The sequence below is a fragment of the Dasypus novemcinctus genome, chromosome 13, assembly GCF_030445035.2.
Source record: "Dasypus novemcinctus isolate mDasNov1 chromosome 13, mDasNov1.1.hap2, whole genome shotgun sequence".
Lineage (NCBI taxonomy): Eukaryota > Metazoa > Chordata > Mammalia > Cingulata > Dasypodidae > Dasypus > Dasypus novemcinctus.
Window position 1 is genome coordinate 73,642,450 of NC_080685.1, and position 144,179 is coordinate 73,786,628.

At 35.5% G+C, this 144,179-nt stretch overlaps 1 non-coding gene and 1 pseudogene across 1 annotated transcript; both read left to right on the forward strand.

The window, feature by feature from the left end:
* Positions 1-6,380: 6,380 nt before the first annotated feature.
* LOC111760459 (U11 spliceosomal RNA) lies at positions 6,381-6,513 on the forward strand. Its single transcript, XR_002794136.1, has one exon. It is a non-coding gene; the product is annotated as a U11 spliceosomal RNA (small nuclear RNA).
* Positions 6,514-32,799: 26,286 nt separating this feature from the next.
* LOC101438158 (polymerase delta-interacting protein 2 pseudogene) lies at positions 32,800-120,535 on the forward strand (annotated as a pseudogene).
* The last annotated feature ends 23,644 nt before the right edge of the window (positions 120,536-144,179 follow it).

The following is a 144,179-nucleotide window of genomic DNA, read 5'->3' on the forward strand; positions in this document are numbered from 1 at the left end:
AAAACTAAGAGTATTTCCAAATTAGTGTTCTAATCCTGAGTGAAGCCAGTTGCCCAAGGAGTACCAGTTCACCAGGAGCATCTGACAGAGCGAATGAGTGTCAATCATTGAACAGCTTGGAATGTGTCTTCAGACAAAGCTAAGTGTCTGTTGCAATTTCTCTCTAAAGATGGATAACTTAAAAAAGAATATATATGCTGTTCCCACCAGCTTTTAAGGAATGCCATCTTTATAGGCACCTAACCTTGTCTACCTCTGTAATCCAATGTGTCCTCTTTTAAAAACAGGTATTCCAAAATTTTAATTAAGTTTGTTTCTTTCAGAGTGAACATCTTATTAACCATATGAAAACTTCATCCAACTTCGTACAGAATGCCAGATCCATCTTCCTCCAGTTAGAATAAATTAAAGAGTTTTACACCTTATTAGGCAATGACTACAGCCCATGGCCAGCAGGAAGCAGTTACAGAAAAGAGATCGTCTCCCTTCAGCACCCCTTTTAAATTAAAGGTGTAAACTCTTTAAAAGTAAAATAAAAGTAATAGATGGATCTGGAACCTGACTGGAAATCCACGTGAGTGCCAGTGGCAGCAGAATAACTGCGGGAGGCCCCTGCCCAAGATTCTGCTGTCCAGAATGAAAAGTTCTAAACTTCTAAAAACGGTCCTGGATGCTGTACTAAAGACTGATAAATAATCAGTCAAGACAACAAACAGCCATCCACCTCATAGCTCCAACAATAATTATGCCAAAGCTTAGCAAGTAAACTTTGACAAAAGGGGGGAATGATGTGGGCTATGGGTGGAAGGCTCTTTGTCTCTTCAGAGATAACTAAGTTGTTTGACTTGTGGGTGTGGAACGGTGGGGGGCTGCAGTCCTGCCCTTGGGGACTAGCAGCAGCTCCAGTCCCAGGAAATGTTTAACAATGCGGGGGCTATAAACTTTAAGTATTTAGGGGAAATGCAAAAACCAAATATGCTAAAGGCTTATCTAGAATGTCTGGAGTCCATGCTAAAAGCTTACCTAAGATGTGGAAGATATAAGCTAATTGAAGCCTATTGAGAACTGAAACAAAGGGACCATTTGGCCTTTCCTCTCTGTATAAAAGACGTTTGAAAATCTTGTTCGGGGCTCGGGATTCAAACTGAAAGCTCCCGAGTCCGGCCGGCCATCAATAAACCATTTTTCCTTCTCAAAATCATTGCTGAGTCCTGGCCTCTCTATACTCAAATAATTGAACTTCTCTTAAATTCCACATTTTATGCATATGTTCATTATCTTGATTGTGGTAATGGTTTCATGAGTGTGTATATATGTCAAAACTTATTAAGTGGCTCACTTTAAATATGTGTAGTGTTTTGCTTGTCAATTATACCATATTAAAGCCATTAAAAAAATGTCAAAGGTCTACTCACCTGGGATTTGATTGCAGCATCTTGGCTTCTCCCAGCAATTCCCTTTCTGTGAAAGTCTAAGAATGGCCAACAGCAGTCCCTACATTATATTTATTTCCAAGCCAGGAAGGTCAACCAGCTTTTGGGAGGAGGCAGACAGTCAGCTTCTGAGTCCATGGCATTCTCTGATCTGAGGGATTGTCTTTGGCTCCCATTTTGCCTGTTCTTTTAATCAAGTAGAATGAACCAGTAGCAGCCTCCATTCAGTAACCAGCTTACAACCCATATGAGAGATACAGACGGAAAATATATTGTGGAGTACCTTGGCAAATTTTCATCATTCTTCCCAGAGCATTTTAAGAGAAAGAACTTTTAAATGGGTAAAATCAGCTTGGAAAAAAGGCATATGGAGTCTTAACTGTTTACATTCATCCTCTAGTAGGATTATTATGCTGAATAATTACTCAAATTTGCAGTAAGAGGTTGAAAATTTCTCCAGGAACCCAATCCTGCTGAAGTAAAACCATTGAAATAAGGTGCTGTGTTGTTGTTGTTGTTTTTTCTTTAGATATTCAGGGTCTCCTATTCTGAATATCTGAAGAAAAATTTTAAACTAAAAGTGGACACAAATCCTCCAAAAAATTCACTGACTGGAAGGCCTCACTCAATGTATCCCATTCTCATTGCCAAATTTTGGGGGTGAGAAAAATAGAAAATAAGAGACAAAAGGACATGTCAGTCTATATATAAATACAATCGTCTGATTTTTGTGCAAAACAAATAACTGAGTGCTTGCAGGTAGCGAGCAAGTACAGTGGAACCTTGTTTTACACATTCAAGTTGTAAGACCCTTTGTGCAGATTGAAAATTGTGCCTAACAAGAAATCCTGTCATTTAACAAGTATTTCTTACATGTACATACCTATCACATTTCTTTTGTAAAAAAGGAAAATAAACACTCTAATAAAAATAAGTATACAAAATCAACATAGAATTTCAGAAAATTTTAATTCTTTCTTTCTGCCTTTTTTTTTCTATTGCAAATTGCATATACCTTAATTTGCCTGTATTGAGGTCCCTTAAATTAGATCTTAGTGTATTTACAAAATTGTAATGATGTCTCAGGTTTATTTATACGTAATTAATGTTAAGGTTATAATTCATCCCACGTTTAGTAAAAAGCCAGATGACCATCAAGTTACACTGAGCTTATTGTGATTTACTATTTCTCAGGATTCTTTATCAAGGTGCTTTCATGTTTTGGTCTTCCTAAATCTTTATCAGTAACTCTATGGGTTATGCCTGATAGTGCATCTACCATGTATGATTGATTACATCCCCCAAAATCCTTAAGTGAGGCTAAATTAATTTCATTATAATACCGAGCAAAAAGTATTTTGAAAAAAAAAACACATGAAAGAAAGTCTCTATAGTCAAATAAAACCTGATAAAATTCATTACTGCAGACCTATGCTAAAAGAATGTTAATTGAAATCCTAAAAGCGGAAGGAAAATGGTAACGAAGGAAAATCTGGATCAGATCTTCCCAAAGAAATGAAGAGCCCTGGAAATGGTAAATACATTTGATTTTTTAATCTTTTTAAAGAATAAATGACAGTTCAATTTCATGTAAAAATAATTACAATATATTGTTAATTTTATAACATACACAGAAATAAATTATACGGTGACAATAGCACACAGACTCGAAAGGGGGAAATAGAAGGATACTTTTCTTGGGTTCTTAAGGAGGTGGTTTAATAGCACTTTAAAGTAGAACATGATAGGTAAAAGTTGTATACTATAAACCTGAAAGAAATCACTAAAGTAAAAAGATATAACTTATAAGTCAACCAAAAATAAAATGGTTTCCAAAAATACCCAATCCAAAAGAAGATCAAAAAAGAAAAGAAAGAGAACAAAATATGGGGGGGTGGGGGTGGGGAAGAAGTGAAATAGCAAAATAGAAGCTAATGTTCTATCTAGGGAGAAAATTTTAGCTCTGAACAGCTATATTAAAGAAATGATCAAATCAAGTATCTAAGGTTCTATCCTAAGAAACTAGGTAAATATGATAAAATGAAATCCAACATAAGCAGAAGAAAGCAAATAATTAAGATCATGGTGAAATAATTGAGCTATAAAACAGCAAAACAAGAAACCAATGGAGAAATCAATGATATTAAAAGTTGGGTTTTTATTAGCTTTTTTCTTTTTTAATCAACAAAGTTCACAAACCTATCACCAGATGATCCAGGAAAAAAAGAAAGAAGATACAAACCACCAATATCAATAAAGAGAGGGCTGATATCACTAAACATCTTGATACTATTAAAAATTTGATAAGGAGATATTAGGAAAAACTTTATGTCAATAAATTCAACAACTCATGTAAAATGGACAAATTCCTAAGTGACAAGATCTATTGTAACTTAATCAGGAAGATAGATAAAAACTTCTATCTCTTAAAAATATTGAATTTGTTACTAAAAACCTTATTACAAAGGAAACTCCATTCATAGGTAAAAAATTTGAGGAGTGAATTCTACCAAATATTTTGGAAAAATATTACCAATTCTAAATAAATTTTTCCAGAAAATTGAAGAGAAGATATTTTCTTACTTATTCTTTGCATCCAGCATTTCCTGGCTACCAAAACCAAAGAGATACATTACAAGAAAAACAAGAAATAAAACTGCAGTTCAATATCCTACATGAATACAAGGAAACAATTCTTGTAACCATTTTAGAAAATCTATCCCAATAATATATTAAAAGTATGATATAAAATATGTTATCATCATCTCAATAAATGCAAGAAAAGTATTTGACATGACTAAATACATGTTATCATCATCTCAATAAATGCAAGAAAAGTATTTGACATCTAAAATTCATTCATCATTTCCAAAATATTTTTAAAAAATTAGAATGTTAGAGAGTTTCCTCAACTTTATAAGGCATATGTGAAAAATCTACAGTTATCATAACTCTTAAATATGGAGGAACATATACTTTTGTTCTAAGATCAAGAACAAGTTAAGGTTTTGACAAACAGCCATATAGACTCAACATTTTACTGGAAGTTTTAACCAATGTAATAATGCAAGTAGGCATCTAGATATATAAAACTCTTACATATACTTTTGTTCTAAGATCAAGAACAAGTTAAGGATTTGACAAACAGCCATATAGACTCAACATTTTACTGGAAGTTTTAATCAATGTAATAATGCAAGTAGGCATCTAGATACATAAAACTCTTACATCTAATTTTAACCCAATTTAAGGTGTATAGATACTTGAAAAGCCACTTTGCAAAAATTGTTCTGGCAAATAAGCATATGAAAACCTGCTGAACATCATTAGTCTTTAGGGAAATGCAAATTAAAGCCACAGCAAATTGTCACTACTTATGCACTAGAATGTCTAACATTGTAAAGAATAGCCATGCCAAGTGTTGGCAAGAATGTTACATAATTTTAAATTTCATTAACTGGTGGCAGTAATGTAAAATAATACAATAACTGAAACAATTATTTTGGAGATTTTTAAACTATTATTTAAAATTACAACTATCATATGACTTAGCATTTCACCCCTAGTTATCCAATATAAGTTAAAGCATATGTTTATAAAAAGATCTTTAAATTAATGTTCTTAGCACTTTGCATATAATAGCCAAGAATTAAAAGCAACATATGAATGGATAAGCAATTTGTGATATATCCATACAAGAGAATATTACTCAGCAACAAAATGGAACATAGCAATACAAGCAACAACATGGATGAATCTCAATATAATTTAGCCAGATACTAGAAAAAAATGAGTACATGCTATATGGTTATATTTACATAAAATTCTAGAAAATACAAATAATATGTATTGACAGACAGTGGATAAATGGTTGTCTGGTGACAGGGAAGTGTAGCTGGGAAGGTTTACAAATATCATGTAGGGGATTCTTTGGTAGTCATATATACGTTTATCTCACTTGTGCTAATGTTTTTATAGCTATAAACATAGATAAAAGCTTATCAAATATTCTACTTTAAATACATACCATTTATTATAAGTTAATGATAGACAAAAGTGGTTTTAAAAACATACTAACTCAAAATATAAATAAATATATCTGACTACTCAAATATAGTTCCTGTAAAAATATGGCATATGTTAATAAATAAATAAACATGTAAGTAAGCATGTAAGTATATGTATGTGTGTTAGTATAAAGTGTGATTCAGTCTCTGATTTCTGATTTCAGTTTCAACAGATAAAAGCCATTAACCTTGCAGAGGTTTCATAACATTTTTTCATCTCTGAAATAGGAATAAAAATAAAACCGACCTTTTAGGGTAGTTGTGATGATGTAAAAATAAATTTATCATCATATTTAATTCCATGCCATTCATTTTTTAAAATATCATTTTCAATGACTATATAGTATTCCATGGCATGAAAATACAATAATCAAATTGATCTATTTTCCACTTTGTGTTGTTCAGGTTGTTTTCCAGTAAATGAGAGTGACTAAATCTTTGTACACAGCAATGCTTAATTCCTAATGATAATTTGACATACATCTATTATAATAAAAGCCTGAGTGTTCATTTTTTCCTATATATCACTTCTACCACCATTGTTCAGATCACCTTTACTTCTTGCCTAGAATATCCCAGTCTGAAAACAGAATGAAGATTGACCTTTAAAAAATACTAATCTTATTTTCTATTTTTCATTCTTCAATAGTTTTCCTATGGAGTAATAGCAAATATAAAATTAGGTACAACCGAATTTTGCTTCTAGTGGATTGACTAGCAGGCAGCACAGAAGAAGAGCTCCTGCCAAAAAACACTAGAATTGGCCAGAGAATATATGGAATTATGTTAAGGTAGTTGAGAGGTTCTGGAGCAAAAACTACTAGTAGGGCTAAAACTCCTGACAGAGAACCTTAAAAATGAAAACATTAAAAAATAAAATAAAAAAGGCTTCTGTCGTGAGTGGCACACATAGGGTAATTTGCTTGCTCTTCATGCAGAATGGACAGCCAAAAATTTTGGAATCATCATTTTTGTTGCTCAGACAGCTGGTGATCATTGGTCCATGAGCCCTAAAAAAAAAAAAAAAGAAAAAAAAGAAAGAAAGAAAAAGAAAAAAATAAAATGGAAAATGGCATCAAGCTTCTTTTCCTGAGAACATTTGTCTGTTTGGGAGACTGACAGCGGAATTATTTGACCTCTATTAAGTTATCTTAATCCTTTTCTAAAAACTTAAAGACCTCTAATATTTCCTGTTAAAAATGAACTCCAGTTTTGTCTACATTACAAAAGCAATATACTTGATATTAAGACTGAAAAAAAAATAAAAAGGTTAAAGTTGAAGTTTCAGGAGATTTTAATTAATAGGTATAGAACTACAGTAACAAATTCTGTTACACTTTCAGAAAAGGATCAATTATTCTTCTCTGTATGTAAGCAAAAACTAAAGATGCGGAGAATAGTTATTAAAATAAGCATTAAGCATCACGTTCCCTACTCAAGAATAGGAGCAAAATTATGGTTATTTTTCTTGGTAGATGAGCAAGTAAGGAAGATTAGATGCCAATTAACTCCTGACTATTGGGTCAAAATAGTATTTATTAAGAGTTTCCCAGTCAGTTCACAGATTTTAAGCTTAACTGAGACATTTTCTTATAATATTTGGCTCCCCAGAATATGATTTTAAAATTGAAGGGGGAGAATATTTAATTTTTAAATTAACTTGTAAGGATAGTAATAAATATGTGTAATGAAAAGTATGCTGATTTTCAAAATTTATTAGCATTTACATAAAGTTTATATATGCTTTAAATTAATCACAATAAATATTGGATTTTATTAACAGTTATAAAAGAGCTAAACATGCTCAAGTAGTGCACAATTTAATAGTTCTTCAAGAAACTTGATAAATTCTCGAGTAAATTAGTTTATGGAAGAAATTATAACCATTTCTCAATGAAAAAATTATCACCAATGATTTACAAAATATCTTTCATGTACTGAGTACATGATGGCCATTATAAATAATGAAAAATTCACTTCCATCCAGATAGTTATAATTCAAAATTGCATATCAGAAAGGATACATTAAAACCTGTGAACTATACAACATAGTTTATAAGCAAAATAAATAAATAAAAAGGTACTTATAACTAAAAGGCGCTTTGGAAATTTGGAGGATAAGAAAAGCAGTAAAAATGGCCCAAGCAAGGAAGGCTTTCTATAGGAGTCAATCCAAACTTATAACTTAAAAGAATAGAATTTGTTGAGGGGGATGAGAAACTGGGAACGATGAAAAAATCAAAGGCAGGCTTGAGCTCAATGACTTCCTAGAACAAAGAAAACATTCATCTAACAAGAGGAGAGTGAACATTGATCACTAATGAAGGTTGGGGTTGTGAAAGAAAGGGATGAATAAAATGATTGAAGACATCCTTAAATGTAATTTTTCTTGGTCTAATAAGTTATTAGAAGTTTGTGTAGTGTGCTAGGTAAGAGAATGTTTTCTGGAATCAGATGACAGATTCAAATCCTGTATCTGCCTCTTCTTAGTTTTATGACCTTGGTAAGTTACTTAATATCCTGCTTCAGGCGGGAAAAAAAAAATGTAAATAATGGTGTCTAGCTCAGAAGGTTGTTGCAAGGAGTAAGGAAAAAAAGTGGCTAGCTATCTTAGTTTTCTATTGTTGCCGTAAAAAATAATCACCAAAAACTTAGCAGTTTAAAATAACTTCTATTCTTTTTCGTACAGGTACAATGTGGCTCAGCTTGTTCACGGCTCCACGTAGCACACCAAAATCAAGCTAGGGACAAGGCTCTATTCTTTTCTGGGGCCTGTAATAGTGAATCTGCTTCCAGGTTCTCTCAGGTTGTTGGAAGAATTCAGTCCAGTGTTTCTGTACAACTAAGTACCCATTTCCTAGCTGGCTGTCAACTGCAGGTCATTTTCAGCTTATGGAAGACTGCATTCTTTGATGGGTGGTCCCTTCCTCTATTTTCAAAGTCAAATCACAGCCAAGGCAGTGCTTCTAATCTCTATGACTTCCTTTTTGCCGCGTCTGTCCTTTGTTTTCCTCTTTTACTGCACCTAAATCTGCTTTCCTCTTCTGTTCTTAAGGATTCATGAAATTGCACTGGGCTCAACTGGAAAATCCTGTTGGATTTTAAATTTCAGCAAATTGCATCGAAAAATTACCTTCCTAGCAGTACCGAGATTCATGTTTGAAAAACAGGGGAGAGGAACCAGGGCAGGTGGCAGGGCAGGGACGGGGGAGGTTCATATGCATAGAGGTCTGCCTAAAATACTGACATATAAGAAACACTTCTTAAATGCTACCTACTATTCTAATCACTCAGGAAAAATCAAAGTTTTTCTCCTACAATAGTGTTCACTCTTAAAATTGCATAGAATTGCAGGCATTTATATATATAAATGATTTCAGAATTTTGCACTCTTTAATATTTTTTTTGCATACCATGATTCTGAGCAAGATGATTTGAACTATTGTTTAAACAAATGTTAACAGTTTTCCTAGTGGAAATCATTTTAAATTCACAAGCTTTTTGAGTTTAAGTGCTATGGACCTTGATAAGTAATTTAATGAGAAGAAATTGAAAGAAATTACTTTTTATATGTATTTTAAATATTGGATAATAATAAATGAAAAGCTAAAATTGTCATAGTCAGTTGTTAAATAAAGCCCTATCATTTTAGTAGATCCAATATTTATCTTTGTATCTAGATTTTTAGCTCCTGTATTTTTATCATCAAACATGTATTGTGATTCAATAACCTTACTTCCGTTTAAGTGTGGGAAATTAAAATACACCCCAAGGTCAGATATGTATATGCTCATGGTCTAATTAAGTACGTTTTCATCATTAAATATTGAATCTTTTTTGCCAAAGGCGGAATGTAACAAAGGGAATTCCATTTTGGTGCTTATTTCATCTTAAAGGAGTAGTTCTCAAATGTTTTAGCCTCCTCACCCTTCATATACGTAAAAATTATTGAGGACCTTAAACCCTAAGATCATTCTTTTATATGGATTATATTTATTAATATTTACCATTCTAGAATATTTGGCACTATGTGTTTTTCATTCTTTTTTTTTTTCCTATTGCCTTCAATAATGAGCATTCTTTGGTGTTCTTGATAAGGATGTTCCATTTTCAGTATTTTACTCTAATTTTATTTTCCTTTTTTCTAACAAACAGATAATTTTTCTTGAAAATACATAAAAGAAATGCCACTGGAAATTTTGTCAGTGTAATTCACCACCTTAAAATATAAAGTTTAAATATTTTTGTGTAAAAATTATCAAAATTAGAATCCTTACCTTGAATTACATTAAATATTTTACTTCATAGAGAAACTAGATGATAATTTTCTTTAAGAATTGGAAAAGAAGAAGATACCAGAGATCATAATCTATGGGGAGCTTAAGGAAAGACAGAAAATTTTCATTAAATACAGAAGACATAACTATCCATAAGAAATGGATCCACAAATACATTATAAGAACTAATGCTGTTTTTTGGTCAGGAAATTACCAATCTGCTTTCTCTCACAATTATACAATGTTAATCTACATACATTGGGTTTAATCTGCTGAATTTATATTTGTAGGTCTAGTCCTGGACTTTCTATTTGGTTCCACCGATCTTTGCATCTATCTTTATGTCAATACGAGACTGTCTTGATTACTGGAATGTTAAGTAAATCTTGAAATCAGATATTCCAACTTCTCAAATTTTAATCTTCTTCAAAGTTCCCTTATGTTTTAATACAATTTTTTTTATCAGCTAGATTTTCCTAAAATAAAATCTTCTGATATTTTTATTTGGATTGCGTTGAATTTGTACATGCATACAGGTAATATCTCAACAATATTTGTTCTCCTAATCTATATGTATTATATATGTCTATACTTATTTGGATTGTAATTTTTAGTGTATAGGTCTTAATTATTTTCTGTTAAATTCATCCACACATATTTCATGTTTTTGATGCCGTTGTATATGAAGTCATATTTTAATTTCACTGCCATACTAGATTTCAATATATTGATCGTTTATCATATGATAGACTTGTTAAATTCATTTATAAAATCTAGTAGATTTTTCCAGGTTTTATTTAGGATTTTGACATATATGATTACATAAAAGCATATTTATTAACAGAGAAAAAAAATCTAAAGTCTGGAGCCAATTTCTTCCACCTGAGCTCCAGTCCCCAAAGTCCAGTAAGACATCATTTTAATGCCTCACAGGCAATAAGATAAACCCACTATATCCAAAGTTGAACTCTTCACCTCTCCTCAACTCCATGCCTCCTTTCAGTGTTTCCTATTTCAAGGCATGGCCACATCACCCCCCATCTATTTTTTCTGTTTTTGTTTTTTATAATTTTTTTATTTTATTCTTTATTTTCTTTTAAATGTTACATTAAAAAAATATGAAGTCCCCATATACTATCCACCCCACCCACCTCACCCCTCCCACATCAACAACCTCTTCCATCATTGCAGCATATCCACTGCACCTGGCAAATACATTCTATGCATGCCTCAGCAGCTTACCAGAGACAGCCAAGTTAGATGGAAACTCAGGTGCTGGTTCTCCTGAGGACTGCAGAGATTCACAGGTTCTATGGTCATGGCAGATGGCTATGGAGTTCAGTGCCATGTCAGTTAGCTCTACTTTGAGTTTGTGTTCCTAAGTGTGATGGAGTTGGACTCAGATATGACCTTTCTACAATGTGGACCCCCTATTTATATATTCTAAAATACATAACTGATTTTTACTCCTTTGATGAAATCTCTTTATTTTCTCCCCATTGACTTTGGATAAAATCCAACCCTCTTAGCATGACACAGAAAGCCCATTTTGGTTTGGCTTCTGTGCATACTTCAAACCTCATCATTCATGCTTATTTCTTTTTTTTTTTTAAGCGATTTATTTATTTCTCTCCCTTTTCCACCCCACCCCGGTTGTCTGTTCTCTGTGTCTATTTGCTGCATGTTCTTCTTTGTCCACTTCTGTTGTTGCCAGCGGCTCGGGAATCTGTGTTTCTTTTTGTTGTGTCATCTTGCTGTGTCAGCTCTCCGTGTGTGCAGCACCATTCCTGGGCAGGCTGCACTTTCTTTCGCCCTGGGCGGCTCTCCTTACCGTGCATACTCCCCGCGCGTGGGGCTCCCCTATGCAGGGGACACCCCTGCGTGGCATGGCATTTTGCGCACATCAGCACTGCGCATGGGCCAGCTCCACACGGGTCAAGGAGGCCAGGGGTTTGAACCGCGGACCTCCCATGTGGTAGGCAGATGCCTTAACCACTGGGCCAAGTCCTCCGCCATTCATGCTTATTTCTAGCTCCTTGAATACACTCTGCTTCTTTATCTCTCCATGTTATTCCCTCTGCCTTCATTACTTACAGCCCTTAATACCCCAGGATATCTGCAATTTATTCCTTTTTTTTTTGTACTCTTATATTTCCACCTTGCTGAAGAGAATTTTACAATGAATTAATGTTTAAATGGCTCAATTTTTTTGAGTGTTTTGAGATGATCTTTTTTTCTTTTCTACTAATATGGTGAATTACGTTGTTTCAGTTTTTTGAATGCTAATCTAACCTTGCATTCATTGAGTCAAACCACTTTTGGTAATGATGTAATCTTGTTTTATATACTGCCTATTATACTTGATAATAAGATTATTTTGTATCTTTATGAGGAATATTTATTGTAACACATTTACCTGGTTTGAGTATCAGGGTATTAATGACTTTATTAAAGACTTGAGATTTCATCCCTCCACTCTGTTTTCAGAGTTTTGTGTAGGGTTGGTAAGATTTCTTTCTTAATTACTTGAAAAATTCACTATGGATGACTTCTGGGCCTGCAGTTTTCTCTAAGTGAAGATTTTTACTAAAATTACCACAGATTTCTGTTTAATATTTATTATAATTTCTTTTAGAATATTTTCTCATTTCCATTTGTGTAAGCATTTTGATCCATGGAATATTTATAAATGTGACCTTTTTGTGTAAAATACTTGACTAATTTTTCAGGTACCCTTTTTGCTACTGATTTCTGCTTTAATTATATTCTCATCATAGAAAATACTCTATATAATTATGATTCATTTTTTATGCCTGAGTATAAGGCCTATCTTGGTATATATTTTATGTGAGATATATTCCACCCACCTTTGATCAGAATGGATATGTATTCTGTTGTTCTTCTTTCACTTATTGAGAGGTTTCCAACTATAATTTTGGAACTGACTCTTCCTCCATTAGGTTATATTACTTTGTTTGTTTGCTTGTTTGTTTGCCTGCTTGTTTTCCTTCAGATATTTTAAGCTCTGTTGTTGAAGGCAAAAACACATAGTCCTGTTATGTCTTCTTAATAAAATTTCCCTGTTCTCATTCTGAAATATGCTTCTTTATTCCTGCTAAAATACCTAGTCTACTTTGTCTGATATTAATATTTCTCTGCCACCTATCTTACAAATATGTTTCCTTGTTACATGTTTCTCAATATTTTACTTTAATCTATTGGTGTTTGTATATTTAAAGTGTATTTCTAACAGACAACATGTAGTTGGATTTTTCTTTACTATCCAATCTGTCAATCTCAGCCTTTTAATTAGAGTGTTGGACTGTTTAAATTGTCCATCTTGTTAGCTGTATCTTATTCTAGCTCCTCCCTCCTTTCATTTCTTTTTACCTGCCCTTTTTTACATTTTGGGAGATATTTTACTTTACTGCTTCTATTGCCACATTATTTATAATTCTTTGATTTGGTTTTAGTGTTTGCTATGGAATTTAGAGTATTCATCTTTTACATATCAACCTGTATTTTCAAATGATTTTATTACATATAACGTGAGAACTTCACATAAATTTTCTTCCATTTCCCTTTTACCATATTTTGTACTATTATTGTCATAGAGTATACTTCCACAAATGTTATAAACTTTACAAAGTATTTTTCCAATAAAGATTTTAAATTAGCAAAAAATATATATCACCCTATATTTACCATTTCTGTATTATTCATTCCTTTAGGTAGACATACATTTTTAAGTTATAATATACTTTCAGTCTAAAGAATCTACTTCAGTGTTTTTTATACTGCAGGTGTGCTAGTGACAAATTTCTTCAGCTTGTGTTTTTCTGAAAATGTTTTTATTTTCTTTTTATTGTTTAAAGATATTTTTATGCATATAAAATTCTAGTTTGACACATTTTTTTCTTTTTCTTTTTAAAACAACATTACCTTGTCTTTTGGCTTCTGCATTAATTTAATGTCAGAAATTAAATTTAAATTAACTTGAAAAAGAAAATAAAAATTCACAAAGCAGGTTTATTTCAGATGGTGTTAAATGGGGGGAAAAGTACAAAAATGTGGCACTGTAACAGGGTAAATTATCCATTCTAGATATCAGAGAATCTACCTGGCTCCCAACCTTTCCATTCCCTTTCCACAGACAAAGTTATACTTTCATGAACATACTTCTGTGCTACCAATCTAAACATTCCTCAATGGTTGGGCATTATTGTTTTTTTCTGGGGCTTCTCCCCACTGTCATTTCACCATAAAATAAAATCCAATCTACTTATAGATGAAGAATTTTTGTTCCTCTTATATGTTTTTTTTCTTTAAATTGGAGAGTAACAAGAGGAAATTGCTCAAATAGAAAAATTAGCTACAATTTTTTTTTCTCCATTCATTAAGGCAGACATTTAGTGCCTGAGCATATAGAATTGAGAGCTAATAATATTAACTAAATTGGATTGTGCACTTGTCCCTGTTCAATATAAGCGCTGTATCTAAGGGAGAAAAGAAATGTTATTAAGGCAAGGAGTTGATATGATAAGTGAATAAAATAGTTAGGACACAACCATTTTTATAGTATCTGCTAAGCTGCAAAAGAAGGGAAAAAAGGAAACAAGTTAACACAAGTCAGCAAGTCCTGGCTGTTACAATATATGTGCCTTTATCCTATAGGACACAAGTGATATATATTGCATAGCCTGTACATTCTGCAAGTTTGCAAATGGGAAAATAAGATGGCAGCTAATATATAAAATGTATTTTCTTAGTAAGAAAAATTCAAGCATTAAATAATGAACTATAATTTGTTTTAAAAGCAAAGATAGTTATGAAAGTTTAGAGGACGAACTTTCACTTCTGAACATTATATTTTCTCTCCAAACTTTGCACAATGTTCTTTCATTAGATAAAAGTACAATAGATAAATATATAGATTAAAAACATCTGTAACCCCTATCCAAATAATTATGGATCACTTTATCAAATACCTTGAGGTGCTAAGTACCAGAAATACTTCTCATAAACCAAGCTCCAGAGAATATTCTTTATAAGCCTATGTGATAACCCAGATTTCAGGAGAAAGGTTTCAGTGAAGGTTTTACAAGCTATACTATTTTCAGGTGATTTTAGGAGGAAAATAGTGTCATGGAGAAGACTCCAAAAATACAGTAGTGCAATATTAACTTTGCCCATAGGAATTAGGAGCTGTTCGAATCTGCAGAAAAATTGGAATATTTTTATCAAATAAAAACAAACTCTAAATTACTTATTCTGCAAATAAAAGAATAATTTAGGAAAAGAGTCAACATATTTTGACGTTCGGGGGTGATTTACTAGTTAGTATGGATTAATTCACTGATTTAACATTTATTCATGTATTCAATTTCTATTGATTACCACTATGTAACTCCTGTGCTAAGCAATTTACATAAAGGAAAAATATAGAACTGATATGACTCCTGAGCTCAATTTCTCATCACAAATCCTACTAGGGGTTATCAGACCTGTAGATTACAAAAAGAATACTAAATGGAAGAGACAGAAATAAATTTCATTGGAATTTCACACAATAAAGAATGTACTAGAAAATGTATAAAAGAGGTTGTTTACCCCACTCTCACCCACACCTTGGTTATCACATTCTGCTTTTATTTTTCCATGAAAAAAAGCCATTTTATTAAATTGTTATTCTCTTCCTACCCAGAGATGATTCAACTACTGGTGGTCAGCTAATTCAAGATGGGGCAATCATAGCTCTTTCTTGAAATGTGTGGATGTGACAAATCTTTCACATGATTGAAACTACAGTATGCAAAACATATAAAATAGAGTGACATTATTAAAAGCTAAAAGAAGAAAAAGTAATGTCAATCTAAAAATCAAATAAGAATGAAAAATAGTATCTGACAAACAATAAATGACAGAATTAATTGACAACAGACTATGCAAAAAGAAGGAAGAAGAAATATTATAAGCTTCAGAAATTGGATCTATACTCAGGGGTGAAGAGTGTCAGCAATGGAATTTTTTAAAAAGATAAAATATTGATTTTCTTTTTCTCATTTTTAAATTGTCCTAAATGAAAATTGGCTATTTAAAATCCGAAGAATAAAAATAGGCTGTATTTTTATCATTTAGAAAACTCAAATTTTATAGCCACAATGACACAAAAGATAGGATGAGAAAACTGAAAATGTACTGTTGTAAGGTATTAGATGTGTAGCAGTATGGTATTATTGGAAGTTATATTCAGATTATTTTATAGTTTAATGTATAACCAGGGTAAACCACTACAAAGTCAGCCAAAAATAAAATTATGAAAGGATACAGAGAGAGAGTTATGAATAATCAGTGTGGAAGAGGCAAAATTATAGGGACAAAGAACAGATCGGTGAAGTGATGTTCAGTGGTAGGAGGTGGATTTGACCACAAAATGGCCACACAAAAGATTTTTTAGGGTGATAAAATTGTGCTGTATGTTTTTCTCGTGGGGGGTCACACAACTGTACTCATATATTAGTCAAAATCCATAGAGAATATCCTGCCTGAATGAGTTGTTTTGGGAAAACACAGAACAGAAGGCTTCAGGACATAGATCTGGAGGAAACAGGACAAAGAGATAAAAAGCCCAAAGGAAAACCGTGCGTTTCACAACTGGGTGGCAGAAAATCTCCGGTGGCTAAGACCCAACCTCAAGGCAAAAGCCGCTGTGAACCCTCTGATTCCCACTAACCACCGACGGGGAGGGAGCTTCTCCAGGAGAAAGAGGGTTCTGGCCAAAGGTGGAGAGGGGTTTCCTTTCTGTGGGTTTGGTTACCTGGACCCCTTTGAACTTTAGGGAGAGTATAAGCTGGCAAGAGGTGGTCCTGAGGAGAGGGGAGAGGCGAATCTGCTTAAGCAGCCGTATTTACCTGACAAACCTGGGAGAGAAACTTGCGCTTGGAGAGGGCAGAGTCAGGCAATTGACAGGTCCAGTACCTATGCAGTATTTCTTAGCTCTGGCCACTGCGTGGTCCTAGAAGCAGTTTCTAAATTCTGTTCCCCAATGAAAGGAATCAGGCTCCTTGGAGAAACAGATGATTTCAGGACAGGAGCAGGGAAATACAAAATGATCATGGAGGATAGTATAAGACAGGAAGTAATAATAATTTTAAAAGAATAGAGATCTATTAAAAAGACACAGGAGCTAAGATAGTATTCCCAACTGCCAAAGCTGGAAAAATTTGATAAGAAAATATAACATATTGGATTATGATGCAAACAGTAAAGTATATACCCATAAGTCCATACTAATATTAATGAGTAATTTAATAAATATACAAGTTGGGGAGGAAGTTCAAATTTTCATTACAGAAGAATGCCATATATATATATATATATACACACATATATATATATTTGAATGAAAGAAATTTTAAAAATCATCATTGGAACTTCACAGTGATAATTATTGCATGTAAGAACCACTGGTGGTTGCTAAAAACAGTACGAAAAATATAAGTGAGAACAGGATATTTTCTAACCTTAAAATGTCTCCCTCAAAATATGTATTAATTATTGTGGTGCTTTTAACTATTTTGACAAATACTTTAATACCCTTGATTCAAACAAGTAGAAATTCATTCTTCTCCACTTAAGTCTGGACTGGACTTAGTGACTCACTTTGAATAAAGAGTATGGATTGGCAAGAGTAATAAGATCTGCAGACATGAACGTAACCCCATGATCAAGGTAAACATCTTTAGTAATAAATCTTTCAGATATAACATACCACTGATATGATGCAATAAGAAGACCATTTCACTTTGTGATATTCATTCCAAAAATATATAACCACAGTCTAATCATGAAAAAGACATCAGACAAACCAGAATTGAGGGACATTATGAACAATTATCAACCAACATTCTATTAATTTTTCATGGTCATGTAAAAACAAGAAAAGACTGATAAACTGTCACGGACCAGAGGAAACTAAAGCGATACAACTACTAAAAGCAATATGATATACTGGATTGGATCCTGGAATAGAAAAAGAACATTATTGGAAAAACTGGTGAAGTCTGCAGTTAATAGTATTGTTCTGGTATGACTTGCTTAGTTTTGATAAATGTACTCTTTTTATGTAATGTGTTAAGTTTAGGAGAAGCTGGGTATAGGGTATATGGGAACTCTCTATAAGTTTTTAACTTCTATAAATAAAAAATAGTAGAACTATGAATTTAAGAAGACTTTTATTCATTTTCAAGTGCAGAACAAATATGGGTTTATGATGACATAAACATATGAGGATAATTAATTCTTAAAAACAGGAGTGGTATCTTATTTATCACGGTGTTTCTGCATACTAAAATTGTTGCCAGGCACACGAAGAAAAATATAATAAAGCAGTTTACTAATTAATTAAATGTATAGTTGTCATAACATTTACTCACTATTTTCTATATAGCTAAAATATTAAAAGATAGCTTGTTCTTAAAACAATCAATAATTTTTAACAGTAAGCTATAAAACACAAAAATTTCACTATAAAAACTTGTCAAATTCATTGCCTGAAGAACTGAGGTTCAGTTTGCTCTTGTATTGTATTTTTGGAATATGTTGGTATAAGTAATATAGGCAAGAAACACAGTATCTTCATCTCACTAAACTAAAAACTATTTAAGTTTGTTTTAACCCAGGTCCTGGAGGGCACAGGTCACAGAAGCTGTAAGCCCAAAGGAGGCACTAGGCACAGTGTCAGACATAAGCTTTATTTATGGAGAGAGAGTCTCTGGTGGAGGCGGTCCAGAGAATGAAGATAGCACACCATAAAGAGGCAGGAAAATGAGGGACAATACATAGGGTCTCAGAACAGACATTTCAGAACTGAGTTTGTGCTAGGGTCACAAAAAGCACATAAACGGGGTCTGATGATGTTATCATAGGAAGTAATAGTACAGCCTGGAAAAAATTACAGTCTCCCATACCATCTGTACATTGTTTCCTGTGAAGAGGATTATTACATTTTACCTTGTGTCCTGGGGCATACAGACCATTGGGAGCCGCAGGCTGATTTTCCCTTAGACTGAGGCAGGACCAAGAAAACCACTGGACCCTCAAAAGTTGTTAAACGTTCTTGCCTACTTAACATCTTTTTTGGGTAAGGTAATAATTGACATCATTTGAAGCTAAACAATGCATTTTTTTCTTATTGTGTAGCTTTTCTTTTGCATTGACTAAAATCATCACATATCCAGTTCAGAAAGCAGAGCAAATAGCTACATCTTTATCTCCCCTGTGAGAACACCATTATTACCAGTAAAATGCCAATGTCGTATGCTCAAAATAAATGTCTAGCACAAATATCATGAAATTTCATCAGTTTCCACAAATGATGAAGTAAAAATTAATTTAAATCAAATAAGGTAAAAGAAATAAATGTACTCTTGAGAGATGGCATATAAAACAATCTTTTTGACATTCAGGTGAAATATTTAACCATTTATTTTAATGGTTAGCAATGTTTATTTTGAGGTATATTAATAACTTTGTATCAAAATTTGAGGATATTTTCTTCAAATTCATATCAATTACCAACAATATCTAACAGTTAAACATTAACAATATACTTTCTTTTCTTTTAACTGCTGAATGCCAAACATTTATTTTATATATTTACTTAATTGTTAGCATATTTTCTGTCTTTTTTTTAAAGAAACATAGACCACACAAAATATTACATTAAAAAATATAAAAGGTTCCCAAATACCCCACTCCCCACCTTCCCACACTCCTCCCACATCAACAACCTCCTTCATCAGTGTGGTACATTCTTTGCATTTGGTGAATACATTTTGGAACACTACTACACCACATGAATTATAATTTATATTGTAGTTTATATTCTTCCTCAGTTCATTCAGTGGAATATGGCAGGATATATAATGCCCTGTGTCTGCCCCTGCAATATCATTCAGGAAAACTCCAAGTCCCAAAAATGTCCCCACATCACTTCTCTTCTTCCCTCTCCTTGCCCTCAGCTACTCCCATGGCCACTGTCTCCACATCAATGATACAAATTCTTCCATGGCCAGAGTCACAATACTTTTATAGTAGAATACTCTATTCCATATTTTATTCCTCCATCCTGTGGACCCTGGGATGACAATGTTCCCTCCACCTCTAAATTGAGAGGGGGCTTAGATCCCACATACCTGATGGATGTGATTCTCCTGCTTGCAGTTGTAGACTCTCTCAGGTCCCTGGTGTGGTGGTTAACCTCCCTTTTAGCTGACCTGGGTAAGTCCAGTGAACAGGGGAGTAGGTTTTGCAACTCTGCTGAAGCTCAGGGCCCAGCTGGCACATGTATAGTCCAGAGATTCAAGTTTCCTGAGCTTATACCAACCCCAGCGCCAACCATAGGCTCAGTAAAAGTGTCAGAAGAAGCACCTGTAGAGAGGTCACATCTGAGTCCAACTTCATCACAATCAGGAGCACAAATTCTAGAGTAGACTCCAGCAAGGCACTGAACTTGAGAGACATCTGCCATGACCATAGAAACTGTGTGTCTCTGTAGCCCTCAGGAGCTTCACTACCTGGGGTTGTATCTACTTTGACTGTCTCCGGGATCCTGCTGAGACGTGCATAAGTATGACCCCTCCGATGACCTCCTGACTCATTTTGAGGTCTCTTAACCATAAAACTCATTTATCTTTACCATTTCCCCTTGCACCAGGGAGGCTCATCCCCAGGAGTCATGTCCCACAATGGGGGGAAGGTAATGCATTTACATGCTGAGTTTGACTTAGAAAGGGGCCACATTTGAGCAATATGGTGGCTCTCAAGGGGTAACTCTTATACACCCTGCAGCTCTAGGCCTCATTGGAGTTTCAAGAACACAGTTTCACAACCATAGACATCAGTATCAAGGGCCCATCATTAGACCATCCTTCTTCACTGGTCTTTGTCCTTGCACTTGATGGATTGTTGCTGTTCCATTGGGGAATGCAACAGAGCTCCCCCAGCTAGGAACTCAGCACTCCCTCAGTTGTCATGTGTAAATCTACCTGCAATGACATTGCCCAATGAATATCCAAACATATTTATATACCCTATTTACATGCCCTGGAGAACTCCTTTCCACCCATGCACCTTCCATCAATGACACCCCACACCAGTGCTCCTCCTCTGCCATAATTTAACCTCTCTGTGAGCCAAAACTTCTTCAAAAATGAAGCCTACTATATTGCCAAATTAAATTAGTAGGAAAATGAAATAGTAATGAAAGGTTTAAAGAAATAGAATACATAATTTAGAAAAACTAAAATATAGTAAAAAATAAATTGGGGTATTAAAAATGAAAACTATAAAACTTTGTTTTTGATGTTTTACCTTTAAACATGGTAATAGGTGTGTGTTGCCCTGTATGTACAGTGGCAGGGCAGTCTCTTTCATTCTTCCTCAGTGTCTACGTCCTTTTTTAAAAATTTCTAATATTGTTTTCAAAAAGTTTTAGATAACAGTAAAGTTACATATATAATATAGGGGACTCCCATATACCCAACATCAAATTCTTTTCCACCTTCCTCAGCAATGATCTTTTTACATGTGGATGTTATATTTGCTACAGCTGATGTACGAATATTGAAACCTAGCTATTAACCATGGTTTCCATTATCGTTTACATTATGGTCTATATTTTAGACTATACTTTTCTCAATTTTTGGTTACATTATGGTTTACATTTTGACTATACACTTTTATAAATTTTTGGTGAAATTTAACGTGGCTTATATCCATCATTGCATGATCTTGTGAAACACTTCCTTTGCCCCACAGTTACCCCCTCTTCCATCTCTTCTATTCCTCTTGCCCTCTCCTCTCAGGGCCCACAGTGACAACCAAGCTTCACTGCTTGAAGGACAAGATTTATAGATACTTGCAACAATTATGAGGGCTTGTCACACCAGTCTGTCCTCCCCCATTGTGAGCCATCCATGCACTCAAGAGACACCCTCTACTCTGTTTGAGAGCATCAGACCTCATCAAGATTGGGGAAAACACCTTTCCACTCATTGTATGGATCTCCATCCACTGATATAACTCACTATGACAAGATGAGCATTCACACACTCCCTAGAAGCCTGACCCAGGTGCACCCTGTGCCAGAAGCCCCCATCAAACACCTTAAAATCGTAACCCTTCCTTATTATATTTTCTAAAGACTTTTCTCAACATTATAGTTTCAACCACGTAACTGACAATATTCCATGTTCACTTGCTCCTGCTAAACCCTCCCCCAATTCCATGGACCATCTGACCCATCATCCCAACCCTAGCCCACCTCAAGCTTGCAAAGCCCCACCCAATAGTTTCTCTATGCCCCTGTCTTATCCCTTCACAGCACAACTACTTACCTCCACTTTATCATAGATTTCACCCATATAAGCTTCAGCTCACAACCTTCCTCTCCCCCCAATTCCTGTAAGCCTATCGTCCATTCTCTAGTTCTCTTATACAGATTGATTTGCTTAATTCATATCAGAGAGGTCATGTAGTATTTGTCATTCAGTGCCTGGCTTGCTTCATGCAATATAAGGTCCTCAAGATTCATCCAAGTTATACCTTGTGTTAGTACTGTATTCCTTCTTATAGCTGGGTAGTATTCTACTGTATGTATATACCACATTTTGTTTATCCATTCATCTGTTAATGGGGATTTAGGTTGATTCCAACTTTTGACAATAGTAAGTAATGCTGCTATGAACATTGGTGTGTGTATATCAGTTCATGTCCTTGTTTTCAGTTCTTCTGGGTATATACCCAGGAGTGGAATTGCTCAGTCATATTGCAAATCTACAGCTACTTTTTGAGGAATCAACAAACTGTCCTATAGAATGGCTGGATACTTCTACATTACCACCAGCAGTGGATGAAAGTTACCATTCCTCCACATCCTCTCCAACACATGCAGTCCTCTGTTTTTTTAATAGCTGTGAGTCTAATGGGCTTAAGATGGTATCTCACTGTAGTTTTGATTTGCATTTCCCTAATAGCTAGTGATGTTGAGCATTTTTTCAAGTGATTTTTATTCATTTGTATTCCTTCTTTGGAGAAGCATCTGTTCAAATCTCTTGCCCATTTTTTAATGAGTTGTTTGTCTTTTTATTTTTGAGATACAGAATTTCTTTATATATGTTGGCTATTAGGCACCTATTAGATATACAGTTACCAAATAGTTTCTCTCATTGTGTAGGCTGCCTTTTCACTTTATTGGTATTCTTCTTTGATGTGCAAAAGCCTTTAATTTTGAAGAGGTCCCATTTATCTATTTTTTCTTGGGGTGTGAAATTCATGAAGCCATTTCCTATTACAAGTTCCTGTAGATGCTTCCTTACATTATCTTCCAGGGTCTTTATGGTCTTGCCTCTTATATTTAGATCTTTGATCCATCTTGAGTTAATTTTTGTATAAGGTCTGAGATGGTAATACTCAACTCATTCTTTTCCATATGGATGTCCAATTTTTCAAGCACAATTTGTTGTAGAGACCATTTTCTCCCGGTTGAGTGAGCTTGGTGACTTGACAAATATCAGATGACTGTATATGGGAGGATCTATATCAGAACTCTCAGTTCAGTTCTTTTGATCAGCATGTCTATCCTTTTGCCAATATAATGTCATTTTAACCACTGTAGTTTTGTAGTATGTTTTAAAGTCAGGTAGTGCAATTCCTCTGATTTCATTTTCCTTTTTCAATATGTCTTTGACTATTTGGGGCCCCTTGCCCTTCCAAATAAATTTCATATTTAGTTTTTCCAGTTCATTAAAAATACTGTATTGATTTTTATTGGAATTTCATTAAATCTGTAGATCAGTTTGGGTAGGATAGACATCTTGATGATACTTAATCCTCCTATCCATGAACAGGGAATATTCTTCCATTTATTTAAGTCTTCTTTGATTTCCTTTAATAGCATTGTGTAGTTTTCTGTGTATAAATCTTTTACATTTTTAATTAAATTTATTCCAAGGTATTAGATATTTTTAATTTAGTATTATAAATGGTATTTTTTAAATTCCTTCTCAGAATGCTCATTATTGGTGTATAGAAATGCTACTGATTTTTGCACATTGATCTTATAACCTGCAACTTTACTGAACTAATTTATAAGTTCTAGAAGCTTTGTTGTAGGTTTCTCAGGGCTTTCTATGTATAGGATCATCTCATCTGCAAATTGTGAAATTTTGACTTCTTTTCCAATTTGGATGGCTTCCATACCTGGTTCTTGCCTCAGCACCTGAGCAAGTACTTCTAACACAATGTTAAATACAATGGGGTGATAGTGGGCATCCTTGTCTTGTTCCTGATCTGAGGGGAAAAGATTTTATGATTTCACTGTTGTAAATGATGTTGGCTGTGGGTTTTTCATGTATACCCTTTATCATGTTCAGAAAATTTCCTTTCATTCCTATATTTTGCAGTGTTTTTATCAGGGAAAGGGCGCTATATTTTGCCAAAAGCTTTTTCTGCATCTACTGATAAAATCATGTTATTTTTTTTTCTGTGATATGTTTATGCGGTGTATTACTTGGATTGATTTTCTTATGTTGAACCATCCTTGCATTCAAAAGATAAAACCTACTTGGTCATGGTGTATCATTCATTTGATATGTTGTTGAATATGATTAGCAAGTATCTTGGAGAGGGTTTTAGCTTCTAGGTTCATTGCAGTGATTGGTCTGTAATTTTCTTTTCTTGTAGTGTCTTTGTTTGGCTTTGGTATTAGGGTTATGTTGACATCATAAAATAAGTTAGGCAATGTTCCTTCTCTTTTGATTTTTTGAAAGAGTTTAAGCAAGATTGGTGTTAGTTATTTCTGAGATGTTTAGTAGAGTTCACCTGTGAAGCCATCTGGCTCGGAGCCCTTTTTAATTGGGAGATTTTTTGTGACTGAATCTCTTTACTTGTGATTGGTTTGTTGAAATCATCAATTTCTTCTTTCATCAATGTAGGCCATTTATGTGTTTTAGGGATTTGTCCATTTCCTCTAAATTGTCCTTCTTTTTGGCATACAGTTTTTCAAGGTAACCTCTTATGATAGTCTTTATATCTCTGTGTCAGAGGTGATATCCCTTTTATTATTTTTTATTTTGCATATTTGCATCTTCTCTCCTTTTTTCTTTGTTAGTCTACCTAAGGGTTTGTCAATTTTATTGATCTTCTCAAAGAACCAGCTCTTGGTTTTGTTTACTTATTCTAGTGCTTTCTTATTTTCTATTTCATTTAGTTCTGCACTGATCTTTGTTATTTATTTTCTTCTTCTTCCATTGGGGTTAGTTTGTTGTTTTTTTTTCACTAATTCCTCCAAGCATGCAGTTAGGTCTCTGATTTTGGCTCTTGTTTTTTGATGTATGAGTTTATGGCTATGAATTTCCCTCTGAGTACCACTTTTGATTCATCCCATAAGTTTTGATATGTTGTGTTGTCATTTTCATTGGTTTCACAGTAGTTGCTGATTTCTTTTGGGATTTCCTCCTTGACCCACTGTTTGTCTAAGAGTGTTTTGCTTAACTTCCATATATTTGAGCCTAATCTGGTTCTCTGGCCCTTGCAGATTTCCAGCTTCATTCCACTGTGGTCAGAGAAATTATTTTGTATGATTTCAATATTTCTGAATTCACTGAGACTTTCTCTGTGGCCTAGCATTTGGTCTGTCTTGGATAATGATCCATGTGCACTTGAGAAGAATGTATATCTTGCTGTATTTGGGTGTGATGTTCTGTACATATCTATTAGGTCCAGATCCTCTAATATATTATTCAAAGCCTTTGCTTCTTTATTGATTATCTGTTGAGATGTTCTGTCTAGTGGTGGTAATGGTGTATTAAAGTCTCCCACAATAATTGTAGAGGCATCAATTCCTTCACTTAGTGTCTCCAGTGTTTGCCTTATGTATTTGGAACCACCCTGGTTCAGTGCATAAATGTTTATGATTTTTCTTTCCTCTAGATAGAATTTCCCTTTTACTCATATGTAGTGTCCATTTTTGTCTCACACAATAGTTTTGCATTTAAAGTCTACTTTGTCAGATATTAGTATAAGTACTCCTACCCTTTTTGATTATTGTTCGTCTGTAAGATTGTTTTCCAGCCATTCACCTTCACTTTCCCTGAATCCCTGGGTCTAAGATAGGTTTCTTATAGACAGCATATAGATGAGTCATATTTCCTTATCCAATCTTCCAATCTGTGTCTCTTAACAGGTGATTGTAATCCATTGACATTCAGTGTTATTACTTTCAAGGAATTACTTATATTAGCCATATTTTCTTTGGATTTGTGTTTGCCATATGTTGTTTGATTTTTTTTTTTTTCTCTTTTGGTCATTTTAGTTGTTCTTACACTCTCCTCCAACTCTGTCTCTCCTGTTTTTTTCTTTCCTCCTGCAGAACTCCTTTCAGTATTTCTTGAAGGGCAGTTTTCTTACTGGCATACTCTCTTAGTTTCTGTTTATCTGTGAATATTTTCAACTCTCCATCATTTTTGAATGCCACCTTTGCTGGATAGAGTATTTTTGGCTGGATTTTTTTTTCTTTTAGTAGCTTGACTATGTCATACCACTGCCTTCTTGCCTCCATAGTTTCAGATGAGAAATCAGCACTTAATCTTATTCATCTTCTCTTGTATGTGATGGTTTTCTTTCCTCTTGCTGTTTTCAGTATTTTCTCTTTGTCTTGAGCATTGGATAATTTGACAAGTATATATCTTGGGGTAGGCCTGTTGGGGTTTGTGCTGTTTGGTGTGCATTTCACTTCTTGGACATGTACATCTATCTTTATCAATAGGTTTTGGAAATTTTCAGCCATTATTTCCTCCAACACCCCTTCTGTGCCCTTTCCCTTCTTTTTTCTAGGATGCCTATAATGCATTTGTTTGTGCTTTTACATTGTCATTCAGATCCCTAAGTTCCTGCTGGATTTTTTCTATTGTTTTATTGACCAATTCTGTTATCTGTTTGGTTTCAGATGTACTGTCTTCCACATCACTAATTCTTTCCTCTGCCTCTTCAAATCTGTTGTTATTAACTGAGAGTGTATTTTTGATTTCTTGGTTTGTGCCACTTATCGCCATTATATCTGTTATATTTTTGAATATGTTTACAATTTCTTCTGTATGCTCTCCAAGTGTTTTCTTAATATCCTTAATCTCTTCCTTCATGTCATTAAGTTGGCCCATGGTATTTGTTTGAAGAGCATTGCTTATTGTTCAATGTTCTGCTCCTTTTCCTGGTTTTTAGTTTGTTCATTAGATTGGACAATGTCTCCCTGATCATTGGTATGGTTTGTAATTTTTTGTTTCTATTTGGTCATCATTTTATCTTGATGCATTTGTTCAATTGATTAGCTTCTCTGTGTAATTTGGGTTTTATTTAGTTGCTGTCTTTGTGTGTATGTTAAGTCTTCTCTTTGACACTTCTTATTCTATTTCCTTGTTTTTGTCTAAGTTCCCTTGAAGGAAAAAGATTTGGGTCAGGGAAAGCAAAAGGGGTAGAAAAGAAAAAAGTATAATAATAGTATTGATAGTAAATGTTAGCAGAAGAACCATATAAGACCTAAGAGAATGAATATTAAACTCATGTAGGCTGTGTAGAGTTATAGGAATAAAAAAGTGGAGTATCTACAATGAGATGGGAAACTGAATATGGACAAAAATATAGTATGAATTAAAAGGCCAGTGTGATCAGGAGAGAGGGAAAGAGAAAAGAAAGGACAATAACATAAAGAGTGAATAAAAGATAGAAAACAGAATAGAAGTGTTTGAAATAAAAAGCCTGAAAAATTGGGGCCTAAACAAAGAGAGGTGGAATATAAGATCAACAATAGATGTTGGAAGATAGAAAGATGTAAAGGAAAGGAGACAGCATTAGTAGCCAAAATTAGTACACCCAGAAAAGAGGAATTGGAGGATGAGGAATCACAGCAAACAAGAAATGCTAATAAAAAAAAGAAGAAAAAAATGGGGAGGTGGAGGAAGTGAAGGGATAAAGAGGAAGAAAAGACAAGAAAACAAACAAAAACAGACATACCCTCAAGCAAGGAGTCCTCTTTGCAATTGAGTAAACTGATTAGGAATCTGTCCTTCCCCCTTTCTCTTTTCCTCACTTCTCTCACTTCCAGGGCAGCAGGAAACCCATGTGAGTGCTCCCCTTTGAGATTCTAATGGGACCCTGGTTAACCAACTCACCACAGAAATAACCACTCACAGACTCTTTGAGAGAGAGCACCTACCCCTTACTGGGAATCCTAAATATTCCATTGGAATCCTACCCTAAATATGAAATTGGAATCCTACCAAGCACTTCCTACTGTCTCCCTCCCTGAGGTGTATTACACAGGACTCACTAATTGCCTGATTCCACCTTCTCCCAGACCAATTCTCCCTATCTAAGGGCTTTTAGGTAAATCAGGCTGCCTCAGCAGATTCACCTCTCATCTCTTCCTAACCTCTCTCAAAGCCAGCTGGCATGCTTCTCAAAGCCAGCTGGCATGCTCCTCTAAGCTCAAAAAGGGGGGATGAGACAATTGAACCCACACTTCTTGGGCCCCTCTATACCCTCACCAGAACCATTGCACTCTCAGAGTTTCTGTAAGACCAGTGGGCTTGGAAAAGGCCAGGGTTCAGGAGTGCTGGGTTCAGGGAATGCAGGTTCAGGGAACATGGGTTCAGGGAATGTGGGTTTGGGAATCACAGATTTGGGGAACATGGGGCTGGAGGAATGCTGCCATGTGACCAACAGGGTTCAGGGAATGCCGTGGCCACCAGCCCTGGGGTAAGGGTTTAGCTTCCCACAGCTTTGGGCACAAGGACCAGAAACTCATGGTTTTATCTTGAGCAATCAATCATTCCTTTTGTCGCACTCTCTCTAGATCAATGTCCAGAAGCCTTCTGCTTTGTGGGTACACAAAACAGCTCAGACAGGATTCTGTCCCCATTCAACTGGTTTTTGACAGGAGAGATGACAAGGGTGCACTCACTCAGATGCCATCTTGCTGCACCTCCTCACAATCTACTTTCTATGAGAATTATATAGTAATTAAGATACATGTTTAGCAAATAAATATTAATTGATATTCATTCTTTTGTTTTACCTTCTGGGACTGATATTTAATATAGAACTTTATATAAATGTCAAATGCATTTTTGTACTGCTTTGTTTTGTGCTATGAGCGCCTGTATAGACATTTTTTTTAAAATGTTATTAAAAAATGTGTCCAAACAGGAAAACATAGATACATATTTGAAATGACTAATATTTAAATACTTTATTTAAAATAGCTAATATTTCATTCAACTCAGATACAGTTTTTCTCAGTAAATGCATGTTTGGCCTGAACTTTTTTCAATGTTAAATATACTGCCCATGACAAATACTCAGGACATAATGTGCCAACCAAAGATCCAATATAGATTTTCTTCCTTATTTACTTTAACAATCCATAAAGCGAGTGGATATTTCTTAATTCATTACATGTAGACCCATATGATTGAATATTTCTGTTGTTCACTGCATTATATTATCAAGGGTATACTTCCAATGAAATCATTAGTTGTATTTTGGATTGATGATCCTGTAATTTATGAACCTCTTTGCTTTTCTAAAAGTCAGGTGCATGCAAAGTGCTAAGCAATAGAATGCTTGCAATTAAGTGGAGTTTTATGTTGCACTTTTGTCATGGAGTGTCATTCAGGATGATGAATGCAGTCAGGATTCTTAATAGAAATCCATGAACAGTTCCTTAGAGCTATAGAAGATCTTGCTCAGCACGGGGACACTCAGATGCACAACACTTTTATTGCCAGAAAGGTCTTAGACTCCAAAGTTCTGACTTTCTCCTCTGGTGGGTTGGCTGAGCCAAGTGAGAGCTCATATTTGAGCTTCCACATTCAACCTATGAGATTATTTGGCACTAATGGATGATAGAAAGAAAAATTTCCCAGAAAGTGGTGTGACCACAGAGGAAAATGGCCATAGCATCTCCCCTAAAGCAGAATCAGAGTCAAATCAGGAAGGCTTTGCTTTTTGAAATGTGTGCTTTTCATATCATCTGCTACCATTTCAGATTTGCTATTGAGCAGTGATTATGTTTTTCATTCCTTGTCATCACGTGGCTTTTTTTTTTAATTAAGCATTCCTAGCCTGAATTAACCACTGATAAATAGGTGTTCCTTGGCAAGTTCCTTAAAGTCCTGACATTCAATTTCTATTTGTGAAAAGTGGGGATAGTAATGCATACTTTTCCTGCTTGCAAAATTTAGAGAAAAACTTATGCATGTAAATGCTTAGCATATTACCTACCATATATACTCAAAAGTGACACTTGTTTTGATTATTGTTATTAAAATAATACCCTGTACTCAGTTGATCTAAACAGTGTTGCTCCTTATAAAATATTTTCATCCTTTTTATTTACCTTGTCCATTTGTCATTTTAGATCAGAGTTCTACTGTAAAAATGGTTTTATAACATAAGATTTTACAAATATAGCAGATCATTAGTTTTGAGGGAAAAAAAACACAGTGTAAAGAAGTATATAAAAAATTAACATAAACATTTATATAACTTACAACAGATGACTAACTGTACCACCAACTGTTATTGATATTAACATTCCTTTTATACATAAAAACCACCTAGTTAATGGGGGTGGGGTTAGGGTGAGTGCTATCTGGGATTAGAAATGCTCCCTTCTTACAACTCTTATGCATGTATATACACATACACAAATGCTCTCTGTCTATGCTCCAGGGATTTATTTCATACTAAAACTTAAACCTTTCATGAACTCATTGTGTCTGCATATAAATCTCATTCAAGCTAAATCCTAAACTTCCACCTCTTTGGTACTATAAAAGCAGGTGTAATAACCCTCTAATTCTTCTGCTCACTGTTGTCTCTTAATTATAATGCAAATACCCTGAGATGTGTCCATTGCTAAGGTGCCTGGAATGGAGGGTGCACAATGTAGCTTTGACTAGGAACTTGAAAACTATTTGGTCAGTTCCCCGTATACTGGTTTCGTTTAAAAAATAAAAATCATTCTAAAGTTCCACCTGCTTTCTCTCTTTCCACAGAGAGTGTTTTTATTTTCTTCAATCCTCATGGCAGATCTTTTCAATTTATCTTGAATTTGCACACAGAAAAAAATATATTTATTTCTACTACCTAAATACAATGTTCATTCTCCTTTCATGCATTAGCTTGTCCTCTGAGTTCTCTATTCTAATTGTATTTTCTTTCACATCTATTTCCAATAAATATATTCTAGTTTAATTTGTTTACACTTTTGAGAGTAATCCGTAACCAACAGAGGTTCACATATTTCAAATCACAGCTAATATTAGTATAAATATCCAGTGCGGCGGCTTGCTCGGTCGGTAGAGGTGGGGTCTGGCTGCGGATGAGGGGTCGGTCCAGCTTTGGACGAGGGGTCGGTCCTGCTTGGAACAAGGGGTCAGTCCCACTTGGGACGAGGGGTCAGTCCGGAAGCAGACGAGGGGTCGGTCTCACAGGGGTTGCGCGGTTCGGCTGACGGGGTTGCCCGGCGAAGCTGGCAACGAAGGGGTCACCCGGAGAAGCAGGCGACGAACTGGGGACAAGGGAGGCCAGGCCCTTGTCGGGGGCTCTCAGGACTAGAGGGTGCACGGCAGAAGAACTACCGCGGAGATAAGGTAAACATGCAAGTCCAACTTTACTGAGGGAGAGGCAACAGTTTTATAAGGGCTGGGGAAGGCTGATTGGTCGAAGCCACGCCCTGTTTTGATTGGTTGCCGGAGAAAGGTCAGCGGGTGGTACTGGAAGGGGGAGGGGTGGTGATTAGGGATTGGCTGTTGCTGTTGCTGGAGGAAGTGGCAGGGTTTAGTGATTGGTGGCTGCTGTTGCTGGGGTAGAGGGCAGACTGGAGTTTCCCGCCCACGCCTGGCTGTTGCTGCTGTCAGGGGGAGGGAAAAGGGCAGACTGGAATTTTCCGTCCACACCTGGCTGTTGCTGCTGTTGGGGGAGGGGAAAAGGGCAGACTGGAATTTTCCGCCCTGCACCTGCGCAGGGAGAAAGAAGAAGAAGGGTGCCGCCCCACAGGCATCGTGTGGCACCATCCGGGAGGAGGGGCGGCCGCGGAAGCATGGCTGCCGAGAAGGGGAGACCCGAGGGCACTCTGCGCCCATGCTGAGCTTCCTTCAGGGGTGGCGGTGGGCCCGACCAACCACCCTATTATGGGGGCAGCAGAATTAGGCCTACCGCGGCCGCTCCCCTCGCCAGGCCAGCAAACCACACTTCAGCCCGAGGGGTGACCGCATTTCCCCCTTCTTTTCAAATAAGGGCCAGGATGGCAGCAGTAGCAAGTAGCCGAGGCCCAAGAGGCGGCAATGAGGGAAGCGGGGCTGAAGAGGGAGGTGAGTATGCCGGGGATATAAATGTACAATTTGGGGGGCGGTATCTTGCCGTTGCAAGCAAGGGTGGCCAATGTCCAATTCTTGTTGATCTCGGCGGCTATAAGATCCATCTGTTGTTAAAAGTCCTGAATGACAGCGCGTTACAGGTAGTTGATCTCTTCTTGGCGGCGAAGAGCCGTAGAGGCAGACTGTGTGATGGTCTGGAGGATCACAGTTGTGAGGACAAGTCGCGTCAGGGCACCAGCGGCGGTGGTGGCGGCAGCGTCGGGAGTGGTGGAGACGTAGGCGAGGACAACAAGAAGGCCAAAGTCTCCACGGGCGCGAGAGAGGCCGATGTTAACAGGGCAGGCCGACATGGGGCGGCCCAATCTGCAACGTAATGGGGGTTCAAGCAAAAAAGGGAGGGGGGCGGGGGACGAGAAGGGATGCTTTGGATGGCTGAGAAGAGGAGTGAGGTCGAGACAGGAGGAAGCTCCGCAGAAGTATGGGGAGGCAAAAGCAGAAACGTTATTAGATGCTAGAAAGCAGGCCGTGGGCCAGGGAAAGAGGGTTGCGGGCCGTTTAGTGGGGCTGGAGCTGCTTGAGAGCGATGACGGCATGGGGGGCCACAGTTACAGAAGACTTGGGCTGTTTCAAAGAGATCTTACACCGGTGAGTGTCTAGGAGACCGGCGAGGGCCCGAACTTGCGGGGCTTGCTTAGCAGATAGGATGTTACCCATTGCTAATGGCCTTTTGGAGCCGATAAGAAAAGGGGCCCTTACCTTGAGAGCGCAGCAATGGGAGCCGAGGTGCGCGGTGAGACGAGGGGTCGGAGCTGGTGGGGCTCCGACGGTGGTCGCGGGCCAAGAGAAGGCCCCGACGAGGGGAGGGCAGAACGACGAGCAGTGGAGCAAGGCAAAGGGGAGCAAGCACAGAGGGGAGGAGGCAGAGGTGAAGGCAGGGGTGGAGGTGCTCAGGCACGCGCTCCTGAGAGTTTTATTGGCGCCTCTTAATCATAGCGGGTCGGTATAAGCCCCCGACATGGAAGGAGAAAGCCATCCAGTGATTCTCCCAGACCGCCGTGGATCGTATGAGGTCACCAAGGTTCAGGAGCAGCAATGCAGAGCGAAAAGATAGGGGTGAGAAGAGAAGAGGGTGTAGGGCTGTGGGAGGGTTACTTCAGACGTGCAAGCGCGCGCTCCCGAGAAATCCAAGGCTCCTCTTAATCATAGCGGGTCGGTATAAGCCCCCGACATGGAAGGAGAAAGCCATCCAGCGATTCTCCCAGACTGCCGCGGATCATATGAGGTAGCCAAGTCTCAGGTAGCAGCAATGTTGCATGAGAGAAGTCCCAAGGTGAGAAGAGAGGGGGGGGGGCCGCCAGGTTATGGAGTGAGGCTGTGGTGGAGTTGCCTTGCCCCACGTTGTGCTGTGGTGGGGTTGCTTTGCCCCACGTTGGGCGCCAACTGCGGCGGCTTGCTCGGTCGGTAGAGGTGGGGTCTGGCTGTGGACGAGGGGTCGGTCCAGCTTTGGATGAGGGGTCGGTCCCACTTGGGACGAGGGGTCGGTCCGGAAGCAGACGAGGGGTCCGTCTCACAGGGGTTGCGCGGTTCGGTTGACGGGGTCGCCCGGTGAAGCCGGCGACGAAGGGGTCGCCCAGAGAAGCAGGCGACGAACTGGGGACAAGGGAGGCCAGGCCCTTGTCGGGGGCTCTCAGGACTGGAGGGCGCACGGCAGAAGAACTACCGCGGAGACAAGGTAAACACGCAAGTCCACTTTATTGAGGGAGAGGCAACAGTTTTATAGGGGCTGGGGAAGGCTGATTGGTCGAAGCCACGCCCTGTTCTGATTGGTTGCCGGAGAAAGGTCAGTGGGCGGTACTGGATGGGGGAGGGGTGGTGATTAGGGATTGGCTGTTGCTGTTGCTGGGGGAAGTGGCAGGGTTTAGTGATTGGTGGCTGCTGTTGCTGGGGTAGAGGGCAGACTGGAGTTTCCCACCCACGCCTGGCTGTTGCTGCTGTCGGGGGGAGGGAAAAGGGCAGACTGGAATTTTCCGCCCACACCTGGCTGTTGCTGCTGTCGGGGGAGGGGAAAAGGGCAGACTGGAATTTTCCGCCCTGCACCTGCGCAGGGAGAAAGAAGAAAAAGGGTGCCGCCCCACAGGCATCGTGTGGCGCCATCCGGGAGGAGGGGCGGCCACGGAAGCATGGCTGCCGAGAAGGGGAGACCCGAGGGCACTCTGCGCCCATGCTGAGCTTCCTTCAGGGGTGGTGGTGGTCCCGATCAACCACCCTATTATGGGGGCAGCAGAATTAGGCCTACCGCGGCCGCTCCCCTCGCCAGGCCAGCAAACCACACTTCAGCCCGAGGGGTGACCGCAATCTAGGATTTTCCTATTGTAACAAAATAATTCCACATTTTAAAAGGTTGTAAAATTTAAAATTTTTAAAAATATTTTAAGGCTTTAAAATTAAAAATTTTATGTTAATCATGGAGAAAATCTGAACTAAAATAGGATATTAACATCTAAGGGACCATGGCAGACCAAGCAACAGTAACATACTGTCAAGGGTTTCTCAGCCTGGGTTAATCAAAATGCAGTGCATTAGCACTTGAAGCAGAGAGCATACAGCATCACTTGATCTAGCACTGTGCAATGGTTAAGAACACAGGCTTAGGTCCCAAAGCATGTTGATTTGCACCCTGGGATAGTGACATATTAGAGGTGGACTCTGGGAAATCTGCTTCAACTCTCTGGTCTTAGATTCCTCACCTCTAAAATGGAACAGGAGAATGTGGGGAATGGCAATTATATTATTCATCTTTAAAATTCTTATAAAACATAAATAAATGAAGCATATAAAATATGTCTAGTACAGAGGAAATTCTTTTTATTGATTTCTCTGTGGTCATTGTGGTGGTTAACTTACGTTATAGCAAATCAGCTTTGGGAGGGTTATAAGAGGAATATATGTAGATTTGTGATGTTCTTAGTCCTGAACCTGCACACTTATTTATTCTTTCTTTAAATATTTAATGAGGATGAAGTATGTTCCTGGCACTGAGGTAAGTGAACATAAACAGATTCAATCCTTTATTTCATGGAGGGTGTGGTATAGCAAAAGAGATAGACATTTGCCTCAAATATCAGAGAAGTAATTCCTTTCATTGATACATTCAGAAAACACTTACTGAACATTGATTATTTGATAGGCACATTTAAGATGCTGCAGATGAAATACAGTACTAACAAAAATTCCCCTGCTGCCAGTAAGAAACTTATATTTTAGACTGATGTCAGATATTAAACCAGCAAAACACATGCAAATAATATATAGTAATAAGTGGTAAGGATAAAATAAAGCAAAGAAGGAAGGAGATCAAGTGTAAAAGGTGTCAAATGGGGATTTTAACCTAATTATGGTTTCCCTGATGTGGTGATTATTGAGCTTAAATATAAAGGAATAATCAGGATTGCCAAGCAAAGAAAGGGAGAGAGCCCTGTCTGCAGAGGGAATCGCATGTAAAAAACTTCTGTGGACAAAGAAGTTTCTTATGGTTGGAGAACAGAGAGGTAAGAATTTCATCATTTATTCATTCTGACTGTGAGCTTTTAAAGGTCAACACCAGAGTATTCTGTTCATTCCTGTGATATATATCAGTCTAGATTAGACTGGTTTAGGTCTATTTCATAACTATCTTTCCATAACTAACCAAGTTTCATGTTTGTATGTCTAAAAAGTTCAGCCATTCTATTTCTATTGCTCTTGTAATTTTGATTTCTATACTGTAGAGAGGTCAGTCTCTGGACCATTTATTAGCCATATGACATGAGCAAATGATTGGATCTTTCAGAGCCTCATTTTCCTCACCTGTAAAATGTAGGCAATAATGTCATCTATCACATAGTGTTTTGAGATTAATATGACGGGTTGTGTGAGATGATGCATTTATCACATTTCTGGGATCACATTCCAGCATCCAGAGATTTGTGACATTTAATGATAATAGTAATAGGGGTAATAATATCCTCTATTGTTAGATAGTCAATGTGATATATAGACTTCGGTGATCTGTCATAAATAGATTTCTTCTTCTGTCACTGTCTTTGAGCTACAAAGAGGAACTTGAGAGGTATTGGTTTAATACACAAAGTATAAATCTTTCAGGTGGCTTATACCTAGAATATTTTCTCTTTTATGTTGTTTCTTTATGCTAAAATATATCTATTTTTACTTCTTATTAGGATAAAAGTTACTCAGAAATGAAAATTTGCTCTCATTTAGAAGTACCTATAAAAGCGAGGAATAGCTTTAACTGTTAGGTGATTACCACAGTTCAATAACAAATATGGTGGGATAGCTCTATATTCTGTATGACTTTTCTATAGACCCACAACTTCTTTAATTAAAAAATAATAAATATAAATTAGCTGCCAGTAAAAGTGTTTTATTATTTTAGTGACAATAACAAATGCACTATCAAACTATTTCTCAAATAATTTTTATACTTTATGATATTCAGTTTTCACATTATAAACATACTGTGTTTATATCTCTTTCTAAAAGAGATGAGATTTTAATTTTAAATAGCTTAGGTATAAATGGAAGTTCAAGCTCATGACAAATTGATGTGAAGGAGTCCAGGTCTATTACTCGAAAGTGGTACTTGATATTTCTTACCCTGGAAGATAGAATTGGCTTCCTTTGCTAGCTGAGAAATCTCTATCAAGTTGTAATAATACCTCTAATTTACTGATTTTATTTTGAAGATGAATTGAATATAAAAAGTTCATAATTGGATTTAACTGATTGAAACCATTTTGCTCCTTCAGAGAAAATAAAAATGTAGCAAAGGTTTGAACAAAGTGTTAAATGTGCTTGCCAATTATTTGTGTGAATGCTGTTATAGTCAGAACACAACAAAACACTGTAATGACAATATCAAAATATGTATTATTTTCCTTAAGATAATCCATATGATACTATACTATGTTTCCAATTTCACGATGTCACCTGGCTCAAAGTAAATATTCAATATGCTTTCACTGTTCTTATTATAGTATTGTAATATAGTATAGCATTTGATTTTATCCAGGAGCCAGAAATCTGTTTTTGTGGGGAATTTTGATATTTTGACACAATCTAAAGACTTAGTTCAGTAAATATTTGCGGCTGGGGCGGCTTGCACCCCGATGCTGACGGGGGGGGGGGTTTGGAGGGGTCAGACTAGACCACAGTGGCATCTGATGCTATGGCAGACAGCCTCAGAGGGGCTCTCAGGTGTGGAGGACGCATGGCAAGGGGAGGAAGAATGCCGTGGAGACCAGGTCTGTGTGCAAGTCCGTTTTATTAAGGAAGTGCAGTGGGTTATATAGAGAATGAGGAGGGCGGGGTAGAGCAGGAGGAGTGAGGGCTACAGGGCGGCTGGGGATCGGCAGAAGCTTGTGGGCGGTCTTGTGGTCTTGTGCCGTTAGCTGTTACTAGGGAAGTGGGCAGATTTCAGGTTATGGTGCAACAAATATTGATAAAAGAAATTTAAAAGTGAAGGCTAAATAGTGTAGGAAGCCAGATAATATAATTTTTAATAAAAAACATATGTGACTGTAAAACAAGCAAAACATCGTTTCTGTAAGATTCAAACCATATTTGGAGAAAATACATTAAAAGAAAATATTGATTTATTACTGCAGAGGTAATATAAAGATTCATCAGTTCAATGGGATTACTAAAACATTAGATTATATTTGATTTTACTCTATAAGTATAACCAAATTTTAATTAGGGGGAAACGGACTTTGGCCCAGTGGTTAGGGCATCCGTCTACCACATGGGAGGTCTGCGGTTCAAACCCCGGGCTTCCTCGACCCGTGTGGAGCTGGCCCATGCGCAGTGCTGATGCGCGCAAGGAGTGCCCTGTCACACAGGGGCACTCCGTAAGGAGAGCCGCCCAGCGCGAAAGAAAGTGCAGCCTGCCCAGGAATGGCGCCGCCCACACTTCCCGTGCTGCTGACGACAACAGAAGTGGACAAAGAAACAAGACGCAGCAAAAAGACACAGAGAACAGACAACCGGGGGAGGGGAGGGGAATTAAATAAAATAAATAAATCTTTAAAAAAATTTTTTTTAATTAGGTTTAAATATACTGAAATAAAAAAGTTCATGATTGATTTAATTTTAAGATGATATATTGAGTTCATGCTGATGCCCTTCTGTTCACTTCAGACATACTAAAAAGATAGCCCTCACTTGAAAATAAGGAAAATAATTTTCCAGAATCCAAATTGGAGACATCTCTTTAACAGAAAAAGAGGCGTTATGAACCCCAAAACCTTAGGAAGCTCTTAAATTCAGTGTTCTTCAGAACCAAAGAGTTTAACTAAACTTTATTCATAACATGTAGAAGAAAAGTGCTTAGTACTCTGATATATAATATAATTAAGAATATAAGGAGATAACCATCAACCCAATAGAAAAGTAAACAAGAGATATGAAAATCAACAGACACTTCACATGAATAAAATTATGAATGACTATATATGTGAAATAGTGACCAAATTTGGTAGAGAATAAGAAAATGCTGATTAAAACTAAAGTGAGATATTAAAATTTCAGAAAAATCAGAAAATAAAATATTAAAACTCAAGTGGTGAAAGTATAGAACAATTTCATTCATTAGACATTATAACAAATTTGCACAATTTATTGGCATTCTGAGTAAAATTCTGCAGTTTGCTGCCTAATTGCATTGTGCCAAAAACACACATGCACAAATGTCTAGAATATATACACACTACTGCTATTCACAATAGCAAAAATATGGAAAAACCTAAATGTTCATTAACAGAACCAATAAATAAATTGTACTATTTTAATAAAAGTGGAATAGTTTCACAGCAGTGAAAGAAATGCATGCATCAACATGAATGAATCACAATGACATAACATTGAATTAAATAAAAGTATCACAAGATAATTTATACTGTTAGCATCTCTAGAAATTTTTAAAAATAGGTCAAATGGAAAACAGATCATTTAGGGTTATATAGATTTTGTACATCTATAAAAGAAAAGCATGAGAAAAAATAACAGATAGAAAGGTTATGATACTTTTTTTTTTGATGATGATGCTCAGGGAGGACCTAAAGTCAAGGAACTGTGCAATATGAATTAAATGTTACGAGATATGAAGATGACAATAATCCCCCTCAACATTTGTATTCCTTGACACAACAGTGTATGAGTTTCACATCCTACTTTAAAAATTTTATATCCACAAAAGTACATTTAAGATCAACATTGTGTATACTTCTTGATAGATACTTAAGGGTACACATAAGGATTTTATGAGTCAGAGAAATTTCTTTAACTCATTGGTTTCAGCACATGCTGTAAATGTTTATGTTGCAAAAATCGAACTGATATTTAGTGTTAATACATTCCATGAAATCTACCTATTAACTTGTTTGTCTCCTTCTGATGAGATCACCAACTGGGGATCATTCATAGAATATATTATTGAAATAACTCATTCTAAGCTTTGGCAGTAATATTAAACAGGTTTCTTTGTGAATAAACATAAGTATACATATGGAATAGGCACACAGGGTTTTCACACACACTTATAATCATCTTTTGGATCTTACCCTGAAAGGATGACTGTTGGAAGTTAAATCAGGTGCCCCACAAAAGGCATGTTCACTTCCCAACCCTTGGTACTATGGAATATACTCATTGCAAACAGGTTCTCCTGAAGATGACACTTCAGTTAAAGGATGGCCTAAGTGAATAAGGTTGAGCTCTAATTTATGCTACTGGAGTTCTTCTAAGCAAAGAAAGTGGACAAAGGAAGAGAAACCAAGGTTAGCAGTCAGAAGCTAGCAAACCAACAGAACCAAGAAGAGAAAAGGGTAGACACTGCAATTTGCGTTGCCATGTGATGGAAAAGCCAAGCGACCCCCAAAGATTGTTGGCCAGCCAAAAGATACTGATCCTGTGAGGAAGTCTCTGAACCTGTGAGCCAATAAATTCCTGTTGTTAAGCCAACTCATTGTATCTTAATTGTTTTGGCAACTGGGAAACTATAGCTATGTTACAGCTTTTTTTTTTTTCCTATAAATTAAAACAGGGTGAACTGTTATTTGGAAAGTATACTAAGGAATACTTGAGAGAATATTCATTAAATAGCAGCCATGTTATATATAAAATACTTATAGCTACACATTTATATCCACATATATAATAATTACATACAGTATATGTATGTATATAAATGCTCACATATATATGCATACATATTATATACATACATATGTGAATAAAAGGATTAAAAATTCTTCAGCTTGTAAAGAAAAATAATTGATCACAATAGGATTATTTGCTTGGGTAAAATGAAGATATTCTTTTGACCCATTTTCTGATTATTCTGGACTTTTAAAACATTCATTTCCTTTTATGGAAACAATTTCCTCTCTCTTTTCTCTCACAGTTTCTCTCCTAACTACACAAACTAAGTCTCAATCCAATTTCTACTATATCCATATAATCTTTAAGTGTTACATGAAATATAACTGTAAGATGTAGGTTAGGCCAGATGGTAAGAGTTGTAAAGACCTGGTTTTCTGAAAAGATAAGCAAATTGAATTAGCAGCAAATATAAATATGTAAGATAAATCAAATTCCTATGTATTAGATAAAATATCTTACTAAGGAAATATTTACAACAAACATACTTGCCTGGCAGATTTTTAAATTATTTTTTAACAGTGCAAATTTTTATGGAGCAGACTCTAGAATTGAAAAGATAACTATATATTCACTTTGGATTCACTGTGATTATTTAAAATGTTTTTTTTTATTGCTTCCTCTTATTACTGTGGATAATTTTTCCAAAGAATGTGCAGCAGAAAAAGTGAGTATAATTAATGGGAAGGAAAGCAGTCTTATAAAAGAATATAGTAAAATATAATTTATAAATTTCTAAAATTTAAAAACAACCTTTCTCTTTATTTATATACTTAAGTCTTGATAATGCATGACTAGCAATTATAAAAGTTATTTATTATAATTTTGATAAGTTAAATAATACATAAAATTTTCTAAGGTAGTAACTCAAAACACATTTCTCTAAAGACAGAATTAAAATGAATGAAAAACATATTCCTTATTGTCAGAGAATCAACCACATGCTGAATATTTGAGCTTTCATGATGCAATTTCACATCATTTATGCTTCCATTTAAACAGTTTTAAAAGTGCAGAAAGAAGGAATCTAAGATTCAACAAAATTTCATAGAACTAGTCCTAAAAATAAGAGGAATTGATAGAAGACAAGAAAAATGTCTAAGAAGCAATAATATAGAAAATGGTGAAAGAAATGCAAAGGTAATATAAAATATAAGCTATTTCCCTTCATGTTTACTGAAAACAGCTGCCTTTGGATAAAGAGGGTTTTGTAAAATCAGTGAATTTTATGAGCTTCTTCAATTTGCCGCATTTCTATTCTTGTAAAGTGTTTCATCCATGCTGTCATATGCATCCCAGTTTCATTTCTTCTTACAGCTGAATAGTATTGCACTGCATGTATATACCACATTGTGTTTATCCATTTATTGGCTGATGGGCACTTGCGTTGTTTTCATATTTCAGCAAATTCAAATAATGCTACCAAGAACATCAGTGTGCAAATGTCACTTGAGTCTTTCCTTTCAGTTTTTCTGAATATATTCCTAGTAACATGATTGCTGGATCACATGGATATTCTATGTTCAGCTTCTTGAGGTACTGTCAAACTGTTCTCTATAGAGTAGAGGCTGTACCATTTCACCTTCCTGTAAACTGTGAAGGGCTGTTACTATGTCTCCCCATCCTCTCCAACATTTGTAGCTTTCTGTTTTGTTAGTAATGGCCATTCTATAAGGTGTGAAATGGTATCTACTGATAATTTTGATCTGCATTTCCCTAATAACTAGTCTTGTTGAGCATTTTTTTTCATGTGTTTTTATGGCCCTTTGTATTTCCTCTTTGAAAAAATATTTTTTCAAGTCTTTTGTCATTTTTTAAATTGGCTTGCTTGTCTTTTTATCATTGAGTTGTATGATCTCTTTATATAACATGGATATCAAACTCATCAGATATGTGGTTTCCAAATACATTCTTTCAATGAGTAGGCTGCTTTTATACTTTCTTGACAAAGTCTTTTGAAGAACAAAAAAGTCTAATTATTTTTTTTAATTGCTCATGCTTTGGGTATAAAGTTTAAGAAACTACAACCTACCAAAATATATTGAAGATATTTGCCTACGTTTTCTTCTAGGAGTTTTATGTTTGTAGCTTTTATATTTAGGTCCTTGATCCATTTTGAGTTAATTTTTGTATAAGGTGTGAGATAGGGGTCCACTTTCTTTCTTTTGGGTATGGATATCCAAAAGATATATTCAACAAATGTTCAATATTTGTTGAATAGACTGTTCTGGCCCAGCTGGATAGACTTGACAGCCTTGATCTTTGACAAGGTATCTTGTCAAATGGTATCTACACAGATATGAGTCTATTTCTGAATTCTCAATTTGATACTATTAATCAATCTATCTGTCTGTATGCCAGTATATAGAGCTATTTTTACACCTATAGCTAAGTAGTATGTTTGAAGTCAGGAAGTGAGAGTCCTCCAACTACATTCTTTTTAAAGACATTTTTGTGATTCAGGCCCCCTTACCCTTACAAATAAATGTGATAACTGACTTTTCTGCAAAAAGGTTGTAAGGATTTCTATTGGGATTACATTGAATCTGTAAATGAATTAGGTAGAATTGACATCTTGACAATATTTTGTCTTACAATCCATGAACACAGAATAGGGAGGGTGTAGTGGAGGGTTGTGAAGTTGGTCTTTGGTAACACTTACTCTCTGAAATTTTGTTTGTCTGTGAAGACTGTAAACTCGCCCTCATTTTTGAAGGACAATTTTGCCAGATGCAGAATTCTTGGTTGGCAGATACATCATACCACTTCCTTGCCTCCACGATTTCTATGAAAGACTGGAATGTAGTCCTATTGAGATTCCCTTGAATGTGATGCTTTGCTTTTCCCTTGCTGCTTTCAGAATAATCTCTTTATCTCTGGTATTTGTCTTTCTGAATAGTAGGAACTGAGAATAGGTCTTTTTGGATTTGTTTGCAGTGTGTTGTCCTTGGATATTGATATTTATATCTTTCACAAAGACTGGGAAGTTTTTGGCCATTATTTCTTCAAATATTCTTTCTGCTCATTTTCTGTTATCTTCCTCCTTCTAGGACACCAATAATGCATATGTTTGTATGTTTCACACTGTCACACAATATCCTGAGACCCTGTTTCACTTTTTCCATCCTCTTCTCTTTCTTTTCTTCTGTCTTTTCAAGTTCAAATATATGGCCCTCCAAGTCATTAATTCTGTCTTCTATGCAGATCTGCTGTTATATAACTCTAATGTATTTGTAATCTCCTCCATTGTGTGCCTCAGTCCAAGAAGCTTGTTACTTTCTTTTGGTGGCTTTCAAATTGTTCTTTATTCCTACTCAGTTTCTTCTTAATATCTTTTATCTCTTGAATAATTTAGGATATTTTTGTGATTTTATCATTGATTAGTTGTCTTAAATCTTGTGTCTCATCAGGATTTTTGGTTTCTTCCCTTCTCTAGGCCATCTCTTCCTGTTTCTTAGTATGACTTGTAATTTTCTGCTTAAGTCTAGGCATCTGAGTAAGTTGGTGAATTTACTCTGACAGTGAATCTCTCTCTCTTGCCTTGTGGTGTTGTTTCATAGCTCTTCTTTGAGTTCTGGATCAACTTATTCTAATTATTTAAAATTGCCAATCTTAAGTTATCAAAATAGGGCCAAGGACTCACTAATGGGGCATAAGTCCTCCAAGGGGTTTGGGACGAAAGACTCCTAAAAGCAGTTTTTCTCCTTGCAGTTCTCTGGCCAGTCAGCAGATGGCAATCGTTGATGATTCTTTCCATAAATATGTATCTTTCAATCCACACTTGCTGTGATTCTGGTCTTGCCAGAGCCAAGATTCAAAGTGGGCTCTGTTTGTCAAATTCTTGGAAGAGATACCACTCTCAACCCTCCTCCACACCCTCCCTATTCCTAGGGAGGAAGATGTTCATTCCTCTCACATTCAGTGAGTCAAGGGTTTTATCCAGGCTGTTTGCCTAGAGGCTGGGGAATGGGTGACTTTCCCAGCTACATGGGTTAGTAACTCATAGTTTTCATTTTGACTTCTCTCTATCCTTCACCCTCCTGGGTTGTGGAGTGCTCTCCTGGTCTGCAGATTCCAAAAGTACTTTCCTTGGTCAGCTTTTTGCTCATCCTGCATTGTTTTCATGGGAGAGTTGAGCCCTGCCTGCCTACTCTGATACCATCTTCTTCATTGCCCTCTTAATACAGAGTTTCTCCCAGTGTGATCAGCCAGTACTGAAAACCCCATTGATTTATGCTCATTTGGGGAACCCAGGAAGAGGGGAAGGTGGACTAGGATGAAAAAACAAACAAACAAAAACTGTTGCTTGTCTGCTAGAAATCTGTATGGCATCTCTCTCCCAGGAAGTAAGAACTGTGAAAGGATGTAGTACTACTGAGAAGATGACATTCCCAGTACTAAAAATGTTACTCCCTTAATTAAATTTTAATCTCCATTTTGTATAAGGGCATTATCATGTTTGTCCTTCAAAATGGTAAAGTAAGATATGACAGGTTGACTGCCCTGGAACATAACCCAACATGTGTTGAGTTGTGCCCTCATTAAATTATAATTCATTGCTAAATAAGGAGAGCTTTGAAAACCAAGTTACTTAACTCATTGAAGCTCTGCTTTTTAAAGTTTCCACAGTAGATCCTGCTTTGTGCCTTTAACTTGTGGCATTGTGCTGTCATGTAACATATGACTTCATCCCCTACCTTCAAGTGATATGATGATATTTTTTCTTGTATGACTTTATATAGTTTCTTTTTTTAAAACCTATAGCTAATTTATCTCCTAAAATTCTGACAGCAGTGAAACTTATACATACAAATTAGATTATTCTATCTTATTCAATGCTTTTCTTTCTTTTTTTAATATTTCAAACATGTTTCCAAGAGTCTTAGCTCCTTCTGATTTATATCATTTATAGACCTGTTCCCTTACTGGCAGCCTGGGAATCTTGTTCCTCTATCATCATGGAAATTTTTGTGATCCTTTCCTTTATTGCCTCAGTGGATTTCTGGACACATGCCTCTACTTTCTGTTTTAAATCACTCATTTTTATAGAACATGTTCTCCACTAATTTTGAGAATTAGTTATTTGGAAATAACTTTTTCAGTCAGTATATGTTTAAAAATATCTTTAAAAATTATATCTCACTTATTTGATATTATGGATAGGTTTTAAAATAAAGTTTGAAAGTCAACTTGCCTCAAAATTTGAGGGCATTTTCATCTTGGTTGTAGTTTTGGAAAGTTCCATGTGATTCTTACATCATTTAAAAAAAATTCTCCCCTGATTTTTTGGAACCTTAAATGGTAATTCATATCTCCTAGTTTTCCATTATGTTATGATAAATTGCCTTTAGTGGTATATACACACACATGTTAGGTTGGGAATTTTCAATTTGGTAACTTATGACTATTAATTCTTGTTTCTTTTTGTGTAGTATTTTTAAAATACTTTTTACCTCTTTAATTTTTCTGTTTTATCTTCCTATGGCTATATTTATTTGGATATTTGCTTTTCAAGGTAAATCATTCATAGCAGTTTGGTTAATTTGGCTGAAAATATCTATATCTTAAAGATGGGTATTTTTCATTTTATTAGTAGTTGTTAGCTTACAAAAAACCTTGCACAAATCCAGAATTCCCATACATCACCCTACCACCAACACCCTGCACTGTTGCGTGACTTTTGTTACAAATTTTGAAAGAATGTCACTAAAATATCACTGCTAACTATGGTCCAAAGCTTATATGTAGTGTATTTTTTCCACAAATAATTCTATTATTAACATCATGTATTAGTATTGCAGTCATAGTTCAAGAAAGGATGCTACTGTATTTTTACTGTTAACCAGAATCCATCACCCACCACATGATTCATTGTGTTCATTGTGTTATACAGTTCCTTGCATTGCACACTCCATCCGAAGTGTACACACAGTGAATCTCAGTTTTGTCATCAAGTTATGTTGTCATAGCCACAGTCAATTTTAGAACATTTTCTTTACTCTAATAGAAAAATTCCTTGCCCCCTATTATTGAACCATTGCATTGATACAGTATCTTCTTTGCTATTGATGTAAGAATACTACAGGTGTTGGAGAGGATGTGGAGGAATGGGAATACTCATCCACTGCTGGTGGGAATGCAGAAGGATCCAGCCATTCTGGAGGACAGTTTGGCAGTTTCTCAAAAAACTAGCTATAGAATTGCCATATGACCAAGCAATTCCACTGCTGGGTATATACCCAGAAGAACTGAAAACAAGGACACACACCAATATATGCACACCAGTGTTCATAGCAGTATTATTCATTATCGCCAAAAGTTGAAATCAACCCAAATATCGATCAACATATGAATGGATAAACAAAATGTGGTATATACATACAACTGAATACTAATCAGCTATAAGAAGGAATACAGTACAAACACATTGGATAACATGGATGAATCTTGAGGACCTTATATTGAGTAAAGCAAGCCAGCAATTGAAGGATAAATACTACATGACTTCTCTGATATGAAATAAGCAAACAAAGCTATCTCAGAGAGCTGAAGAATGGAAGATAGGCTTAAAGGAAATTGGGGGTAGAGGAAAGTTGTGAGCTAATGCCTACATGGGTGATATCAATGATAAAGTGGAGGTAAGTATTTGTACAGGGAAGGAAAGACGGGGGCATAGGAGGCTTTGCAGGCTTGAGGGAGGCTAGGATTGGGAGGATGGGTCAGATGGCCCAAGGATTTGGAGGGAGGGTTGAAGGAACAGTTGAACATGGGAGATTGTCTGGTATGTGGTTGAAACTAAAATGTTGAGAAAATCCCTTAGAAAATATAATAAGGATGGATTACTTGTTTAAGGTGCTTAAGGGGGAGCATCTGGCACAGGGACAGGCTTCCAGGGAGTGTGTGAGTGCTCATCTTGTCATAGCATGTTATATCTTTTAGTGGAGACCTATACAGTGTATGAAGGTGTACCCGCATATCCTGGGGAGGCCTGATGTTCTCAAACAGAGGGAATTGTGTCTCTTGAGAGAATTAGAAGCTCACAATGGGGGCGAACAGTCTAATATGTCAAATATTCAGCATTGCTCCAAGTATCTGTGAATCTGGTCCTTCAAGCAGTGAAGATTGGTTGTCACTGTGGGCTCTGAGGGGAAGGATAGAGAGGAATAGAATATATGGAAGCAGGATAACTGTGGGGCAATGGAAGTGTTCCACAAGATCATGCAATGATGGATATAAGACATGTTAAATTTCATCAAAAATGTATAAAAGTTTATAGGCTAAAATGTATACCATAATGTAAACCATAATGGAACTAAAAATTTAGAAAAATGTACAGTCTAAAATATAAGCCATAATGTAAACCAAAATGGAACCATGTTTGATAGCTATGTTTCAATATCTGTACATCAGCTGCAGCAAATATAACATGAACCTGTAAAAAGATCATTGCTGGGGAAGAGGGAAATGGGTTTGATGTTGGTTATATGGGAGTCTCCTATTTTGTATATGTACTTTACTGTGATCTAAAACTTTTTTGAAGTCAAAATTAAAAATTAGAAAAAAAAGCATGTAGACACTGAGGAAGAAATGAAAGAAATTGCCTTGTCACTGTACATAAAGGGCAAGTTATTACAGTGATGAAAGGCAAAACATCAAAAACAAAATTTTATGATATTTTTCATTTTTAATACCCCAATTTATTTTTACTTTATTTTAGTTTTTCTAAATTAGTATGTACTCTATCTCTAAACCTTGAACCTATCATTGCTATTTCATTTTCCTATTAATTGAATTTTGCAATATATTAGGCTTCATTTTTTAAGAAATTTGGAACACAATGGAGTTCAACTATGGAAGGGGAAGAATTCTGTAATGGGGTATTATTGATAGGGGGCACATGCTTGGGAGGGAGTTCTCCAGGGCATGTCTATAGGGTACATAAAAATGTTCAGATATGCTTTGGGTATTTTCATAGTAGTTACCATTACAAACAACTGAAGGAGTGCCGAGTTTCTAGCCAGGGGATCTCTGTCACATTCCCCAATGGAACAGCAACAATCCCCCAAGTGCAATGGCAAAGACCATTGAAGAAGGATCATCCAACAATGAGCCCTTAATACTGATGACTATTCTTATGAATCTGTGTGCCTGAAATTTGAACTAGTCCTACAGCTTCAGGGTGCCTAAGAGTTACCTCTTGAGAGCCTCCATGTTGCTCAAACGTGGCCACTCTCTAAGCCAAACTCAGCATGTAAATGCATTACCTTCCCCCCAGCATGGGAAATGACTCCCAGGGATGAGCCTTCCTAGCACTGAGGGATTACTACCAATCACTAACTGGTAATGCAACTAGAAAAAGACTTTGAATAAGAGGGGAAATGGTAAAGAAAAATGAGTTTATATGGCTAAGAGTCTTCAAAAATGAGTTGGGAGGTCATCACAGGGATTGCACTTATGCACTCATCAGCAGGATCCCAGAGACAGCCAAAGTAGATACATCAGCAGGAACTGGTACTCCTGAGGGCTACAGAGACACACAGGTTATACAGAAATGGCAGTTGGCTCTGGAATCCAATGCCTTGTCAGTGTACCCTACTTTGAAATTTGTGCTCCTGATTGTGCTGGAGTTGGACTCAGATTTGACCTTTCTACACATGCTGTTCTGTCACCTTTACTGAACCTATGGTTGGCACTGGGGTTGGTGTATACCCAGGAGACTTGACTCTCTGGACTGGCCATGTGCCAGCTGGTTCCTAAGCCTCAGCAGAGTTGTAGCTCCTACTCTCCAGTTTGTTGGACTTATCCAGGTCAGCTAACATGTAGGTGAAGATGGTCAACAACTACACCAGGGAACCAAGAGTGCCTACAACTCCAAGCAGGAGAATCACACCCATCAACCATGTGGTCTAAGTCCCCTTTTGATAGAGAGGTGGAGTGGACATCACCATCCCAGTGTCCACAGGGTGAAGGAGTAAAATATGGTTTAGATTGAACTTCCTGATATTCTACTTTAGAACTATTGTGACTAGTAATGGAAGAAACTGTAGCATTGATCTGAAGAAAGTGGCCATGGTAGTTGCTGAGGGCAGGGAAAGAGAAGAAGAGATGTGATGTGGGGGGAGTATTTTTGGGACTTGGAGTTGTCCTTAATTATATTGCAGGGACAGATGCTGGACATTATTTATCCTGACATAACTCACTGAATGTACTATGGGACAGTGTAAATTACAATGTAAACTATAAACCATGTGATGCAGCGGTGCTTCAAAATGTATTCATCAAATGCAATGAATGTGCCTCAGTGATGAAAGAGATTGTTGATGTGGGAGGAGTGTTTGTATGTGTGGGGGTAGGATGTGGCATATGTGGAAACCTTTTATATATATATATTTAAAGGTTTTTTAAAAATGTATTTCTCTCACCTTCCCCTCTTCCCCGCCCCAGCTGTCTGTTCTCTGTGTCAATTTGCTGTGTGTTCTTCTGTGTCTGCTTCTATTGTTGTCAGTGGCACTGGCAAATTGTGTCTCTTTTTGTTGCATCATCCTGCTGCATCATCTCTCCATGTGTGCAGTGCCACTCCTGGGCAGGTTGAACTTTCTTTCATGATGGGCGACTCTCCTTATGGGTGCACTCCTTGTGCGTGTGGCTCCCCTACATGGGGGACACTCCTCCATGGAACAGCATTCCTTGTGTGCATCAGCACTGCACTTGGACCAGCTCCACACGGGTTAAGTAGGCCCTGGGTTTGAACCACGGACCTCCCATGCGGTAGGCAGATGCTCTAACCATTGAGCAAAGTCTGCTCCCCTATATTTTTTTAATGTATCATTTTTCGTGATCTATGTATCTTCAAAAAATACAATAAAAAAGTTTTGAGATGTCTATTGGCTGCATAAATTAACAAACAAATATCAACCATGAAGTAATTAATAAAGAAGATACACTATTAAAAATTATAATATTGATGTTAACTATAGTCTATAAGCTATATTAATTATATTTTCCCATATATCACCATATTCTTAACATGATGTAATAGTGAGGTTCGTGTGTTCTAGCTCATAGAAGAACATTCTTGTATTTGTGCTATTAACCACAATGCTCATCCACTACCAAATTCACTATGTAATACAGCCTGTAGATTATTTTATAGCTTTCTTTCAACAGTATACCAATCTCCATTTTTATGGAGCTAGGATTTATTATTCAGCTATTTTCCATGTTCTCTTTAATGTTTCATGGAACAACATTGCTTCTTGAATTTTAGTCACCATATATAGATCCTAGCCTTGGAAAAAAAGGATTTCTTTAGGAATAATATATTAATTCCATTTGAGGAAATATCCCAGAAATCACCCATCATACTATTCTTACATCATCTAGAACTTAATTTATCTAACTAAAAGGATATCTCAAAAATATAGGATTCATTTTTTAGCTTACCAACTGTATCCAGCTAAAATGTTGTATTTCTGTTACTGAAGGATATAGATAGTAGTTTCTGCCATACCATGTTATTAATTGGCTTTCTTTTTTCTCCTAATTTTAATCATCATACATTTTATACTATAGATGATTTTCTCAATTTTATCTTCTAACATTTCTATTTTCATTTACATTTCCTTCCTCTAATATTTTACCTAAGCATTCTTTATTCTTTTTGGGTTTTGTCTGATTTTTATTTTTTTAAGTGACATAGTTTGATTGTTTAATGTAAGCAGTATTCTCTTATTATTTAGAAGTTCTAATTAATGTTAAATAAAATGAATTGACTGTCTACATTGGAATTGTTAGGAGTGATCTGTTTTTTTCAAGAAATGACAAGGACTTTCTAGGTTTTAAAAATAAAAGTGGGGCTTTCTGAAAAAGTGGAGTGTAATCTACAAAAGTTGTAATTAAGCAACAGTTAAGAGTAAGCTTGTTTCAGTCCAATAAAAATAGGAAATATCACATTACATACAGAAATATATATTCTAATAACCAATCTATGATTATTCCCCACTTTGTAAAACCCTCCTTTATAATATAGAACCTAAATATCAACAATTATTGTAATGTTCCATTTGGAGATCCCTAATTATCTTTAGAAGCATGTGGTGCAGTTGTGCTCCAAAAGATATTCACCAAATGCAATGAATATACCACAATGATGAAAGAGGTTGATAATGTGGGAGGAGTGGGGGGTGGGGTATGTGGGGGATGGGATATGGGAACCTCTTATATTTTTAATGTAGCATTTTTTGTGTCTGTATCTTCCAAAAATACAATAAAAATGGATTTATAAAAAAAATAAATTTTAAAAAAGTATATGCTATTTTGAGACTCTTACTTGAGTTTGCAAACTCCTGCTCCAGCAGTTTCTCTTTCAATAAATTCATTGTATTGATTATTGAGTATGACTAATGATTATTTTTATATTGCTGTCCATAAATCAGCTTAATAACTTCAAATTTCTATCAGAGAATTAATCAGAAAGTCACATGGCCTGTTTGAAGTCAGAGAAAGAAACTTAGGGTGTGAATTTTCCCTTTATTTATATTTAAGTAATCATTTCTTTTTAAGATCCACCTCTTTCCAATTTCAGAGTATGTAGTACTTTCAATATCCAAGAATGTTCTGTAGTGCAGAATGCTAATTGAACACTATCTTCAAAATATTGTAATATAAAATAGAACATGGACATTGGAGATACACTACTTTGAATTTAATTCTTTTGGTGAACAATTTTTCAGTTTTTCCTTGGTTTGCATTGCATTGATAAGTCTTGAAGAATATTTATGAGATAATCTATAGACTCTTCTTCAAGGGTCTCTTGGCATTTTACTCACTATTAAACTTGATTATCAGTTTTGTATAAGAATTCTGTAGAGAACACCCTTGCAGTCAATTACATCATATGAAGGAATGCATTGTATTTACATGATATCACTCACTATGTTGACTCTCATCAGTTGTTTATGGCAGTGTTTACAAGGGTTCTTCAGGGTTGAGTTGTTATTGCCATCCCCAAACCACTCTTTAGAATTGAGTCACAGTCTAGAGAGAGCATCATACAAGGAAGAAAGGTACAGGCATTATGCTCCAAATGTTGAAGAGAGAGTGTTTACAAATATTGTTTAGAATTCTTCTGCAAGTGAAATTTGTCTTTTTGGAAAAAAAAAAAAGAATTTTATCACTAGTTCCATGTAGTATCACAATTAGTTAACAACAATAATTACATCACAGATTTGAATACAGAACTCTATAACCTGGGTTCTTAATTATCACTATTATAAATTCCATTGTCTTCTATGTACAATATTCTAAGAATAAATTTGAGAAATTCTTCTTGAACATACCAGATACTTGTTATCTGCAAAAGTATGCAAACAAATTTAACTTATCTTTCAAGAAAGAAATTTGCTGCCAGTATTTCATTTTTTATCTACTATTGAGGACAGGAGAATATGATTTTATTTAGAATACCTTTTTAATTTTCTATTGGCTCATTTGTACACAAAGAATGATACTTAACTTTTTATTTGCCTTCAAATAAGTAAAAGTGTCCAAGTATATTAAAGTTAATTTGACACTTATAACCTTATTTATAAAATTAAAGGCTAATTGCACTTTTGTGTTTCTTGCTTTATTGGAGCTTCTTATTATTCCTCTTGGGGTCTATAATCTCAAGCTATATGATTTAATAACAAACTTGGGATTTACTTCATTATGAGTTGGGGAAATAGACACTGCCTGTGTTATACACTTAACACATTCTTACTACTATTTGGGAATTTTGGAAAGCAAAAAATATGTGTGCATTCATGAATTTGTATTTATAATATGTGTGTATAATTATACATATACACATACTCACAAATTGGAGTTACATATTTATATATCATAAAAGATATTGTATTATTATATGTATTTTATAAAGGAGTTTGTCAAGAAAGTGAAAAGGCAGTCTACTAGATGGGAGAAACTATTTGGAAACCACATATCCAATAAAGCTCTAATATCCAGCTATATAAAAAAATTCTACAACTCAATTATAAAAAGACAAAGAACAAATTTTAAAAATGGTCAAAGGCCTTTAACAGACACTTTTCCAAAGAGGAATATAAATGGCTAAAAATCACATGAAAAATACTCAACATCGCTAGTTATTGGGAAAATGCAAATCAAAACTACAATGAGATATAATCTCACATATACTAGACTGGCTGCTATTTTAAAAAAAAACACAGGAAACTACAAGTGTTTGAGAGGATGTAGAGAAATAGGAACACTCATTCAATGCTGGTAGGAATGTAGAATGGTATAGCCATTGTGGAGGACAGTTTGGTGGTTCCTCAGGAAGCTAAACACAAAGTTGCCATATGATCTGGAAATCTTGCTGCTAGGTATATAGCCAGAACTGAAAGTAGGGACAGGAACAGATATACACACACTAATGCTCATAGTGGTATTATTCACAATTGCCAAAAGATGGAAGCAATCCAACTGTCCATCAACAAATGAATGGATAAACAAAATATGGTATATGCATACAATATAATATTATTCAGCTGTAAGAAAGAATGAAGTATGGATTCATGCAACAACATGGATTAACTATGAGGATCTTATATTGATTGAAATAAGCCAGAAACAAAAGGATAAGTATTGCATGATCTCGCTGATACGTACTAAGTATAGTGAGCAGACTACTCATGGAGGTAGATTCGCGAAGATAGATTACCAGGAGATAGAATGACAGTAGAAAATATTGAACCAATGCTAAATTTGTACAGAATTTATAGTTAGGTTGATGGTAGTGGTTTGGAAATGAATGGAGGTGGTGGTGACACAGTGATGTGGGTGTAACTAACAGCACTAAATATGAGTGTGAATGGGTTTGAAAGGTGAAGTGTCAGGTCATCGAGGTTGTTAGAAGGAAAGGTAGCATATATAAGAGGAGACTGTATAATACAGTGAACTCTTGGGTGGCTGAAGATCGTGTTAAGAATGCAAATATAAAAATATTCTTTCAGGATCTATAACAAAGTTGTAACACTAGTATCTCTCTCAATTTTAATGTTTGTTCTTATTGGACCTTATTCTTGTAAAAAATGAAACTAAGCCTACTTAGAAAATACCTAAGACTTTCCTCCTGAATACCTTCTTGCTACTCTACTTTTACCTCTCTAAATCAAACTCTGCAATTAAACTCACCACCTTACCCCCAACATGGGATATGACTCCCCTGGATGGGCCTCCCTGTTAGTGAGGGATTATTACCAAGCATTAATCAGTTATTTATTTAGATAAAGAACTTGACTAAAAGGAGGAAATACGTGTGGCATAGTGAAACCTCTTTTGAAATATGAGTATAGGCAATATTGCATATAAAAGAATGTTTTCCTTTGAAACTGAACAAATGTATGTTAATGTTACAAGATGTTAATATCAGGTAAAAATATAACCATTGGGTAGAATTGACATCATAATGATATTTATTCTTTCAATCCCTGAACTCGGAATGTCTTTTCAATTATTTAGGTCTTCCTTAATTTCTTTTAGCAGTGTTGTGCAGTTTTCTGTGTACAAGTCCTTTACATCTTTAATTAAATTTATTCCTAGATATTTGGTTCTTTTAGTCACTATTGTAAATAGAATTTCGTTCTTGATTTCCTCCTCAGATTGCTCATTCCAAGTGTAAAGACATCGTACTGATTTTTGCACATAGATCTTATATTCTACCACTTTACTGAGCTTGCTCATTAGGTCTAGTAGCTTTGTTGTAGATATTTTAGGACTTTCTATATATATAGGGTAATATCATTTCTGCAAATAGCAAAATTTTTACATTTTCCTTTCCAAATTCTTTTTATTTCTTTTTCTTGCATAATTGTGCTAGCAAGTACTACTAACACAATGTTGAATAAAAGTGATAACAGTAGATATCCTTGTCTTGTTCTGGATCTTAGAGGGAAAGTGTTGAGCCTTTCATCATTTAGTACATTGTTAGCAGTGGTATTTTCATATGTCATGTCATAATACACCCTGCATTATGTTAAGAAGTTTTCCTTCCATTCTTAACTATTCAAGTATTTTTAACACTGAAGCATGTTGGAATTTTTTCAAATACCTTTTCTGTGTTAATAAAGATGATGGTTTGGTTTTTTTTTTCCCCCCTTTGATTTGTCAATGTGGTGTATAACATAACTGATTTTCTTATGTTAAAACAGCCTTGAATACATGGGATAAAACACACTTGATTGTTATGTGGTTCTATTAATATGCTGTTGCATTAGATTCGCAAGTCTTTTAGTTAGAAGTATTGCTTCTATATTCATTAGAGATATTGATCTGTAATTTCCTATAGTGTTTTTATCTGATTTTGGTATCAGGATAATGTTGGCTTAATAAAATTAGTTGGGTAATTTTTTAAATGTTTAATCAAGATTGATATTAATTATTCTTTAAATGTTCAGTAGTATTCACCTGTGAACCATTGGTCTTGGGCTATTCTTTGCTGGAAGGTTTTTGGTAACTGATTTGATATCATTACTTGTGATTGGTCTGTTGCAGTCTTCTATTTCTTTTGTCAGTGTAGGTTGTTTGAGTGTTTACAGAAATTTATTCATTTTGTCTAAATTGTCCAATTTGTTGGCATAAAATTTTTCATAGTCTCCTTTTATGATAGTCTTTGCTTCTGTGAGACAGTGATGATGTCCCCTTTCTCATTTCTGTTCTTATTTATTCATATCTTCTCTCTTCTTTTCTATTATTTAACTAAGGGGTTGTCAATTTTATTAATCTCAAAAAAACCCAGATTTGGCTGTTATTAATTCTTTCTAGATTTTTATTCTCAATTTCATTCAATTCTCCTTTAATCTTTAGTAATTCTTTCCTTCTATTTACTTGGGATTAGTTTGCTGTTCTTTTTTTTTTTTTTTTTTTTTTTTTTGTTCCTCCAGGTGCACAGTTAAGTCTCTGATTTTATTTATTTCTTCTTTTTTAATGTCGTCATTTAAGACTATAAAGTTCCCTCTCAGCACTGCCTTCATTGCATCCCATAAATTTTGATATGTTGTGTTCTCATTTATATTTCCTTATTTCTTTTGAGATATTTACTGATTTCTCTTTCAATTTCCTCCTTGACCTAGTATTGTTTAAGAGAGTATTGGTTGGGTTCCATATATTTGTGAATGTTCCAGTTCTCTAACATTATTGTTCCTCAGCTTCATTCCTTTGTGGTCAGAAAAAGTGCTTTGTATAATCTCAGTCTTTCTAAATTCATTGAGACATCTTTTATGACTTCACATGTGGTTTATCCTGCAGAAAGACCCATGAATGCTCAAGAAGAATGTATTTCCTGCTGTTTGGGGGTGGAATGTACTGTATATGTCTGTTATATCTAATTCCTTTAATGTATTATTCAAGATCTCTGTTTCTTTATTGATCTTTTGTCTAGATATTCTGTCTTTTATTGAGAGTGGTGTATTGAAATCTCACACTATGAACAAAGAGGAGTCTATTTCTTCTTTCAGTTTTGGCAGTGTTTGCCTCATCTATTTTTGGGCATTCACTCTGGTTAGGTACATAAATATTTATGATTGTTCTTTCTTCTTGGTAGATTAAGTATTGCAACTATGCACTAAAGCAGATATTATTATTATAGCAATGGAAGATCTTGTAACAGTAATATAAAGACAATGGTCACCAAAGGTTCTGAGGGAAGAGAAAGGGAAGAATACATGTAACAGGGAGCATTTTTGTAATATTGAAGTTGTTCTGAATGATATTGCAATTATATAGGCCATTATACATTTCTTCAAAACCAATAAAAATGTATGGTGCAAAGTGTAAACTATAATGCAAACTATTTACCATGGTTAATACCTGTGCTTCAATATGTGTTTATCAATTTTAATAAGTGTACCACACTAATGAATGATGTCATTAATGGGGAAAAGTGTGGGATGGGAGGGAGTGGAGTGTAGAGGAATCATCTTATATTTTTGATATACTATTTATAGAATCTAAAGCTTTAAAAGTACAATAAAAATAAAATACAAGTACTGAAGGTAAAGCAAAAAAGCACTATTTGAAAGAATAAAAAGGAAAAAGGGAATAAACTCAATGTCCATCAAAAGGTGAAGGCTAAATAAATTACGTTACAGATAAATTATGGAAGACAGTTGCAATGAAAAATAATATAATAAACTTATGTGTACTGCTATTTTTAAAATGTAAATTATTTTAAGTGAAAATAGAAAGTTGCAGAACAAGTATAAAAAAATATAGTGTCTGTCTTTTAGAAATATTTTTCATTTATAGTCCATTTTGTCCAATATTAGCATAGCTACCCCAGGTATTTTTGGTTTAATGTTTCCAATTGTTTTCCAAACTTTCACATGCAAGTGGGTCTAAAATTAGTCACTTGTAGACGTAATATAGATGGGTCATTTTTTAATCCATCATGCCAATTTGTGTCTTAATTGGGGAATTTAACCCTTTATCATTCAGTATTATTATTCTAAAATCAATATTTACTTCAACCATTTTTTCCTTAGGATTATATATGTCAGATCTTATTCTTGTTTCTCTTTTTCACCTATTCAGTTACCCTTACTAAGACTCTTACTTTCTAAACTCTCCTCCAAATCTCTCTCCTGTCTTTTCTTTTGAACCTGCAGAACTCCATTTTGTAGTTCTTGAGGGTCTGGAATCTTGTTGATGAATTGTCTCAATTTCTGTTTATCTGTGAATATTTTAATCTTTCCCTCATTTTTGAAGGACAGTTTTGTTGGACATAGAATATTTGGTTGGTAATTTTTTTCATTCAGCATCTTAACTATATCATACCATTGCCTTCTCAGATCCGTGGTTTCAGATGAGAAATCAGTACTTAATATTATTGAAGATCCTTTATATGTAATAGATCTCTATTCTCCTGTTTTATTCATGATTCTGTCTTTTTAACTTTGGCATTTGACAATCTGATTAGTATATGTCTTGGAGCAGGTGTGTTAGGATTTATTCTGTTTGGACTAAGCTGTACTCTCTGTATGTATACATCAATGACCTTCATAAAAGTTGGGAAATTTTCAGCAATTATTTCCTAAATATGCCTTATGTCCTGTTCCTTTTCCCACTGTTTCTATCTCCAGGACACACATTTTGCATATATTTGTGCATTTCATGTTGTCATTAAATTCCTTGTGCCTCTGTTCATTTTTTTTTTCTCTGCCTGTTCTTCTATCTATGTGATTTTGGATGTCCTATCTTCCAATTTCTCTAATTCTTTCCTCTGCCTGCTTACATCTGCTGTTTTGGGATTCTAGTACATATCTTTTAAAACAAATCAATTTTCTTAATACATATTAATAACACATACAATTTATCCAAAGTATAAAATCAATGGCATTTGGTATAATGACAGAGTTGTTCACTTCAATCATTATTTTCAATAATAATAATAATAAGGAAAAAACAAACAAACAAGAAAATTCCTTACCTCTCAATCTCTGTTTCCACTGCTGTACATAGTTGCTATTTTTGGCTATTCTTTCACAATTATTGATTTTATTATTAATCAGTTTTATTGAAATATATTCTCATATCATATGATCTATCCAAAGTGTATACACAATGGCTTTTGTTTTAGCTGTTAAAAAGTCCTTTATTGTAAAATTGAAAAGTAAATAGAAAAACAGATTAAAGAAATTACAAATTTTAAAAGAGTGTACAAGACTGTTAGATTTAATTTAATCATTATTTTAAAAGTAGCATAGCAACAAATCTCTACAAATTTAAATACTATTTCAAATATAGTAGAAATTAATTATAACATAACTCTAGTTTTTATATTACAGCTCTAACTACTGAACATAATAATCTCTTAGAATGAAATAAATTATTGGTTTAGTTATTTTATTTCCATTTAGGCCATAATTCTTTCTAGATAATCAAATTCCTATTTGGGAATTCTTCACCTCACATTGATTAAAAGCAAGTGTTTATTCTGTATGAAAAAATTTACAGAATACTGATCACAGGAACAATTTTCCATTTGCATTGAGTAATTATTGTTCATATACTATAATGTTGTTATTTTACATTTATCTGGTCTATTCCAGCTCCTTTTTGGTTACTATTTGCATGGAATACCTTTTTCCAAACTTTCACTTTCAACCTCTCTGTTTACCTATATATGAAGTAGCTCTCCTGTGGAAAACATATATAAATGACTGATTTTTTTATCCATTCTATCAATCCATGTCTTTTGCTTGGGGAGTTCAATTCATTAATGCTTAGTGTTATTATTGTAAAGGCATTACATTCTTAACACTCTTTGCCCTTCAGCTCTCTGTTGTCATATCATTCTATTGTCTGCTGTGTTATCCTTTAGTTTACCCTTCCTAATAATCTTCATTTCTATAATCTTCTCCAGTCTCTTGTCGCTGTTTCTCCCTTTCAGGCTGCAGTACCCCTTTAGTATCTCTTTTAAATCTGGTCTTTTAGTAATATATTCTATCAATTTTCATTTGTCTGTGAAAACTTTTAACTTGCTCTCATTTCTGAAGGATAGTTTTGCATATACAGAATTCTTGGCTGAATTTTTTTGTCTTTCAGTATCTTAAATACATCATACCTGATTTCCTCTCTCCATGGTGTCTGATGAAAAGTCAGCAGTCAATCTTATTGAGTTTCCCTTGTATGTGATGCATTGCTTTTCTCTTGCTACTTTCAGAATCCTCTCTTTTTATCTGATATTTGCCATTCTGAATAGTAGGTGTCTTGAGGTAGGTCTATTTGTATTTATTCTGTTTGGGGTGCACACCCCTTCTTGGATATTGATATTTGTGTTCTTTCTAAGCGTTGGGAGCTTTTCAGTTACCATTTCCTCAAATATTCTTTCTGCTCCTTTTCCATTGTCTTCTCCTTCTGGATACCAATAACATGAATATTTGTGTGTTTTGCATTGTCAATCAATTCCCTGAGACTCATTCATTTTTTCCATTCTTTTCTCTCTCTTTTTTCCTGATTTTTCCAGTTCAGATGTCTGTCTTCAAAATCACAAATTCTGTCTTCAAGCTAAGCAAATCTGCTCATATGTGCCTCTAAGGTATTTTTAATCTAATTGATCAAGGCTTTTATTCCCATAAGGTCTGTTACTTTTCTCTGCAGACTTTCAAATTGTCCTTTATGTTTTCCCAGTATTTTCTTTATATCCTTTACTTCTTCAGTCATATTTTCTTTAAAATCTTTGAAGTGATTTAGAAGAGATTTGTCATCATTACTGATTTATTCTTTTAAATCCTGTACCTTTTCAGGATGTTTGGTTTGTTCTTTTGGCTGGGACATTTCTTCCTGTTTCCTAGTATGGATGATAATATTTTGCTGATGTCTAGACACCTGAATATGTTAGTGAGTTTACTCTGATGGGTAATTTCTCTCTCTTGCTTGTGGTTTTTGTTTCTTTTTCACAGCTTTTCTTTGATTTTTTTCAACTCATTCTCAGTCTTTAAAATTGCCCAGTTTTAGTTTTTAAAACTGGGCCAACAACGCACTAGTAGCATATAGCTTTTCTCCCAGGGGTTGGATACAGTGAGTGTGAACATTTTTTTTTTCCATTCAATTTCAAGACTGGCCAGCAGAAGGCACTCACCAGTGCACTTTTCCATAAGGATGATTCAATCTCAACTTTCTAGTGTTCCTGTATTGACTCTCCAGACTTGAGATTCAAAGCAGGTTCTGCAGGCCAAATTCACTGAAGATAAGCACTCCAACTTACGCTCCCTTTTCCCTTGAAACTGCTGACAGAGAGGAACATGTCTGTTCCCCTCATGGTTGGCTGCAGTTGAGTCAGGTGTTTTACCCTAGCTTAATATTTTGAAGGTGGGGAAACTGGAGCCCTTCCCAGGCACTAAGGTGGCTTGGTAATTCACGTTTGTCTTTTCTGTCTGTCTCTCATTCTCTTGGGAGTTGTATAGCACTGTCCTGCTCTCCTGACTTCCAAAGTCAATCCTTCAGAAAACTTTTGGTTCTTTCTCCATTGTTTTTGTGAGAGGATTCACCTCTGCTTTATAGTCCATCACAATCTTCCCACAATCCTCCTCTAGAATATTTTTAATTTCTTCTAGTGTGCATTCCATTCCCATGAGATATATGACTTTTTATGTATGTTTACAATTTTTTCTGTATGCTCACCTAATATCTTCCTCCAACCCAAGATGGCCCCCTCATCTGTTTGCTCATTGTTTTTGCTCATTGTTGGTACTCTTTGTCTGCTTGTTATTTGCACCTGTTGTCTGTTTGTGTTTTGCTTGTTGTTTGTTTCATTCTTTAGGGGGCACCAGGAACCAAACTTGGGACCTCCCATATGGGAGGTAGGTACTTAATTGCTGGGGCCATATCTCCTCTCTTCTTGTTTTCTTTTCTTTTCTTTTTTTTTCTTCTTATTGTCTGCTTGTTGTTTGTTCATTGTCTTGCTTACTGTTTTCTTCATTGTCTGCTTATTTCTTTTTGTTCATTATCATCTCATTGCTTTTGCTTGGTGTCTGCTTATTGTCTGCTCATGTTTGTCTTCTTTAGGAGGCACTGGGTCTGAACCTGAGACTCCCATGTGAAAGGCAGGCAGTCAACAGCTTGAACCACATCTGCACACCTAATGTTTTCTTAATATCCTTTTTCTCTTCCATCATCTTCTTGAATTGAGTTAGGAGATTTGGAAAGCAGTAAAGTTTGATACCTGGGTCCAGCCCCTCTGAAGAAGGGCTCTTATCCCACAATTGCTGCAGAACTCCCTCATCTCTCCCCATCACAGGACCACAATAGGTCTTTTAATCATTTACACCATTCTATGGTGGGAATTTTCTTTAATTAACTGTTCAAAAATCAGCATCTACCTTGGATTTTTTTATTTGTTCCTTTGCATGGGTCAATTCTTCCTGTTTCTTATTATGACCTGTAATTTTTTGTTGCTGCCTAGAGAAAAAAAATTACACGTCATACTAATTTTTTACTCCATTGTTAGGTTTCTTTCTCTTTCCTAGGTTTTTGTTTATTTGTTTGGCTTTGTTTTAAGGCTCTTCTTTGAACCTTGGCTCCACGTATTCTAAATCTTTAGAAATGCCCATATTTAATTGAAAAAAATAAAGAACAAAAAAAAAACCCAAGAGATAAGGAGAAACAATAAATGAGGAAAAAGAGGAAAGGGAAGTAAAAAGGAAAGAAAAACGATAGAAGATATAGGTAAGAGAAAAAACTGGACTCCCTCTCAGGTCTCTGGTATCTGACTAGGTGCCCCCCTCACAGGACAGATCACCCTGCAGCCTGCTGCTCCCCTGGTACCTGGTTAGACACCTCTCATTAGCTAGATCACCCTGTGGCCAAACTCCCTGGTGCCCACCCGGACCTCCCTCTCTAGCTGCCTGTTCAGATCAGCTCCACAGCTCTGTAATTTCCCCTATGCTGTCAAGCCTGTCTGTCTTCTGGAAGATGAATTTAGCTTGCCACTCCCTACTTCACCATCTTATCTGCTCCTCTTCTTGTAATACTTTTGAAACTTACCAGAAACTAAAATGGTATTTTATATATTTCACATCTGTCTTCCAGCTATTCTTATATTAAGATTTTTTCTTTTAGAATATTTTCACCATTTTTTTTGTCAATTTGCTTTCCTCTTTGTTTTTCAGAAACTTTGAAATTCCTGTGAAGGATTGGAAGATCTATTGTAAGTGAGACACTCATATAAACAAGAAAGCCATATTCTTACTCTTGGATTTCAGAAAAAGGGCACAGAATTTTTAACCACTAATTTTTCTCTTGGAAAACTTTTGAGTAATTGAATCGTTGTCATATTTTTAACCCATAATGGACATCGGTAACTCCATGACCTTTCTACTTGTAATATTTGCAGGCACCATATCTATAGGTTAACTAATCTTAGAAAACTGAGGATTTTAAAAATTATAAATTGGTATAATTTGTACTAATTTCTAGATTGCTTACTTTATATGACCATCTGTAAATATTTTATCAAATACTGATCGTTTTGAGGTTAGCAATTTCACTATTTAAATAATTTTATATAATTAATTACCTAATTCAGTTTGTGCCCATTTACCAAAAAAAAGAAGGAAAATAGGCTCACTTTAGTTGAGCTACAGCATCTACCATAGAAAGTTTATTAACATCAATTTCATATGAATTTAATGTGCATTTGTTTATCTACCTTTAAAGAAAAACTTCATAAATTGCCATTTGTAGCAATTTTTAAAAAAATTGTCTACAATTTACAACTGCTTTTCAAACACTATTTTTTCATCTAATAGGCTAAAAATTAATTGAATAGGGTGATGTAGACCTATACTCAAGGACATCAGTGCTTTAATGAAATCCTAAGCATTATAGATATCTGCCTGTCTTTCTGAAGTAAATGCAAGTCTTTAATTACAGACTTTAACCTGGTACTCTAGATAAGGTTTTTAATTTAATTTTTATATACCTGCAATTTTACAATGTGATTGTTCCTATCTGGAGAAAATATAGAAGAAACACTAGTTCGTTTTGTTCTGAAAAAATGAATAGACTATTTAAAACACATAAAATCAATTTCAAATAGTTACAAAGTTCTTAGAGAAACTACCTTGTATTTGAATTTTGTTTTTAAGTCATTTTTTAAATTTTAGCATATAAATTAAAGAAACTGGCTATTGAGTATTCATTGTTTTTCTAGTATGTTTTTCATATTAATTTAATGATTAATCAAAATTCCCCATAATAAATGTCAAAATAACTTGCCATTTACCAAGAAAAGTGATGTAGGATTTTAATAAGAAATAGAAAGTATATAAGAAAAAGAAACTTGTATGGAGGAAATTGAGGCAGTAACATAAAAAGAAATACCATGACAGTGAAGGAGAAGCTGAAGATATGAAATGCAAAAAAGAAGAGAATATTGGCCAACAGTGTGCCTTTGTGAATTGTGTCTTAGGTTCTCCATGAAACGAAAGCTAATAAGCAGCCTTATTATCAACAATGAGAATATGTATAAAGAAAGTGATCATTTTTCACCAAAAAAAAAAAAAAAAAAAAAAAAGACCAGCCAAAATGTATTAGTCAGGGTTCTCCAGGAAAACAGAACCAACTAGATAAATATTATGAGATTTATTGTAAGAATCGGCTCAAGTGCCCATGGGGATTCACAAGTTGGAAACTCCAACAAAAGATTTGATGAATTTCCCAAGACAAGCTGGATAACTTACTGAAGGAGAGAAAGGACTTCTTGTTTCTGACTGTGGAAATCATTAGTTCTACTTTTAAGGCTTTCAACTTATTGGATAAGACTTCTCTCATTGATGAAGGCAATAATGTTGTTGATTGTATAGATGCATTCAGCAATACATACAATCACTAACTAATGATTTCAATCCATATAATACGTTCATAGTGCAGATATAACTCAGAGATATTGTGGGTTTGGTCTCTAATCACTAAAAGTGAGCTAAATGAATTTTCGGTTTCCTACTGCATATAAAAGTAGTGTTCACACAATCCTGCAGTCTACCATGTGTACAATAGCATTATACCTAAAACAATGTACATACCTTAATTAAAATATTTTATTGCTAAAAAATGCTTTCATCATATGACTCTTCAGTGAGGCATAATTTTTTGCTGGTGGAAGTTCTTGCCTTTCTGTCAATGGCTGCTGACTGATCAGGGTTGTGGTTGCAGAAGGTTGGGAAGACTGTGGTAATTAGTTAAAATATTATAACAATGAAGTTTGCTACATTTATTGCCTCTTCCTTTCATAATATATTTCTCGGTAGCATGTGATGCTGTTTGATATCATATAATTGCAGCAATAGTCACATCTTCAGGTTCCTCTTTTAATTCTAGTTCTCTTGCTATTCCCACCACATCTTTAGTAACTTCTTCTGCTGAAGTCTTGAACCCCTCAGAGTAATCTATGAGAATTGGAATCAACTTCTACCAAACTTCCACTAATACTGATATTTTGACCTCCCCCATGAATCACAACTTTCTTAATGGCATCTAGAATAATGAATCCTTTCCAGAAGATTTTCAATTGACTTTACCAAAATCCATCAGAGACATCACTATCTAAGGCAGGTGTAGGGCCCTAAGATTTTCAGAATAATAAATGAGCTTTGGCTTCAAATTTAAGTCACCAGCTTAATTAGCCCCTAACAGGAGAGTCAGCCTATGTTTTGATATTTTGAAGGCAGACATTGGTTTCTCCTCTCTAGCTATGAAAGTCCTAGATGACATCGTTTTTCTATATAACAGTGTTTCATCTACATTGAAAATTTGATGTTTTGTGTATCTACCTCCATCAATTATCTTCACTAGATCTTCTTGATCATTTGCTGCAGCTTTTACATCAAGGCTTGATACTTTATCTTGAACTTCTGTGTTATGGAGATGACTTCTTTCCTTAAATCTCATTTCTGCTAGCTTCAAACTTTTCTTGTGCAGCTTCCTCACCTCTCTCAGTCTTCAAGGATTTGAAAAGCATTAGTGCCTCTCTCTAGATTAGGCTTTGGCTTGGGGAATGATGTCTTCTCTACAGACAACTGAAATTTTCTCCATATCAGGTATAAGACATTTTATTTTCTTTGAATGCTCAAACAAATACCACGCAGTGGCTGAGTTCAAAAAGTGGGAATTTATTTGCTCACAGTTCTGAGGCTAAGAGAAAGTCCTAATTAAGTTGTTCTCAAAGTAATGTTTTCTTTCCAAAGACTGTGGCATTCTGGAGTTGGTTGCTGACAATCCTTGGTTGCACTCTTCTGGCCTCTTCCTTCTCTTTCAGGTTCCATTGATTTCAGCTTCTGGATGCTACCACTGTGGCTTTTTTTCTCTGTATTTCATTACATTCATAAAGGATTCCAGGAATGGATTAAGACCCATTCTGATTGAACTGGGCCACACCTTAACTGAAAAAACCTCATCCAAAAGTCCTACTTACAATGAGTTCACACCCACAAAAAATGGTTTAAGAACATGTTTTTCTGGGGTACATAGAGCACAGGCTGTTTTGCTTTCTAATCATGTTTGTATTCACTGGAGTAGCACATTTAATTCCCTTCAAGAACTTTTCCTTTGCATTCACAACTTGGCTAACTGCTTTTGCAAGATGATTAGCTATTGGCCTCGCCAAGCTTTTGACATTTCTTCCTCATGATGGATACAGGATGACTGAATACCTGAAAGTAACTTGTTTCTCTCTCTGTTGCTAAGATACAAAGAAAGAATTGTATGTAAATCATAAGGTAATGAAAAGCAACCCTCTCTTTGGGCCAACTTCCACTTTCGGTGGTCAAGAATATCCTGTTGAAGCAATGAAGTATGAAAACCAGCTTCAACCAGTTGGCTGAACCTGCGCAGAAGCAGCCCTTTGCTGTTCTCATTTCAACTTGCTTAATTAACATAGTAAAATTCCCACCCAGGGGTGGAGTTATCTGCCCCTTTCTTGATCATGCAATGTATGTGCAAGCATGATTTCCTGAACATACTAATCATACAATTATATAACCAGCTGTGTGTGTTCATCCATATGGATGAACACTAATACATAATCAAATCAAATGCTAAGCAGTAACTTGGATATTTAAACAAGAGTGGAACTGCAGCACAGGGAGTCAGGTCTGAATCACTTTGGAGTGAAGTTGTCTCCTCACCTCTGCAGATGTAATAAATGTGAGTTTGCCTAACTCTCGTGTTGAAGTTTTCTTCATACCATCTCTGGTTAACCATAAAGGCCCTGCTTTGAGGCATAACACTCACTAAGCAAAATCATTTCTAGCTTTCAATTTAAAATTAAGAGATGTGAAATTCTTCTTTTCACTTGAGCACTTAGAGGGCATTTCAGGGTTAATAAGTCTAAATTCAATATTCTTGTGTCTCAAAGAATAGGGAGATCCAGCAAGAGGAAAGATGGGTGAATGTCCTGTCAGTGAATTCATTGGAACACATGCAACAGGTATTGATTAAATTGACTGTTTTAGCCACATTGATGAAAGAATTTGGTGATGTGGGAGGAGTGGGGGGTGAGGAGTATGGGTATATGGGATCCTCTTATATTTTTTAATGTAACATTTTGTATGATCTGTGTATCTTAAAATTTTTTTTAATCTGTTAAAAATTTACTGTTTTAAATAGGTTTGGTTCTTGGTGCTCCAAAACAATTAGAATAGTAACACCAAAGATCACTTATCACAGATAATCAGGAAAGATATAGTAATAATGAAAATAAACTGAAATATTGTGTAATTACAAAAAGGTGAAACAGAGACACAAAGTGACTACATACTGGAAAAATGACAGATAGACTTATTTAATGTCATGAAACTTCAGTTTGTAAAAAATGCAGTAACTGTGAAGTGCAAAAAAGCAAAGTGAAATACAACAAGGCCAGGGCTTGCTTGACCAAACAACTCACATCATAATCTAACCAAGTTGACACGTACTTAACCATCACACAAGGAGATCCCAAATGAAGATTATTTAACAGACCAAAAGCAAAGTTTGACCACTGTCTTCATGGATTTCACAGATTGGCTACTGTTCTAATGGATTTCCAACCATTGGTCTTTAGAGCTGGAATGGATTGGATTGGAATTATTGGGCATGTGCCTACATGTATTCCCTATTTAATACTCCTTTATACAACCAACAGAAATATGGCAACCCAGAACAAAGCAAAAGAAAACTTTGTACTCATAGAAAAGCAAAAGCTAAATTAAATCAAGCAAAAGAAAATAAGCAATGTATTTTATTTTATTTTCTAAAGATGTATTTAGGTATCCTCCTCACCCCCCATTGTCTGCTCTTTTTGTCCATTTGCTGTGTGTTCTTCTCTGTCTGCTTATTTTCTCTTTATCTGGCTCTGGGAACCAGTCCTGGGACCTTCTGGAGTGGGAGAGAGGCACTCATTTTTTTGTGCCACCTCAGCTTCCTGGTTTGCTGTATCTCTTGTTGTCTTTCCTCTGTTGGATCATCTAGCTGTGCCAGCTCTCTGTTCGATCCAACTTGCTGTGACAGCCAGCACTCCATATGGGCCTGCAATCCACATGAGTCAGCTCTCCCCTTGGGCCAGCTCTCCATACAGGTCAGTCTGCCTTGACCAAGAGTCCCCAGATATTGAACCCTGGACCTCCCTTATGATAGACAGGAGCTTAATTGCTTGAGTCACATCTGCTCCCAAAATAAGCAATTTAAAAGAAAAAATCTCTAATAAATTATACATGATTAATTCCCTCAATTAAAAATAAAACTCCACACCTAATTACCTGATAAAAAGTGCTAAGCCAAATGACCTTAAAAAAAGATGTATTTGTTTACAAAACTTTGTATAACAAAGTATATTAAGCAAGCAGTCAATCAAACTTTTCAAAGCTTAGATTGTTCTTTAGACTGATTTACCTTGCAGCAAACCTGAAGGACAAAAATTGTTTGGGCATAAAGGGACAGTGAGGACATCTGTTGTTCCAAAACTCTCTGGTAATTTTGCCAGTTAGTGTCAGAAACACCATCAGTACAAATTCTATTATCCTCAAAGTACATCTGAAATAAAGGGAGAAATTTGAAGTTGTTACTTGCTATAGTAAAGAAGAGCTGTGCTATTCAGGCACAATTTCTTCAGGCAGAACATATTATTGATCTTACATACTATTATGTCCAATATGATAGCCACAGACAAATGTGACTATGTTAATTTAAAATTAATTTAAATTAAATAAAATATTAAATATAATTCCTCAGTAACATTTCAAATGATCAATAGTCACATGTGGGTAGTAGCCTTCATATTGAACACTCAGATATAGCTAGCTTATTAAAAGAAAGTTCTGTTCAACAGCATTATTATATTGGCTTTTGGAAATGTATCTGAGTATAAATAGATTGACATCATTTGTAGAGTGAAGTTATTTGATTGGAAGTATTGTTGAAAGTTCATCACTGAAAAGCATATTAACTGAGAATGAGTCCATTCCTGACTGGAAAACTTTTAGATGTTAGTGAGCATGAGAGTGGGAATGATAATGATTTTTTAATTGAAAAATTGTGTTCACTGAAGAGAGCTGTTGAAAGATTGAAACTTGTTCTGGTGACTACTTGTTACAATATTCTATTATAACTAAAATTCTTCTAAGTTTATGGACATTTGTTTTATACTGGTACAACTGGCAAAACAGCAAACAAAAAGTCAGTGGCATAGAAAAAATATCTTAAAAAGAACAAATTAATTAATTAATTAATACACTTACTTTACAATTTAAAAATCTTTCAATTCATACTGGGTTGTATTAGATAAAAGGCATCTATCTTGAAGATAAAAGTGTAACCATATGTAGCAGTTTGGCATTGTTTATGAATTCCAAAAATACATATTGAGTTATGTTTGTAAGCTGGTCTGTTCCTCTGGGTGTGATTAAATTATGATTAGGGCTTTGATTGGGTCACATCAGTAAGAGGTTGAATCTCATCTCCTTGGTGGGTGGGGACTCACAGAGAAAACCACATGGCAGAAGAGTTAGTTGGAATTTTGAGGTGGAGTCTGGGAAGTAAACACATGGGAAATAATAGAGTAGCTGTGCCTTGAGACAAACTAGCCCTGGGAGAGAGATGAGACTTATCCTACCCTAATGCTGATATTAAGAGAAGCTGAGACTACAGAACACTAAAAGGAAGAGGAAGTCTGAATGTTGGTAGCCATCTTGATCCAACACATGCCATGGCAACAGACTTTGGTGAGGGTAGTAACTTACACTTTATGGCCTGGTAACTGTAAACTTCTACCCCCAGTAAATAACTTTTATAAAAGCCAACAGATTTTTGGTATTTTACATCAGCACCCATTTGGCTGACTAATACAGAATTTCATACCAGAAATGGGGTGACACTTTTGCAGTTACCGAAATGTTGGGATGGTTTTATAAATGGGTATGGGGTATTGTTTGGAGGAATTCTGAGAAGCTTGGTAGAAAAGACCAACAATACTTTGAAGAGACTGTTGATAGTAATGTGGACTCTTAAGAGACTTTTTATGAAGACTTAGAAGTAAACATTAAACTATTATTGGAAACTGGAGGAATGGCGATCAGTGTTTAAAAGTCACAGAGAATTTACCAAGATTGACTCCTGATGTTTCACAGAAGGCAGAATTTGAAAATGGTGAGCCTGGGAATGTAGCCGAAGAACATTCCAAAGTAAACTCAGAGAATGTGGATTGGCTTCTCCTTGAAGTTTATAGTAAAATGCTACATGAAAGAGATAAGCTGAGGTCTGAACTGTTGGGCAGAAAGAAAACAGAAACTGATTTCAGAAATTCCAAGTCTCTGGAAATCAAGCTCCCAGATGATAGTGCCCCATTTGAGAACTTAACTAAATTTGGAACTTGTAAATTGGATTGAAGATACAGTTATCTCAGAAGATTTGTGGAGTCTTACTGTTTGATGACTTGGACCCCTGCTTCTTGCATACTAAACCAACAAGTTTTCTGAGAAAGCTATATGAACAAAACCGCTGTCAGCTTGGACTAAAAGAGACATGTGGAATCTAAACCCCCTCTTGACATAGATGTGGAATGGACACAACCAAGCCAAGGTCCACAGGAAGGAGGAATACAGTAAGGATCAGAGTGGATTTAATGATATTCTATTCATGAACTATTGTGGTTAATAATCGAGAAAATGTGGCATTGATGTGGAAAAAGTGGCCATGGTGGCTACTGGGTGCGGAGAATGGGAGGAAGAGAAGAGATGTGGAGGCATTCTCGGGACTTGGAGTTGTCCTGGGTGGTGCCCCAGGGACAATTGCCAGATGTTGTATGTCCTCCCATGGCCCACTGGATGGAATGTGGGAAAGTGTGGGCTATAGTGTGGAACACAGGGCATGGGGTGCAGCAATGCCCGGAGATGTACTCACCAGATGCAATGGATGTGACATGATGACGTGGGAGAGTGTTATTGTGGGGGGAGTGGTGGGGTGGTGGTGGTGGGGGCGAATGGGGACCTCATATTTTTTTAATGTAATATCTTTTAAAAAAATGAATAAATTGAAGAATTTGGGAAAAAAAAAGACACAGAACAGAGAGATTGAAGGAGAAACTGCTTCAAGAGAAAAACCATGGAAGTTGAGATCTAGAATTAAGATATCTCTTCAGGCCAAGAGAGGACCTCTCCCATGTGTAGAGAAGGTGTGTTTGCCCCTGTAATTGAAGAGGGTGGATGTTCCCACTTAATGTTCAGGGAGAGTTTTGCCACCCTAGCGTACTGAGATGTTGGAGTACTTTCCCCAAGGATTAGAGAGGTTCAGGTTGCCACCACATAGTTCTGATGGGGGTGACCTGTCCTCCATAAATTAGGAAATTCCATGTTGCCAACTCATTGCTTTGAGAGGGTTGGGCCTGTATACCAAAAGTTAGGGAGAATATTATCACTTCACTGTACTAGGAGGGCTAAGACTTCACCCCAGAGTTCTGGGAAGATGTGGTCATCACCCCAAGGTACCTGGAAGGTGAGGTCTGAATCTTGGTCATCATACAGATTCTTAATGAGGGTGGAACCAAGAAAATGGCCATTAGGAAAACATGTGGAAAGGGTGGGTCCCAATAAGGCCCCAGGGAGAAGAAGCCATCCTTTTAAGGACTCTCAGACTTTGATATTGAATGGAGTATGCCCTGAAGGTTTACTGAACTGTAGAAGACCCATGATTCATGTTTCATTCCCAATTTCTCCTTATGGTAATGGAAATGTTTATCCTTTGTCTGCCCATTTGTGTACTGGAAGCAGATAAATGATTTTGTAAGTTTCAGAGGTCTACAGCCAGACAGGACTTTGCCTCAAGACAAACTGTCTTTCTTTAAAGTGATTATGATATGATTTTGTACTCAGCATTGTACTGATTTAAGGTTTTTTGAATACTGTAATACCTTTTTGTAATTCAAAGGGTGGAGTGTAGCAGTTTGGCATTGTTTATGAATTCCAAGAATATATATTGGATTACTTGGGTTACTTTTGTAAACTGGTCTGTTCCTCTGGGTGTGATAAATTATGATTAGGGCTTTGATTGTACCACATCAGCAGAACATTGAGTCCCCTGCCCCTTGGTGGGGGGGGTGAACTCACAAAGAAAATGACATGGCAGAGTTAGTGTGAGTTTTTAGCTGGAGTTTTGGAAGTAAAACCATGATAGAGCAGCTGAGCCTGGAGAGAAATGAGTCCCAGGAGAGAGATGAGATTTATCTCAGCCTACCACTGATATTGGAAGAAACTGGGACCATGGAGAGGAAGAGGAAGGCTCAACATGATAGCCATCTTGATCCAACATGTGGCAACAGACTTTGGTGAGGGAAGTAACTTATGTTTTATGACCTGGTAAATGTAAGCTTTTACCACAAATAAATATCTTTTATAAAAGCCAATGGATTTCTGGTATTTTGCATCAGTACCCCTTTGGCTGATTAATACACCCTATTTCATACTATGTGCAAATATTGACTCATAATTCATTTACACTAGCAAAATAAAGCAAAATAACTGAAACGTTTTTTTAGAATCTCAAATGTACAATCTTAATATGGAAGACCTTGCTTAACAAAACCTAAACACAAAAAAAAGATTTTTTAATAGCATTGAGCTACTTGAATAATTAAAATCTGTAATTTTTCTGTAGGAAACATTCTTTATATTAAGTCAAAATACAAATGTTATAAGTATATAAAGCAGAAAATTGGCAACAGTTAAATAACTGCATTAAACAAATAGTTCTTATAATTTGATATCAAAATATCAAAAGACTACTGAAAAACAAAGGAGGGTAAAGGAAATAATTTACCCAATTAAATAACCAATTAAGAAAAAGGTCACATCGATAGTGGTCCTCAACTGTAAATTCAAATAATGAGCCATCACTTATCACCAGTATATGCCCATTTGAATGGCATTTTAAAATAAAGGCAAGGGAAATTACTCCAATGCTTCTATCACATATTGCTCTTAGATATAAATATTGCCAAAATCTATTTGAAGACAATCAGTCAAAATGCATTAACATTAAATTTCCTTAAAATTACTGGGGAAGATTTAATAATAAAAATAGATTTTCTTAAATATACTTGAGCGATTCTAAAACAAAAAGCAGATATTGAAAAATTATATTTGTATCAAATTAAATGTGAATGTGTCGATATAGATATTGCATCTGAAAATAAAGAATTCATTATATAACTACAGTGTTTGATATAAATATATTTCTATGTGAGTCAATCAAGTAGTAGAGAAAATGGAATAGATATTTCTATACTAAATTAAACCAAAGAACAACCTAAAAGGATTCAATACATGTGTACATGATAGAAATAGAGAAAAGATGAAAGAAAACTCACCTGTATATTAGTAATGGTAATTGGTTTTGAGAAAAAGACACTGATGATCAATTGTTTTTTATGCACCTTTGTATTGCTTCACTTGTAATCAGAAGAATGTATTATCTTGTAATATTAAAACATTAGAAACATTAGAAACAGTAGAGGACTGCTATGAAGAAATTTAACTTAAGTATAAGAAATAAAATTTAATTTTTATCATTCATTCAGTAAATCTTGTCTACTTTATTCAGATATATATTTTACTTGTATATATAAAGGCAATTATGGTCTAGTCTTGGCATATGTGCCCATATTATAATTGGAGGTACAGGATATTAACTCAGCCACCATAAAATAGTAGAAAATTACTGTATGCAAAGATTGTTTTGGAAAATATATCTGGGTTAGAAGAAATGTGAACAAAAATGTACAATGTGCTTCTAGGAAGAAGATATTTGAGCATTCCTGAAAGACAACTGTGGGTTTATCTACATAGAGAAAGTGGGAGCCAGCAAACCAGGACAAGACACCACGGACAAAAGCATAGAACACCAAGCACCACAATACAAAGAATTGTATGGATAGAGTGAAGGATGCATTTATGGGAATGCTGAAACATATCAGAAAGGAAAATCTTATGGAGCCTGATAAATACAATAAGGTACAAAAATATATACCATTATTTATTGTCTGTTCCACATAGATTGGCTTAGTGTGGCATTGACAAGGTCAAATATTTGTTAGGCACCAACCTGATTGAATATTTCAACTTCTCTTGTCTCGGTGTCTGTCAAAAAATATATTACCATAAACTCATAATTTTAAAATTGTTACCAATTTTTAGTAACTTTTATAAAAATGTAGGATAAAATTTTCCAAGAAAAATGTCTTAGCTTCAAGTATCACCTGTATTACTTTGTAAATACTGGCTCAAAAATTATATCTAATCACATTTATTCTCAGTTTCTGTTGTTGTTCTTTTTGCTGATGTGTATTAATTAAGCCATAATTCAATTTTCTAAAAGCTAATTTTTTAATGAAAATGCAATTAACAGAGCCTAATGATAAATTCATAAATTAAGTGAACCATGCATAGCTCATTAAAAATAAGTAGTATGGAGTTAAAGAAACTGATGAGGAAAATTAATGAACATAAAATATCCTGTATGTTAAGCTCATATTTTTCAAATGATCACACTATTTAGAAGTTATGATAAAAAAAAGCGTTTTAATTTCTCAAAGGTATATAAAGATATTTTGAAAAAAAATGTTCTGAAAAATTTTACCATTATAAATATTTTTGACCTACCAATACTTACTGTTCTATACTTTCTAGTTTTTCTGATTTCCCACTCTTCTTAATATGATACTGAGAATTTTCTATGATTTCATCTTGTTGAATTTCCATTATATTTAGCTGCCTCACATGCAGAAATTAAATACTGGTTAAATAGTTAAATAGTTAAAAACCAAAGTTTCTATTACCACAAAAGATGGGGAAACAAATATTGGGGCCATACTTTTTCAAACAATTTTTATTAAGTGTAAGAAATAAAAATGATAAAATTTTACTTCTAATTCTAATATATGATAAATTGACCAATTCTCTATTTAGCCATTCTTATTCAAGCTACTCATGAATAAATGCTTAATAACAAGTGACAGACCATAATTTTTAATGGTGTGCGGCGGCTTGCTCGGTCGGTAGAGGTGGGGTCTGGCTGCAGACGAGGGGTCGGTCCAGCTCTGGATGAGGGGTCAGTCCCGCTTGGGACGAGGGGTTGGTCCCACTTGGGACGAGGGGTTGGTCCGGCAGCAGACGAGGGATCGGTCTCACAAGGGGTTGCGCGGTTCAGCTGACGGGGTCGCCCGGAGAAGCCGGCGACAAAGGGGTCGCCTGGAGAAGCAGGCGACGAACTGGGGACAAGGGAGGCCAGGCCCTTGTCGGGGGCTCTCAGGACTGGAGGGTGCACGGCAGAAGAACTACCGCGGAGACAAGGTAAACACGCAAGTCCCCTTTACTGAGGGAGAGGCAACAGTTTTATAGGGGCTGGAGAAGGCTGATTGGTCGAAGCCACGCCCTGTTCTGATTGGTTGCCGGCGAAAGGTCAGTGGGTGGTACTGGACGGGGGAGGGGTGGTGGTTAGGGATTGGCTGTCGCTGTTGCTGGGGAAAGGGGCAGGGTTTAGGGATTGGTGGCTGCTGTTGCTGGGGTGGAGGGCAGACTGGATTTTTCCGCCCACGCCTGGCTGTTGCTGCTGTCGGGGGGAGGGAAAAGGGCAGACTGGATTTTTCCGCCCACACCTGGCTGTTGCTGCTGTCGGGGGAGGGGAAAAGGGCAGACTGGAATTTTCCGCCCTGCGCCTGTGCAGGGAGAAAGAAGGCATCGTGTGGCGCTATCTGGGAGGAGGGGCGGCCGCGGAAGCATGGCTGCCGAGAAGGGGAGACCCGAGGGCACTCTGCGCCCATGCCGAGCTCCCTTCAGGGGTGGTGGTGAGTCCAACCAGCCACCCTATTATGGGGGCAGCGGCTTGGCCTGCCGCGGCTGCTCCCCCGCCAGGCCAGCAAACCACACTTCAGCCCGAGGGGTGACCGCAATGGTGCTGTATAAAAACAAACAAAAACATAAGATACTTATAATAGCTTTATTTACTTGCTTATAGCGTTGAAAACTTTAACTTTTAAATACCTAATACCTAAATTTATCTTTGACTTGGTGTGATAGGTTGAATTATATACCCCAGAAATAGACATGTTCTTAATCATAACCCATATATTATATTATAGGTCTTACATTCCACAGGCAGAAGCTGTAAAAGGACAATAAATGTAATAAATAAGTGAAAGTTTAGAAAAGGAACCTAACCACATGAGATGTGACAGCAGAGCCATCAAAAATAGAGCAATAGATGAAAACTGTGAATCAGTGTTAGAAAAAAAGATACTATGTTTCAACTAATTTGTATAGTAATGCATGGAGTGTTATTGAGCTATGTTGTTAAGTCATTGTTTTGGAAATTCAAAAGAAACCACTGAAACAGATTTTGTTGTGAAATCCCCATTTCAATATTGTCAACAAATACAGTATTTAATAGAAATGTCTATATTGTTCAGACTAAATAAAGACCACAGAAAAAATATCTGAGTGTCTCATGCAATCCACAAGTCTAGGTCTAAAACCCTGGTACCAATTAAACGATTTCATACTAGGATTCAGTATTGTTGAGATATTTATACTCAACGTTCTCTTCTTGTCAGGAACTACCTGAATGCTCCGTCCATCTCTTAAATTGGCCTTGCCTTATTACAATGTTGTGGCTTAAAATCAGCTTAAGTTGAAAGTTCTTGACAAACCTTGTATTCCTTGATAAATTAAATGTTTCTTGCATATATTTTGTAATATTGATGCATATTCCCATGAAAGTATTATTCCACCCATATTTATTAATTTTGCAAATTAATGAGGCTCCAATTTTATTAACAACCCTATGAAAATTTCACAAGCACTACTTATTCATTGTGCTGGCTTGAGTCTTTTGTGGACCCCAGAAAATCCTATTCTTAAAGGTAATTCATTCATGTGCATATAAATCTATTATAGGTGGGACCTCTTGATTAAATCACATCAGTTAAGGGCCTTTGATTAGTTTGCATGACCCAGAGAGGATCTTAATTCCCTTACTGGACTCCTTTATAAACAGAGGAATGAAAAGTCACAGATGCAGAAAAAAGCTGCAGAGATAGAGAGAAGCCTCCAGAAGCTGAAATCAATGAACCTGGGAGCCAGAAATGCCACAGGCAGAGAAGCCCAGAACTGAATGCAATGAAGTCCAGAGGACAGGGGAGAGATGAGCAAACCCTGCTCAGTTCATCACCTCTGATGATCCTTGATTTAAACACTTTCACAACCTCAGAACTGTAAGCTTTTAACCTAATAAATTCTGATTGTAAAATCCAATTTATTTCTGGTCCATTACATTTACAGCATTTAGTAAACCAAAACACTCATACTCACTCAAACATTATGTTCACCCATATTGTAAGTAAACTTTCACTTTGTTCTCATTTGAGAAGATTGTTTACTTTTAATATAATATAGACTTTGCCCAAAACATGTCATTTAAAAATTTGGGTTTGTAATTTAAGCTTAACTATAGCTATAAAAAAAATAAGATCTTGAATTTGTAAATGGACTTAACAACAAATATATGTATATATATGAAGTAATCAAAATTACTTGAGTGTAATTATTTCACGAATCTCCATTTCCAACCTGCACATATCTCTTATATTTTCTCTGTCCAATATCCTTCTCTGCATATAGCTATCAGTCATACAATTAGAATCCAATAGAGTTTTCCAGGTTGAAATTAGGAAAAGAGAATTTATACTTGAAATTTTCCTAAATAAAATTGTAAAGTTGTGGAATCTAAATTAGTAAGCCAGAAGAAAAAAACACCTATTTGAAAAATGTCTTTTGATTACTAATATTTTTAATGCTGAATAAAAATCCACTATAAAATAAGAATTTTTTTTTTATTTTTTAGGTTTATATGAACTTTTAAAAATGTCAATGTATGAGTTCAAACTCTCTCCCTGGCATAAGATTATGTAGTTGTTGTTTTGCTTAATTTATCTAAGAAAAACACATTTTCCATGCATATAAAAACTTTTACTGGAGTCATTAATTTTAATGCCCAAAATTCCTCTTTAAGGGGATTGTCCACAAAAACAATATTTCCAAGTTTACTATATTTTACTAGAAATTTCCATCATTTTTTAATGTTCCTGCTGAAACCAATTTTGTGCAGCTTCTAATTCTATTTTATATCCTGAAGCTTAAATACAAGCTAGACTTTTGATTGTATTATGTATATGTAATAGCTGCATAGTTTTGCTCATTTTCTGCTTAAATAATATTTTTCTAGCACCATTATTGCACAAAAAATTAGAAACTGGAAACAATTTTCATAAGAAAATTAAAAATAAAAATATTGTCAAAAATATTCAAAATTTATTTTAACAATTATAGTTGGATGGCCATAAAAACAATCCAACTGTACATTCAAAATAAAGAAACATTTAATTTTTAAACATCCAAAAAGTGAACAAAAGGAACACCTAATTATCTGGAGACAGACACAGGTTATTTCCAGATCCATGGAGTATATAAAATATTTGTCAAGCCACTATATAGACTTTGCACCTTATCAAAGGTATCTAGCATTTGCCTTGAATATAAGTGGAATTAGAAGAGATAGAAGGTGTGTTTTGATGCTAGAATAAACTATTAAAGGAAGTAGGAAAAAATGAGGTGAATCAGGGGAAGGTACCAGGCTCATAGATAATGAGAGCAAAAAGACAATGAGAGTTTAGGTGATATGTGTTTTAGAATTGGAGGTCCTTAGGGTTTTGTGTATTTAAAAGGAGTTACAGACATACTAGGAGAACTGGAAAAAAAAAGCATTTTAATTGTTATTCCTAAAAAATCTTGCAATTATGGATATTTATTTGCATTGTTTTAAAAATTCTCTTCTATAATTTTTCTTTTAGATAAAATACAGATGGAAAAATAAATTGACAATAAGATTTTCACATTTCTCTCTCCTCTCTTCTCCCTCATTCATCTCATAGCCTCTGATTTGATACTTTTGCCAAGTGTATTTCTCAAGTGGATGTAGGGTGATATATACTATGAATCTTTGCTTCTTTACAAGTTTCCTTTTTCATTCCATCTAGTCGTATGTTTAGGGGGTGGTTCCATTTTTTTTTCCCATTTAATAGATCTGCTATTATACCACCAATATCTAGCAAATGAGAAATCCTATGTCAGTCTCTCTTTCTTTGTAAATTACTTTTTTTGGTCTGAAAACTGGTTTTTATTTTTCTTTTCTCCTAAGAGTGCCGTCATCTTTCTAGGTTATCATTATTTATTCCTGAAAAGACCTTAAGAGACAACAGATTAACCCTTAAATGTATAATTTTTTTCAGCTCAGAAAAGTTATATCTTTAATGTTGCTTTCCTTAATTCAGAATCACCAAGCACAGCATTACTGATTGTTCAGTACACACCTCTAGCATAGTAGAGTCTCCTGGAGTACTGCAATACAATGGCCTGTCTCCATCCATTCTATTTTTCCTATTAAGACTCTTCCAATTTTCATGTCAAATTCCATGCATCAATCCCAAAGTCTCTTGTTTTTCCTTAATGAGCTATTCACCTTCATTTTTTTTTTCTTTTGAGCTTTGAGATTTTTTGCACAGGTGTTTCTTAAGACATCAATTCATATTTCACCAATGACCTTCCTCTTTTTAACTCATTTCATGATACTTTTTAAAAATTGTGTTAATTTTTAAGGTAATTTTGTATTGTATTTGAAATTCCATAAATGATCTACACATAGATATATGTATATAATGCACAAACATATAAACATATATATCAATTTATATATATATATACACACACACACACATATGTGTGTTTAATAAGGATCTTATTCGTAGAGTTTACTCTGATAGCCCCTTCTCTAAAAAGGTTTCCCAAAAATGTGCTTTTCTTTACTGCCTGGAACTTGGAATGTAGCAGTCATCAGGTTGCTAGTTCCCTTGAAACACAAGGAGGAATTTTTTTCTATTCTCAGGTTTCCTAAGCTTTTCTCACCCTCTGGTGTAATGAAACTTCAGATACTTCATCTATTCATCTTCTCCTTGGCTATCAGGGAGACAGCTTTTCTCACATCCTTTGGGTCATTTAATACCAAGATCTTCCCAGATTTCATGATCTGATACTAGTGTTTTCTAACTGTTAAGAACAGGCGACATATACTTACACCTCTTTTTGCTAGGTTTCTCTTGTAAATTGGGAATGAGCTTGCTTATTAAAGTCCCAAACCCACCATTTATGTCCCAGGAGATTAGATGGGTTGGAGCTAAAAGTAGACAAGAGGAAGAAATAATTTGAGATCTTATCTTTGGTTTTGAATAATACTTTATCATATATCTTTGAATTAATTCTTTTCTGAGTATATCAAGTTTGAGGTGAGAAGGACAGAACTATCATCAAGAATGATAGGGTAAACATCGTAAATCATGGATCATTTCTAGGAAAATATTTGTTTCATATACAAACAAATAATTTGAGTTTCTTCTTGACTGATGGAATTTTGTTAGATAATGCTCTTAGCCTCCTGGGGCATGATGATCTATTTTAAAGAATTGCTGTGAGACAGCTACAGAAAGTTTTTCCCTTTTCTTAAACAAGAGTCTTGTGAAACATATTTTGTGGAATTTTTATACCATTTTTGTATTCATACTGAAACAAGTATAGAAGTAAACATTTTTTCTTGAAAGTGGATATGTGCTTATTTTAATGATAGACAGTTTTCATATGCCCAACTAAATAAGGGGCATAGATTGACAAATGAGAAAAGTAATTATCTTTACTATAATATTTTAAAATAACTTTATGTACTTGAATATTTGCTTGGGACATTTTCATTCCCTATAAATATTTTAAGTTATTTATTAGGAAATATTTGAGACACTATATTATGAATTTTCAGCTAATATTCATTGTCTAGCCCTGGTTTGTAAAAAACAAATTCTTCCTCTCCCTTCATCCACCCCTTTGCAATGTGAGATTGCAGATCCTTACATTAAGAGATTGTATCTCTTTCCCTACTCCTTAAATATGGAATGACCATGTGACTTGTCAGCCAATGGAACATTTGCAAATGTGATACAGACTAAGATTTAAAAAGTACAGTGAACCCTAAATTAAACTCTGGACTATAGTTAGTAGCACAATTATAAGCATGTGCTTTCATCAACTCTAACACAAGTTCCACACCAGTGCAAGGTGTTAAAATTAGATAGCATATGGGGATCCTGTATTTTGTGCATGATTGTTCTGCAAATCCACAAATTTTTTAACAAAGAATATTTTATATATTTATATACATACATATATATGCATATATACATACATATTTGTTTATTGGAACTTGTCCTCTTCCTGTTCTTAGGATGCCTGCCACTGCCTTTTTGTAAAGGAAACCAGACTATCCTGCAAGATGAGGAAAACCACATGGCTCAGTCTCCCCAATCATCCAGCCAACAGGCAAATTAATTCTAATTACAGAACCACTTATCTAATTGGTAGTTGATTACAAATGCATGAGAACACAGCTGAGAATAGTGGCACCATTGGCTGCTGAGTCTAACCCAAATTTCAAACATACAGTATTATAAGTGAAATAAATAATTATTGTTTTGAACATTAAGAAATGGTATAATTTATAATGTACCAAAGGACAACTAATACAATTTCAGTCCCTTAAATACCCTCACATCAATATTCCTATAGATCAAACTGCTCATCACTTTAATACAGTCAAGCCACTAGTATTACTTTTAGGTTAAATCCAAATTCCTTATACTCAATTTATTTTAACTTCATGATCTAGACCCTGCTTGCATATCCAGACCCAAGTCTTAACAAGCAGTGTTCCAGAAAATTATTTATAAGTAACTTCTATTGAGGTATATATACATCCAATAAATTTCACCAAATTTAAATAAACAATTCTGAATTTCAGAAGATTTATACCATAAAAATTCCCTATAGCCCCATTTGGAGTCAATCTTTCCATTCCACTCCTTGGTTCCTGATAAACACTAGTATGTTTTTTGTCACTACATATTTTTCCTTTCTACATTATCATATAAATTAATCATGCAGTTATGTAGGGTTTGTGTGTGTGTGTTTGTGTGGCTTCTTTCACTTAGTACAATGTTTTTGTGATTCATCCATATCATTGCTAGATCAGTAGTTCATTCTGTTATATTTCTTAACTGAAAATAAGTCAAGTGTTATTTCTCTATATGGGTATCCAATCATTTGTTTATCCATTAAGTGCTGGACATGTGGCTTATTTTCAGTTATGAGCAATTATAAATAAATCAGCTATGAAATGTTTTCAGTTCTTTTCAATACCTAAGAGTACAATTTGTGGATCTCATGGTAACTGCATGTTTAACTTTATAACAAACTTTTCTAAAGTAGTTATACCATTTTATATTCCTACTAGCAATGCATGAGGATTTAACTTGCTCCATGTACTTCCCAACATTGGTTTAAAATTTTGTCCAGTTTAGTGGGTGAGTAATGGCATCTCATTGTCATATTAATTATTTTTTCAGGTATTTTTTGGCCATTTATATTTCCTCTTTGAAGAAATTTATATTTAAATTTTTTGTGCATTTTTAAATTGGATTGCTTGCTCTTTTGTTGTTGAGTTGTGTGATCTCTTTATATAGAGTGAAAATCAAACCTTTATCAAACCTTTATCAGATATGTGGTTTGAAATATTTTCCTCCATTGAGTGGGCTGCTTTTTCACTTAATTGATGAAGCCCATTGAATCACAAAAATCTTTCAGATTTATTTTAACATTTATCCATGTTTTCTTTTATTGTTCATGTTTCCTGTGCAGGGTTTAAGAATGCACTGCATATGGCCAGATCTTAAAAATGTTTCCCTACGTTTTCTTTTAGTTAATTTTTGTAGAAGGTGTGAGATAGGTGTCCTCTTTCTTTTAGCTATGGATAACAATTTCTCCAGCACCATTTGTTGAATATACTGTTCTGTCCCGGTTGAGTGGGTTTGACAGGCTTGTCAAAAATCACTTGATCATAGATGTAAGCATCTGTTTTGAAAACATCAGTTTGGTTCCATTGGTCTAGGTGTCTATCTTTATGCCAGTACTGTGATATTTTCCCCAGGGTAGCTAGGTAGTATGATTTAAAGTCTGCAAGTGAGAGTTCTCTAGCTTTGCTTTTCCTTTTTAGGATGTTTCCAGCTATTCAGAGCCTCTTATCCTTCTAAGTAAATTTAATAATTGTGTTTTCCATTTGTTTTAAAATGCTGGTGAAGTTTTTACTGGAATTGCATTGAAACTGTTTATCAATTTGAGTAGAGTAGACATCTTAATGTTATTTAGTCTTCCAATTCATGAGCATAGAATGTTCTTCCAATTATTTGTATCTTTTTAAATTTCTTTAACAATGCATTGTAGTTTCCTGAATAGTTTGTGATTTTTCAATCAGCTCCACTTCCCCTCATGCTAGAGGTGAGGGTTAAAATGTGGCTACTGACCTCCTTCTGACTTGGACAAGTTCAAACTGTAGATGTTCTTAGGGGTATACTTTAGATAACCAAATTTACTAATCAGTGCCCAACAGTCTCTTCCTACCCCATTTCTGTGAAATAGAGCTTCCAACTACAGCCATGGAATAGCTCCTGAGGCAGTTTGCACTCCGGACAACTGACTCAGCAATGTAGAGTGCTCTATACACAAATCTTCTCTGCAAATAGGCAGGCTCCTCTTACCCTACTTTCCAGGGTGTTGCAGGATGCTTTTTAGTGTCTTGGGACCCCAAAACAGGGGCTTTAAAATAGCTCTGGGTAGATAAGATGTGGAGGCGTTTTTGGGACTTAGAGTTGCCCTGGATGGTGCTTCAGGGGCAATCACCGGACATTGTAAACCCTCCCAGGGCCCACTGGATGGGACGTGGGAGAGTATGGGCTATGATGTGGACCATTGACCATGAGGTGCAGAGATGCCCAGAGATGTACTTACCAAATGCAATGGATGTGTCATGATGATGGGAGTGAGTGTTGCTGGCGGGGGAGTGGTGGGGTGGGGGTGGTGGGATTGAATGGGACCTCATATTTTTTTAATGTAATATTTTTACAAAATGAATAAAATTAAAAAAAAAAAGAAAAATACATACATCCATGTTACCACCTCCCCTAGTCAATTGTCTTATCATCTCCAAAGAATTCCTATGTGAACCTTTTCATTTAACAACTGATGTGATATCTGCCATCCATATGTTACTTTTGCCTCTCTAGAATTTCATGTGAATGAAGTAGTAAAGTGTGAATAATCTTGTTTCTGGATGAAAAATAAAAAATAAAATAAAATAAAATAAAATAAAATAGCTCTGGGTGATTACTAACTGCCGTGTAGCACAAGCTGACTCTTGGAGCTTCTTACTCCTGCCCCTCTTCACCTAGTGATATTTCAGTTAGATACATTATCTTGTCCACTTTTTCTTCTCCAATATTAGAAAGTTTTTTTTTTTATTCTTTGCTACATTGATGGGATTTGTTATCTTATGCCATTTAATTGTGCTTTGGATTGGATCATGTCCCTCACAAAAATATGCTCAAGTCCTAACCCACAGTCCTGTGGGTGTGAACTCATTTGTAAATGGGATCTTTGAAGATTTTACCAAAATAAGCCCAAACTGATTCAGGGTGGGCCTTAATCCAACATGAATGTAGTCATTAGGAGCAATGGAAATTTGAACACAGCAATAGATTCAAATAGGGTATATTGTCTGAATTTTATATTACTTTAGTTTTGGTCGTTTGTTAGTTTTGCATGTATGCATATGCACTGATGGTTATGTTTTCATAGTTTGTCTTATACAGTCACAGCACTCATCTCATTCCATTTTTTTAATTGACTTTTTTGTTTTAGGAATGCTTCTCTTAATAATCAATTTATAAAGCTTCACAGACATAGGAAGTCACATGGACTGTGCCTTAAAAGATGCCAAGTTCTAGAATTCACTTTCCACATACTAAAGTATGTTCTGGCATGGGGATCAAAACTGTAACTTTTAGAAATGTTACAGAATATGCAGGATTATTACCATTCTTTAATTTCATACATTAATTTAGGTCATAGATTTAAAAATAGTTCTATAGCATACTTATAACACTTTCATGTTAGCTACAAAAGAAAACAAATAAAACTTTATGAATATGTTTTGTGGTTTGTGTAGCAAAGTTTTAGACTTTTTTTTCAAACTTTATTTCAAATTCAGAAAATAAATACCAGACATAAAGCAGCTTAACAAGTTATGGAAATGTCATTAAAAAAAATCTGTCCAGGAAACTTTATCTCATCTAATCCTAAAAACAAAGACTTTTCTTTTGAATATAGGTCATTTGGATGACAGTTTTTAAAAAAAAGCTATTAAAAAATGGGTGCCATAGATTTTTCTTTCCACATAAATCCCCTGATCCACTACAGTTGTATTTTTAAAATTTTCTAAATTGCTCTGGCAGATGACCATGAAACAATTCAATTACAGTTTGTTAAAAAATTTTGGGCTTCCATTAAGCAATAAATCCCTCTTCCTTCTCTTTTATGTGGTCATTAGTAACCTATAATCTACTACCTGTTTCTATGAAACTTGCTTTTTGTAGGTACACTTTTTAAGTATTAGCATAGGTAATTTTGAATTGTATATATGTTACCATGTTGAAAAGTTAAAAAAATGTGTTGGGCAAGTGAGTCTTCAGTTAACAAGAAAAGAAGAGCAAAATCTTTTCCATGCTGCTTGGATCTATTTATTTGTTTGTTTGTTTATTTATTTAAAATTTATTTAGTTTATGTTGCTTAAGCATAAAGGTACACTGTATGTGAGTCAGTTAACTTTTATTAAATAAACATGTAATGAAATAAATAGTGAGAAATATGTGTATATGACACTATAGCTCTCACATTCATTACCACAATCATTTATGACTCATTGATTTATAGCAAATCTTAATTCCTTGCAAGTTACTATAAGCTCTAAAAATCAAATATTTTGAGGCAAAATTATTTGATACAAAAAGATTTTTATGAAATAAATTTCAAAGTTACTTTAGTAAAATGAAAGAGAAGAAAAAGAAGAGATAAAATTATTGAAATGTGTTCTAAAAACTGACTCAGAGGAGATTTAGAAAGACATGGACTTCTACCAGTATTTATTTGTTCTACTATATCTACTTTTCTATATATTTGATATTTTCATAATAAAACACTTTGAATAATTTGCCATTCTTGGAAAATATAACATGTTTTGAATATCCACAGAATGCTATTGCTGTGATCAATTTATCCTAGTATTCTAACTCATTGGGGCTCAATATCCTCAAGCTTCTTTTGCTTCTGGTTCATTTCACTTAATATCCTTACAAGTATTTAGAAAGTTTTCTTGATATGTCATGCTCATTTTCTTTAATTATACTACAAAATAAATTATAACTTTTATGTGACGGCAAATGCAAAATTATAGTGATTTTATAGTTGACAACTTCTTACATGCAGGTGTCTATTTCGCAGTATCTTTTTGTATTAAACCCATTCTATATAATAATATATGTTTTAGCTAACTGCCAGATGTGTTATATTTTACTGCTGGAATACTGTGTAGTGGGAATTTTCAATACTCATGCCATTTAGATTTTCTAAAGCTACTATAATATTTTTCCAAATAAAACTCATATTGCCACCTCTTTTTCATTTTTTGTACTGAATTTTTCTTCTTCAAATTTTTGCAGGCTGATTTGTGACACTATCTTTCAAAGTGATTTCTGAACATCAAACCATAATTTATAATTAAGTTACAGATCTTGAGTGTACATCATAGGTTTTTCCTGCCTAGGTAATTCAATATACATATTTTAGTTTGCTAAAGACTGCCAATGCAAAATACCAGACACAGGCTGGCTTTTTTTTACACCCGCCCCTTGCAACTTTTTGCAAGTTGTCTGCTTTCTGTGTCCATTCACTGTACATTCTTCTGTGTCTGTATTTATTTATTTAATTTCCCCTCCCGCCTTGTGGCTTGCTTGCTGTCTATTCTCTGTGTCCATTCACTGTGGGCTCTTCTGTGTTCTTGCTTGTCTCCCTTTTCTTTTTTTTAGTTGTATCACCTTGCTGAATCAGCACTCCACAGTGTCTGTGGACTGGGCGGCCCTCTGCCGTATCCTCAGGTTGGCGGCATTCGACGGTGCTTGCGGGCTGGGCAGCACTCTGCAGCTTCTGTAGGTTGGGTGGTTTGCTGACTTTTATAATGGGTATTTACTAGGGTAAACTCCTCCAGTTCCAAGTCTGTAAAAATGTCCAAATCAGAGCCCCCAAACTGAATTCAATCCACTCAAAATGTCCCACACCAACAAGAATGGATTAACTTTAAGAACATGATCTTTTCTGGAATTCACAAAAAGCGTAACACTGTCACAATATCTCATGGGATTTAAACAACACCCAGGTTTTAAAATGATATATGAAATTCCCAGGAGTCAATTCAAAAATCATTAAACATATGAAAAACCCTGTATTTTCAACTACTATAAGAATAGGCAATCAATAGTTACCAACCCTGAGATGACTCCGTTTTTGGAATTATAAGCCAAATGTTTAAAAGCAGGCATTAAAATCATATTCTAAGAAGTAAGCCTGAACATTCTTGAAATGAAAGGAAATTTAGAAAGCTTTAGCAAATGAATGAAACCCATAAAGGGAACCAGATAGAAATGCTATAACTGGAAAATACCAAAATTAAAAATTCCTTGAAAGCTCAATAACAGAATGAAGATGATAAATAAAAAAGTCAGTGTACTTGAAGGAAGAACAACAGAAATTATTCAATCTGAATAATAAAGAGAAAAAGATTCAAAATATAAATAAATAAAGCCACAAAGACCTGTGGTAGTAGAATAATAAAAAGTCTAATATTTGTGTCATTAGTATTCCAGAAGGAAAGATGAACGAATATTGCAGAATAAAATATATCACAAATTCAAATTTGTCAAAATACAGAATTTAAGGATTTGAGAATCTCAATCAATTGTATGCAGTTTAACTCATAAGAGTTACATACTCAAACACATAATCAAACCAAATTCTGAAAATCTTGGAGCCTGTTATAAAGCATTGAATATTGTAAAACAATTATTTGAATTACTTCAGATTTCTCATCAGTAACTATTAGCAAGAAGGCAGTGACACAGCATTTTAATTTGCTAAAAGAAAATTTTTATTTTTATCCAAAATTATATATCTAATAAAAATGCCCTTTAGGAATGAAAATAAAAACTTTCTCAGGTGAAGGTAAATTGAAAATTCTTTGCAAGTAAACCTGCTGTACAAGAAATAGTTAAAGGGAAAACTTCAATAGAAGGAAGGTGATGCAGATAGAAAATATGGAATTAAGAAATAAAAGAATAGGAATAAAAATAGCTAATATTTGAATAAATACTGTATTCGTCAGTCAAAGGGGTACTGATTAAGATATCAGAAATTGGCTGGTTTTTATAAAGGGTATTTATTTGGGGTAGGAGCTTTCAGACACCAGACCATAAAGCATAAGTTACTTCCCTCACCAAAGTCTATTTTCACATGTTGGAGCGAGATGGCTGCTGCTGGTGGCAAGGGTTCAGGCTTCCTGGTTTCCTTTGGACTCAACTCCTCTGTTTTCTCCACAAGGCCAGCTGTAGACTGTCAGGAAAACAGTTCTGTCTATCTCCCTGGGACTCCAGCTTCAGCATCAAACTCCAGCATCAAAACTCCAACATTAAAATCTCTTTAACTCTGTCCTTTGCCATGCCTTTTATCTGTGAGTCTCCACCCACCAAAGGGTGGGTGCCCTACTGGCACAAGAGGGTTACATGATTACTGAATCAAGTAAACTTGTGAATCCAATATAATCACATATGCCCAGGGGAAAAGACCAGTTTACAAACATAATCCAATATTTCTTTTTGAATTCATCAATAATATCAAACTGCTACAAATATAATAGACTATTTTCTACTATTAATATAATACTATACTATGTGTATGACATTTGAAAGAAAAGCCTATAACATTTTCTGGTGCTATTTTTACTGTGTATAGACATAGTATATATGGCAACTACAACAAAAGTGGAAGGTGAGGGGATAAATATATTGGTAAGGTTTTTACATTCCTCTTGAAGGTGTAAAATATTAATTTTAAGTAGAGTGCAAAATATTCAGCAGGGAACGAAAGAAAAATAAATAATAAATGTAGACCAAATTCAACTTATACTAGTTACACAGCAGTATATACAGAAGAAAAATAATACTCTGAATAGTATCATTTCCTTTATTTTTGAAAATATAATAGTTATTGCTTGTTTAATCACCAAAATCAGCTTCCTGATCTTTTCTTTTTCCCGTGTTTTTTTAGACCAGTAAAAAGAATTTATTGAGATATAGAGGGAAAGAACAGAGTTTGTTGAGAAGTGGGAAAGATGGATGGAAATAGGCACTGAGATTTGATGCGGGGTCCTCTAGGCAGAGACAGCAATTTGGCTTCTGTGGTTACATTTTTAAAAATTATTTTTATTGAAGTATGTCATTCATACATGAACACACATAAATAAGTGTATAGTAAACACTGCAAACTTACAAAATAAATATATATAACATTACACAGGGGTCTCATACATCACCCCTCCACCAGCTCTTTGCTTTGTTGTCAAACATTTGTTAAACCTTTGCAAGAGCATTGTCAAAATATTATTACCAACTATACTCCTTATCTTACGTTTGGTGCATTTTCCCCCCAACAAATACTATTTTTTTAATGTATTTTTGTTATAGATATTGTGAACTTGCAAAATAATCATACAGAAGTGTAGACTTCCCATACAAATCCACACCTTAGTGGAAGTTTTGTTACAGATTATAAGGTAATATCATCAGATTATTACCACCAATCATGGTCCATAGCATACATTTGGCATACTTTTTCCATACACCTCCATTGTCAATACAGTATAGCTTGTCATTAATGCAAGATATTAGAGTATTGCTGTTAACCAAAGTCTATAGGTCACATCAATTTTAGTTTTCCCATGTTTTTCCATATTCCCATCATCCTGCAATAGTGATTTAAATCTGCTCTAGCTAACAGAAGGACTCTCTTGCTTTTGTATCCTTAACCACAATTCTTAACCACCTCTGGGTCCACTGTTTTTCAGTCCCTAGATAATTCTTTAGTTTTCTTTATATTGACATTTACTTCCCCAGACTACATTATTCAGTCACAATCCCATTTTTAAGCCAGTTATTACTTACTATAATATGTTACTATCAACTCTATGCATCTCCACACTTTTACTGTCAAGATAATTGAAACTTCTATGTACATTAAGCATCCACAGTTCTTCTCAACCCTCCTCTTATGTCCTTATAACCTATACTCTAGGTTTAATTCCATGTGTTTATTATTTGTATTTAGTTCATATTAATGACACCATGCAGTATTTGTCCTTTTGCATCTGGTTTACTTTGCTTTGTATAATGTCTTCAAGACTCATCCATGTTATCACGTATGTCCCAATTTCATTTCTTCTTATTGCATCATTGCATTCCATTGTATGTATATACCACATTTTGTTTATCCATTCATTGGTGAATGGACACTTGGGCTGTTTCCATCTTTTAGCAATTGTGAACAATGCTGCTACTGGTGTGCACACATTGGTGTGCAGATGTCTGTTCATGTCATAGTTTTTAGTTCTTCTGGATATATTCCTAGTAGAGGAATTGCTGGATCATATGACAGTTCTATATTTATCTTCCTGAGGAACTGGCAAACTGTCTTCCACACACCAGTTTGCACTCCTACTAACAGAGAAGGAGTGTTCCTATTTCTCCACATCCTCTCCAACACTTATTGTTGTCTGTTTCTTTTTATATAATGACCATTCAATGTGGTGTTAAATATCTCATTTCTGTTTTAATTTGCATTTCCCTAATACCTAGTGATATGGAACACTTTTTCATGTACTTTTTGGCCATTTGTATTTCCTCTTTGGAGAAATGTCTATTTAAATCTTTCATCTATTTTTTAATTGATTTGTTTGTACTTTTATTTTTGAGTTGTATAATCTCTTTATATAGAGTGGAAATCAAACCATTATCAGATAAATGGTTTCTAAAAATTTTCTCCCATCGACTGGGCTGCCTTTTCACCTTCTTGATGAAGTCCTTTGAATCACAAAAATATTTAAGTTTGAGGAGGTCTCATTTATCCATGTTTTCTTATGTTGATCTTGGTTTTGGTGTAAGGTTTAAGAATCCACCACCTACCACCAGGTCTTGAAGAAGTTTCCCAACATTTTCTTCTAGGAGCTTTATTGTACTTCCTTTTATATTTAGGTCTTTGATACATTTTGAGTTAATTTTTGTATAAGGTGTGAGGTAGGGATCTTCTTTCTTTCTTTTGTTTATGGATATCCAGCTCTCCCAACACAATTTGTTAAATAAACAGTTCTGCCCCCACTAGGAGAGCTTGACAGGCTTGTCAAAATCATTTGACTTGAGATGTGAGGGTCTGTTTCTGAACCATCAATTCAGTTCCATTGATCTATGTGTCTTCTTTATGCCAATACCATGCTGTTTTAACCACTGTAGCTAGATAATATGATTTAAAGTCTGGAAGTGAGAGTCCTCCAACTTCATTTTTCCTTTTTGAGATGTTTCGGGCTATTCAGGGCCTCCTACTCTTCCAGATGAATTCAATAACTTTGTTTTCCATTTGCTTAAAAAATGCTGGTGGAATTTTTATTGGGATTGCATTGAATCTGTATATCAATTTGGATAGAATTGACATCTTATTGATATTTAGTCTTCCAATCCATGAGCATGGAATTTTCTTCCAATTACTTAAGCCTTTTTTATTTCTTTTAGTAATGCATTATAGTTTTCTGAATACAAGTGCTTTGTATCCTTGGCCAATTTTATTCCTAAATATTTTATTATTTTATTTGCTATTGCAAATGGAATTTTTTTCCTGACTTCCTCCTCAGATTTTGCATTACTAGTGTATAGAAACACCACTGATTTTTGCATACTGATCTTGTATCCTGACACTCTACTGAAATCATTTATTAGCTCTAGCAGCTTTGTTGTAGATTTTTCAGGATTTTCTAGTTATACAATCATATCATCTGTGAATAATGAAAGTTTTAATTCTTCCTTTCCAATTTAGATACCTTTTATTTCTTTTTCTTGCCTGATTGATCTAGCTAGAACCTCTGGCACTATTTTGAACAACAGTTGTGACAATGAGCATCCTTGTCTTGTCCCTGATCTCAATAGGAAAGCTTTTAGTTTTTCACCATTGAGTACAATGTTAGCTGAGGGTTTTTAAAATATGGTCTCTATCATGTTGAGAAAACTTCCTTCAATTCCTATTTTTTCGTAGTATTTTTATCAAGAAAGGATGCTGTATTTTGTCAAATGCCTTTTCTGCATCAATTGATAAGATCATGTGATTTTCCTCTTTGATTTATTAATGTGGTGTATTATGCTGATTGATTTTCTTGTGTTGAACCAACCTTGCATGCCTGGTATAAAACCCACTTGATCATCATGGATAATTCTTTTAATGTGTTCTTGTATTCGATTAGCAGTGTTTTATTGAGGATTTTTGCATCTGTATTAATTAGAGAAATGGGTCTGTAATTTTCATTTTTTGTAATATCTTTATCTGGGTTTGATATTAGGGTGATATTGGCTTCATAGAATGTGTTTGGTAGTGTTCCTTCTTGTTGAATTTTTGAAAGAGCATGAGTAAGATTGGTATTAAATCTTCTTTGCATGCTTGGTAGAACTCAACTGTGAAATCATTTGGTCCTGGGCTTTTCATTTTGGGGAGCTGTTTGAGGACTATTTTGATTTCTTTACTTGTGATTGGCTTGTGAGGTCTTCTATTACTTCTAGTGTCAGTGTAGGTTGTTTGTACATTCCTAGGAATTTTTCCATTTCATCTACATTGTCTAGTTTTTTAGCATAAAGTTGTTCATAGTACCCTCTTATGATCTCCCTTATCTCTGTGGGGTCAGTAGTAAGGTTCGCTTTTTCATTTTTTATTTCCTTTATTTGCATCTTCTCTTTTCTTAGTCAGTCTAGCTAAGGGTTTGTCGATTTTATCAATTTTCTCAAAGAACCAACTTTTGATTTTGTTAATTTTCTCTATTGCTTTTTTGTTCTCAATTTCATTTATTTCTGCTCTGATCTTTGTTATTTCATTCCTTTTACTTGCTTTAGGATTAGTTTGCTGTTCTTTTTCTAATTCCTCCAGCTATGTAGTTAGATCATTGATTTTAGCTCTTTCTTCCTTTTTGATGTAAGCATTGAGGGCTATAAATTGTCCTCTCAACACTGCCTTCACAGCATTCCATAGGTTCTGATAAGTTGTATTCTCATTGTCATTTGTCTTGAGATATTTACTGACTTCTCTTGAAATTTCTTCTTTGACCCACTGATTATTTAAGAGTGTTGTTTAATCTCCATATGTATGTGAATTTTCCCTTTATTTGCAGCTTGTTGATTTCCAGCTTTACCCCATTATGATCAGAGAAAGTGCTTTGTATCATTTCAATTTTGTTGAATTTATTGAGATGTGCTTTGTGTCCCAACATATGGTCTAACCTGGAGAAAGCTCCATGAGCACTTGAAAAGAATGCATATCCTGCTGTTTTGGAGTGCAATGTTTTATATATGTCTTAGGTTTAGTCCATTTATCATATTATTCAAGCTTTCTGTTTCTTTATTGATCTTCTGCCCAGGTGTTCTCTCCAATGCTGAGAGTGGTGTATTGAAGTCTCAAACTATTATTGTAGAGATGTCTATTTCTCCCTTCAGTTTTGCTAGCGTTTGCCTCCTGTATCTTGGGGTATCCTGATTAGGTGCATATATATTTATGATTGTTATTTCTTCCTGATGAATCAACCCTTTTATTAATATGTAAATGTCCTTCCTTGTCTCTAATAACAGTTTGGCTTTTAAAGTCTGTATCATCTGATATAAGTATAGCTACCCCAGTTTTTTGTTTTTTGTTTTTGTTTTTGTTTTGTTTTTTTTTTTTTTTTTGGTTACTGCATGCATGGAATATCTTTTTCCAACTTTCACTTTCAATTTATTGGTATCATTGGGTCTAAGGTGAGTCTCTTACAGACAACATATAGATGGCTTATATTTTCTTATCCATTGCCAATCTGTGTCTTTTGATTGGGGTGTTTAATCCATTAACTTTCAATGTTATTACTGTAAAGGCAGTTCTTATTTCATCCATTTTGACCTTTGCATTTTGTCTGTCACTTTATATTTGACCCTTTTAGATACTATTACTGATACAGTTGTCATTTCTAGACTCTCTTCCAGGCCTCTCTCTCCTGTTTTTTCTTTTCAGGTTGTAACACTCCCTTTAGTGTTTCTTGCAGAGCTGATCTTTTTTAAAATAAATTATTCAGTTTCATTTATCTGTAAATATTCGAATCTCACCCTCATTTTTAAAAGATAATTTTACTGGGTATAAAATCCTTGGCTGGCAGTTTTTCTCTTGCAGTATCTTAAATATATCATATCACTGCCTTCTTGCCTCCATGGTTTCTGGTGAGAAATTGGCACTTACTCTTATTGTGTATCCTTTATATGTTATACATTACTTTTCTCTTGCTGCTCTCAGAATTCTCTCTTTGTCTCTGGCATTTGACATTCTGATTAGTATGTGTCTCAGATTTGGTCTATTTATTTTTATTCAGATGGGTGTATGTTGTGCTTCTTGGATGTGTATATCTATATCCTTCAATAGGGTTGAGAAATTTTCCATGATTATTTCTTCAAATATTCTTTCTGCCCCTTTTCCCTTCTCTTTCCCTTCTGGGACACCCATGACACCTATGTTTGCACGTCTCTTGCTGTCATTTAGTTCCCTGAGACCCTGTTCAATTTTTTCCATTCTTTTCCTCATCTGTTCTTTTGTTTGTTCACTTTTGGAGGCCATGTCTTCCAGCTCACCAATCCTTTCTTGTGCTTCCTCAAATCTGCTGTTATATGCATCCATTGTATTTTTAATTTCATTTATTGCAACTTTCATTCCCATAAGGTCTACTATATTTCTAGGTATGCTTTCACATTTTCTTTGTGCTTATCCAATGTCTTCTTAATATCCTTAATCTCTTTAGCCATCTCATTGAATTTATTAAGGAGATTTGTTTGAACATCTAAGATTAGTTGTCTCAACTTCTTTATGTCATCTGCAGGCTTATCTTGTTCCTTTAATTGGGCCATCTCTTCCTGTTTCTTGGTACAGATTGTATTTTTTGTTGTTGTTGGTGTTTCCACATCTGGCTTGTTAGATGTATTTATTCTGGGTGCAGTTTCTCTCTTAGGTTAGGGATTTTTTATCTTTTCTCCATTTCTGTTTGTGTAGTAGGAGCCAAGGTTGTAGTTGGTGCTGTAAGCTATGGAGGCTGAAGCTGCCCACATTGCCCCAGGAATTGATGACATTTCTCCCACCTTTCTCCTCTGTCAGGGTAGAGACAGAGCTGTAGCTGTGTATAATAATCCTAATTGTACACAAGACTGTATGTAGCCACCCAGAGATGATCCTCCATCCTCCAAAAATTGATTTAGGTTGCTCTGGGTGACCACCAACTGCCCTGTTTCAGGCGCTGACTCCAGGAGCTCCTTACTCTGATGCTATCTTGGCTCCACCTCCTTTTTCAATGTCTTTAAAGTATTTTACAGAGATGAGATGGAGATATCAAGAAGATATTGCTCAGACTTGTCTTGAACAAATGGGGAAATTAATGATCAGATAGCATTAGTGACTTCCATGCATAGAGGTGTCACTGGCACAGAAGGAAGTAGGGTCATGTGTGGCTCTTTCCCTCTAATGCCTTATCATAGGTCCACCACCAAACTTTCTTGAAACATCCCAAATGTTATCTTTATCCAATTCCCATGCCTTTTAATATTGTGCTCCAGACTGTTATAATTCTGGTTTTGTTCTAGAAGGTGTGAGAAGATAATCCACTCCCTAAGAGGATCTTGGACAATTTTAGGTGTGTTTTCAGGATTATCAGAGGTAATAGAAGCTGGGGTGGTGATGGATATTGCAGAAAGAAAGCAGCAAATTTGGTTGGAATCATAGAGTTGAATAATGTTAATTTTTAAAATTTATTTCTCTCCCCTTCCCCCCCAAACCCTCCAGCCCCCCCATTGTCTGCTCTCTGTGTCCATTTGCTGCATGTTCTTCTTTTGTCCACTTCTCTTGTTGTCAGTGGCATGGGAATCTGTGTTTCTTTCTGTTGCTTCATCCTGTGTGTCAGCTCTCTGTGTGTGGGTACCATTCCTGGGTAGTCTGAACTTCCTTTTGCACTGGGCGGCTCTCCTTATGGGGTTCATTCCTTGTGCATGGGGCTCCCCTATATGGGGACACCCCTACATGGCATGGCACTCCTTGCACACATCAGCACTGTGTGTGGGACAGCTCCACATGGGTCAAGGAGGCCCAGGTTTGAACCGCAGACCTCCCATGTGGTAGGCAGATGCCCTATCCACTGGGCCAAGTCCGCTTCCCTGAATAATGTTAAGGAACTTAGGTTGCAGGGTGTAGGCTTGGAGTTGTAATGTACCCCATCAAAACATATTTTGTGACCTAACATGCTATCTATCCTGAAAAATAACTCATGTGCACTAGAGATGAATGTGTATTCTGCTGTTGTTTTGTGCAGTGCCCTAAATATGTCTAGTAGGTCTAGTTGTTTAATATTATTGTTCAAGTATTCTATTTCCTTATTGTTTTTTTTCGTTTAGTTGTTCTAGCCATCATTAAAGTGATGCATTGAAGTCACCTAGTCTTAATGTTCAACTGTCAATTTCTCCCTTCAAATCTGTCATAGAATTTGGGGTTCAATAGCTAAGTGCATTTATATTTATATTTACTTCCTCTTGTTGAATTGACCCTTTTTCAGTATATAGTGAACGTCTTTCTTCTAATAATAGTTTTTTACTTTATGTCTCTTTATCTGCTATTAGTATTGGTATCCAATATCTCTTTGGGTTTCTATTTACATGGCATATTTTTTCCACCTTTTGACTTTCAATGTACTTATGTCTTTGAATTTAAGGTAAGTCTCTTGTAAAACTTGTATTGTTGGATCATGTTTTTTATCCATTCTGCCAGTGTCTGCCTATGATTAGAGAGTTTAATCCATTTACATTTAAAGGAACTACTGATAATGCAGGATTTTATCATTTTGCTTTTTGGTTTTGTAGGTCATACACCTTGTTTGTCCCTTAAATCTCTTTTAATGCTTGCTTTCAAATATATTGGGTTTTTTTCCCTTATTTTCTTATTTTATTGTTTCAAGTTCCTTCTCATTTCTTTCGGTATATATTTTCCAGCTATTTTCTTTTTGTTTTATATGGGGCTTAAATTTAATATCCTGAATCTGATCTATAATAATCAGGTTTTATTTGATACCAACTTAACTTCAAGAGCTTAAACATACACTATTCTTACATCCCTTTGTCCCCCACCTTTTTTTCACTTGATTCAAATTATACTTCTATACATTTTATGCCCAAAACAATAGATTTATCATTGCATTAAAGCATTTGCACTTCAGAATCTGTAAGAGATGTAAATTGGAGTTACATACAAATAATGCAATACAGTAGCCCTGGCATTTATAATTACTCATGTGGTTTTCATTACCAGTGGTCTTTATTTCTTTATGCTATTTTGATCCATCATCTAGTGTCCTTTTCATTCAGTCTGAAGAACTCCCATTGTCATTGATTATGGGGTTGGCCTAATGATAATGAACTTCTTCAGGTCTTTCTTATCTGGGATATCTTAGTCTCCCCTCATAAATAAGGTCATCAGATATGAAATTCTTGGCTAGCAATTGCTTTATTTTGGCAGTTAAAATATTGTCTCACTGCTTTCTTGCCTCTGTATTTTCTGATGAGAAATTGGCACATTTTTGGGACATGATGCATAGCTTTTCTCTTGCAGCTTTCAGAACTCTCTCCTTGTGCCTGGTATTTGACTGTTTTACTGCTTTGTGTCAGAGTATAGTTCTCTTCAATTTTATCTTGAATGCAGTTCATAGTATTTCTTGAGTGTATATTCATGTTTTCATTTATTTAGGGGAAATTTACTACCATTATTTCTTTGAATAGTTCTTCTGTCCCTTTATCTCTTTCTTATTCTTTAGATATTTCCATAATGTGCATATTAGTATGCCCAATTGTGTCCCACTAGTCTAATAGGTTCTGTCTCCCTTTTCCATTCTTTTGTCTTTCTAATCCTTAATCAGAATCATTTCAATTATCTTGCCATCAAATTCACTGATTATTTTTTTCTGCCAGCTTCAATCTTCTTTTGAAACCCTTTAGGGAATTTTTCATTTCTTTTTTGTGGTCTTCCAACACCAGTATTTATATTTGATTCTGCTTAAAATTGATACAAGATGGCAAGATAGGGAATGGCATGCTGCACTCCTCTTCCAGAAACTGAGAAAAGGTAGACAGGCTTACCTGGCAGAAGGGAAGCTGTAGGACTGCAGGGGCAATCAGAGAGGGCAGCTAGCAGGGCAGTCAGCAGGAGAAAAAGTCAGTCATGGGGATAGGACAGGAAAGGTAGTTCCTAGCTGACTCAGAGGGAGAGGGAAACTGGGGAAGTTATTTGGCTGGCAGACCAGCACTCACCTGGCTCCAGGATTGAGGAAAGCCATTACATAATCAGGTGTGTGTGCCAGTTCTTTGTAGGTTCTTGAAGTAGGAGGAAATGTGGGGTAATCAGATACGGGGACCAGCAACCAGCCAGCTCAGGGGGAGGGAGAGCAGTGTTGTAAATCAGTGTGCTGTTGGCACTCTTGAGGAAAGGGGAACCATGGAGTAACAAGGAGTGCTACTGACTCCCATCTAGCTCAGGGGAAGATGAATGTGTGTGTGTGTGGAGGGGGGTGATGTAGAAGAAGCAACATTTCTCAGTTCCTGGGAAAAGGAGAAAAGCAAGCCAGCCCTGAAATAGCTCCATGGAGAAGGAAAAGGAGGCTGATCAATTGGGATGGTACCGACCCATCCACCCCAAGAAAGAAAGAAATCAGGGCAGTGAGGGGTGGGCTGACAGGTACCCAACTGGACTGAGGGAAAGGTAAGCCAGGAGAGACAGCTGGTGAGCTGTCAAGTACAAAATCAGCATGAGGGAAAAGGTAGCTGAGAGAGGCAGCTGGCCAGCTGTCAATCTCCCAACTAGCCCAGTGCAGAAGGGAACCAGTGAGTGAACCAGTGGGTTATCAAACACCCAGCTGGCTCCCTGGGTGAGAAGGAGCTGCAGGGCAAGCAGTCTTGCTATGGGGAACTTAGACTGAAATTTTTTAAAGTTTTTTTTAAAGCAATTTTTTTCATAATCTGGGTAACTTACTTACAAAGGACAAGACATGGAGTAATTGATTGCTGAGCACTGGGAGCCTGAGACAGTTGCTAGTGGCCTGAGAGGATGCCCTTGTTTTTATGTCATTTTTTCATTCTTTTTTTTTTATAGTATTTACATATTTTCTTTCTTACATTTCTTCCCTCTTCCTTTTCTTTTCTTTCACTCCACATTTTCTCATTTGATCTTCCTCTACTTCTTCTCTTTTCATCTTACCAGTCTTTTCTTTTTTTTCTTTTCCTGCTTCTTTTTTTGCTTTTTAAATTTGTATTCCTTTTATCTTTTTTCTATTTTTCCTGGCTTTTTTATGGTTCCTTCTCCATCCTTTTAATTATTATTATTATTATTATTTTATTTCTTTCATTTTTTATGATCTTAATATTTTTAGTGGTACATGAACAACTACAACAATATAAAATAAGTGAAGCCAAGTGTCAAAAAGGACCCTTAACACAAAACAAAACAAAATAAAACCCTAGAATAGAAAGAGAAGCTAACCGACTGAATGAGACCATGAAGATAAACAGATGGCACCAGCAAAAAATGACAAGCAATGCTAAGAAACAGAAAGACATTGTCCAGTCTAATGAATGAACTAAAAAGCATGAACAATTAATGAAGAATACAAACAAATACCATGAATCACCTTAATGTTGTGAAGGAAGACAAAGGATATTATGAAGACATTGGGGAAACATGAAGAAGAAATCATAAATATGCATAAAAATATAATAGATATAGTAATGATGAAAGGCAAAATGCAAGAAATAAAAAACACACTGGAAGCAGATAACAGCATATTTGAACAGAGAGAAAAGAATTAGTGACATTGAAGATAGGATTTCTGAAATTGCACAGATAGTAGAGTAGATAGATTTTTTAAAGTGGAAAAAATTCTGCAAGAACTCAGGAAATTGAATGACAACATGAAATAAACAAACATATACATTTGAGACATCCCAGAGGGAGAGGAGAAGGGAAAGGGGGTAGAAGGAGTGTTTGAGAAAATAATGCCTGAAAATTTCCCAAATCTCATGAGGCACATAGATGGATATGTCCCAGAAGTGCAGCACTCTCCAAACAGGGTAAATCCTAGATGGTTTACCCTAAAGACACATACTTATCAAATTGTCAAATGATCAAGACAAAGAGAGAATTCTGAAAGCAGCAAGAGAAAAGGTAGCCATCACATATAAGGGAAGCTCAGTAAGATTAACTACTGATTTCTCATCTGAAACCAAGGAGATGAGAAGGCAGTGCTATGATATAGTTAAGGTGCTAAAGGGAAAAAAACCTGACAGCCAACAATTCTGTGTCTAGCAAAACTGGCATTTAAAAATGAGGGCGAGTTCAAAATATTCACAGATAGGCAGATATTGAGAGAATTTGTCAGCAAGAGATCTACTCTTCAAGAAACACTAAAGGTAGTTCTGCAGGTTGAAAGGAAGAAAACAGGAATGAGAGGGCTGGAGGGAGTGTAGAAAGAAAGGTTATTAATAAGAGTAACTAAAAGGATAAAAAGAGAAATAAAAATAAAATATGACATATATTTTGGCCTACAAGGAAAAAAATGGCTAAAGTCCATACATGCTTGACAATAATAACATTGAATGTTAATAAATTTAACTCTCCAATCAAAAGAAACATTAGCAGAATGGATAAGGAAATATGACCCATCTCTGTGTTGTCTACAAGAAACTCATCTTAGACCCATGGACACCACAAGGTTGCAGGTGAAAGTTTGGAAAATGATTTTACACATAAACAATAACAAAAAAAGTAGCTATACTAATATCTACTTTAGATATTAGTAGCTATACTAATATCAGTTAATGTAGACTTTAAATGTAAAACTTTTGTGAGAGTTAAAGAAGGACAATACATATTAATAAAAGGGTTAATGTATTAAGAATAAAGAGCAATCATAAATATTTGTGCACTTATCCAGGGTTCCTCAAAAGACATGATGCAAATGCTGACAAAACTAAAGGGGTTCAGTACAATCGTAGTGGAGATTTTAATACACCACTGTCATATCATCAGAGAGTTAATAAAGAAATAGATATCTTGGATAATATGTTAGAGAACTAGATCTAATAGACATTTGCAGAATATTACACCCAAATATAGGAGGATATACTTCTTATTGAGTGCACATTGATCATTCACATGTTAGGTCACAGAAGTCTCAGCAAATTTAGAAAGATTGAAATTATAAAAAGCAAATTCTCTAATCACAATAGAATGAAGTTAGAAATTAATAAGGGGCAGAGGACCAGAGTAGATTCAAATATATTGGAGTTAAACAATGTGTTCTTAAAGAGTCAGTGGGTTGAAGATGAAATTGTAAAAGTAATCAGTAATTACCTCAAAATAAATGAAAATGAGAACATAACATATCAAAACTTATAGGATACAACTAAAGCTGGGCTGAGAGGGAAATTATAACCTGAAATGCCTATATTAAAAAAGCAGAAAGAGCTAAACTCAAAGACCTAATGGTGCACCTTGAGGAAGTAGAAAAAGAAAAATAAACTAATCCCAAAACAAACAGGAAGAAGGTAATAAGGAATAGAGCAGAAATAAATGAAGTAATAATTTTTAAAAACACTAGAAAATTTCAACAAAACCAAAAGCAGTTTCTTTGAGAAGATTAAGCAAATTGACAAACCCTTAGGTAGCCTAACAAATAAAAAAGAGAAGATGCAAAAAATAAAATAAAAAACAAGAGAGTGGATCTCATCACTTTTGATTCCATAATAATAAAGAGTATCATAAGAAGATACTTTAAAAAGTTTTTGCTAACAAGATGGACAACTTAAATGAAATGAATAAATTCCTAGAAATACAAGCAAACTTAATTGATGAAAAAATGAATAGAAGAATGCATCAGACTAGTCACAAGTAGTGAGATTGAATTAGTCACCAAAAACCTCCCAACCAAGAAAAATCTTGGGCCAGATGGCTTTGTGGGTGAACCAATCATTCCAGGAAGAACTAGCTAACCTTCTAAAACTCTTCCAAAAAATTGAAGTGGAGGCAATATTTACCTAATTCATGCAATGATTCCAACATCACCCCAATAACAAAAGCATGTAAAGATGCCACAAGAAAATAAAACTACAGATCAATCTCTCTAAGTAACTTACATAAGTCCTCAACAAAATACTTGCTAATCATATCCCAAAATACATCAAATAAATTATACAGGATAAAATGGATTTTATCCCAGGTATTCATGGATGGTTCAACAAAAGAAAATAAAACAGGGTAATACACCTAATTAACAGATTTTTAAAAATCACATGACTACCTCTATTGGTGCAGAAAAAGCATTTGACAAGATAGAGCTTTTTTTGCCTGATCCACTTTGAAAAATGGAAATAGAAGGAATATTCAGCACAATTGAGGGTGCAACAGTTTGATTTTATTTATGAATTCCAAAAAGAATTATAGATTATGTTTGTAAACTGGTCAGTTCCTCTGGCATGATAACCCTTTGATTGTATTAGATTCAGTAGAGATATCTAATTAATTATGTTAAGATTAGGGCTCTGATCCGACCAATTCCTTAGAGTGCAACTCAGCTTTGACTCCCAGCTCCCTTGGGGACAAAACAGATGTTCATATGGAAGTAAATACATGGAGAAGGAGAACACAGAAGCAAATATGCAGGGAAAGTGCTCTGTAGACACAGCCCTAGGTAGAGAGATGAGCCTACAGATGACCTTGTGGCAGCTGAGTCCAGAAAATAATGAGTCCCAGGGAGAGAGACGAGCCTTATGCCAGCCTACAGTTGAAATCAGAAGAAGCATGGACCATGGAGCCTTTAGAGGAGGGAAGAAGGCTGAACACTCTCTGAGATCACCCACCATCTTGTGTTAACATGTGGCAACAGACTCTGGGTAAGAAAGTACCTCTTATAGTACCTTGAGTTGTACTCTTTAAGGCCTGGTAACTGTAATCTTCTACCCCAAATAAATACCCTTTATAAAAGCAAACAGAGTTCTGGTACTTTGCAATAGCATCCCTTTTGACTGACTAATACAAAGGGTATATATGAAAAACTTCACAGTCAATGTCATACTCAATTCTGAAAGACATTCCCTCCATGGCTTTCATGATCTGGAACAAAAAAGGTTGCTGTCAGCACTTATTTTTAAAAAATTGTATTAGAAGCACTTGTTCAAGAATTTGGCAAGAAAAGGAATCGGATTGGAAAAGAAGTAAAACTTTCACTATTTGCTCATGACATGATACTATACATAGAAAGCCCCAAAAATCTACAACAAGGCTTCTAGAGCTGATAAATAAGTTCAGTAAAATGGTAGGATATATGATCAGCATGAAAAAAAAAGAGTAGCATTTCTGTACAGTAATAATGAGCAAGCTGAGGAGGAAATAAAAAAATGATTCCTTTTACAATAGTGACTAAAATAAGTAAAATAACAAGGAATACATTTAACTAAGATGTAAAGGATTTGTAAATAGAAAACTACACAATATTAAAGGAAATCAAAGACCTAAATAAATGGAAGAATATTTTATGTCCACAGATTGGAATACTAAATACCATTATGATATAAATCCTACCAAAATTGATTTACAGATTCAATGCAATACCAATAAAAGTTACAACAGCATTTTTTATTGAACTGGAAAAGCCAAGTATGAAATTTATTTTGGAAAGTTAAGGGGTGCTGAAAAGGCAAAAACATCTTGAAAAATAAAAAAAAAAAACAAAATTGGAGGAATCATATTACCTGACTTGAAAGCTATAATAGTCAAAACTGTATGATATTGGAACAAGGATAGATATACTGACCAATGGAACAGAACTGAGAGTTCTGATATAGATCCTCACATACACAGTTAACTGATATTCAACAAGGCCACCAAACCCACACAACTGGAAGAGAATATTTTCTTTAACAAATGATTCTGGGAGAACTGGATATCCATATCCAAGGGAATATGAGAGGGTCACCATCTCACTCCCTATACAAAACTTAACTCAAAATGGATCAAAAATCTATATAACAGAGCCATGATCAAAAAAGCTTCTAGTAGATAATGTAGGAAAGTATCTACAAGATCTTAAAATAGGAAATGATTTCATAAATTTTACACCCATGAAATGGAAGAAAAAATAGATAAATGGGAACTACTTAAATTTAAAATCTTTTGGGCTTCAAAGGAGTTTGTCAAGAAAGTGAAAAGGCAGCCTACTCAATGGGAGAAAATATTTTGAAGCTACTTATTTGATAAAAGTCTAAGATCCAGCTTATATAAAAAATTCTTAGATCTTGAAAATAAAAAGAGAAACAAGTCATTTAAAAAATGGGCAAGAGATAAGAATAGACCATTTTCCAAAGTGGAAATAAAAGTGAAGAAGCTAAAAAGCTCATGTAAAGATGCTCAACATTACTAGCTATTAGTGAAATGCAAATCAAAACTAGAGTGGATCTCCATGGTCCAGGATGTCACGACTGGCCCCCTTTTTGGGCCCACCTACCACCATCTTCTTTATCCTTTTAGTGGGACCATGTATCCTCAAAACCCTAATTAAGTTTATTTCTTATAAAATCAATGCCTTGTTAGTCATATAGGAATTTCATCCAGTTCCAACCATGGTGTTGGACCTATCTTTCCTCAACCTCGATAGGATAGCCAGAAAAACTTATGTCCTGTCAGGCAGGAATTACTGCCCTAACCAGCAGGGATTAATTACAGAAGAATGACCATCACTGCTTAGCAACACCTTAAGAATAAGGGAGTGAACATTTTAGCCAGGGAAATGAGTAAAAGACAAGCCACAACATGGCTGACAGACTACATGGCTGTGAGACCCTGCTGAGACATTGATCTTTTTTTTTTTTATTTTTTTTTATTTTTTTTTTATTTTTTATTGACTTTGTAATAATATTACATTAAAAATATATATGTGAGGTCCCATTCAACCCCACCCCCCCACCCCCCCCTCTCCCCCCCCCAACAACACTCGTTCCCATCATCATGACACATCCATTGGATTTGGTAAGTACATCTTTGGGCACCTCTGCACCTCATATACATTGGTTCACATCATGGCCCATACTCTCCTCTATTCCATCATGTAGGCCCTGTGAGGATTTACAATGTCCGGTGATTACCTCTGAAGCACCATCCAGGGCAGCTCCATGTCCCGAAGATGCCTCCACCTCTCATCTCTTCCTGCCTTTCCCCATACCCTTTGTCCATTGATCTTAACATTGATGCCCCAGTTTCTTTTTCCAGGACCTCCCCTTGGCCTCAGATATTCCAAATAGTCCTCGCCATTGGCCCCCACCATTGGTGGGACAGCCAGTAGCAGCTGGGGCCCCTCTCCATACCATTAGCAAAGGGGAGGAATAATTAATAGTTTAAAAGGTAACCACACAAGGCAGAGCTCACTCTCTCTGCCTAGGGGAGCCTGCATCACATCTTGATGTGTATTTCCATCCTTCTCTCCCATTTCTCGGCAAGCTCTCTTCTCTCTCCACATTTCCCAATAAATTCTTTTTACTGTCCTAATTTAAAAAAATACATTAGAATATCATCTTACACCTATTAGACTGGCTACTATTAAAAAAGAAAAAAAAGAAAAGAAAACTACAAGTGTTAGAGAGGATGTGGAGGAATAGGAATACTCATCCATTCCTGATGGGAATTTAGGATGGTGCAGCCACTGTGCAAACTGTGGAGAACAGTTTGGTATTTCCTCAGGAAGCTAACTATAGATTTATTATATGAGCTAGCAATCCCATTACTAGGAATATACCAATAAGAACTTAAAGCAGGGCCATGAACAGATATATGCACCCCAATGTTCAAGCGGCATTATTCACTATTAGCAAGAGTTGGAAGCAACCTAAGTGTCCATCAATGGAAGAAGGAGTACACAAAATGTGGTATGTACATAGGATAGAATATTACTCATTTGTAAAAGGAATGAAGTATGACACACATGACAACATGGATTAACCTAGAAGACCTTGTGTTGTATGAACTAAGCCAGTGACTTATGACATGATCTAACTATATGAACAAAGGGTATTTTGCAGACTTACAGAGATTAGGTCTGGAAGATAAGTTACTAGGAAATAGAGAAAGAGTAGAAAATGGGGACCCAATGCTCAATCAGGTCAGAGTCTATGATAAGCTAGATGGGGGTCATTTGGCAGTGGATGGGGTGATGGTGGTACAGAGATATGAGGGGTCTATGTAGTGCTGTCATGTGAAGGTGGGTGTGGTTAAGGGATGGGTTGGGCAATCCATCAAACTGGGGAGAGGGCTGGAGGAAGGAGCAGGTGAACTCTCAGCAGGTATAGATCTGTGTTTGAGAATAAATTGTGGGGGTGTTCTTTTGATAAACATGGCAGGGGAAGTTCACTTGTTCATGGGTGCTGGTGATGGGGGATATGTGGGAAAGGGTGTACCCATGGCATCCTTCTATTGACTATGAATGTGTTCGTCTTGTCACAGGAAGTTATCTCAGTTAGTCAAGACCTATACATTAAACAATAAAATATTAAATTTCCATCATGAGGAGTTCTGCTATATTCTCATATAAAGGGGCAACAATCTATTTAGTGCATAGGTTGTGCCTCATAAAAGAAAATAAATAAATCTGCCATGTTTAGCAGTTTGGCATTGCTTATGAATTCCAAAACAAGATATTGGATTATGTTTGTAAACTTGTCTGTTCCTCTGGAGCTGTTTAAATTATTATTAGGGTTTTGATTGGGCCATATCAGTAGGACATTGAGTCCGCCCCCTTGGTAGGTGGGGGCTCACAGAGAAAACCACACTGCAGGGAAGAGAGATGGAGTTTAAATCTGGAGCCCCCAGGAAGTAAATACACAGAGAAGCAGATATGTGAGGAAAGAGAGAAGGCCCCATTAAACATGGCAGAGGCCCCGGTAAGGGAGATAAGCCACTAGAATGGTAATATACATTTGGCCTTATGGAGAGAGAACAGCTGACCCCTGAGAGAAATGAGCCTTATTCCAGCCTACACCTGACATTGGAAGAAGCTGGGACCAAGGAGTCTTAGAGGGAGAGGAAGCCTGAACCCTTGCAGACATTGACAGCCATGTTGCTCCAACATGTTGCAACAGACTTTGGTAAGGGAAGTAACTTATGCTTTATGGCCTAGTAACTGTAAGCTTCTACCCCAAATAAATAACCTTTATAAAAACCAACAGATTTCTGGTATTTTGCATCAGCACCCCTTTGGCTGACTAATATACCATGACAAAACTTCAAATAGCAGTTATCCTTAGGGTTCTAGAGCCATCTGGAAACTATAGGTAAGGCACAACACTCTACAGGGTTGGCACAACACTGTAGGGTTGTGCACCTTACCTTGGAGTCTATATTAAAAACAACCTATTTCCTTTGTTGTAATAGAGTTAGACTCATTCATAATACCCTACGTATGAATCTTTTACCCCTTTTATTTGAGCCTACAATTAGCACCATACTAATTAAATATTTGTCTCAGAGACTTAAATCTTTCGTCTATGCACATGCTGGTTAAGCCCTAAATCCCAGCAAAGCTGCAGCCAACACCTACTCACCAGTTCATTGGACTCTCCCAGAACAACTAACAAAGTGCTGATGATGGACAGACACCACCCCCAAAAACAAAGGGTATCTACAACTGCAAGCAAAATGGTTCCTTCCATAGGCCCCATACTATCTAAGACCCCTCTCAATCTGAAGCAAGACATGCATCACCATCTCCAAACCCTCAAAGTTTGAGTGAACAAACATAACAAGTGAATGCAACAGTGGACAAAGTAAACATTAATGTTGTAGTAATGGAAGGCCATAATACTGATATACAGAGAGTGGTTACCAGAGGTTCTGAGAGCAGGGGGATGGGAAGGTATTATTAGGTGAAACATAGGGCATTTTTAGGGCATTAGAATTAAGTGTAAATCAAAATGTAAATGATAGACCTTGGTTAATAGCAATGCTTCAATATTTATTCATCAATTGTAACAAATGTACCTTACTATTGTAAGATGTTATTAATAGGGGAAGAGGTGGGGGATGTATAGGAATTCCTTATCCTTTCAGTGTAACTTTTCCATAGTGAGAAAATCTCTTTGAAAATAAATTTTATTATATGGAAAAATATATCTTATCAAGATTCCCATATAGTTTATTCATCATTTTCCTGATATGCTTTAGTTCATTTTGCTATTTCCTTTATTTCCTTGAATATATTAAAGAATTTTTAAAGTCTTTGTCCAATTTATCCTAATCTGCTCTACTTAATGATAGTTTTTTATTTTTATCTTTTTCCTTTGGATGGGCCATCATTTTCCATTTGTCTGTTTATCTTATAATCTTTTGTTTTGCACACTGCAACTTTTAGCATTTTAGTATCTTTATTCTGAGATTTAGTCCCTGAGTTGTCTGTCCATAGCTTTCATTCAACTAGTGATATCACAGAGATTTCCTTGACTGCTAGGAACTAACAGAAACAAGTAAACCAAGCTGTAAATAAACACATTTCACAGTGTTTGCAGATTGGTTCTATATGGACTGATATCACTCTTTCAGAGTTTAGCCCTCCTCTGAGCCCAAGGTAAAAGTATAGTGCAGAGTTCTCTCCCTCTTTTCTGTGCCTGCATCTTGTTCTTGCTCTACCCCTTTGTATAATAGGAATTCAATACCCTCTCTCCACCCTATGAAATAGAATTTGTCCTTCTTCTGGGTGCTTTATTGTATGGCTTAAAGTAGGTAATCCTTTCTTGCAGGCTGCTTTGACTTAGTTCTTTCTTAACACTGCTTTAGTGGTCCACAAACTGCTTCTGCCTGTAGTCTAAATTCTGCAAGGGCAAGCCAGATATGAATTTCCTGACTCAATATTTCAGACTTAAATCCAATGGATTTGCATAGACATACAGGCACTCCTGTACACGGATAAGTAAAGGTTATTCTCCTCTCTCTGGAACAGGACCAGCCAGGGACCCACAAAGGGAGTGATGGCAATTCCACACCATGCAAGGGAGGAGAAACGGTAGCGGCAAGCATGAGCTTTTCCTACTTTTTTTTTTTTTAAGATTTATTTATTTTATTTATTCCCTCCTTTGCGGCTTGTTCCTTTTTCTTTTGCTGCCTCTTCTGTGTCCATTCGCTGCATTTTTTTTCTGTATCTGCTTGTTTCCCTTTTGTTGCGTCATCTTGCTGTGCCAGCTCTCCGTGGCGCCTGGGCCAGCTTTGCCTCCACAAGGAGGCCCTGGGACATGAACCCAGAGCCTCCTATATGGTAGATGGGACCCCAACTAATTAAGCCACAGCCACTTCACTTCCTACTGTTTTTAATGGTTTATTTTCTTGATTAGGTATTTGCCCAGTTACTGCAAGTCTTTAGCTGTTTCTCCATATTCTAAGAAAGTTTACTCTACAAATCTTTAATATTTGTTGAAAGATTATATGGATAATTGTACCCTGGGGCATTTTTTGCTGACATCTTTGCTGACCAGCCTACCACTCTTATTTTTAATCCTTACTGTAATTAATATTTTAACATGCATAATCCCATTGTATCATTTTAACAGTGATAGTGAATATATTATATCTACTTTATCCTTGTTAAATGGCAGTAAACAATTCAAGATAATTTTCCTAAATTGAACCATTTCTATTGAATAAACTTGTACTGGAATGTAGCTGTTTTATACCTGGCCAAAATAGTATGCAAAATCAGAAATTATTTTTTACATAATGAATCAGTATGAACTTGAATTAACAGAATAGCTTCTATTTTGATTATATATCCCTTGTCCTGAAGGTGATCCAATATTCCTTCCCAATGTCTTATTGATTTATAGGAAATATTTGACTAAAATCTATTTCTTTGGAATAAAAAACATGAAAAGCTGGATCTTAAATAAAAGTTTACTGCAAAACATGCAATTATCATGCATTTGGATAGAGATATGTTTGCAAGCTTCACTTAGCATATTATCCTTAGAATAATTTTAAAGCAAATGTAAGAGCTAAATACAAGTTTACCATGTTTAAAATCCCTTAAGGATATTTCTGGGATGATGATGATGATGATGATGACGATGATGACAATTTCTGTTTAATTTCTGGACTACTGTCAAATTATGCTGTATTTCCTCCTCCCAAACAGCATAGAAATATGAAATCCAGAGTAGTTACGCCTATGGCAATAGTAAATAGGTAATTTGGATCAACTTTCTTTCAGAGAAAAATAAAATATTTATGAATGCAGCTACCAAGTCATTGAAAAAATATTCTCATAGGATTAGAAAAAGGGGAAAACTGAGATAAGTGAGCCCAGCATTTCATACTTCCTTTCCTCCAGAGAATTTGAAGATTATAGAAGACACAACTGGGAAACTGAGCAAAACGTTCAATTGATTCATAGGAAAGGGGCATTGAAGATTGAATTTCAGGGTCATCCAGGTAAATAGGTATATAGCAGACTGTCAAGGTTTTGGGTTGGGACACTAAAATGATTGTATTAGTATCCTAGTTGCTAAAACTAATACCATACAGTAGGTTGGCTTAACAATAGGAATTTATTAGCGCATGGTTTCAGAGGCTAGAAGGCTTGCATCCTTCAGAGGTCAGTATCTTATGGCTGATCAGAAATCTTTAGGGTTCCTTGACTATTTTGTCACATGGCAATGCACGTGGTTGTATCTTCTTTTTCTTCAAGGCTCCATTGACTTGTAGTTTCTGACTACTGCCAGTGGTTTCTCTCTCTGTGGCCTTCTCTGTAAGGTCTCCAGTAATAAGAGTAAGTCCCATCCTCATTCAGTTGGCCACACCTTAAATGAGTGTCACAAAGTCTTTTTTTTTTCAAATTCTACTCAATTTATTCATTTTTTAAAATATTACATTAAAAAAATATGAGGTCCCCATTCACCCCCACCGCCCCCACCCCACCACTCCTCCCACAGTAACACTTATTTACAATGGATTCACACATACAAGAATGGATTATGTCTAAGAACATCTTTATCTGGGATATATAGCCCCAAGATGATACACATACGAATTCATCTCATATATAAAATCCGTGTAAAAAAAAAATTAGGCAGTAGTTTGGGTCAATATTTATTTTTATAGTAGTGTTCTTTTGGAAATAGTGCATAGATATACATGATAAAATTTGACACTAATTTTAATTAAATATCTTTTGTAAATGGAAGTACCTTGTTATTTTTCTAACCAAATCTATTGCTATCTGAAACAAAGATCCAGCATCATATTTAAGATGAAAATCTAGACACTTTCCCATTAAAGTAAGGAATAAGAAAAAGGTAATTTCTAGTAATACTTTTATGTAGCATATGACTTTAGACAAGATATATAAATTAGATTCTTACTAAATATATAGAAGTAGACACACACGATTATTATTTTCACATATTAATTGTCATATTGTTATGTTATACTATATGCTAAATATATACAACATGAAAAGTATTATATGTCATCTGCATTATAAATTATATGTAATTTATTTTTAGATAATTTGGTTAGGCATCCAAATGATCAACTGAAAGGCAAATTCTTAAAAAAAGGAAGTCAGTAGGGTTTAATATATAGATATAAGTAGCTTTCATTTTATAGAAACAAACCAATTAGAAATACAGTGGAAAAATTACAAGTAAAATAATAACCAAATGATAAGTTACTAAACATTAGCATAACATAGAATGAGCAATTCTTCTGTAAAAAAGGGGAAAACCTTTAAAAATCTCCTGAATGATGTAGGTGATTATTAAAATGCAATACATACTTTTCTTCTATAAGGAAAGGAGGGACTTATAAAGATGTCACTTCTCCCCTAAATTTAATTATAAATTTAGTGTGAACCCAATAAAATATCATTTTTGTTTGTTGGAAGGGGCATGGGGCAATAGTGATGGACTTGGGATGTCTATAAGTAAAAATCAACAATGATTTTAACCACCAATACAGTTCTGGTGGGTTAAATTTTTGAGGGCCAGACCCTCTAGCCACAGCAAATCTATTCAGGGAAGAGTAGTCTCACAAAGTTATTCTTCACAGTGCTGCTGAAAGGTATGTCCTCTGGATATTCCTGGGTTGGATGAGCATGTCTTACATCATAAATCCATTCTAACTTTCCAGTTTCTCTAAACCATTGGATTTCCTCTTCTACATTATATCAGGGCAGTTCTGACATTTTGAACTCAAGTAATGTAGGCCGCCTTTTGGTCCATGCTTCAGCCACCCAACCAAGTAAATTGTTAGTGCCTTTTCTAAACCCTTGAATTACAACATTGAATCTAGAGTCTCTGCTTAGTGGGCCCATATCAATAAATTCAGCCTGATCCAACTTTATATTCCTTCTACCATTGCTCCACACCCTTATTATCCATTCCCATACATATTCCCCTGATTTATGTCTGTATAAATTAGAAAACTCATGCAATTATTTTGGAGTATAGCACATCTTCACATGGGTCACACTTTGTACTTCACCTTTTGGGGCCTGTTGGGACATCAGTCTAGTTATAGTTCTGGAAGAAAAGAGGCATGATAGAGGTGGGTCATAAGAAGAATTAGAGTTGTCTTGCAAACCAACTGCCTCAGGGCATTCCATTGCACTTTCATCTGGTGAAAAAGCACTAATCTCTTCTGACAGAGGATGAGGGTTTTTTCCTCAAGGGAGATAGTTACAGGTTTATCAGGCACAGCTGGGGAAGTAGGATAGCAGATTCCTCAGGGAAGACTAGAGTTCTGGAAACTGTTTCCTCAGGGCAAACAATTACAGGTTTATCTGGACAAGACTGGGCAACATTTAGGGCTTCAATGTCCCCAGGGTCATCATTATCAAACCATATGTCCCCACTCCAATTTTCAGGACCCTGTTCTTTTCTAGTCAATGCCCTCACTTTAACAGCAGCCACCCTACAAAATTGGGAATCTTTTGTGTTATAATTCAGCCAGTTGTGCAATGAGACTCTGGGCCTGGTTTTCATAAATTTCATGTCAGCAGCTCCAAGAAATAAGATTGTCTTTCAGGACAAACATAGAAACTTTCATATTCTTCATGCAGCACTTAAATTTGTGAATTTGAAGCCTTGAGCACAACCCTCTTTCATAACTATAGCCAATGTTTTTAGAAACAACCATCCAACAACATTACACCTTTTAATGTCACAAAACTCTGTTAAGGTGTCAAAAACACTCACCTAGAGCCTTGCCTCTTATAAGAATCTGAATAGCTGTATCTAGTGGTTATATTTTGTATATCTCTATTGCCAAGTCATGCCATGGACAATCAGAGCCATTTTGAGTATTGGAAATTGAGGCATTAGTGCCTTTGAATCTAATCGTTTTAGAAAACCGATTCCCAAAACCCCAGAACCAATTCAGAAATCTCATCCTTAAAATTCTGTTCTTCATAAACCATCCTCTGGTGCTCTGGACCGGCGGGGGCGAGTCCAGGGACCTGTGGGAAGAAGCAGGGTGGGGCAGGAGTCGAGAGAAGAATGGAGACAAGACAGGATCCTGATCAAGTCTCGTTTATTGGGGGTAAAACACGGGGATATATAGTGAGGGAAGGGAACGTGTCTATAGGTGATAGGCTGGTCTTGTGGGTGGCAGACGTCCAAGGAGGGGATTGACCGACAGTTCGTGTCGGGTCTGCGGAGTTTCGCACCTTGCGCATGGGTACTGCTGTGGTCACCAGAGTTGTGGCGGGAAAAGGAGAACAAAGAAACAAAGGAAGAAGAATAAGAAAATGACAGGGCAGATTTGTGAACTCCGCCATGTTGTGAAATCCGCCATGTTGTGGAAGGCTGTAAATAGGTCTCACAGCGGATGGCTCCCCACCCTCTGGACTAACTCTGTATTAGTCAAGATACTCTAGAGAAACAAACCCAACAGGAGATATCTGTAAATATTATGAGATTTTAAAAGAATTTTTTCATGTGACTGTGGGAATGCAGACATACAAATTCTGTAGAGCAGGCTGCAATTTGGGAACTCTCATAAAGGTTTTTAATGAGTTCCCCAGGAGAATCTGGCTGGCTGAAGTAGATCTGGAGATTATCCTGACTGCTGAAATAATCACTTTTCCTTTTAAAGCCTTCAGCTGATTGGATGAGACAACTCTCATTGTTGAACGCAAACTCCTCATTTGACAGTAGATGTAATCAGCCATAGGTTCAGTGAACTTACTGATGACTTAAGTCTATGAAATCTCCTCACAGTAACCATCAGACCAGTGACCAAACAACTGGACATGATAAGCTGGCAAAGTTGACGCATGGATGTAACCATCACATAGAACAACATAAGTTGTGGTATATTCATTCATACAGTTATATGCAATATATCCTTGAAAAATAAAAGATCTATAGCTAAATGCAACAACCTGGAGGAATCTCACTTACATGATGTAAAGTGAAATTTATCAGGAACAAAATGCTAAAGTGCATATTTCCATTTACACTAAGTTCAAAATCTGGCAAAATTAATCTCCAGGATTTAGGTGCACATATGTAAGTGGAATAAACTGAAAAAAGAATGAAAACATAATCAAGACAAATTAGATTAGTGGTTAAGTTTAGTAGAGAGTGAGTTTTCCTAAAAGAAATGATTGGTAGCTTCTCAAGTACTGGCAGTGGTTTATATCTTTATTAGAGTGGATGATTTACTGTTTACTATTTACATTTATTTTATACACTTTTCTTTATGTATGCTGTATTTCACAACAAAAAGATTGTATTAAGGACCAAAATTCCATATATATATATATATATTTTAAAAGATTTATTTATTTATTTAATCCCCCGCCCCCCCCGCCCCAGGTTGTCTGTTCTCTGTGTCTATTTGCTGCGTCTTGTTTCTTTGTCCGCTTCTGTTGTCCTCAGCGGCATGGGAAGTGTGGGCAGTGCCATTCCTGGGCAAGCTGCACTTTCTTTCGCGCTGGGCGGCTCTCCTTACGGGGCGCACTCCTTGCGTGTGGGGCTCCCCTACATGGGGGACACCCCTGTGTGGCATGGCACTCCTTGCGCACATCAGCACTGCGCATGGGCCAGCTCCACACAGGTCAAGGAGGCCCGGGGTTTGAACCGCGGACCTCCCATGTGGTAGACGGATGCCCTAACCACTGGGCCAAGTCCGTTTCCCTCCATATATATTTTACAATTCATCTTCATTAAGCATGTTATTAAATCCACTTAACTCTCTTTTACATTTTACTTTCCAAATATTTACTTGCTGAGGCAAATTTCATTGTTGTAAAGAACTCATTCAACATCCTTTATTTAACAAATATTTTTGTGGTTTTACACTATCTGCCACGTACTGCTATAAGTAATCAAGATTCACATGTGAAAAAGACAGACTCTCTCAGCTTGTGGAGTTAATTAATATTCAGCTACACCCAACTTTCAACACACTTAGTCATTAAAATTTGTTTAATGGTATGTTACATTGCTCATGGAGAGCATTGATTTTTTTACTGTATTAACATTTTATTGATAAACATAATAAAATGATTTCTATTGTCCAGTTCATCATTATTTACCCAGATTCAACATTCTATGAACCAAAAATTATTACTATTATCTATTTATTAATTTTATCACTCTTATATCTGATGATTGAAGAAGTCCACTCCCCCAACAAAGAATGTGAAGGATCCATTATCTATTTTTCTCATCAAAGGTTTATTCTCTCTGTAATGAGAGAGATCTGTGTATAACAAAATTATCATCTTTTGTATATGTAACTTTTTTTTGAAGTTTGTTTACAAAACATCTGTGAATGGCATATAGATTAGGACAGGATGAAAGACAGTAAGAAATAAAATTGCCTATAAAGTATATTTTAAGTGGTTTAATATTAATACCATTTTGACCTTTTTTCCTTTATCTTTGCAAAGCAATATGGATTGGTGAGATGAACATTTTCTGTTACATGTGAATGGAGTATAGTTTATGACAATTTAGAGTATTATTTGCTTCTCCTTTGAAAAATAATTCCCAAATTTGAATACTCATTGATCTCTAATATTGAGAATGAAATTTTTATCACTATATACTAATTATAACTTTGAAATAAAAATATTTTGATGTATATATCCATTATAAAGAATCACGTGTATGAACAGACTTAATCAGCTGCTAAAAATTCTCCACTGTGCTTTTTAAAAGTAGCCATCAGAGGAATAGTAGTTTGGTTGCTAACTGAATTCACAATCTGTTTGTTACTCAAACTGTTTTGTTGTTCATTTCTGATTAGCAATAAAACTCATGGTATAAAAACAAACAAAACAGCAAAGGATTTTTAAATGCAGATGGCTTAAGTACTCATATTTGATGTGGTTTCTTCTAACATTTCTAGTGAAATATGGTCTGGGATACGGGAGCAATTTTATTGTTGCTAAAAATTATGTCTGCCTACCTAAAACTTAAAGAAATTTCCACTTAAAATAATTCTGATCTTAGCATTAAATGTACAGCCATGTTGGTTCTCATCGCCCATTCACTCACCCTGAATAGAAGTGGTTTACAGGGAGACACACACTAACATTCGCTTATTTGGAGAAATGAGGTCTAAAGGAAACAAAGCCTGTACTATGAATTCACATGGGTCTGTGCTTTGGGATACTTCCTGCTCAATGGGCATGTGGCCCAATCATGACCAGAAAGACTTGAGCTGAAGTATGCTGAGAATATCTAGGAAAGCTTTGTTTATGCTCTAAGAAAAAAATACAAGGCATCCAATAATCCTTTCTCTGCTCCCAGATATTGTTATATAAGGAAATAAAATGGAAAACAAATATAAAGCCACAAAGAGGGCATAGACTTCAAATGAAAGCTTGTCAATGGCAGGAGAGCACTGTATCAACCCTGGGCTTGTGCAATTATCTTTCTCTTTAAACTTATACGTTCTATATTATAAATATTCATTGCATTCTCTTTACTGTGACTTTTATGTGTCAATTTGTTAATCTGGCATACTAATTTTATTTTTGCTTTGAGAAAGAAGTGAAGGTATATTCATTTAATATTTTATTCAACTCTTTTTATTTTATATTTGAATTTTTGTTATTTGCCAAGAACTCTGTTGGAATAAAGAAAACAGGTGAACATAAAAAAAGATGCAAATTTCAGTTAGTGACACAATCTAGGTAATAAAATAAAATACATTTTGTATGCAAGGCACAAAACTTCAAATTATTCAATTGCATAATACTATCACTTAAGATAGCCTATTTCATATCAAACAATTATGATAATAGGGAAATACTTATGCTTCCAATATATGTTTATTTCCTCCCTTCTCTTTTAATCAGGTCAAAATTATTGCAAAATATATCAAGAACTGAACTGGAATCAAATTGAGCAAATAGATGAAGGGAGGAGCAGGTTTAAATTTTGAGTTAAAATAGTCAATAGGGGAAGAGCAAAAATCAATTGAAAAATTTGAAAATTAACTTCTTTATCCTTATTTTTCCCACTGTTTTCTCTCTGCCATTTATTTAAAACTATCTTCTTGGAGGTGGGCTTGGCCCAGTGGTTAGGGCGTCCGTCTACCACTTGGAGGTCTGAGGTTCAAACCCCAGGCCTCCTTGACCCGTGTGGAGCTGGCCCATGCGCAGTGCTGATGCGCGCAAGGAGTGCCCTGCCACGCAGGGGTGTCCCCCGCATAGGGGAACCCCATGCGCAAGGAATGTGCCCCGTAAGGAGAACCACCCAGCGTGAAAGAAAGTGCAGCCTGCCCAGGAATGGTGCTGCACACATGGAGAGCTGACACAACAAGATGGCGCAACAAAAAGAAACACAGATTCCTCTGCCGCTGACAACAACAGAAGTGGACAAAAACAAGAACATACAGCAAATGAACACAGAGAATGGGGGGAGGGGAGAGAAATAAATTAAAAACAAACAAAAACAAAAACTATCTTCCACAGTTCCAATCAAACTTGATTATGAGATCATGCTTAAATAATAAGCTTGTCTGGTGAAAATGTGAGTGTGAAAACAAGTCATAACATATTAATATTTCAATATTTACTTTGTAAATTAATCAATACTCTTTCTTCTGTTAGGTTTAAAGTTAAATTTAAATAATAAATTTTAAAGTATCCTTATATTTCCTAAAAATTCAGTGATCACAGTAATGTATTGCTTGTCCTTGCTATAAATCCAGTGTTAAAAATACAGTGGAGGTTTGAAAAAGTTGCACAGATTTTAAAATCACTCTCTATATAGATATTTGCATATGTTTTGATGAGAAATAAAGAACAGTATTGTAAAGGCCACCAAACCAAAAATCAGAACATCTGAGTTCTGTCACTGATTTACTGAACATGAGATTTTTAGCATGTTTCTTAATCTTACTATGATGCAGTTCATAATAAAATATTTACTTTGATATGTTACAGGACGTTAAAAAATGCAGCTTAAGAAAATCCTTGGTTAATTATATAGAGTGGTGTAAGTATAGGGATCATCAAGGAAAGTATCAGTCTGTGTCAGCAGCTGAGTGGATGCACGGGGGGCACGTGGACAAGGTGGGCTGTGTGGTCGGACGTGCCCCGGCAGTGGACAGTGCTGGGGTCCCTGCTGCTGAGCTGGACGCTGAGCAAAGGCTTGGGCAAGCGGAGCTAAGGCCTTCCCTCCAGAGGCGACCACAACGGTGCGGAACCACCTCTCCTCCAGAGACTGAGTGGAGGATGCAGTTTTGGAAACAGTCAATATGTTTGAGGTGCTAAAACAAAATAGAAGGTATGAGACTGGACATCTTTTCCTTCATAGCATTTTCATTTACCAAAGCGTCATCTTGATTACACGACTGACCAGACTATAAGACCCGGATGTGGCTTCTGCAGCTCCAGAGAAAGCAAGAACCCTGCTGGCCACGGCTTTAAGGAGATGGAAGGTAAAATTTTCACTTACTATCAAGTGTTGATTGACGCCCAAGACTGTCCACACATATCTGGGATCTCAGACAGAAGCTGCGACCTTTTGGGCCAACCAGATGACAGCTGAGCCAGGCCTGGACTACGTCAGGCATTGAAGACATCCTTCTCTGTATCTTCACAGCATGAGAAATTTGAAAGATTTCTTCTGTATTACCAGACAAAAGCACTTTCTTTTGTGGCTTGGGAAACCTACAGGCCTGGCAGGAGAGGAATCACCCCTGGCTGGAGCTCTCCGATATCTACTGGGAAACAACTGAGAACATCTGTGTGAGAGTCATCACCTTCCATATGGGCATAAAAGAAGCCCAGAATTCCCACTTCTGCTTTTGTCACTGCTGCATCCACTTGGTCAACCTGGACAGTGACATGGTGCAGTTCTTGGAGCAGCACCAGAGTATGTGCAGTCCTTCCAGCACCTTGGGATCAGAGCTGGGTCACTGGTGGTGTCTGGTAGGGAGGCAGTGTTATCCAAGGAGCAGCTCGAGTTCCAGTACTGCAGCCAAGTGTCCACGCATGCTTCCAGTGGGCACATGTTAGGTATGTTCTGCTTGGGAAGACCTGACAGCTCCCACTTTGGTGTCCTGATCTCTCCCTTCTCTCTGGAAAGCAGTAAAGATTGATACCCAGGACCAGCCCCTCTGAAGAAGAGCTCTCATCCCACAATTACTGCGAAACTCCCTCATCTCTCCCCATCACAGGGCCACAATAGATCACTTAGTCATTTACTCCATTCCATGGTGGGTGTGTTTTTGGAGGAGTTATATAACTTTTTCTTTCAAAAGACCCATGTAAGACTCCTCCAAGATTTTCCCTTGAGTTCCACCAGGTTTTTGGTTTTTTTTTTCCCACCAGTTATTTTTTTGTGTGCAACTGCCAGTGCCTGGAGGAATTTCCTGATATGTAACTCAAGTTGTTTGAAGGTTTGGTCAATAAACCAGTGCACACTAGGGGAAAAAAAAAATTAGGACAAAGGAACTGTCTGATTTAGATCCTTCTATAAATGAATAAATAAGAGATGGGATAACTAGAGTCATTTGTGAAGGTGGCAATTTTCAAGCTTCATTAAAATCACCTACATCCTGTGGGAACAAAAATCCCATTTGCACCACCATGTTTCACTAAGTTTTGTGTAACTCAGTAATGAAATTAAAGAGAAGCTACCTCTCTTGCTGTACAGAGCTGCTTATGCTGCTGATGAACATGTCCTTTGCTACATCTCATAAGGTATGCAGAATATACTCACAATTATGTATTTTATTTCACTGTAGATAAGTCATTTATACGTCTTCAAGCTATTTCTCATTTCATTTGTTTCTGTTATTATTTTTTCACACACGTTAGTGTGGAGTGTAATAAAATAATCAAACAAAAGAAAAACTTCCAAATGAGATCACTAATAGAATTAGAGAGGAAAATGTGATATGTAGCAGCAGTAGAAAAGGGTATAATAAAGAAATAAAGGCAAGGTCAATTTCAAAGGATCAAATGACACAACAGGAGAGAGTAGTTAGGGAATAAGGAAACGTTGACCAAGCCTATTTAATTTTAATAAATTGAATTTGTTCAGAATTGACACTTATTTTTATAATGAAATTCTGAATTGCATTTGCATTTCCAATGCTTCATAATTATATTAGTCAGCCAAAGGGGTGATGATGCAAAATACTAGAAATTGGTTGGTTTTTATAAAGAGTGTTTATTTGGGGTAGGAGTTTACAGATACCAGGCCATAAAGCATAAGTTACTTCCCTCACCAAAGTCTATTTGGTGCAAGGTGGCTGCCAATGTCTGCGAGGGTTCCCGCTTCCTGGGTTCCTATGTTACTGGGGCTTGCTTTTCTCTGTGTTCAAGGTTCCTTTCTTCCTGGGGCTGGCTTCTCTTTCTCCTCCACAAGGTCAGCTGTGGACTATGAGGCTCTCTAGGTTTTGCCTCTCTCCACAATGTCAACTGTAGACTATCAGGTGAACGGCTCTGTCTCTTTCCCCAGGGCTCTGGCTTAAGACTTCAGCATCAAACTCCAACATCAAAACTCCAACATCAGAAATCTGCAACTCTGTCCTTTGCCATGTCTCTTATCTATGAATCCCCACCCACCAAGGGGTGGTAACTCAATTTTCTAATGACGTGACCCTGTTAAAACCCTAATCATAACTCAGTCAGGGCCAGGTACAGATCAGATTACAAACATAATCCAATACCTATCTTTGGAATTCATAACCATATCAAACTGCTACAATAATTTTGACTGTTTTTCTAAATGTATGCATCACATATTGAATGGATATGTACATGTGTAAAGCAAGATTAGAGGTATTTCTGCCCATTCATAATAGTCGTTAGAAAATGCATTTCCCTGCTAATTCATTCAATATTGAAGACTTACAGAACACAAACAGTGCTAAGTACTATAAAAGATATATTAGAGTAAGATTTTGAATCATATCAAATCAAGTAAATGTGATTCATAATCCAGTTGGCAGATTCTTAAGCTAATTCAAAGTATTTTGAGTTCCTGTAATATATCAAAGCATTGTACTAGAAGCTTACAGAAAATAAAAACCAAACATGCAATGAGCAGAACAAGGCAAAGGAAAAGGAGATAAAAAGGAAGGAAGATAGGTAGATTAAATATGTTGAAGAAGGAATTAAAAGAAATTTAAAATTAGTTGAGTGTACGCATTGAAGAAAATGAAGTATCAACCTTGATTTTAAATTGACTAATTCCCTGAAGATTATTTGTCATTAGCACAATCAAAAACGTTTTGATGATAACATGGTGACTTAGACATAAGGAATATGGTTTTAGAAACAGCAACTCTTAGATGAACACATGAAAAATACCTAGAATAACTAACAAAAATGAGACTTCCAGAAAAATATATATTTGATCCATAAATGTCGATTTCATAATTAGTTCTCTTTCAATTTGTTTTTGCATATTAATGTTAGATGAAAGAAAAGAGGTAATAGGGCAAATAAAATTGAAGATACGAAAATCTAAAATAGTATATCAAGATTTCCTGTGAATTTATTTTATAACACTATGTAACTATAGCTTTAATTTTCAGGGATTAAAAAAAGTTGACTGGCCTATCTATATACAGGTTTTCATTTCCTCTTGTTTACTATAATGAGCCACAGGGGCATCCTGGGTTATTAGTTTTGCCAGCTATTAGAGACTTGATTACTTCCTTTTCCATTTATTTTATTTTCCTCCTTAGTCCGGCTAGAATAAGACTTGATAAATGATTTTCCATCCTCCTCCCTATAGAATTTAATTATTTTTAGACTGGCCAGAAATATATTTGGCAAACAGTGTTACCTGGATTTTACTTTATTTATTTGTTTATATATTTTTGATAGTTTTAATTTGGCTTACGGATATGTCGAATGCAGACTCTCAGAAGCTTGGTTTATGGGTTCTTTTATGGAATTATTTTACATGTATATAGTTAATGTCACTATTTAGATAGTTTTAAAATAAGAACAAGTTTGTCTTTAAAATTACCATAACTTTCACTTTCACATCTACCCTTTGCTGAATCCCATATCTACAAATTAACTAAAAAATGTTTTATTAGCTTTCAGCCATTCTTTAGTTGAATCCCAAGCAGGTTATTATGCTATTAGGGCCATTTTAAACAAGGATTGCATGGTTAATAATTTCCTTGTATATATGTAAGGATTAAAACAAGTGGTAGGAATTTTTCAATTTTTAAATATTAAATCCTATTTCCTATGCTAAATTTAAACTAAGTTTGTGGAACCAAGAAACTGACACATCTCATATATACTTTCAACATTTGGATTCAGAATGAGAACTGTTGTACATTTCAGAAAAACAAACAAACACATAGCTATGTTGTAATTTTTAATTATTTAGAAATATATAATCATACATATATGCATGCACATGTAATATCCATGGCAATTTCAAATATTAACAATAAAGTCATGGATTTTAATATTTGATATAAGCAGGCTATAAGAACAAAACACTAGAATTGGGAAAAAGTATGTAGGGTCTCTTCTGATTATTTTGAGCCTTTTTTTAAAGGATTAACTAAATTACAGGGTTTTTTTTTCTTAATTCCTTTGCAAACAGCCAAGGTTGTATATGTGTTAGATGCTATATAGGAGTTTTTTTACTCCCAATTTGTTTTATTACAACTCAGTCTTTATTTTAGAACCTAACTCATTCTAGGGTACATGTGATATTTTTAAGCAAGTAGTTATGAAATATAACTTTAAGCATTCTGTTATGCTCAAAGAAAAAATAAAATAAACAAGAAGAGAAATATATTACAAAACTCTCTGAAAAAAACAAAACAAAGCAAAATTTATTTGTTTTCTCCTAAAAGACATTGTCACATAGAGTTTAAACACCTTGAAGAAAAGATTGAGTTAATAATCTGATTAGCACTTTTCTTTAGGTACTTCGTGGCTTTTTTTTTTCCTCTTAGAAGACAATGTATTTATTTCACTCAGAAATTATATATAAATCTAACTCTTTATGCTTTCTAGAATTATTTTTATCAGATCTAAATAGTGTAGCAATAATTATCAGACATAGACTGTTGAAATGCTTTTAGAAAACATCAACTCACACAAAAATAAAACAGTGATCCATCTATGAAATACTCAGACTTTCCTTGCTATTTATTTTATACTTGCAGTGTCCTTTGGGACATTGTTTGCTCTTTGGATAAAATTCAGAAGTTTGATAAAACCATGCATACATATAAATAATATCATAACTCTAATGTTGCTTAACTGAACATTCCGTAAAGGAGTCTATGAATAAGTATTTTCAATGAGATGGCAACCAAGATTATTACCATGAATTCTAGAACATTTTTCATATTCTCCTAAATGTAACTAAAATTGTATTGAAAATAGGATATTGTCTTACAGTTGTTATTTTGTTGGTTATATATATAGCTAAACAATAAAAATGATTTTACTTTATTCCAATTAGTAGAACACAGAGAAAAAATACTTTTTATGTTAAATTCTGGTGCCTCCAAAATAGATTAAAAAGATAATAGCAGGCTTTATTGCAAAAACATCTGTGTCAGCATATTATCGAATAACTACATTGTATCTAGAAACTTTACATTGGATCTGTTACATGGTGACAGATAAAATTCTGTAATAATTCACATGAGAATGGGATTATTGTATATTGCTGCTGGGAAAGTCATAGATAGGCCTTGTGGACGTTCCAAAACCTCACCTATATCCTTCCTTTTCCCTTCTGGCTTGATTGTGTGTAAATGCTTTGATATATTTCCATTTCGCAAATGGGGAGACATTAGGTCTAATGGAAAGGCCTGACTGTATCTTGAATGCAAAACTCTGAACAAGCAGCCCTAGTTGCTTAACAACGTGGGAATTCTGCACAAAGATTAGTTGATACATGTTTTTTTGCTCAGTGGTAGGGTCCCATTCCCCTAGGGTATAGAAATGCCCAACTCTCAGACAGCACATTTTGTCCCTCTTTGCTAACTCCAGTGAGGGCATGTGGAGCTGCTATTCACCACCCCTGAGCGGGGCCTCCCCAGGAGACCAGCCGTGATGGGAACTCATCCCCTGCTCTTTTGGACACTCGGTGCTCGGTAAGTAATAAAGAAGTCATTTGCTGAAAGTCTTTGTTGTACCTGCACCTATTTTCCCACCATGCACCAGGTAGCAACTTGCTCCACAATTGCCTTTAATCTATAATTGCTCTCTCTCACAGACATAATTGATTTATATTTTGTGCATTGTGAGAAGCAAAATAGAAAATAAAGATCAAAATATTATTAATATAGTAGAATTTTAAATAATTATTTAATTTTAAGAGACTGTCACTAACACAAAAATCAATAGAGACAGCAAAATCCATCTCAAAGCAAATATAAATGCACAAAATGGAGTATGGGTATCTCTTCCTTTTCATTGGATGCTCAAAGTTTGTTGCTTAGTTGGCAATTTTCCCCAGGCTATTTCCACTGCCTGGGATACTTTTCCCCCAAATATTTTCATAACACACTCTATCAATTTAAAAAGAGACATGCCCTAGTCTCTATCACTTTACAATTGGTTATATTCTTCATAGTTCTACTCCTTACCTGGAACTGATTATATATACCACACATACACATACATATATTTATTATTATGTGTCTAGTCTGCTAACAGAAATGACAATTTTGTTTTCATGGATCCCCTGGCCCCAGAAGGGCAAGTTAGTTTTCGCATTCAGCACCTTATCCTCAGTTCCTGAATGAATACCAATTAGGAAGAAACACTATAAATATGTTGGAAATAAAAATGAATGAGTAGTACTGCATGATGGAATAATATGTTGTTCAAAGGAATAAGAGAACAAGGTTGTTTAGCTGTCATATGGAAACGCTATCTAATTCAGAACGGTCAGTACAAGGTGGGAGGAGGGATGGTTCATCAGTAATGGACGTCTGTAGGAACAGAACATGGATGCATCTTACAACTCAATCATGGTAGTTTAGGCTTTTTATTATGTTACAATAACAACAGAAGCCAGCAAAATATTTTAAGTAAAGTAGGACATTGCAGATCTGTGCCTTAGGAAGAGAACTCTATAAAAAATTTAGAGAAAAAGCAATAGGATGTGAAAACAGAGGCAGAGAAATAGTTATCAGACTATTCAATGATTTATGCAAAATTGATAATGCCCTAAATAAGAGTCATGACTTGAATGATGGAGTGAAAACTAGATGCAAATATTTCTGAATAGTAGTGGCCTATGCACATGTACATGTATCCCACTTCCTCCCAGCTGTCTATTGAGGCAGAACATTTACTTTAATGGAATTGTAGTTGGTGCTGGGGTTTTAGATATATTTAGGGGATTTGAATCTCTGGACTGATAATATGACACCCAGGCCCAGAGCCTCAACAGACTTCAGCTCCTATACTTTGATTTATTGGACTTACCCCACTCAGCTAACATCGAGTTGAAGAAGGTCAACCACCACACCATGGAGCCTAGAGTGTCTACAACTGAAAGCAGGAGGAGTGCATCCAGTATCCATGTGGAATCCAAGCCCCCACTTGACATAGATGTGTAATGGACACAACCAATCCAATGTCCACAGAGAAAAAATGTGGAATGGGTGTGGGAAGGGTAGCCATGGTGGCTGCTGGGTTTGGAGAATGGGAGGAAGAGATGAGATGTGGAGGCGTTTTTGGGACGAGGAGATGTCCTGGGTGGTGCTTCATGGACAACTACGGGACATTATAGATCCCCCCAGGGCCCACTGGATGGAATGTGGGAGAGTGTGGGCTATGATGTGGACCATTGACTAGGGTGCAGTGATACTCAGAGATGTACTTACCAGGTGCAATGGATGTGTCACGATGATGGGAGAGAGTGTTGCTGTGGGGGGAGTGGGGGGTGGGGGCGGTGGGGTTGAATGGGACCGCATATTTTTTTAATGTAATTTTTAAAAATAAATAAATAATTTTAAAAAAATAAAAAATAAAAAAATAAAAATTTAATTACACAAACATTAAAAAAAAAAAAGAAAAGAAAAGATGTTTTGGACTGTGGAAAAGAGACCAATTAACCTAGAGCCTTTAGTTCTACTAACTTCCAGGTGAGGTCTAGGAATAAAAGATTTGGTTAACATATAAGAAATAGGATTGTTTCTCTAGGAGAATCTGAGGCAAAGACAATTTTACGAGGCATGTAAGAAACAGCAATTTTTAAAATCATCTAAAACACGTTGTAAAAATTTTTAAAAAGGAAAATAGAAAGTAAAAATAGTTCAAAATAGTATAAGAATTACAAATAAATGAGATTAAATGTACTTATAAAATATTTAATTTATTGTAATAAATGTGAAAGGTTGAATTTCTCAGCTAAAAGAAGAACATGATATTTAGATCTTGCTAAAATTCAATATTTAAATATAATGACATAAAATCATAAAATAGAGTAATATATAATGATGAAAATAGCTGACATACAAGGATAGATCAATCATATCTAGCTGGCTAATAATATATCTTTGTTTTCTATTTGTTAATACATATTTTACCTACATGTATAGTTATGGGAAGGGTTGATGTTTAGTGGACTAAGATCAGAATCCTTACTGAAAAATCCCATGCAACATATATATATAGAGAGGGTGGGTCATAAATTATGATCTTGTTATCCAATTTATTGCATAAAGATGTATATATCCATCACTGAGAAGTATATATGCTATATATGTTGCATAGTGTGAGTCTATTTTACCTTTTCATTTTTATTTATGAACAGTTTAGATGGCAGAAAGCTAGTTTTCCAGACTTCCATCAGAAGAAAGTTTGAGACCAGGAAAGCAGCTATAAATTGGGGTGGAATTCATAGATTAAAGAAAATGACAGTGAGAGAGAGCCACATCTCTGAGCATACCCTTTGCTGAAAGCCGTATTATGAAGACACAGGGGAAATCCCCATGGGGTCTGGATAAAAAGCAGCAATGGTCAGCCATAGAAACATAAAAGATATGTTAGCTGTGACATACCACAAGGGAGATAAAGTTTGCAGTATGAGATCAGGCAAGTTAACTACCTACTATAAGAATAAAAACAGCAACAAAATATCCTGAGAAGTACACAAAAGAATGCAGAGCATCTACAACCTATTATCTATAATGCCAAGTGTAACAGTTTGAATTTGATGAATCCCCAAAAGAAAAATACTAGGTTTTTGAACCAATCCATTACTGTGGGTATGAGACCCTTTTGATTAGACTACGTCAGTATGGCATGACCCAGTTGAGTCTCCTCCCTCTTGCTGTGTTGGATATAAACAGAGACACAGAGAGAAACACACACATACAAAGAGAGAAACTGTCATGTTTGATCTGGTCTTGTGAGAGAAAGGACTCCAGGTTCTCCCACAGTTGAGTTCAGGGAGATAAACCCCTCAGAGGCTCAAGGAGCTGAGGCCCAGGAGAAGTGACTGATCTGCCACAGATTAGTTCAAGGAGAAAGTAGAGAGAGACTAGCAGATCCATTGTCTTGCCTAATTGCCACATGCCAGGATGCTAGAGTCACCAGTTGCTGACACTGGTGAGAAAGCATCTCTAATGTTACCTTTTTTAAAATTATTGTTAAAGATTTATTTATTTTTTATTTATTTCTCTCCCACCCCCACTTGTCTGCTCTCTCTGTCCATTCACTGTGTGTTCTTCTGTGTCTGCTTGTATTGTCAGCGGCACCTGGAATCTGTGCCTCATTTTGTTGCATCATCTTGCTGCATCATCTCTCCATGTGTGCAGCACCATTCCTGGGCAGGCTGCAATTTTTTCGCACTGGGCAGCTCTCCTTACAGGGTGCACTCTTTGCGTGTGGGTCTCCCATACGCAAGGGACACACCCATGCGTGGCAGGGCACTCCTTGTGCACATCAGCACTGCCCACGTGGGCCAGTTCATCACATGGGTCAGGAGACCCTGGGTTTGACCTTGGACCTCCCATGTGGTAGGCTGATGCCCTATCCATTGGGCCAAATCCGCTTCCCTCTAATGATACCTTGATTTGGAAATTGAATGGCCTCAGAACTGTGTTTACCCTGAATAAATCACCTTTACAAAAGCCACCATATTTCTGGTACTTGGCTCAGCAGCCCTGTTGCAAGCTTAGACAACAAGTTTTCAAACACATTTACTAGACTGGCAAAAAACAAAAACAAAAAAAAATAAACTCACTCACAAAGGAAATTGCAACGCACTCCAAAGAAACTAACTCCAAGTCAGCATGGATGGTGAATTAAGCAAAGATTTCAAACCAACAATTGCAAATACATTTAAAGCTTTAAAGGAAAATTTAATATAAATTAATGAACTAACAATGAATCTCAAAAGAAAAGTGGAAACAAAAAAATTCTAAGTTCTATTTCCAAAAGTATAATAACTGAAATAAAAAGTATTAAATAGGCTCAATGACTGATCAGAGATAGAAGAATCATTGAACTTGAAGAGTAATCAAAATGAAATAATTGATTTGCGGACTTGACCCAGTGGTTAGGGCGTCCATCTACCACATGGGAGGTCCGCGGTTGAAGCCCTGGGTCTCCTTGACCCATTTGGAGCTGGCCCTCGTGCAGCGCTGATGTGCGCAAGGAGTGCCCTGCCATGCAGGGGTGTCCCCCCGCATAGGGGAGCCCCACATACAAGGAGTGCGCCCCATAAGGAGAGCCGCCCAGCGCGAAAGAAAGTGCAGCCTGCCCAGGAATGGCACTGCACACATGGAGAGCTGAGCCAGCAAGATGATGCAACAACAACAACAACAAAAGAAACACAGATTCCTGTGTTGCTGACAACAACAGAAGCGGACAAAAAAAAAAGAACACACAGCGAAGGGGCACAGAGAACAGACAACTGGGGGTGGAGAGGGAAAGGGTGGAGAAATAAAATAAATCTTTAAAAAAAAAGAAATAATCTGAGGAAGATAGAAATAATGAGAAAAATAACAGAGCCCCAGATCGATGTCTAAAAATGATTTAAAAATCCATCAGATTGGTCATTAGAATTCCAGAAGGCATGGTGAAAAATATAGGAACATGGAAATATTATTTGAAGGAATAATATCTGACCACTTGCAAATTACCTGGAAAACACCAACCTATAGATCAAATAAGTTGAAATTCTAAAGAAGAAAAGGGCAAAAGAGTGTTACTCCTTATCACATCTTAAAAGCTGTCAGAGAAAATGACACATTAAATCCAGTGAAATGATGATGCTATTCATCATTGATGATGAAAAATTATGGAAGCCAGAGGAATTAGAATAGCATATTCAAAGTGCTGTAAGAAAAAAAAATCAATAAAAATTCTGTGCCCACCAATACAATCCTTCTAAAATAATGAGAAGAGAAGACATTTCCAGATAAGTTAAAAACTTAGAAATTTTCAGGACAGAGCTTCCCTAGAAGTGCTAAATGAAGTATAGTATGAAGGGAACTTATACCAGATGGGAACTCATATCTATAGGATGTATAAAGGTATAAAGAACACAGAAGATTGTAAATATGTGGATTAATAGAAGAGATTATATATAAATTTACTTTTCTTCTCTTAATTTATTTAAAAGAAATAGACTGTTTAAAGAAAAAAATCATAACAACATCTCAGTGATGGAATATACATTTACATGCAATATATTTGATAACAATTGCATAGTTTAGGGTTAAATTGAAATATACTGGAGCAAGTTTCATGTATTTTCCTGGAAGTAATTAAATTGTAAATAAATAGCTGAATGGCAGAACTTAATCTAATCATCTTAATTATCCAGAACTGCCATGACAAATACCACCAAATCAGTTGACTTAAACAATATTTATTGACTCACAGGTTTGAGGCTAGAAGTTCAAAATCAAGATGATGACAGGGCCATGCTTCCTGCCATTTTGGTAGCATTCTAGTGATGGCAGTCCTTCATCACATTAGCAATCTCACTCTCTTTCTGTCTGCTTTTCTAGTTTCTGGTGAGTTCTGCATTACAGCTTCTTCCTATGGCTTTCTCTGGCTGTATCTAAATTTCCTTTCCTTATAAAACCTCCAGTAATACAGATTATGACATACCCTAATGTAATTTGGCCACACCTAAAGTAATAATAACATCTTCAAAGGTCCTATTTACAAATGAATTCACATCTATGAGAATGAAGATTAAGGTTAAGAGCATATGGTTCTTGGAGTACATGAGTCAATCCTCAATACCAACAATGTGAATAATTGCATAACTGTAATGTAAAACTAAGAAACAGGAAGATAGGCCTAGTCAAAGGAACAAATTAAAAATCCTGGTGAGACACTGGGTTGAAAACAACTAATGAGTGATATTAACACAAATCTCCTAAATCAATTCAAAGCATTGAAAAAGCATGCTAAAGAGATAAAGGATTTTAGAAGATACTGTGTGAGCATAACAATTGACTGATCATCTGGGAATGACAGACACAATATATGAGATTAAAAATACTTTAGAGGCATATAAGAGCAGATTTGAAAAGGCAGAAGCACTGAGAAGATCATTAGAAGAAGAGCATCTCAAGTTGAAAAGGACAAAGATAAGAATGAAAAAAAAAATGAATAGGGTCTCAGGGAATTGAATAACACAACAAAACACACAAACATAGATGTTATAGGTTTCCCAGTAGGAGTAAATAATGGAAAAGGAGCAGAAAATATTTGAAGAAATAACGGCCAAATTTTCCCAGTCCTTACAAAGACATAAAGTTAATATCAGAGAAGGACAGAATACTCAAAACAGAATAAATCTGAAAAGATCTACTCTGAGACACACACTATTCACAAACTCAAATGCCAGAGATAAAGAAAGAATTCTGAAATCAGCAAGAGAAAAGCAATTCATCACATACAGGGGATACTCAATAAATCAAAGTGCCAATTTTTCTCAGAAACCATAGAGGCAAGAAGGCAGTGTACAGTATATTTAGGAAACTGAAAGAAAAAATATCAGCCAAGAAATCTTTATCCATTAAAACTGTCCTTCAAAAAAATGTGGTGAGTTTAATATTTTCACAAAAATGTTATAACCATGAGACCAGCCTTATAAGAAAAAGGGAATGCTGCAACCTGAGAAGAAAACAAAGGACAGAGAAGCTTAGAGAAGAGTGTAGAAATGAAGATATTTAATCAGAGCAACTAAAAGACATACAATACTAAAATATAATTTAGGGAAGCCAAAAAATATAATGGTTTAACTAAGTAAATGCCTTTACAGTAATAACATTGAATTCTAATGGACTGAACAAACTCCCCAATCTAAAGACACACTCTGTCAAGTTGATATAACATACATATATAAGCCATCTACTTACTGGTTATAAAAGATTCATCTTAGACACAAGGAACCAAATAGGATGAGAGGTAAAGTTTGGAAAAATATACTCCATGCAAACAATAACCAGGAAAGAGCTGAAGAAGCTACACTAATGTCAAACAAAACAGATTTTAAATGCAAAACTGTTATAAGACATGAAGAGGACGTTATATATTAATAAAAGTGGCAATTCACCAAGAAGAAATAACGACTATAAATATGCATACACCTAACCAGGGTGCTCCAAAACACACGAGACAAACACTAGCAAAAACAGAGAGAAACAGTCTGTACAACAGTAGCTGGAGACTTCAATACTCCACTCTCATCATTGGATAGACCATCTGCACAGAGGATCAATAAGGAAATAGAGAGCTTGAATATTATGATAAATGAACTAGATGTAGCAGACATACATAGAACATTGTATAAAAAAGCAGCTGGATATACAACCTTCTAAAGTGCCCATAGATCATTTTCCAGGATAAACCACAGGTTGGGTTACAAAACAGGTCTCAAAAATTTTAAAAAGATTGAAATTATGCAAAGTATAATATTTCAAGATGAAAGAAAACAGAAACACATCATATCAAAACACATGGGATACAACACAGGTAGTGCTGAAAGGGAAATTTATAGCTTTCAATGCTTACATTAAATAAGAAGAAAGACCTGAAAAAAAGACCTAACTAAATACCTGCAGGTTCTAAGTAAAGAAGAGAAAATTAATTCCAAATAATCAGGAAGAAAGAAATAGAAAAGATTAGAACAGAAATAAATAAAATGGAGAACAAAAAAGAAGAGAGAACCAACAAAACCAAAAGTTGCTTCTTTGAGATCAGCAAAATTGACAATCCTTAGCTAGACTGACAAAGAAAAAGAGAAGACACAAATAAACAAAATCAGAAATGAGATGGGGGACATTACTACTGAATCCACAAAAATAAGAATACTCATAAGAAGATCTATGAACAATTGTATGCTGACAAATTAGACAACTTAGGTGAAAAGTGAAACTTCCTAGGTGCATAGAAACTACACACACTGATGTGAGAAAAAATAGAAGACTTCAACCAACCAATCACAAGTAAAAATATTAAATCAGTTATTAAAAACCTTCCAGTAAAGAAAAGCCAAGGGCCAGATGGCATCACAGGTAAATTCTATCAATCTTTTAAAGAAGAATTAATACAAATCCTGCCCAAAGTCTTCCAAAACTTGAAGAGGAGGAAGGATTACCTAGTGCATTCTTTTGAAACTATTATCATAATACCAGAGCCAGATAAAGATACTACAAGAAAAGAAAATTACAGAGCAATTTTCTCTAATGAATATAAATGCAAAATTCCTCAACAAAATACTTACTAATCTAATCCAGCAGCACATTAAAATGATTATACACCATGGTCAAGAGAGTTTTATCCCAAAAAGGTGGTCCAAAACAAGAGAAAATCAATTAATGTTATATACCACATTAACAAATCAAAGAAGAAAAATCACATGATCATATGTATTGAAGAAAAAAAGACATTTAACAAAATTCAGCCCACTTTCTTAATAAAAACACTTCAAAAGACAGTAGAAAGAAACTTCCTCAATATGATACAAGGCACTGATGAAAGCTATTAGTCAACATTGTACTCAACGGTGAGAGACTGAAAGCTTTGCCTTGAAGATTGCTACAAAGAAAGGGATGCATCATTGTACTAGAAGTCTAGGTAGAGCAATAGCGCAAAAAAAAAAAAAAAGGACAAAACATATACAAATCAGAAAGTAAGAAGTAAAACTTTCCCTATTTTCAGATGACATGATCCTATATTTAGAAAACCCTGAAAAATCAATGAAATTGCTAGTGCTAATAAATGAATTCAGCAAAGTGGCAGGATACAAGATCAACACACAACATTGAGTAGTGTTTCTACGCACTAGAAGTGAAAAATTCTAGGAAGAAATCAGGAAACAAATTCCATTTACAATAGCAAATAAAGAAACTAAATAGCTAGGCTTAAATTTAACCAAGGATGTAAAGGATCTGTACTCAGAAAACTACCAAAGCAAATATTGTTAAAAGAAATTAAAGAAAACCTAAGCTAATGGGAGGATATTCTGTGTTCATAAATATCATTAAGCTTTCAATTCTCTCCAAACTGATTTACAGATTCAATTCAATCCCAATCAAAATTCAAACCATCTACTTTCCAGAAATTGAAAAGTCAATTATCAAATTTATTTTAAAGAGAAAGGGACACTGAATAGACAAACATATCTTTGAAAAGATATTTTGAAATATCATATATGCAAATGACACATGAATATTATTCAGCTGTAAGAAGAAATGAAATCGTGATGCACATGACATCATGGATGAACCTTGAGACTATTAAATTGAATGAAACAAGCCAGAATAGCATTGGTAAATCATACTTCCTGACTTTAAAGCTTATTCAAAGCTACAAGGGTCAAAACAGCATGTTATTGGCATAAAGATAGACAAATAGATCAATGGAATTGAATTGAGAGTTCAGAAAACAGACCCTCATCTCTATGATCAATTGATTTTTGACAAGGCTACCAAGCCCATTCAATTGGGACAGAACAGTCTCTTCAATGAATAGTGTTGGGAGAATGGTATATTCATATCCAAAAGAAAGAGGAACCCTATCTCATACCTTACATAAAAATTAACTCAAAAAGGATCAAAAAGCTAAATATAGAAGTCAGGACCATAAAATTCCTAGAAGAAAATGTAGGAAAGCATCTTTGAGATCCTGTGGTAGGGGGTGGTTTCTTAAAACTAACACTCAAAATATAAGCAACAAAAGAATAAATAGATAAATTAGACTTTCTCAAATTTAAATCATTTGCAATTCAAAGGACTTTGTCAAGAAGGTGAAAAGGCAACATACTTAGTGTGAGAAAATATTTGGAAATTACTTATCCAATAAGGGTTTAATATCCATGACATATAAAGAAACGCTACAACTCAACAGTGAAAGAGAAAAGATCCAATTAAAAATAATCAAAGGACATGAATAGACATTTTTCCAAAGAGGAAATACAAATAGCAAAAAAGCACAGGAAAAGATGTTCAGCATCACTAGCTGTTAGGGAAATGCAAATCAAAACTACAAGGAGTTATAATTTCACATCATATAGATGGCTGCTATTAAATAAAACAAATAAACCACAAAAATACAAGTGTTAGAGAGGATGTGGTGAAATGCAAACACTTATTCACTGTTGGTGGTAGTGTGGAATGGTATGATCACTGTGGAAGACTGGCAGTTCCTTATAAAGTTAAATATAGATCTGCCATGTGATCCGGCAATCCCACGCCTAGGTATATACTCAGAATAACCAAAGGTAGGGATGCAAATAGACGTTTCCACACTGATATTCATAGCAGCATTATTCGTGATGGCCAAAAGATGGAAAGAAACCAAGTGTCCATCAACCAAATGTGGTATATCCATACAATTGAATATTATTCAGCTGTAAGAAGAAATGAACTGATGATGCACATAACATCATTGATGAACCTTGAGACTATTATGTTGAATGAAACAAGACAAACTCAAAAGGACAAATATTATGTGATCTCACTAATATGAACTAAATATAATGTGCAAACTCATGGAGCTAATAGATTGGTCACCAGAAGATAGAATGTGGGTAGAGAATGGGGAGAGGTGGCTTAAGTTTTACAGAATTGATAGAAAGGTTGATTGTAAATGTTTGGGATTGGATAGAGAAGATGATAGCACATTAGAGAGGATGTAACTAGCAGTACCAATATGGGAGTATGATTGTGGTTGAAAGGGATAGTTTATGGTTGTGTATGTCAGTAGAAGAAAAGCTAAAGGATGAACCATTGCACTGCATAGCATAGTGAGCCCTGTTGCAGATGATGAGTGTGTTTAATAGTACAAATACAAGAATGTTTTTCAATGAAGCTGAACAAGTGTACGTTCATATTATAAGATGATGGTAATATGGTGGTATCTAAGCTAAAATTCACCTTATGCCACTATAGATTGTAATGGATATTTTTCATCAATTGTAAAAATGAAGAAATTATGATAAGTGACAGAAACCAGATACAAAGTACTGCATATTGTTTGATTCCACTTTTATAAATTGGAAATATAAATAAATTTATAAAGATGGACTTAAATGAGTAGATATGTATGGCAGGGGATAGAGGGATTGAAAGGTGGCTGCTAAGGGGTGAGGATTTATCTTGTGGAAGTAATTAAATTTCTCTGATATATTTATTGTAATGAATTATTCACAACTTTGTGATTATAACAAAACCCACTGAATGTACACTCTGGACGAATTAGATGGTATATGAATATATCTCTATAAAATTACTAAAAAAAAACAAACAAAAACAGATTGCCAGACTGCAAAAGATTTGAACAGACACTTCACAAAAGATGGTATTAGAGTGACTAGTAAGCATTTGGGAGGTTGATCAACATTTAGGTCATCAACATTTATAATCATAAGCAAATGCAAATAAAAACCACAATAAGATATGATTACATGCTCACCAAAATATTATAAAGATTGTCCTTAAATTGTTGCGCTGTCCATGTGCCACCTGGGCCCTGAATCTCAAGAAAGTTGCAACACCTAGTCTCCAATTCATTGGTCTCACCCAGGACTACTAACAAGGAGGTGATGGACAACTACTAACAAGGAGGTGATGGACAACTACCATACCAAGGAACACAGAGAGTCTAAAACTGCAAGCAAGAGAGTCCCATCCATAGGACAAATGGATTGCAGCCCCCTCTCAATTAGAGGTGGAATGGACATCGCCATCCCAGAACCCTCAGGATTGGGGAATGAACTATGGACTAAAGAGGAGTTACTGGTATTCTACTACAGACTTATTGTGATTCTTGCAATGGAAGAAATTATATCATTGATGTGAAGGCAGTGGCCACTGGAGGTTCTGAGGGCAGAGAGAGGGACAAACAGGTATAATATGGGGGCATTTTCAGGACTTGGGAATTGCTCTGAATGACATTGCAACAACAGATACAAGCCACTATATATCTTGCCATAACCTAGAGAACTAGCTGGGAGATAATGTAAACTACAGTGTAAACTTTAATTCATGCTTAGTGGCAGTGCTACAAAATGTGTTCATCAATTGCAAAGAATGTACCATGCTAATGAAGGGTGCTGTTTATGTGGGAAAATGTGGGGGATGTAGGGAGTGGGACATATGGGAATCCCCTATATTTTTTATGTAACATTTATATAACCTCAGTATCGTTAAAAAAAAAAAAGTGTAGTATGGTGACATATTCAGGACATTGGAATTTTCCTGAATTATGTTTCCGTGATGGATACAAGCCATTATATGCCTTGTCATAACATACAAACGTGTGGGAGAGAGTTTAAACTATAAAGTAAACTATAATTCACACTTAGTGGCCATGCTCCAATATGTGTTCATCAATTGTAACAAATGTACCACTCTAATGAAGGATGTTGTTAATGTGGGAAAGTGCGGGAGGAGTAGGGAGTGGAGCATATGGGAATTCTCTACGTTTTTTTATGTAACATTTATGTAATCTAAGTGTCTTTGAAAATTAAAAAAAAAGATTGTCAATATACTGCATGTAAGTATGTTTGAAATGAACTCTCAAACACTGTGATGGGAATGTAAAATATTACAATCACTTCAGAGAATTGTTTATCAGCTTTTTATAATCTTTTACATATACCTAACAAATGATCCAGCCATTCTTCTGACCAAAGAGCAAAACTCTGATTTTACACAAAGACTTGCCTATGAATGTTCATAGCAGCATTATTCATAGAAAACAAAATACTTGAAATAAGCAAATATTCTTCCATGTAAATGCATTATTAAAAAGTTGTTTATCCAGACAATGGAATACTATTAGTGATCAGGAATAATGAACTACTGATAGATTCAACACCATGGGAAAGCATCTCAAAATTAACATGCAGAGTAAAAGCTGCCAGATGCAAAAAAAAGCATAATGTATGACTCTATTTTATTTTTATTTTTTTAGGAGGTACCAGAGATTGAACCCAAGACCTCACACATGTGAAGCAGGAGCTCAGCCATTAAGTTGTACCTGTGCCTGACTCTATTTTAGATGAATTTCTAGAAAATATAGACTAAGCTATAGCTACATAAAAGAGATTACTGTTTGTGTGGGACAGGAATGAAGTAATGGATTACCAGGAGGCATGAGGACATTTTTGGGGTGATGTAAATATTCTTCATAACAATTGTGGTGGTTGTTTCACGGTTATGTATTTCTGTTAGAACTCATTTCACTGTATACTTTAAATGAGTGCAGCTTTTTATTAAAATTATATTTCCATAATATTTTTTAAAATTGCATCAATAGAAACTATATATGATGAAACTATATATCAGAGAGAAGGACATAAGAAAAATGCTATATTTTCACAAATCTTTAGAATATGTGATAGATATATAGATAGATTAGATCAATTAATGTAGATAGATATAGCTAGATGAAAATGCATGTGTCCAAGAAGTCAGTGGTCTTTGCCTCTTTTGTCACTGATATAGTACAATAATATTTGTTGTGATATTATACTTCAAGAAAAAATTTTGTTCAGGAAAAATGGAAAATAAGAGATTGTAGTGGTTTGAAGCCATATGTTTACTCCAGAAAAAGATGTTCTTAAATCTAACCCATTCTTGTGGGTATAACCCATCGTAAGTAGGATCTTTTGAAGAGGCTTCTTCAGTTAAGGTTACTCACCTCATTTAGGATGAGACTTAATCCTATTACTGGAGTGCTTCATAAACAGAATGGAGAGAGAGAGAAAATGAGAGAACCAAGGGAGTAAAAAACTGAAAGCAACAAAACCTGGAAGAAAACAAGAGAAAGGAAAGACCAACAGATGCCACCATGTGCTTTGCTACATGGCAGAGAAGCCAAAGATCACTGGTGGCCAGGTTTCTGGAAGAAAGCATTGCCTTGATGATGCTTGATTTAAGCATTTTCTAGGCCTCAAACTGTAAGCTAATAAATTTCTATTGTTCAAGCTAAACTATATCAAGGTAGCTGTTTCCAGCAGCCTAGGAAACTAAAAGAGGATCAGATATAATGAGCAGGAAATTTTAAGGAACAATATGAACCAATACACCAAAACTAAATAAAATTATGTTTATTAAATACATAATTCTTTCTACAAAGAGGCTACTATCAAACATAAGATTCATAGAGTATTCATTTAAATTTTATATGCGTTTTTATTTTGTATGCACCTCTAAGGAATTATTTATAGCATTGTTTTCAGAGAGTATAGCAAATAGAACACAAATTTTACAAATCATTTTTGTTGACTACTTAGTAATACTGGGAAATACAAACCCCGCATTTCGCCTGCACAACATCTAGTTAAGCTGTTCAGTTCAAGTTAGCCTAACACGGATGATACCACAGTCCACTGCATTTATCTCTACTCAGAAGAGATGCTTACTATTCAGAAAGCGGTGAGACTATATCTTCAAATCATTTATCTGAAAAAAAAAATGTCAACTATCATTTCAGTCAATTCTAAAGGGAAAATCAAGACCTTCCATTTGCAAACAACAACAAAAAAGTACATAAATTTAAAATATGCATTCCCAATTTTTTCAGTGGAATCTACGGTATGTAACTATAATTATCTGGCATTTTAATATCTCAAAAAATAAAATATATACTCCGGTCCCAGCAAAATCTCTTTCTCTCTTAACACGTCTTCATTTTTCTTGGTTTCAATAGTTTCTGAGTTAATGAATCTATACATATGGATTTAAAATCCAATATTTATTTAAAAGATAGATGAAAACCTTTTTTAAATTTGGAAATTTATGTGGTTTCATTTCCATTTCATTTTTTTGTGAAGAATTTTATGTACTTGAGTACATTTTATGCTTAAAAATGGGTTCGTTTTTATACTACACGTGTAATGCTTTCACTTATGTTTATAAATTAAAATAGAATTATTTTTATTTCCTTAGACCATTAGGGAGTGAGAGTTAATGTCAAGCACGTGAGCACCAGCTACCAGTACTAGTGGATTAAGTCCCACCCTATGTAGGACTGCAAACATCCTAAGTATGCCAGCCACCCAAAATAGGAACCCAAATCCTTCTGCCCACTCCATGGTACGGCAGGAAATTCACATCCTAAATATATATTTGTGTAAAAATTCCCTTTAGACTTGCTTTCATGATGCTTCCTTTTACTAATCCAAACCCTATAATCTTTGATTCCATAATTTTTCTCACTTCCTATATCTGTTGCAGCAGGAAATCCTAAGAGCTCTACCTTTTATATCCGGAAATCAGCCACTTTATTTTCCATTTTACTAGTAAAATTCAGACCCATAACTACCCATCTGTGTTAGAGTAACAGATGCTGCTTCTGTTCTACCTCTTTGTTTTGTGAAGATCATAGCAGTCAGAATTGTCTGTGTCAAAATAAGTCACTCCTCATTTCAAAATCCTCTAATATCTGCTTATTTCATAATAAAGTAAAATCTGAAGCTGTCCTCCATGTTGCCACTCTGGAATAATGTCTCCTAGTCTTCCAAGATCTCATCCTTTTACTATCATACTGACCTCCTAACTCTTTGTCAAGCATTCCAGTTACATGCCAATATCATTAAGTGAGACACTCAGGAATATTTGTTTGATAATATCTATTTCATATATTTGTATCAATGTCTAACAATACTCTTTTGAAGATACTGTTCTTTCTTGGGCTGTTGTTCTGAAATGTTTTCTTTTTTAATTTTCAAAAGTTTAATTTTGTACACTTCAAGTTAGTTTATCCACCTTGGTTTTTGTAGAAATTCTTGAATCTGTATTTTGATGTTTTCCATCAGATTTGGGAAATTCTTCATCATTATTTTTTCAAATAATGATTCCCCCCCCCCATTCTGTTAGTATTATTATTTTAGGAATCCAATTTCATATATGTTAGAATTTTTACAATGTCCCACATATCTCTTATACTCTTTTCTGTTCTTGTTTTCCATTCATTTCTTTGTGTTTCAATAGAAATATTAATTTTTGTTTTTTTATATTTTTAACTCTAAAACTTCTATCTCATTCATTTTTATCTGTTTTCTCAGAAATTCATCTTTTTTGTCTATATTCTCAAGCATATAAATACTATTTTATAGTCCATGCCTGAAAGCTCCAACATCTGATTTCATTATGGACCTATTTCTATTGCTTATTTTATTCTTATCTTTAGACTTTGGTTCTAATTTTTAGCATTTAATATTTCAATTAGATGCCAGATATTGTTGATCAAAATTATATAAATTTTATATCCTCAAAGAAAAATTGCTCATAAAAAATGTAATCATTTATTAAAGTGTCCTCTTTCAAGGACTTTGGTTCTCAAGTCACATTGTTAAAGTCTAAACTCTTCCTCTTCAGCCTATGTGGATGTCATTTCTGTTAGGTTTTATATAAAGAGGCAGTAATTTTCTTGTTTGAAAAGTTTGGCTGTGTTGAAGAGTGCTTACCTAACTACAATCCCTTACAGATGCAGCCCCACAAGTACTGCTTATTTTAGCTGCCCTTCACTTCCCACAGAGGTTTTGGGTGTGCTTTGTTTTTTGTATGTTTGTTTGCTTGCTTTGGTAACATGTTTAGTAACTGTTTGCTTGTTTTTTTTAAATTTCTTCATGAGTGGGTTAGGAAAATAAGTCCATTATAAGTACTTTGGTCAGGACTGGAAGTCTGCTTATTTTTAATCTTAAGACAATGAGAAAAGATTTTGAAGGTGTAACAGAGCAGACTTTTTTTTTACATGGTGTTCCCTTGGAAACAGCCTTCATGAATGGATGTTCCAAATCAGTCAGCCCTCTAATAGTGGTAATTGTATGTGTATTTTTTTTAAGATTTATTTATTTCTCTCCCCTTCCCCCCAACCCCAGTTGTCTGTTCTCTGTATCTATTCACTGCATGTTCTTTGTCCGCTTCTGTTGTTTTAGCGGCATGGGAATCTCTGTTTCTTTTTGTTGTGTCATCTTGTTATGTCAGCTCTCCATGTGGTTGGCACCATTCCTGGGCAGGCTGCACTTTCTTTCGCCCTAGGCGGCTCTCCTTATGGGGCGCACTCCTTGTGTGTGGGGCTCCCCTAAGCGGGGGATACCCCTGCGTGGCTCGGCACTCCTTGCGGGCATCAGCACTGCGCGTGGGCCACATGGGTCAAGGAGGCCCAGGGTTTGAACCGCAGACCTCCCATGTGGTAGACGGATGCCCTAACCACTGGGCCAAGTCCGCTTCCCATGTGTATTTTTAAAATGTTATGTTTAGAGGGGCGATAGCTTTCATTGTTCCTTATGGTACACGCTAAATGTCATTGTTTCTCCTTCATTAAAGTTAGATGTTATATGTAAATATCAGAATATTAATCTAACACCTTGCTTGTATATATACAGTAATATTTTAGGACATTGAGTTTAATGGATTAGACAAAATACTTCAATTAAAATAGGAAAATGTATACAGGGAGAAGAAAACTATTTCTCAATTTTTCTATGATTAAAAGATTTGGCTGACTAATATTTTATTATTTTATTTTTTTAGCTATAAAATAATAAATTTGTCTAGTTTAGAATGTATTGTTATAAACATTTTGGCTTTTTACATAGAAAAAAACTGGTCAGGAGAGATGTTTACTCCCAATTGAGACCTAAGAGTGTCTTAGGTCTCCCAAAAGAGACCTAAGAGTTTGGGGATTTAGGGTAGAGAGGTGGATGGCTAACTGCTCCCGGAGGAATGAGAATCATCATTCACAAGTCAAGTAACCAGCAAAATCTCAGTCATGTGTTTCCAAAGTGGCCATGTAATCACTGGGAACACATATATGTAAATGGTAGAGGAGAGGATATTTATTCATAGAATGGTTAACAGGGAATTCCTAATACTTAAGAAGATTCTCCATTTTTCTTCACAGGCAAACTTAATGTCATCTTTTAGAATTGAGTATATTGTAGTTGGAAAAAGAGCTAAGGCAAACCATTTCTGTCAAATTCATATACTTTATTTATGATGATAAAACACTTGCCTTTTGTGGCCCCTTCAGTTATCCCAGAAGATTTAAGCAATAATTTAATTATTTGGGCACTACATACAATGAAGTGGTAGTCTCTAAGTCCTTAAATGTATTGACTGTTTTTAGCCCTTTATGAGACAGATATCCAATTCAAAGTTCTACTTATTATCCTGAGGGTCATTTTCTTGAAATCACTTATGGTAAAAATGTCTATGTCATTTGTGATTCCTACTTTCAAGAAACAAAAATCAAATCTAGCTAATTTAAACATACTGCAAGTGTTTAAAAAAACACTAATTA